This window comes from Pelecanus crispus, chromosome 10, assembly GCF_030463565.1.
Source record: "Pelecanus crispus isolate bPelCri1 chromosome 10, bPelCri1.pri, whole genome shotgun sequence".
In the NCBI taxonomy this organism is placed as follows: domain Eukaryota; kingdom Metazoa; phylum Chordata; class Aves; order Pelecaniformes; family Pelecanidae; genus Pelecanus; species Pelecanus crispus.
The window spans coordinates 4,726,866-4,845,397 of record NC_134652.1 but is presented as its reverse complement, the minus strand read 5'-3'; the positions used below and the strand labels follow the sequence as shown (position 1 = coordinate 4,845,397).

The following is a 118,532-nucleotide window of genomic DNA, read 5'->3' as shown; positions in this document are numbered from 1 at the left end:
TTTGGACCCTGCGGGGTGCGTGGGCCGGGCTGAGAGCCCTCCCGCCGGGCGTCCCCGCCCAGCCGGCTCCTCCGTAGCGCTGCTCGGCCCTGGGCCGCGCTTGCCCCCGGCTGGGAAGTTGCTGTAGAAAAGGGCGGGCAGGGAAAAAAATTATAGGGACGGGGAAGAAATTCATGGAAATGGAAGGTTTGTAGGATGATTATGGTAACTCCTGGTGGTGCTGGCTGCTGCTCACCGTCCGGTGGCCTGCCTGCGTGGGCAGTGGCATCTGCAGGTCCTTGCTCCCCTGGTATTTTACAAGAAGTGCTGCTCTGAGGGATAGTCGACGCCAGTCCTGCTCTTTCTCTTCGCAAGAGCTGTGCATGAGCTTCTCTTTTTATACTCGGTAGTCTGTGGCTTGCAAAAAATAATAGGGATTCACTAAGTTTGCTAATGGCTCCTTCCCTGTGTAGCTCCTGTGCCAACCGTGTGCTGTCTACGTGCAGAGTGCACCAACTTGCGCATAATGGCTCCTTCCCTGTGTAGCTCCTGTGCCAACCGTGTGCTGTCTACGTGCAGAGTGCACCAACTTGCGCACAGCTCCTCCAGCGTGGTACCGTGCCAGGAACGGGCCGTGGGTCCGCGGCGGTAGCGTGGCGTTGGCAGAGCCCTGGTCTTCACGCCCTGCTGCTCTTGCCTTTAAGTAGTAGGTCTTCTCCCTTGAGTAGCAGTGAAGTAATGCATATTTTGCTATATTGATAAAATGTAAGGAGGAAGGGAGGATGGCTAAGCGGCTGGTTGCTGACCTTCAAAGATAAGGGGACGGTAAAACAAACGGGCATGCACAAAATAGGAGAAATTGGGTAAGAGGTGATTTGGGCAGGGGGAGGTTGCGACCACCGACCCGATTAAGGACTGAAGCAAGTACCCCCCCCCAATCCTGCGCAAGCACAGTGAATTAAAAAGACACTATGGCTTTAAAAATTACGCGAGTAAACTGCTAACCAATGAAGATGAGCACGCGAAGACAAGTTAATGATTATGTATTAGAAAGGTGTGGAAATTGTATATTCAATGTATAAATAAGGGAATGGAATCCAAACTTGGTGTGCTTGATTTGTGGAATTCTTCCACCTTGCACCCTGGCAGAATAAAGCAATGTCTCCTTTCAAAATCATTTTTGGTTTTGGGAGCTTTGTTTCCAGGTAACACTGCCTTTGGAGAGAAGGCGGTGTGCGGGGTGTGAGGGCCGCTGCAGGAGGGCCCGGAACGTTCTTCCACGGAGCTTTCAGCTGGGAGTCGGCAGGTGTGCAGGGGCAGGCTGTAACTAGCCAGCGCAACCCTGACCTTTCCCCAGGCTAAATTACACTTGGAGAGCATTTTGTAACCATAAAATCTGGATGTTTACAAGGAACTGTGAGGTGTGTTTGATACATACATGCTAGTTTTAATCCAAAAGAAAAACACTGAGAATATTTCACCTTTCATCTTTCATCTTCGAAACCTCAGTCTTAGCAGCGATGACTTCTGGGTGCCTCTTGCTTTTTGTTCATGAATTGTCCTGACAAGTTTATCAATGCTGGAAAAGATTTCATTTTTTCCACAAAGAAAACATGGTATCCTAGGTTGACAGTACAGAGAATTTGCATATCTTCCCCACACTAAAGCAACCCTAGGTTTGAAAATATTCCTGAGTCTTGTCATATCTTCTAACCAAATTGCTCAAACCTTGGATGTCAGGGAGCAGCACTGCGTATGCGTTTGGAGAACAGTGCCCTCAGAGAAGATTTTCCCAGCATGCAGTCAGCTGGATGCAGCAAGGGTTGGGAATAGAACAGATGATACTGTGCTCTTTATAAATACGCATACAGTTAGGCTCAATTTGCTAATATATTTACGTCTCTTACTAGCCTAATTCTGCAAACGAATAGTGCCCTACATCTGCTGCCAAAGTTGAACTGATAAAGCACCAAACGGTTGTGCCATAGGTGCTAAAGTGCAAAACATGCTTCACAGTCATGTCTGTTGAATGGATACATGGTTGTACCGTGCTGAGTTTCCATAGTCCAGAAGCAGTCATTATCTAGAAGCTCTTGAAACCCCTTTAATTCTAGTTAAAAGTATGATTTTTTTGTGAAACACCTAAAATTTCAAGACTGAAAATAAGCAATGACCCATCTGTTTTGAGTATTGTACTTGGTCCCAGTTCATCTCCAGGGTAAGGAAAAAACCTCATAATTTTATTTGTCGTACACTCACGTGTCTTAAATAGCCTGGATGGACACAGGCTAGGATTTGCGATCTGAGATCAATGGGATTTTCCTGGGTTAGAAATGCAGGTTTAAGCCACCTGTGTTTTTTTGTTTCTTTTTTTACTTTGGTATTTCATTAGCAAGGTAGGTAGCTTATCAGCTTGCTGAAGTCACGCTAATGATGCCTTCTACCTATTTAGCCACAAAAATAAGATACTGGGAGCTACATTCTTTCCGTCTTTCATAGACTCAACTCAAGAGCAGCCTTTTACCTGCCTTTAAACACTGGTTTTCTCAAGAACACTTCCGATTGTTTTAGATTCATCCAGCCATGCGTTTTTCAGAGGAAGCAGGAAAATGTAGAAAGGACAGAACTTATCCAAAGGATTAAATAGCACATAGCGCATGAGGCAAATACACATTTGAAAAATTAAAGAATGCAAAGCAAAGGCAGCCAAGATCAATTGCTGAAGTGCTGAATCTTGGGTTGAGGCTCTGCCACGTGGAGCTGGAGCCGTACTGCCCCGAGAGGCAATTTCAGGAACTGGGCATCCAGCCTCAATCCCAGGAAAACAGCGGTCAGGTACCCAAGCAAACACTGCGGATTTGTGTCTGAAATGCAGTTTCAAAAAAAAAACCCAACCAAACACTTAGCCCTCAAGCAAGACAGGGCTTGCTTTCTTTTGGATTCTGCAAGGCCGGAAAGAAGAAGGAAAAATGTTTATGTGCTCAAATACAGACATAATATGAAATGTATAGATACTGCATGTAAATGTGTTTTTTAAAGCTGGCGTGGATTGTTTCTGAGGTTAAAAAATTACGAGTTTAAAATAACTCTCAACTGGAATGTAGTTATTCCATGCCGGAGAGAAAATTACTTCAAACCCCTCCTTAATGTAAGCTTGATCACAGTTTTATACAGGATCAGTGTAGTCCTGTTGTGGCTCACTTTCTTTCCTCCTTTATTTTCAGCACTTACAACCAGGAGACAGAAAATACCCACTTTTCTTTAAATGCTATCAAGTTGGAATTTTAAATTGTTCACATTGTGCTCAGTGGCAGCTATTACCATAGATCTCGAAGCAGTTGCTCTCAGCTAGATGTAGTATTTCCTGCGATTTTAAAAAAGGAAAGCAGAAGCTTAATGTGTACTCTTTAGTTACCTGAAGATCCCTAAAATACTCCACATGACAGTAACCAAAATATGAAAAGCAGAAGACATGAAATGTTCACATTTTACAGTAATTTGCCCCACAGAAAAGCAGCAAATCTTGACCTACTTGAGGAAAGAGGGTTATTATATTCATTCTGCTTATCCAGAAAATACAATTTGACATGTAAGTAAACCATAAAGTTATAAGAAGGAACAAGTTAGGTCATGCCAGTTGTTAGGAGTAATTCTTCAGCTTCTGTCTCTGGCAGAAATGCTCATTGAAGTCGTCGGGAATTAAGCATGTGAAGAGACTGAGGAATTGCATCCCAGTTACTGTGGTTATTTAGAGGTAGGGCCAATACAAGGGAATTACAGGCTTGGCCTCCTACGTCGGTACGGCTGCACAAGCTCGGTGTGCTCCGGGGATTAGCATGCTGCTTGTGGGAGCTGCTGAAGGCACTAGCACAGCGGCAGGGTTGCGGTTCCCTTTCTTGAGTTTAACGCCATCTTAGGTCTGCTGCACTAAGTGTCCGAAGTGCCTCGGTAGCCGATGTTTAGGCACACGGCACCGGTGTTTGGTTCTTCGATGGCATGGTAGTTTCTTACGGAGCTCGGAGGAAGAGTTCCTCACCTCAGAGCAAGAGCCAGACCTGTCAGCAGGTTGGATGTGGAGTCCTTCTCCCAAGTAGATAACGATAGGACAAGAAGAAATGGGCTCAAGCTGTGCCAGGGGAGGTTTAGATTGGATATTAGGAAAAATTTCTTCATGGAAAGGGTAGTCAAGCATTGGAACAGGCTGCCCAGAGAGATGGTGGAGTCACCATCCCTAGAAGAGTTCAAAAAAATGGGCAGACGTGACACTTTGGGCCATGGTTTAGTGGGCTTGGAGGTGTTGGGTTGATGATTGAAATGATGATCTTAGAGGTCCTTTCCAACCTTAATGATTCCTAGTTTTTACTTTCATTATAAATGATCCAGCCACCAAGCCAGGAGGCATGGAGTTGCTACTGTCCCCTTAATTGGTTTAGTGTGGACTTGGTAGTGTTAGGTTAATGGTTGGACTGGATGATCTTGAAGGTCTTTTCCAACCTAAACGATTCTATGATTCTATGATTCATCCAAGTCATGAGGCTCAAGGTGCAAGTTCGTAATTAGCTAAAACCAATACAAGTCTACAGTGCCGGCAGAAAGACAGTCCCACCCCTCTTCCCATCCATAGGAAAGCCACAAGGGTAGTCTTCACCCTTTCTCCTCTTGTTGAAACTGTGCTGCCACTCAGCAAAAAAAACCCCAGACTTCTCTGAGTCAAAGACAGGTTTTGAGGCAAACCTAGCAGTTAGCACATTGCCCTGGAGAACTCAATCTGCAGTCCCGTTCTGACAGCCGTCCAGGTGCCTCATACCGACCAGCTTTCCGAGAAGAGCATGACGGTGTCACGGACTCTACGGGCCAGCCGTGCTGATGTTTGTGTCATCTGAACCAGGACTGACAAGATAACAGTACGCAGCGAGGGGACTCCTGTAACACGTGTATGCGTGAAGGTGGGGAGACACGGGCCACGTAGCGTTTCTTGGTTTCTCCCCTGTTAGAAAGCGCCTGGTGTAATACCAGACCTACACAGGGGTAAGGCTTTTCTGTGGCAGATGTCTCCAATTTGGAAACATACGTCTGGAAAAGATCTGAGAAGAAGATGAAGGTGCTTTATACTATGGTGACAGGATACCAATGGATAGATGGGGGATCTCAAGAATTTTCTACTTGTACACTTCAATCTTTCATTTTCATCAGTGAGAGGTGAAGTTCATGCTGATTTTTGATAGTGTCTTATATAGAAAAATCCCTCTCCGTGGCCCATATTTGTGTTATTCTCATTATTTACTGACAGCAGAACTACATGTTAAGACATTTCTTGCAGAACAAGAAAGTTTAGTCTTTCCTGCAGCACAGTTAGAATATTTTACAGTGCAGTGTGTCAGAACATAGGAGCAACAAATTGTAATGTATGCAAAGCATATCTGCCTCTCAAGTTCAGTTAGAGATTTCTTTTTTTAGTTCATATCTTTCAAGATAGGTTGGCAAAGCATAGCACAACCCCCTCAAAATAGTGCTGTTTTATTGGACGGATGTTCGTTAACCCAGCTTAAAGCCCCATGAACAACCCTTAGAGCTGCTCTTCCTATTGCAATATAAACCTTGAGGTATAGTTAATATTTATCCTCCCCAATTTGTATGTTGGCTCATTTTACGAAGATTTCAATGATACTGTTTGCTAGATGACAGCATGGATAACTGAATTATAGAATCAAAATAGTGTAAGTTATTGTCTTCTGTTAAGCATTGTTCCCAATGTTTGAACTTACATTCCGTTACTTTCCTTTGCAGTTTATCGATGCCTACATCCAGAGCCTTCCACAAATGAGATGAGACATTTTACTTGGAAGTGAAGCCTAGATTTAAAGGTAAATGATAAGCTCTTCTATTTTTTAAGATGTAGTTAATTAAATGGAAGAGCCTTTTTTCTATATTTTCTATATCTATGCGATGCTCACATTTCTGGTGAGCATCACATTCCTTGGGCATCACACTACCAAAAAGACACAAATAGGAGAGACTTTGGGAAAAACAACTTTCAGGTGTACCAAGACAGATTAAAAGAGCTGTGTATCTTCAGCTCACTAGCGACTGGTTTTAGATTTTTCTCTAGTCCTGGCGTGCAACTCTGACAGTTGTGTACCTGCAGTTCCAGCAGCAACATGATCCAAGCGTGTGATCCACGAGAGCAGAAAGTCAGCAGGAGTCTGAGAAGCCACAGGACCCTGATAAATGGCATTTTCTAGCATAAAAATCAGGAACAGTAAAATAAAAGCCAAAGAAAATTGGAGGGAGACTAAGTCAGTTTGAATTTCAGGCTTTCAAGTGCCTCATATGTGAGCTTGCTGCTTCTTTGTGCAAATACATTTTGATTTTGAACCTGCAGACCTTCTGCTTCCTAACTTCCATCGACTTCATTCTTGGATTTAATCAGGACAGTGATTTCTGGAAAAGTCAACTGCTTTACCTGCTCTCCAGACTTTCAAAATCTGACCCAGATGGCAGCTATAACTGTCATGAGAGCATGCAGAAAATGAACATAAATACATCTAACTGTGTAATAAGAATAAATATCTTGTCAATTTGGTTAATCTCAGGACTGAGCACCAAACATCTGGATACACTTTATCTCAGGAGCTGGGAAACTCTTCTCAAAATTCTGCCACGGCACATCCCCGCCGGCCCTGCTGTTCAAGTGTTTGACATTGCTGCAAAAAAGATTGCTAATCTTGCTAAATGGTGAGCACTCATCTGCTCAGGGCTACTGCAGTCTGAAACTGAAGAACTTACACAATGCTTTGTCCAGGTCAGACTTTAACTTGGCATCATGGCAGTGAAAGATTAGTGAGGTAACCTACTGCATCATCTGCCACTTGTCGGTACCTCGGGATGCCATGCTGTCAGCTCCTGAACTTCTCCATTCAGGACTTTAAACTAGCCTTAGATTTTCTAGGATACCAGATAATTCAGAAAATTACAGGCTTTCTTGATACATGTTAGGACAAAAGACTTTGCTTTGAAATCCATTGTTTTAAAATGATTTCTTTCGCAACTATTGTTTTCAAAAATCACACAACTTGAGATACCAGAAATACGGTGAGCATATTGCCAAAAGGAAGTAAGATCTTCACAAAGCAGAAAGACCTTGACAGAAATCACCTACTCCTAAACTATCATATGGCTGTTCCTTAGAGCGGACGAATCAACTAGTAAAGCATTTAATCCATTCTTTGCTCTCTGCGGCTCATTTATCATTTCTTCAAACTAATGCTCTTCTGCAGTAATTTCAGTGAAATGCAGCATTTCTTGAATTCACGGATACCTGTGACTTTCAGTGTAATTCAATGGAAGGACTGAATGATAAGAAAAGCTGTCAGTCTAATGGCTATCCACAAACGCTCAACAAAGGGTGTCAGCACAGGTATTGGATGTTGGGACATCACCATGGAACTCACCTAAGCTGAGAGGACAAGGTTTCAACTCAGGTGACTCTCAATTTGTTGTGTTAGGTGCTTAAAGACCCGCAGATACAAAACCTGACATCTTTTCAGGTTCCCGTTTTGCAAAGTCTATGTATCTCTCTATATTCTCTCCTTTTTTTTTTTAAAAAAAAGGAATGTTTAAGGCTTCTTTCTTTAAACAATAGCAGTAAAATAACTTCCATGATTAAAGCTACCATAACAAATCAGCATGTGTAGAAAGGAGTAAAATCTTTTAGTTGTATTGATCTTGTACATAGATCTTGTATCTTTGAAAGTATTTCAGTATGTCAGAGGCTGCTCAGTGGAAAAGCCTGAATCTTGAATACTACTGAAATCCCTCTGCAGTGTTACGACGTGCCTAAGCCCCATGGAATGCCACGGATTTAATTACATTTTTCATGTGGCATTACACAGAACATAGAAAATGAGATGATCAGCTTGGCAAAAAAGCTAGCTTGGGAACTCTTCAGTGTTTGAAGGGGAAAATCTAAGAGAAATTGTGTTTAATATTTGTGCTACAGTAGTAAGCAAAGGTAGTGTTGCTACAGGCTACATGAATCACAGCAACCACAGAACAGCTCCTGTGAATAAATTGGCAAAGCCAAGTAAGAGGCTAAAGCAAACCTGTAACATATTGCTCGTAAATTAGTTGCACATATCATTATCTTCCCAGAAACTTTTATTGAGTAGACTACCAGAAATAGGGCCTGGGACATTAGTTTTCCATGTCAAGAAAGTGCCGTAAAGATCTGTTCAAGGTGACTTCAGCTGATAGGGGGTTATACTGGAAAACAAAAAATGTGTTCGTGTCTAGTGATGCAAGAACCCTATTATCAATTTTTCTTCAGGAGGATCTCACCCGCCAAATATTTTGCTAGACGTCTAGTCTGCCTGTGCGTTGTAAAGCTGCTGAAAATCAGACTTTGATCTCATTTGTGACCAGTATATGGGACCAAAGCAACGCTTCTCAATCATTCCCGAGTCAGCTGACTACTTAGTGGGCTGATGAGGCATTTAATAGATCAGCTGTTATATTTTGTGAGGCCTTTGATAAACACATGGGTACCTTGACTTTCCTTGCTTTTCTGAACGTGGTATAGACCTGGCAGATTGCCCAAGAGAGTATCTGGGGTGTTTTATGAAATGAGGTTAAACAACAAAAAGACTCCAGCTGTTGGACTGAGCATACCAAGATTGGGTTTGCACATACCTGTTGCTGTATTATGACGTAGGATTAGATACCCGCATCTTTACAAGGGACTCAATCTGCTTCGTGCGTATCCGACGGAAAAACGGCTGGTTGGAATCCAGCAATTTTGAAACGTCTGCTACATTTCCAACTGCAGATCTTCCTAGTCGACACCTTCAGTTGTAAGCACAAGGAACTGGTTCAGTCCCGGGATAGCTATCTGGAGCCCGCTGGGCAGTTGATAAAGGGACTAGCCACAGCAAACCTCCGCGTTTCCATCTCCTATGGACCTCCCGTCCCTCACAACACAGGGGTGTCTTTGTGGGCGGGGATGGCCAAGAGGCCACCTGCCAGAAGACATTGCTATGTACCTCTCAGCATAAGCACAACCTGTGCTGCCATCAGGAGGTGGGACTTACATGTTCCACAGTGACAACAAAAATCAGGGGTCTTGTTTCTTCTGAAGGAACTGTTCTGCCAGAAGCAGGGAGCAGCAGGAGGCCTCTGAGCTCTCTGCCTGCCTGCTCCTTGTCTTGGGCCATCCCTGCCTCTCTCTAAATCATAGAATCATAGAATCGTTTAGGTTGGAAAAGACCTTTAAGATCATCCAGTCCAACCATTAACCTAACACCACCAAGTCCACCACTAAACCAATTCAGGGTAGAGTAGCAATTTCGTGTTTCCTGGCTTGGTGGCTGGATTATTTATAATGAAAGTAAAACTAGGAATCATTAAGGTTGGAAAGGACCTCTAAGATCATCAGTCCAACCATCAACCCAACACCACCATGCCCACTAAACCGTGTCCCAGAGTGCCACGTCTGCCCATTTTTTGAACACTTCCAGGATGGTCCAGTGATCTCAGTATGGGAAAAGTCCTCAGGTGGAAACCAGGGGATTCTATCCTCAGCTCAGGAACCTGTGTGTAGATAGCACAGAGCTTATTACAGAGGTTCTGGCAAATAATAATGGGCGGGGTGGGGCGAGGAGGGAGGGAGGAAACAGACTTTAGTTTAATTTTCCAGTCAGGTATTACACAACAAATCATACTGGTTTTCTTCATGAACAATGCTTGGTCACTGACATTTCAATAAATGTATTTTATCTTTTGTTCCTCAATGTAGTTAATTGTTCAGTGTATTCTTCAGACTTTGCAAACCCAACTGTATGAGTTGTTTGTTTTATTTTTTTTTTAAACCAGATCTGAAAGTCTAGTTAAATTGACATTTCTAACATTTCTCTAACTGTGACGTCCTGGTGTTCCCCCATGCACTTCTTTCATTATCAGGTTAAATGAGGCTGGTTTCCAAAGTGCTTGTGTGGTTCTTGGGCCACTAATATTGCCTGTGCAGAGAGAAGGTACGAAACAAGAATGAAGTTTCTTGTCCAGAGCTGAACAGTGTATGAGTCAGGAGCTTTCCCTTTCCACAGCTGAAGCACAGCATATGCTTTCTTGCCGTCCTAATGAAGCACCAAGTACTTGCCCTTGCTGGAGGTGAGATTTCAGGCCCAGTGCCCCAGCTGCCATTTTACATTCTGGAATAGAAATATATAAGAGTATATAAGCAAAGCTCTACCTAGGGTTGCATGACCCAGAAGTTACCGTAGTTTGGGCACTCTGAAACCCAGCTGTCGATGCCTGCTCGCTGCAGATGCCGTTATTACGGACGATACGGTGGGAATGAGGGAGGCTACAAACTTTCCTGTTCTCTCTGGAGCATTTAAATTCAAAACTCATTTAATTTAATATAGATGCATTTTTTTTGCTTTTTACATGTGGGACTTACTTGTGATTCCCTTTAACATCTATCTTCAGCTGTGAGTAAAGCCAGTTTTTGTCTGTGCTTGAAAATATTGCACAAATTTGTATTCAGAATTGTTAGAGCTAATGGATACTCAGTGGGGCGTTTGCGAAAGCGTTACCAGTGCGAATAGCATAATCTGGACGACGCGGTGTTTGACAGCAATTGCTATTTCCAGGACTGTTTTGAATTGCAGCTGTAATAAGCGGCCAGTCGCCACATCCCTAACGAGAAGCCAAAAGAGATCACCCAGCCCAGCAGCTGCCCCCTCGACAGAGCAGGAGGGGAAGGGGCTGTCGGAAGGGCTTGGAAGCATTTAGCCAGAAAGGCTTTGGCGGCCTGGGATCAGCGCCGCAAAATCTGCGGTCCCATTGCTATGCATCACCCTTCCAATTGCTGCGCAAGGTGCAAGTCACGCGAAGCGGGAACCGGGGTTGTTATGTGCTCTGGAATTAATTGTAAACCTTTTTTGTGAATGCAGGGCTATCGAAGTGACTAAATGGAGAGGTGGAAAAGGGGCTGGCATTTCTTGCATAGGAATCGAGTATTTGGATTTCCTACAAAGCTCACGTACTTTTGCCAAAGGCAAAATTGCTGGCAAACCACAGGGCCCTGAAAAGGTTTGTGAACAGCAAAACTGCATCTGAAAGGAGGAGACAATTTATACTATTTGAGTTATTTTGATTCGTGATGTTCCCGGTTTTTTGCTACAATTTACACTTCTTAAGGAAAAGAACTAATCATCTGACAAATGACAGGGCTCAAGTCCTTTTTTCCGCCAGAGATTTCACTACACTGCAGGTGACCGACCATTTCGTGCTCTGGGAACGTCTTGGAGTGACAGCCAGGTGAAATCAAGAACCGGTTTTTGTGTGCACAGTGATGACAGTCACCAGTAGAAGGCCACGAGTAGGTCAAGAGGCTTTAGGTCCGGTTAGTCCTAACTTGAGGCAGGGAAAGCAAACTCGACGAGCCTGCTAGAGCGCCTTTCTCTTCCCGCGGGGCTGGAGCTCCTAGACTTCAGGCAGCTCGAAATGGACGGCCAGGGTGTTAGCAAGCGCTGCACCCCGATGGCTCGGACACCCGGGACCGCTGATTCCGTGGCCAGAAAACAAGGCGGCTCCAGACGCATGTAATGACCCCGTCTTTTGTAACTCTAACTTAAGTCAAATTAGTTAAAAAGTTACTTTAGCTAAGCTGCAATTAAGTATATTCATGCAGCGGTTATGACTTCCAAAATCATGACCTGAGGCGAACCTCCTGTTCTGTTAATAGCTATGCAAATAATCCAGAAGACACCGAACACCTCCTCTCCGGTGTGGAAAGACGACTGCAGGCCATTTCATTTGGCCTGCCCGCTGGCCTGGCAGGGCGCAGGCAGCCGCCGCTCCCCCGGCCTGGCCTTGAGGGTTTCACACCTCCGCTCCCGGCAAAGCTGGAAGTCGGGAAGGCGATTTCTGGCAAGAGGGGTGTCCCGTGAAGCCCCTCCTCGCAGCCGGGCTGGAGGAGGTGGGGAAGCAGTCCAGGAAACAAACACCGCTTCGTCCGAGTACAATTAAAAGCGATTAAACACGGAATAATTTAAAAAACCTCTTTATTTAGACAAACACAAGAAGAGCTAGATAGGATTTATGAGCTAAGTTTTTTGGTTGGAGAGCCAATGTGTACTTTAAAGCATCGTAAGAGACCAAAGGGATACAGTCTTGAACAGAGCATTGTAATAATTTGTGAAACTGCATGAGACAGATTTTTTTAAACCAATTACTTCCCATCCGTTCAGGGACGGATAAGCCCCCAGCTAAAATTCCTTTTCATTCCAGTGCTTGTAACGATGAAGATGAAATGTGATTTTCCTTTCTAACAAATGCTCCAAAAAGCAAAAAAAAAACCCCAAAAAGCATGTGTTTCTCTGTTATGGAAAATAGGTCTCGGCATGCTGGAAATTCTGCGTTTTACTTATTTTCTACCCCAAATGCCCCATTTTTAAAGAAATGAATAATGTAATCATTTTCTCTGATTTATGTTTTCTTTTCCGCCTCATTTGGCACTAATGCTGTGTTATTACAAGAACAACTGTTCTCTGCGAAAAGAATGATCTTTAGACATCTCATCCAAAACCTTTGAAGTCACTGGGAATGAACTGAAAAGCAAGGCAGAGAGGCCGTGCACATTAGCAGCAACTGAACACTTTCCCACCGACCGGGCAGATTTTCTACTCGTCACCCGATGATACCGAGCTGCAGTTTCCTACACCTTCTCGGAGAAAAAGAAAAAAACTCTCTCCCAGGTAGGGTACCGGGTACATGGCTTGAGGTTTTCAGGTCAGAAGTCAGAAACGGTAATAAAACGTGGGTCAAACAGGGCGCAGCCGAGTCCCATGAGCAAAAGCGGAGGCCGGGGCCGTCTTCCCCGGCGAGCATCCCTGGGATTTGGAGCGGCCGCACGCACCAGCATCGGCGTCAGGGTAACAGCAGCCGTAGCGAGCGCCGCAGCTCCCGAGCGCTCGAGGTTTGAGACATGTGCTGGCAAGCCGGACGGCAACGAGGAGCGTTTTAAAAAGGAACTTGGAGAAGAAGCTGGAGGGAATTAGTGTCAGGCGTGCGTAAAGAGGGTTACTTTTCCCATCTCCAGCGCCTACCATTACATCTCAAACGTGCTAATCAAATCCAGTGGTTACAGCGGGGTTTTTTTTTTTTTTTTTTTCTCTCTTTGTCAAAGTACGGACCTTAAACATGCTGCTGCGACGGCTAGAAAACAAAAATCAACCTACACCGCAAACGGCCATGCAACCACCAGAAGCGAAGGCGTCGGGCGCCGCTTGGACGGGCGGGCCGGGCCCCGCGCCCGGCTCCCGGGGGGCTCGGCCCCGCGGCCCGGGGGGCGGCCCGCGCCCCGCCGCCCCCCCGGCCCCCTCAGAGGTGCGGGGCGTAGAAGGGGCCGAGGTACGCGGGGCCGAGGAAGGGCGCGAAGGCGCCGCCGGCCAGCGGGAAGGGGGCGGCCGGCGGGACGAGGACGGTGGCGGCGGCGTAGGAAGGGAAAGTCTGGAAGGGCAGAGCGCCGGCCGCCGGAGGGCTGGGGCTGCCGCCGCCCGCCGCCGCGGGGGAAGCGGCGGGGGCCGCCCCGTCGGCGCCCGGGTGCTGCTTCTTCCACTTGGTGCGGCGGTTCTGGAACCAGATCTTCACCTGCGTCTCGGTGAGGCTGAGGGAGAGCGCCAGGCTGAGGCGCTCGCAGACCGACAGGTACCGGGTGGCCCGGAACTTGTTCTCCAGAGCCACCAGCTGCTCGTAGGTGAAGGCCGTCCGCGCCCGCCGCGGCTTGCCGCACCCCGCCTCGGCCCGCCGCCGCCGGGCGCCCCGCGGCGAGCCCGGCTCCTCGGCGGCGGGCGGGCGGCCGCAGGGCTGGCTCTCGGCCCCGGCCCCGCTCCCGGCCGCGGGCGGGCCCGCCTCGTCGCGCTCCTGCCCCGCTGCCGCCGCGCCGCTCTCCGCCGGGGCGTGCGCATCTGAGGGGAGATGGCGGCCGCGCGTCAGGGGGGACCCGAGCCCGCCCCGAGCCCGGCGCCCGCCGCCCCTCCGCGCCCGGCCCTCCCCCCGAAGGGGATCAAGTAAGGGCAGTCGTTAACAGAAAATAAAATAAAGCGCCCGCCGCGCTCTGCCATCGCGGGGGGGTCGGTATGGATTTCTTACCAATTAAAAAAGAAGTTATTAAAGTCCCCTTCTGAAGCGAAATAAATCCCCATCCCCCCCCCCCCCCCCCAATCCCCGCGCTAATGGAGTTTCAGATTTGCGAGGGCCAGATCGATAGATGTCATCTATTAAAGGTAAGTTTTAATCGAACAATATTAGGATCAGGCCGGGGGAAGGAGGTTTGAAGTGGGCACCTGCAAGCTGCGGGCAGGAGATAGGCGGGAGTCGGTAATAGGATATCGATCACCGGCAGCTCAGGCATCCTCCGCCGGGGACGGGCTCGGCAATTACCCCCCGGCCGGCCCGACGGGGGCCGGGGCAGCCGCTTCCTCCCGCCCCGGGGAACGGGGCGCCCGGGGGCCGCCCTGCTTCGGGCGGGGGGCGGGGGGGGGACACCCACCCGGTGCGGTGCCCCGGCGAGAGCCGCGGCCCGGCCGTGCCCGGGAGAGCCGGGATGGGGCGGCGGCACGGCCGGGGCTGCCCCGCGACGCCCCGGGAGCCGGCACACCCCCCCCCCCCCACCCCGACAACCTTTTTTTTTGTTGTTGTTGTTTTCCCCTTTGCATCACCGAGACTTAACACAGCTGCACCCCCTCCCCGTCCCCGCGGTGCCCCAGGCACCTCCCTGCGGGAGCCCCGGCCGGGCAGCGCTCCCGGGGGCACCGGGGGTCCCCGGCCGCCGGCGCCGCCACCTGCTCGCCCCGCCGGCGCCGGCCGGAGAAAACTCGAGCGCGTTCCTACCATGTGCCTCTAGTTTATTCCTCCCGCTGCCGGCAGCAGCAGCGTCCTTTCCTACTTCAACTCTTCCCAAACTTTTCTCCCGCTCGCCCGAGCGGGGGGCGCTGCCCCAGCTCCCCGCGGCCGCTTCGCGTCTCCTGCTGAATTTCTGGGGATCCAGGATGTCTAAGATGGAGAAGGAGATTTTATGATGGATGGGGGCCGCCTTGGCCCCGCGGTCCGGGCATTCCGGCATTCCCCCCCCACCCCTCCGCGCCTCCCGGAGACCTGCTGGCTCCCAGCGCGGAGCCGGCGGAGGCTGCGCGGGGCGCGGACCGGGCGCCTGCCGAGGCGGCCGCCGGCGCGGAGTGAGCGGCGGGGAGGAGGCGGAGGGTCGGCGGGGAGGGCGGAGGGGCCGGCGGCGGGGTGGGGGCAGAGGAGGGGGCAGCGCAGCCATTGGCACGCGGCCCCCCGGCCCCCTCCCCGCCGCGCTGGCTCCGCGGGGGCGCAGCGGGAGCCCCCCCCCCCATCCCCTCATCCCCACATCCCTCCATCCTCTCATCCCCTCATCCCCACACCCCCCATCCCCTCATCCCCACACCCCTCCATCCTCTCATCCCCTCATCCCCACACCCCCCATCCCATCCATCCCCACACCCCCCATCCCCTCATCCCCACACCCCCCATCCCCTCATCCCCACACCCCTCCATCCTCTCATCCCCTCATCCCCACACCCCCCATCCCATCCATCCCCACATCCCTCCATCCTCTCATTCCCTCATCCCCACACCCCCCATCCCATCCATCCCCACATCCCTCCATCCTCTCAACCCCTCATCCCCACACTCCTCCATCCCCTCATCCCCACACCCCCCATCCCATCCATCCCCACATCCCTCCATCCTCTCATTCCCTCATCCCCACACTCCTCCATCCCCTCATCCACACGTCCCTCCATCCCCACACCCCTCCATCCCCTCATCCCCACACCCCTCCATCCCCTCATCCCCACACCCCTCCATCCTCTCATCCCCACATCCCCACACCTCCCCATCCCTCCATCTCCTCATCCCCACACCTCCCCATCCCTCCATCTCCTCATCCCCACACCCCCCGAACCCCTCATCCCTCCATCCCCTCATCCCCATGTCCCTCCATCCCCAAATCCCCTCATCTCCACACCCCTCCATCCTCTCATCCCCACATCCCCACACCTCCCCATCCCTCCATCTCCTCATCCCCACACCCCCCGAACCCCTCATCCCTCCATCCCGTCATCCCCATGTCCCTCCATCCCCAAATCCCCTCATCTCCACACCCCTCCATCCCTTCATCCCCACATCCCCCTCATCCCCTCCATCCCCACACCCCTCCATCCCCACACCCCTCCATCCCTCCATCTCCACATCCCTCTATCCCCTCATCCCCACATCCTTCCATCCTGTCATCCCTCCATCCTCTCCATCCCTCCATCCCCTCATCCTTACGTCCCTCCATCCTCACACCCCTCCATCCCCTCATCCCCACACCCCTCCATCCCCTCATCCTCACACCCCTCCATCTCCACATCCCTCCATCCCTCCATCCCTACACCCCTCCATCCCTACCCCTCCATCCCACCCCTGGCCCCGGGGCGTTCCCGTTACCGGCCCCGACTCGGGCAGGGGGATCACAGCGAGGTTGGGCCGGGGCCATCCCGGAGCCCTGGCACCAGGCCCGGCTGGGCCCTGCTGCTCCGTCACCCGGGGCAGCGCGGGGACGTGACCGCACATGCACCTTCTCATTTTGGGGCAGCTCAGCGTCAGACCGGTTCAGACTTTGGGCCGAGGGCTGGCCCGAACTCCTGCAACTCACACGTGGCGTTCACGCTATTCCCAGTTTAGAGGCGGGGAAACTGAGGCACGCCTGCGTGGGGGGGGTCCCTGCACCGCAAGCACCCCGCTGGCCGCCCCTCCTTGCCTTGTGTGGAAATGCCTCACTGCCTGATTGCGCCTGGGACTGCGGCAGCGCAGGCGACAGCGGGTCGAGCCTCTGCACCCCGCGCCGGCCCCGTCAGCGCGACCACTGCTAGCCGGCCACGCTTATTAAAAACTTGCTAGCAATGTGTTTTGGTACGTCTGTATCTGTTCAGGGGGATGCTTTCCCCTCTCCTTTGGCACTTCTACGTTGTGTCGGTTCCGTGTATCAGGCCGAGGTGTAGACGAAGGGGCACCCTCCAGCCAGAGGAGGCCAGGGATGGCAGCCCTCGGTGGGAATCTGCTACTCCACTTGCGTTTATTCCTATTATTTCCTATTAGATTGGATATTAGGAAAAATTTCTTCATGGAGAGGGTAGTCAAGCATTGGAACAAGCTGCCCAGAGAGGTGGGGGAGTCCCCATCCCTGGAGGTGTTCAAAAAACGGGCAGACGTGACACTTTGGGACATGGTTTAGTAAGCATGGGGGTGTTGGGTTGATGGTTGGACTGATGGTCTTAGAGGCCCTTTCCAACTTTAATGATTCCTAGTTTTTACTTTCATTATAAATAATCCAGCCACCAAGCCAGGAAACATGAAATTGCTACTTTACCCTGAATTGGTTTAGTGTGGACTTGGTAGTGTTAGGTTAATGGTTGGACTGGATGATCTTAAAGGTCTTTTCCAACCTAAATGATTCTCTGATTCTATTTTGCAGACCACAGCCTTCTTCCCCTTTACGTGTGTCTCACCCTCAGCAGAATTGGGTGAATTGCTATTTGCCATTGCAAGGGCATGGGCCTTAAGAGAGCCAGAGAGCAAGAAGGTGAGATGAAGATGTGGAGGGCGATGCGATAACAAGTTAATTGTTATTGTTAATGACGCAGTGGCAGCATCCGAGAGCCCTTTTGGCACTGGCCTCTGGGATAGGATGCCGCACACGCACGGAAGAGAAGGGAGCTCTCTCCTGGGGAGCTCACACGCTAGAGCTACAGAGCGATGAAGCTTACTTTTGGGGATGCATCCTGCGTGAAAATGAAGGCGGTGGTGAACTGGAAAACACTGCTGTGTGCTAGTTCAGCATTGCTTATGTATTTAAAGTTCCTTGAGGTGCAGAAGAAGGAGAAGGAAGGGGAGAGGAGCAGTTACAGTTGCTGGACAGCATGCTTCAGAAGTGAGATCAAATAGAGAAGATGGCAATGAAGTCTTAGTGCAGATTCTATTAATGGTTTTGAAACAAGATTCTTTCTGTGGCACAACATTACTCTCAGACTATGCGGAGAAATCATAGGTATTGTCATATGGCAAATGAGCGCGTAGCTCACTATTTTAGGAATGCTCGCAAGCCCTGGCAGTGCCAGAGATTTTTTTTTATGTTTGAAAGAGAAAAAAACCCTAATGAGACTACAAATACTTCTGAGTTGTTGTGTCTGCAGGAGCTGAGGAGGTAAATTGTAGCATTGAGATTAACGTGTGAGCTCGCAGACATCTTCAGATCCCATCAGTTTAAGACGTGCATGCACACCGACCCACAAACATACATGCATGTAGGAAGGCACACGTGAAAAAGCACACATTCATGGATTAGTTTTAGCGGTCTGTTTGAAGTCGGTCCATTTCCCAGCTCGAGCATTAAAATTCAGCCCGAATGCTGTCTTTAAATTGCTTTGATGCTAGGTGGGTTTCAACCCTGACCTGTCCTGACGGCAAGTGATGGCTGTAACAAGCTGCGGATCAATATTCATAGCGGGTGTCCTGGACTGATAACACTATCCAAGACAATGTTCACTATCGGTGGAGACAGCTGAGAGATTGCGCCATTAGTGATGTTGTTTTAAATAACCTGATCCATTTCTGGGTCTATTTAATGAATTTCACAGTTTAGATATTATCTTTAAGGAGAAGCCAGAGGCTATTCCAGAAACAGTGATGCAAATCAATGCTGCCGAGGCTCCTCTACTTTTCTTAAAACAAAGTGGACTATAATTCCACCGCAGCTCCTTATATATTCTGGGACTCGTGGCACGCTATTGATAGTATTAGCAATAAGAAAGTATTTGGACTTTACTGAGGGAGAAAACAATATTATCTGTAAAGCTGGAACACAGTTGATAAAATCTTATCCGTGATTGTAAAACGCAGGGGATCGCTTCAATTCTTTATATGACAAACTACTGTTTTTTTTTTTTTCTCGGTTGTCCATATGAAGCGCTGGGCATGTATGAGAAGATACCATCAAGGCAGGGCACGGGCCCCGTTGGCGTTTTGGCTGAGCTGATGCGGGTCTCGTCAGGCTTCTGCTGCTGTGTGGATCAGCGCCTTGGTCCCCAAGGGCTGAATCCTGCTTTACTTCTGTTCCTACAGACCCGTGGGGTGCGGTATGGGGTGCAGTACGGGGTGCGGTACGGGGTGCAGTACGGGGTGCACGGCGTACCCGCGGCCGGGGGAATGGTGCAGGAATCCGCCCTCGCACCGGTGGCCGCCCCACCACGCTCCCGCTCCGGAGGGAAACCGCAGGATGGAAACATGCCAAGCTTCTCCTCGCTTCGGATAAGTCAGAGCCAAACCAAGACCCCGGGGTGATGTTGCAGAGGTATCGCTGAGGGTCTGGAGCCCTTCCGGGAATGATCAAAGCAGTATAAATTTTTAAGAAAATGCGTATCTTGCCTTTACTTTCCACAGCATCTGACTCGGGTGACGTGTATTTCATAGAACCATAGAATCATTTAGGTTGGAAAAGACCTTTAAGATCATCGAGTGAGGTGACTCTGCAAAGGGCAGAGCTCTTTTGTCCACAACTGCCATCTTCTTGGGCTTTCCCTCTTCTTTCCTTGCTGTCTGCTATTCCTTTCTCATTGTCCCCCAGGCTCCTAACCCTGCACTGCTCCTATCTTTTTTATTAACAAATGGTTTGCATCTTTCACTCTCCTGTTTCCTTCCGTCCTTGTGTTGCTGGTGAAGTCAGGGCTTTTGCTGCTTCTGCCCCTCAGGCTAGGGGACACCTTATTCCTGCTTTTAATATTAGCGTAAAGGGGAGGCTCGGACTGTCCATCGCAACACTTGGGCTCGGCAGAGGTTGGAAGTTTCTCCCCGGGGAACGCGATGTCTGAGGGAGTTTATCGTGAAGCAGGGGACGAGCCCTGGCACTCGTTGGCTCTCTGGGCTGCTTTTTTATCGCCGAAGCTGTTTGCCGGCCCCGAGCGCTGGGCTGTTGGCAGCCCGCGGGCCGGACGCAGAGCCTGCTTGGCCGTACCTGTGGAGAGCGGCAGCCATGCTGGCGGGTGGATGGAGACGGCGGGCGCTTGCCGTGCTGTCGAAGACGCTGCTGCCATTGCCTGTGAAGACCAAACTTGGTCCACGCAGCCACCTGCCTCAGGTGTTTTATTAAAAAAAAAAAAAAAAGATGTCTCCCCCCCCATACACCCCCCCCCCACCCCCCCGGACTACATTTCCCAGCAGCGCCCGCGGCTCGGCGGAGCGGGCGGGAGATGGCGGCCTGGGCGCGGGCCGTGCGGGGGCTGCTGCTGGATGTCAGCGGGGTTCTGTACGACAGCAGCGGCGATGGCAACGGCGTGCCCATCGCCGGCTCGGTGGAGGCGGTGCGCAGGTGGGTGCCGGCGGAGCACGGCCCGGCCCGGGACCCCCGACCCCGGGGAGGAGGAGGAGGCCGAGGCGGGGCCGCCCGGGGCCGGGGGAGCACCCCAGAGCATGGCGGGGGGGGCACCCCGCAAAATGGCGGGGGGAGCACCCCGCAAAATGGCGGGGGGGCACCCCAGAGCATGGCGGGGAGGGCACCCAGAACATGGCGGGGGGGGCACCCAGAACATGGCGGGGGGGCACCCCACAACATGGCGGTGCGGGCTTGGCACCCCAAAACATGCACTGTGCGCCTGGCGCTGGGCCTTGGTGTTACACCCGAAGGCAAGTGAGGATCGGGGTTTAAAAACACCGGTTTGCTGTGCAAAGTTGAGTGGGACAGGGCAGCAAACGTGAACGTTTTGGTTCACCTCGGTATTTTTTAGGCTTATTTAAGCTGTGCGGGAGTCCAGTGAGTTTGTAGATCTGCTGTCCCTGCGCTGGTGGGGAAGGGAGCCCGGAGCAGCGCGGGCAGATCGCATCCCGCTTGGTTTTGTATTTACTGCCGTCGTCGCATGTGTAGCAAGAGCAGGCAGCGTATGGGAGGTCTGGTACATTCCCCCCGTAGTAAACTTTAAAATACTGCCTGCACCGGCATGGTGCTTCTGTAAATTCGTTAGCTTTGCTGTCACATTAGCTTCTTGCGGAGAACTTGCAACCCAGCAGAAATGGAGAATTTCAGTGCTGCAATTAATGATTGCCCAGCGTATAAGTGACTCAGAAGTAAAGTATGGTCGTGGCAAGTTACCAGTGCCCAGAGGTAGCAAACTCCCTTGCTTTTAGCTGGGTAATGTAATGCCATTAACACAAGCTAAGTAACTGCTGCTGAACAGGTAGCGATTTCATTTATTTGACTTTAATTAACTAGGTTGGCTTGCCAGTGTGCCTGTATCAGCCCTGCTTGACCAGAGGAGCAGGATGGGGCCGGGGGAGAGCAATGGCCGCAGGGCCATCTGTGTTTAAAGACAGGTATTCATTCATGGCTCTGCCTCGCTGGAGGAGGTTGTGGGTTTCTGGAAGAGACTTTTGGCTCTATGTGATGTTTCACTAACCCGCTGCAGAAAATCCAGATCTGTTTCACGTGGCAAGTGCTGCTGCGTGTACCCCACTTGAAATGTTCCCACTTATAGTGCTTTAAATGTCTAAATACTGAACCTCTGTGAAATGTTGACGGCCTGCTTGGTGAGCACGTCTGTGGCTTCTATCCTCTGGGGCCACCCAGCATGGCCACGCTTGTGGTGAGTGCTTTATTGAGCAGGGAAATACGCAGGAAGAAATATTGACAGTTCTGGAGCCCTCAGCACAAGAAGGACATGGACCTGTTGGAGCGGGTCCGGAGGAGGCCACAGAAATGCCCCGAGGGCCGGAGCCCCTCTGCTGCGGGGCCAGGCTGGGGGGGCTGGGGGTGCTCAGCCTGGAGAGGAGGGGGCTGCGGGGAGGCCTGAGTGCGGCCTGGCAGTGCTGACAGGGGCTGCAGGAAGGGGGGGGCAAGCTTTTTAGCAAGACCTGTTGTGACAGGACAAGGAGTAATAGTTTTAAACTACAGAAGAATAGATTTAGACTGGCCATAAGGAAGAAATGTTTTACAGTGAGGGCGGTGAGGCACTGGAAGGGGTTGCCCAGAGAGGCGGTGGAGGCCCCATCCCCAGAACCATCCCAGGCCAGGCTGGACGGGGCTCTGAGCACCCTGGGCTGGTTAAAGCTGTCCCTGCTCGCTGCAGGCATTGGGCTGGATGACCTCTAAAGGTCCTTTCCAACCCAAAGCATTCTGTGATTCTATGATTCTATGAGATACTAAAATTAATGATATGAGTTTAATTAAATACGTGCCTAAATGTTGGTGGAACCGCCATGGGAAAAGCAGAACTGGAGAAGATCCAAATGTACAGGTAATAAAAGAAGTCTTTGCTGCTACTTTGTTGGTTTTTTTTATTTTAATTGTATCTTTGTTTATCTTTCTTGAAATACATGTAGCAGGCACATAAAGTGTTGTCGGATGAATCTTCTGTTTTTGTCTACAGGATCAGAGTTTCCAGCGCTGTCAAAAAGCAGCATTTTAAGCATAAGTTTAAGGATTATTTGGGCTCTGGGCCCATTTGTGGTGCTCAGCTGGCCCCAGCTGGGTGGGGGGAGCTGCAGGTGCAGGGACAGCCGACGGGAGAGCAGCACTCCAAGGGAATTTGGTGAAATTAGGCAGAGGGAAAAGTTGCTTTTATAAAGACATCGTAGTGAAATCCGGTGGCTTGTGAGTTTTCCAAGGGATCGCGTAGGACTTCTGTTCCTGTTCCTCCATGTCCACTTTACGCAATATTTCAGTGCGGTTTCTCTTCTCATGCCTTTCCATAGCTATGCTACGGGCTCAGGATTCGAGAGAGACCCTAAGAGAAAAGGCTTGTAGCAAAACGAAAGCATTTGTGTTCCCCTGGGTGCATAGAGCAGCCTGTTTGCTGACTGCAGAGGGGCAGGCATTGCCGGGGCAGCCTCTGCCAGGATTCAACTTCCCTGGCTTTCCTTCTTGTCTCGCTCAAATCCTCCTGGTAATATTGCTTCCCACTGACGCTGATGCCGATGCTTGTGCCGGCCGGTCTGTTGGTGAAGGAGAGTCTTCTCCTGCTCTCCATCTTTCAGGAGAACACATCTTACCACCCTCCTCTCCCTTCTTGCCAACTGGCATTTTCTGCTGGGACCGTCGCGTATGCTGAGTTGCTGCAGGGTGTAGCACGGGCAGCCCAGATCATAGCTGAGGCCTTCAGGCATGGCCGAAACAAACATAAACAGCAACTACATAATTACTGTTGGGAGATCAGATCATTCCTTTAAAAACCATGACATTTTCAATAATATCTGCATCACAGTTCCCCAGATGCTTTTGACATACTGTTTTTTTTTCTCCAAGGTTTTTAAACTTTCTTTTCCGTCGGGTTGCAGGCGGTTATTTAGTAACTTTTGTCACTGTGTTTGCTGAAACCTCCCGCAGGCAGGCAACGTAAACTGCAATTTACTTAAGGCAATGTCAGAAATATGCCAATGAAACAACAATGAAAGTCTGGCCTTGGGCTACATATAAGATACTACGGGCTTTCTCTTGAAGTACTGGAAGTGTCTGTGGGGCTTCTCTGCAGCTCTGTGCATGAGGCTTGTTTCCTAGGGAATGTGCTGGGAACATGGGCACCGAGGAGTTTCATGTCAGTAAGCAATGGAGAAGCGGTAATCATAGCTGTGGAAATTGGGGACAGCAGAAGTGAGTATGGAAAAGTGCCACGAAGTGGGGAAAAAAAAACCCCAAACAAACCCAAAACATTTTGTTCAGGTCATTCGATGTAAGTGGTTAAGAATAATCATTTTCCTTGGGAAAGTCAAGTAGCCTTATTTATCTGCCTGTTAGGTTGGTAATTGTTCTAGCTCACACCATTTAAAATCTTTATTGACTCATTATCCTATTGCCAGTTGGTCATTAATATTTGTGTCTGCGTCATAGTACAGCTCGGTGGTTTCAAGCAGATGGATTAAAGCTAAAAGCGGCTCTTTTTTAATTAATTCATTTTTGTATCAATTAAAAGGTCATAATTGCAGATAGCTAGGAACTTTATAACTAATTCAAATTGATATGATCTTTTGCTAAAAGAGATGTCTAAAATCTTTTAGTTCATATATATATATGTCCAGTAGGAGTCTTAAATACCATTTTGATAATTCATACTACAGATACAGACTCTCATGATATGACAGCTGACCTGTTTTCTTCAGATTGTCTTGCTACATCATCTCCCACACCATTATGGCAATTAACTTCGTGTAACAACACATAGTACACACCAATAAAAAGCATAAGTAAATGTTTTCATTTGCGGTTGGTTTCATATGACTGAAGCCAGCTCGACTCCACTAAAACTATTTTTTCTGCATTATTTTTCTTGTTTTCAGCCAAATTCTGCTATGCAGTTATTTCATTTAGTATTTGAAAGAGTAGCAACGTGAGTTCTGCCAGCAGAATTTGGCCTTTTTTCTGTTTTTGATGGCTTCAGGGCGGTGGTCCTCTCTTGTTTGTTTTTAGCCAGCAGTACAGTCAGACGGAGCAGTAAAATGAGCAAAGAAGCTGATGGACGCTGAAGCATCCTGAGCAAGATGACATTCAGTAACACGCTTCCCCGTGCCATAGAGACTCTCCTGAGGAAGACATCGGTAGTCACTATCCAAGTTGTTATAACTTGTGATGAAACACTAAGTGTTACAACTGGGAATGCTTTATTTGTTGCTAATGTACCTTGCATCTCTGATAAATTTTACCTGTGAAATATCTTAGGATTCGGTATGCACTGAAAGGGAATTGGTGAATCGGAGGCCGAAAGGATGAACCGTAGAAGTGTTTGTTGCACAGAGCGGACCTCCTCCTGTGTTCAAGTAGTGATACAGTGAATCCGAATCCTTCTTGTTGCTCAGCCGGACTATCGCAGGCAGGCACCCATGTGCACCCATTGGCACCCCTGGTTTAACCCAGTAGCCAGGGTGCCAGGAATGTCATTAAATCCACCGGGGACTGTTATTGTTAACTTCAGGTGGGGATATTGGAGTGGTGGGTGACTAGAAAATCCAAAACCAGCTTGATAAGATAATTCAGCTCTCTAAAACTTTTAACCCATAACGTTTCTTGATTGTTCAGTTTACTGTGGCATACCTTTGTTGTAGTTTTTAAAAAAATCCTTATAGCAGAGTTAAATAAAACACATCTCTTCCAAGTGTGTGTGGTTAACTGGCAGATGCTGCAGAGCGGATCAGAAAGCTCCATGGACAAGATCAGAAAGCCCATCGGTGACTTAAAGGCTTCTTCTGGAGCCAGCCTTAACGCTGCCTCTGTACTGTGCTGTTATTGTCTTAATTGATTTACACAGCATTGACACGAGGTGAGCTATTCGCTTTTTATCTTACAAATAGCAGGGAGCTGGTCTCTTACAAGACAGAAGGTGTTTAAACATCCATAAAAGATGCTCAGCCTGTGCTCTGTTATTTGCATTTACAGCTGTGTGCTGATAGTGTGCCCATTAGCATATCCATATGAAAAGCACACAGTAGTTGGACATTTACAACATCCTGTTGTTTGGCCAGTATAGTGCATCTGTTAGCACAACTTTCTACAGAGTCCTTTAAAAGAGCAACGGAAATCTGGGGAGCAGGGAGGCAGGGGAGCAGCTGGACAGTCGTGTTAAAATAAAATACCTGGAGAGTCTAACAAGGCGAAGATTGCAAGGAGAACAAGCGGAACTGGAACCGTAAAGCAATTCAGCATGTGGGGGTTCGGGTGGGACAGCTGTGAGTTTACAAAGAGCCGTCTGAAAGTGTGTGTGCGACAAGGAGTAGGAAATCTTTGTTGTAGCAGAAGGTAACCAGAGCGTGGCTGAGCACAGTCTGTGCAGATGTGCAGAGTTTCAAGGCATGCTGTGCCTTCAGGACATGTGATAGTGAAGGAGTTGTTCCTGCTAGAAAGAGACTTTCAATTAAACTGTACAAACTCTTGTGTAAATATCCGTTCATTTGTCTTTGCACTCTTTGCACTTTCTATCCATGGATCCCAAAGAAGGGTAGGTGTCACCTGCCCTTTCTGAAGCAGCAGAGACACAAAAAGGTGAAGTGGTTTTGTATTGTCTTGTAGCTGTTCGCTGGCAGAACCAGGAGATCCAGGAATTGCTCCTTAGTGGGTGCAGAGCTGTTGCAGTTCCACTCTAGTCTGTATCATTAGCTATGGTCTCTGTTTTCTGAGAGCAGTGGAATTTCCTAACCCATATTTGCTTTCCTAATCAGCAATGTTTGTTATTTTTTTTAAAAATATCTGTGTCCCTGAAGTTGTGGGTACTCCAAGTGCTGTCTACACAAATTGCATGAGTAAGTGCTTACACTTTTGGAATTTAAACACCATTAACCTTTAGGGTCTTGAGCTACTTGCTGTCCACTGGCACGATGATGTGCTGTACAAATATTTACCAGTAAAGAATAATAGAAGATACTGCAGTGATACCTACTACCTAAGGGTACTGGTTCGTCTGCTACCTTGTATAAATACTGATTAATCCCTGAAGAGGATGAGCAGCAGTCTACCTCATTCTGTACTTTAGAACTTGAGACTTGTCTCAGTTTACCGCTGTGGTAGTAGTTTTTTTTCCCCCATCTTTCGCATTTGGTGAACTCAGTCCGGAATCTTAGAATCGAGCCTGATTCTTTGCATGTCCTCAGCAGTATCGCCATTCAGATTCCATGCTGTCTTTGCAAGTGATGCGCTGGAATTAGTTGTCGTTTTAAACTGTTGTTCAAGTTTCTTGGGATGCAGCTTGGTGTTTAAGCTACTGCAATGAAATAGTATGGTACTTTCTAAAGTAGGTAAGCAGAGCATGTGAGAGTGAATTCTTTCTCTATAAAATAGACTAAATGAAACATTTTGGCAATTTACTTTCTGAGAAACAGAATTCATTATTTACAAGTGCTGTTTGTATACAAAGTAAGAACTCGACCATGACAAAGATAACTTGGTTTTGATGGCAACTTTAATGGAATAATTAGTAGCTTCAGAGGCAAAAAACCCCAACTGCTTTTAGCACAGAATGAAAGCTATTGGAGTATGATTCATCATATTGTCCATAAAAATGTTTTGCTTGATGCAAATAAATATATTCCAGACCTGTTCATGCTAACTGAATCCCCAAAGTTCAGATTTTTTTCTTGACGGCTCCAAAGTAGAGAGTTACCAAGCATTTAAAGTCTACCAGAGTTTACTTTTGTTGCAGAAGACACCTGTATGTTTGAATCGTACTCAATATTGTGTTCCTGTGGTATAACAATCAGGCAGCCGCTACAAGACAAGGTGAGAAGCCCTGATTCAGTTCCTGTAGTGCGGTTAAGGTCTGGGACTGCTAGGTGTAATACTTTAAGCTAATTTGGTAATCTGCATCGATTAAATGCATCTTGTTACTGAACATAATGGACCGGAAAGATTTTTCTTGTAGTCTGCTCTGTGCTTCCTTTCTGCAGATTCACCTCAAAAGCATGTATTATTTTTATTAAATACTTAATTCTGGATTTCACTGTTGTGGCATATTGTTGTCTACAAAACTGTTGTCTACCCTTCCGTTCGGGCAGGTGGAATACGATTTATGGTATCAGGTAGTTTGTTCAGTAATTCTGGTGTCCAGCTGTATTCGGTGGTCAGAGAGAGGCAGCCTTTGTAGAGAGATCAGGACAAGACAGACTTCGTGTTTGTTTTGATGTACAACTTCCAGTATTTATTTCTACCTCTGAAAAATTCTGAATGATTGAAATACTGAAATAAAGGCGTTGATAGGCTTTTAAAGTTTACTTTGAACTTAGTGATTTTTCAGGTTTTGCTGTCAAACAGCGTCTCAAAGTGGTGTTTCCAGAGTCTTTATTTTTATAACTGTACCCTTTCTTGTTTCATTCTTGCCCGCCCTTAAATAACATTGGCCTCTTTTCTTGTGGCTCCTTCATGTGTACCTATTAATCTGCCTTCATTCCTGTTCAAAGGTAATGTCCTCCTATTTTTTAATCCCTTTTGCAATCCCTCCATTGGATTCCCTCCAAATTACCCACTTCTATATATAGAGAGAGGTGAGCCATATGGGTCTGGAGAGGAAATTGTGCTCGTGAGATAGCAGATGTAGAGATGAGTTTCAGACACAAGAATGCAAGGGGGAGCGGGGCCAAAAAGTGCCGTACATAAGGATTTGTCAGGCCAGCCTTGCTCTACGGAGCAGAAAGCTGGACCACTGGAGAACGGGAGTTTTAATGAGCTCGGCTGTTCTCAGGATCAACGACAGGACATCAGTGAACGGAAACACCGGGAGATCAGGGGACAAAAGTAGCATCAGAGGTACGACAGCAAGATTTAAGCAGTTTGGACATACTGTGAGGATAGCAGAAATCAGGGGAACGGAAAGGTTTGGACATGGGGATAGAGAAGGAACAACTGGAAAGCAAGCCGAAGGTCTCTGTGTCACGGGAGCGTGCGTGGTATTTCATCCATGCTCCTCGGATCTCATTGCACCCGCCGAGCAAAACACCGGGAAGTTCAGTGTTTCTGTGGAATTGGGAGAGGCTTGTGCTGTGAAAACTGGCCAAATCAACTAAGGATAGATGAGGGCTTTTGTGGCTGGCCTCCTTCAGAGTTTTTAAATAATGATTTTGCTTGGTGGTATTTCAGAAGCTGAGATTAGAGATGAAAAATGCTGTTGAAATAGCCACTAAATAGCATGAATGCAGATTCGCGGAGAAAGTATAATACATTATTGCCACAAATACACTTTTTAAGCAGAGGGCACATAAAGCAGAGCGAATGTACTCCCCCACACACAGGCCCTTCCACAGCTGGACCCCAGAAAGGGTTATTGCTTTCAGCCAGCGCTGAGCTGGAAAACCTTTTTGCACCCTCTTCTCAGGTGCGCGTCCTGCTCCGGCAGTGGGAGGTTCTCTTGGGAAAAGTCTGCAAGATCAAGCTCAGGATTTGCATTAATTCATAAACGTAACATAGGCTGACACTTTAAGATGTAGCCTGTTCATTGCAGGGGCTAGAAGAGGGGTTTTGCCTTCTGTGTAAAAGCAGTGTGACTTGCTAGGGGAATTACTCCCCAGCAGTGGCAGGGCCAGCCGGGGGGCTTTTGTGGGCAAAGGAAAAACATCCCCTTGCCTGCGAGTCAGCAGTGGCTGAAGGCACAGAAGATTTTGATACCTCCCTTTGTCCTGAGCACTCACCATTTTGTGGTCTGGATGAGATTTTTACCCACCGTTACACAGACTGTTGAGGACTAGTGCTGATCTCTTGTAGCAAAACCCATTTTAATTCATCATTTTGGGCGTGTTTTTTAGATGCTGGCTAAAACCACATTGTGCACCGTGGTTCTGCATCAGCCAGGTAGGCTAAAGAAGCGGTATAAATTTCTGCTCTTTTCAAACTCTTTCTTCTGTATTGACCTTGAAACTAGGCAAGTAATTTCTACTTTTGACCATTATGCTCAGTTTCTTCTTGGCTTGGTTTCATCTTCTCTTGACAAGAGATGTTTTACCTGTAGCACCAGCACCCAGGCAATAAGCAAACGTTAGCCCTTGCCCATGTGGGAGGGTGGCACTGCTGCACAAGTCCCGGTTTGGTTGCAGGCAGAGAACTCTCCGGTACTGTTATTTCCCTGTGTTTCAGAGATGGTATTGGAGCACTGACAAGTTTACACTGAAGCACACTGGTATTTGTCTGCTGATGCAAAAGGGTCAAATAGCCTAAGTGCTTAGCACGCTTTCCTTTCTTTCAAATTAAAAAAAAAAAAAAAAACAAAACCACTCTGAAAAACCAAAAGCAGGATAAAAAGCCAGTTCTGGAAATCTCATAACCAAGCGTTCTTCCAAACACCTTTGAAGTTGGCTTTGGACAGTCGCCAAGCTCAGGCTTGTTGCCTCTCCCAAAGCTCAGGCTTGTTGCCTCTTCCAGGGTTTCGCTTTCTGTCCCCCTGCCCATCTGCACAGGACCTGCTGCCTGCGGGCAGGACTCTTCTTCCACTCCCGTGTTAGGAAAAACCTTCACTGCAAAAGAGAGCGGTCAAAGTCTGAGGCTTAGTCTTATACCGTGTCCTTAGTTGCTTCTGCCATGTGCAGGACAATGTGAATTTAAGAAGGAGTGATGGCTTCCAGCCTAGATCCTGAGGCCATTTCTTTTCTTACTGGTTGCAACCTTTACATCATCTAAAAGAACAGGTTTTGTGTTTTATATGCCCAAAGGCTGCCCATAAAGGTTGGCAAGGGCAGTTGGTTAAGTCTGCACAAGGTCAGTCAGGATGTCTAATAATTGTCCTAACACTTTACCTGTTATGGAACAATAATGAGAGTTTTTTCATTATTTTCGGGTGAGTGAACCTGGCAGATGCTGACAGCCAGCAGATGTGTAAAGTTCGAGGTGATTTGTAAGGGACCGGCTCATCTGACGCACGGTAATTGCATTGTGGGACATTGTCACTCAGCGTCGTGTCCTGCTCCGGCAGAACGAGGTAAAGGTCAGTTCAAAGAGCTGGCATAGTGTGAGGGGCAGCTCCGGGCTGAAATTAAAAACCTCATTTCCTCATTTCCATCTCTCCCACATACGTGTGCTCACGGCATGCCCGGCGCTGGGTGGGTGCCCCGGTTCTAGATTTAGGGGTTGTTTGGGCAACTGAGCGGTTGTTTCGGTCTGGAGTGGGTTTAAATGCCTCCTCTGGTAAGGCTTAGAAAAAGTCTCCTTCCCCACCTGTTGGTGTGTCAGTTCGGTGCTCATCTGTCCACTTGTAATTTTGGGCTTGGAAGTTTCTCCTGTGACTTGTTCCTCTGCTTCAGCGCCCGTGTGCTGTGGCAGCTCCCCGGGCAGCCGGTGCCTGCTCTGCCAGCACAGCCAGCGCTGGCAGGAGAACCTACACGGCGTGCAGCTGGAGGGGTGCAGTTGGACTTTTTTGTCTGCTGCCTGCTGCCCTGCACGCTCTGCCGTCCCCTCTGAGACGGGGCTCCGAGAAGTTTCTTTTGCTGCAGAGATGCTTTTAGCTGAGTTTGCCATTTGTGACACCCCAAAAGGTCAGAAGCTGCTCTCCCTTCATGCCTAGCTCCCCACAGGCATGTGAAATTCAAGTTCCCCCATTCCTGGCTGTGGACTTTAGGAGTGGCGTGAGCAGCCGTGTTGGAAATGGAGCGGATTTGTCTGCCAGTGAGCCTGCTGACGGCCCTGAACGGGGAGCTAGACGTGGCCTCGGGACGTCTGCAGCTACTTGGACCATGCAGAGTGTCCGCAGCGTGGAGTAGTACAGTGCTGCCTGTCCGTGTGCTTGGCTTGTGCTTTAATCAGGATTGATTTCTGGTGCTTCTGGAATCTGACTGGGATCTTTATCACGGCCGCGATGTATGGAAGTCAGCTGAAGCCCTGATTGACTGGGTTTCCTGGGTGTGCCTGCGCTTCTGTAATATAGATGCTGATAAATCTGTAATACGCTGGAGATCTTGATAAAATGTGTGTTGTGTATTTCATCTGCTGTCTCCTCATTCTTCTGTACTTGCAGGTATGTAATCCCTTGCTCTTTATCTTAGGAGGCATCACATTACAAATGTTGTTCTTTATTCTTCTAACATCCCCATCCCTGCTGGCACTAGGAATTGCACTAACTTGCTCTGCACGTGCTACTTAAAATGTGAACGCTGGTGGCTGGGTCCGCTCAGTAGCTGGAGGTTTCCCGTTAAGCCGGCCGGCTTAGCAGCAGTGCCCCCAGAGCGGTATTGACGTGCTGTGCAAAGCGTCTGGCCTCCGTCACACAGAGACCTTTGAGCCATCTCTTGTAGTTCCTCCCTGTGCCAAACCCGGCCATGAAAACTGAAGGAGAGTTTTGCTGTAGACACGAGTGGAGCCAGGGTTTCCTCCCGTGGAGAACTGTTGTTAAAAGCTCCCGCCGGTTATTTAAGCTCTGAGTTAATAGCTGTTTGCCAATGCGTGCTGGCCTGCGGGCTCCGCTCACGGCCCCCGTGCTGGGCGTCGAGGGATGGATTCGTCCTGGTGCGTGTATAATCCTGCACATACCCCTGAGCGTGACTGTATCATACAAGGATTTGGCGGAGAGCTAGCAGAGGGTCTTTTTAAAGATGCTAACTTTGAAGGAAAAGGTGGCTTTTCCTTGAAAATTATTTTTGTAGAAATAAGTCTTCTCTGGAGTTCTTGATGATTATTCATTTGTTTAGTGTTCCAGGATATTTTTGAGAGTCCTTTTCATGTCTCACCAGAGGACTCCCATTTTCTGACCAGCGTGGTCTAACTCTTTGTAGACCTCACCCGATACTAAGCATTTACTGAGCTTGTTTGTTGAGGTGGTAATTGCTGGTGGCCACGAAGGCATGAAGCAGTCCTGGATGTGTCCAGGCTGCTTCTGCTCTGGTCATGCCTTTCAGAAGTTTAGCTCTGTTTTTCATCTAAAATTCTGAGAAAGAAGTTAAATTTGTAGTATAGGAAAACTGAATCTCTGCTTTCACCAAGCTGACCTGTGAGGGCACATTTGTTTGTCTGTGCAAGTAGACGGTTAGTGTTGTTCCTGGATTCGTTTCATTGACCTTTAGGAAGAGGAAAAAATAGATTCTTATTCAACAAATGTCTGCTTCCAGGCAGTCGTGAATCACGTTTGGTTTTTTTTTTTTTTTTTTTCCCTAGGAGTGTGCAGATAGGCTTTGCATTTAGAATAAGATTTTTTTTTTAACCATGGCACACTCTATTAAAGTTTGTTATGTATCCAAATTACAATGCTTTGCTTTTTAACTACAGCCGAAACCGTGTTTCGAATAACAGATGTGGAACACTGTCATCCTACTGTCACACCAATTGTTCATTGTTCTGAGAAGGTCACATCATAATTCATTAACAATAATTATTCCCTGGGTACACCCTGCACTTCTTCACTCAATTGCTTCATTAACTTGTGAGTGAATCTCACATTCACTGCTCCAATCAATGAAGATATATTTATAATGTACAAGTGGATGCTATTAGTTACAATATATTAACTGCCTAATTTAAAATAGAAAAGCTATCTTTATGAAGGGCAATTAACCACTAAGTGTAATTGATAATTCACATACCTATGATTAGGAAAGACAAATAATAAGAAAGAAATGAATCACCTGCGTTATTGAAGAAGACACTGGCGTGCAGTTTTGACGAGTGGAAGGGGGTCTCTGGGTCAGGACCAGATTTCTAAGAATGCTTTGATGAAAGTTTGTCATCGGGTGTGTTACCTCGAGGTGGTTTCGGTGTTTACACCGACTGATTGGGATCATCTTCCCTAGAAAAGGAACCCACGACGTTTTGTTGTCTTGAGAATCAATGCAGGGGCTTTCCTAATAGAAAAGTCCTTTTTCATCCTAATACAAAGAAAAGTAATAATACTTTAATAATATTTTAATAATTTATAAGCCTAGCCCCTAACTTACCTATGTATCTAAAGCCATATTAGCTCAGGTCCTCAAAGATAATGAGGTACAAATTCACACTAAAACCGACAAAAGTTTGGCATTTTAATGTATTTGAGGAGCTGGGTGACAGTCCTTTTGGCAAATATTTGGAAAAAAATTGTGATACATTTTCAATGCTTCTGATTTTCCATGGCCACTTTGAAATACGTTGGTTCTCCAAAAGGCTGACAACTCATCCTTGGAGAAGAGGCCTTTTCGTGACGTCCCCAGTAGGTCACCACAGCTTGGGTCAGGAAACAAAGTCGCTCAGAGGCAGAGGACTTGCACGAGACTGCAGAGTACTGCTCCACGGGAACCATGTCCTTGGCTTTGGGCACTTGGAGCCATGTTTTCTTCGCTTGAGAAGCCGTTTACCTGTAAATGTTTATTAATGAATCAGTTAAGTACTGTATTTTCCAGGATTACCCACCCAGGAACAGCACAGGTGTTTTATGAGAGATTAAATGATAAATGTAACTGAAGCCACCCCAGTGTTGATATAAGCATCATTGCAACTGTGGCCTCTTACCTGGTGTCTGCAGAGGTGCAAAGCCTTGCTGTTACCTCCAGCAGATCACTGCAGCAGGTGACTACTAAGTGGAAAGGTGAAAATCCAAGTTAAAATGTGAATAGCCAGTGGTATCACACCAGGTGCTGTACTCATGGCTGTGCAGTGCCTTCAGTTCATGGGCATCAACATCCATGGACTGGTTTAGAGAAAAGGGACTGGATTTAGGGGTTTTTGGTGTGTGGAGGGAGCGTGTGCCTGGCAGACTGTGGTATCCTGGGGACAGTGGGCATCGCCTGTGCTGCCATTTCAACTTAGCTCTCTGCTTCAGAAGGGCAATTACATGCTATGGCAAGGGCCCTGCAGATGAAAACTGCGGCTGTAGTGCCCAGAATCAATATATTTTAGGCATGTCTTGGTTGCAGTAAGGGATCCTGCTCCTTTTCTGGCATTTCCTCTTTGCATTTTTATTGTAATTATCCAAGTTAGGTGTGGGACAACAAAGCTGATACCCTTAGCTCCTTTTCTATGTCCGGTTAACCCCTCTGCCGCTTTTACTCAACAGGATCAAGGCATCTGGTCTGAAGCTGCAGTTCTGCACTAACGAAACCCAAGCGACCAGGGAAAAGTTCGTGAAGAAGCTCCAGGGCATGGGCTTTGACATCTCCGTGGCCGAAGTCACTGCCCCAGCACCAGCAGCCTGCCGCATTTTGAAGGAGCGCAGCCTGAGGCCGCACTTGCTCGTGCACGACGGTGGGATAATGCTGCAGGAGATGCTGGGACACGTAGGGGGACACGCCAGAGGGATGTGGGCATTTGCGATAGAGCAGTGAATTCCCTTAGCTCAGCGGGGGAAGAGCTCCAAGCTGTTGTTTTCCTACAAGGAAAAGCTTCTTCCTTAGTCATGAGACTCTGGAGTAAACCTTAGTGGTCTGGCCTGAGCGAGGTCTCAATTATGGCAGTGGTACGGTGAAGGCACAGAATTGTGCTGGGGGTCAGCAAGTGCACAGAGGAGTCCGCTGCTCAACCACAGAGACTAGGAGATAGGTGGGGTCTTGTGCAGGGCATTATATTGTCTTTGTTATCATGGCAGAGGTTTTAAGTTTAAATTGTTTCTGTAGAGTGTGGGTACAGAGAAAGGAGGTGGACCCTGCCTTTGCTATTATACATTTTCATTCAACTACCCAGGAGTTTGCCTCAGGTCTGGGTGACTGGGTATAACGAGCTGAGATGTAACTGAGACGTGGGTGGTGGGAGCTAAGGCAAGGGTAGGAAATGGTTTATTTTGCTCCTTGTTGTAGGACAGGTGAATAGCAGGATCTGGGCAGGAATAGGAAGGGTCTGAAGAACAGTTGATTCAGACTTGGATTTTTTTTTTTTTTTAAATATATTGGGGAATGAATGAAGGGAAACGCAAATCTGGGGAAAACCAGCAGTTCCAATGGGATCTGAAATGGTAAGGGATTTGTGGATTTTATTATTTTTTTCCTCCTGTAGATCTTGTCCCTGAATTTGCTGAGATTGATAAAACAAACCCAAACTGCGTGGTTATTGGAGATGCAGCAGAAAACTTCACCTATGCAAACCTTAATGAAGCTTTCCGAGTTCTGATTGGGGTGGAGAAGCCTGTTTTCATCTCCCTTGGAAGAGGGTGGGTTTATAAGCACTGTCTGTTTCTTCCTCTAGTGTCTACATTTTTTGATTTCGCCAAGTATCTTTGTACTTAATGGAGGCCAGATATCGGTGTGGGCATTCACACTGCCAACTTTTGAGCAGTTAATCTATGTGTCAGGATGGGGAGGCTGATCTGCTCAGGTATCTGTTAATGAAGGATCCTCAATAGGTAATTCACTCACCTAACTTGGCCTCCTGTCCTGAGCCACTCGTAGTTTTTCCAGGGGTGTAAGGGAAAACTGAGGTGATTACACTGAAACAGGTCTCTAAAAGGAGGTGGTATGGATGCTCCTCAGGAGCCACAGTTCAGCCTGTGCTGATGCAAAGGGCACTGGAAGTTGCTGAACTTGCCAAGCCGAATCCGCCAGTTGACTTTGAAAATACTCATCAGTAGGGTCTCTGTGCTGCTACAGCACTGGGTGAGGCATCTCTTGAATTTCAGCTGTCGGTGGTCTTTTTCTATAGATAGTGCAAAGTAAGCAGTTGTGTGGATGTGTTTCATCAAGTGCTAGAGGGAGAGAGATATAGCTGCTCTTCTGAGGGTGAATTGCAGCAGCCTTTAGAGAACCTGGAGATGCCCTGGTGTATAAGCATGGCAAATGCCAGCCTCAAACCCTTCAAAGTCAGCGTTCAAGAGTGAGCTAGACCTTGATGAAGCAATCCAGATGTTTGCAGGTGGCAGTGGGAGGATTAAATAGCTGTACTTTTCTAAGCCACTAGGAAAAGGACTTTTGCTGCTTTAAGAGCAAGTCTGAGAGCCTCTTAAAAACCCCGTAGAAATCATGGGGAGTTTGGATTTTGATGTGTGCAACCCCCAAGTGAATGAGTATTGCAAGAGGTCAGTAGGATTATAGACGCTGCTGCTCTTTTTTTGTCTTTGCCCCTGCAAGATCTCAGAGATGAGAACTGTTGATTTAACTCCTGCCTGTAGCCATGTGTTCCTGTCTGAACTGAAAATAAGTGATTTTTAATAGTGAAAGAAACCCCAAACAAACAAAAAAATCCAACAGGCCATGCTTGGATAAAGGGCTGTTGGTGCAGATTTGTGATGCAGTTAGATCTTCCAGCATCCTGAAGTTCCTAATGGTGAGGAGGATCAGGTGGTCCAAAAATTTTCTGTTTCAGCCAACAGTCAGCCAGTTTTCTTCTTCCAGGTTCAAATCCTGCTCACATTTGTAGTGGTTGAGATGTGATACTGGATGTGGCTAATGGCCTGTGTGACATAAATGACTGCTCGCTTTTTGAGTGGTACTTACAGGTGCTGTCTCTGCGAGCTGCATTAGCATCCCTGCAGGTTGATTCATATGTATGAAAATGTCACACATAAGGGAGCACTTTCCTGCTGGTGGCTTGAGAATTGCTATACATGAGGAATAAGAAGCCAGGAGAGTTTTTATTTGCTAATATAGGAACCCTACCAATTTATGAAAGTAGCTGCAATGCACAAACTCCACCCGAACTATGTTGGAGATGGGGGTAGATGTTCCTCTGGCTGTGGGTAAAGTGTAGTGGCTGAGAAGACCTAAGGGGAGAGCCCAAGGATATACTAAGAAATGGCTGGGCTGGTGTGTGTGGCGAAGACCTGCAAACACAACTGTGCTTCTGAAGTGACAGATCAATTGTTTTGATAGTTTGAATACCAAAAGATGTTTTTAATTATTCTCTGAACATTAAAGGTAAATTGTGACCTCCTGCTTTCACATGCAGGAAAAATCCAGTCAGGGAATTTGAATGTTTTCCTAAAAACAATTCAGTTAGATGTATTCTGGGATTTTAAACATGAGGTTATTAATGCCAGCACTGAATAATGACAAATCCCAACGGCCTTGAAGGTGTTGTTCTTATCTGTTTTGCGACGTATGGGCTTAAAAAAGACTAAGCCTGTTTAGCTTGAGGAAACTGTAGTGACAACTTTTTTCAGTGGTTCAATAGACTGTAATGGGCATGAAAACCCTTCTGAGCTTGTGGGTTATTGGTCCAGCTGGGTAGAACTTATCAGTGGGGAGGAGCAGTTAAATCCATTGTGTTGCCTTACCTGACGCTCATGTTCTGATCCGACAACACGGGCGAAAAATCCTTACTGTTTCTCGGAAGGATAAGGAGAAAATGTTGAGCCAACAGTAGAATGGCTAATGTATGTAAAATAACCAAGTTTTGTGTTACGTAATACCATCCTTCAAAATGAAATATAGAATCAACCTTTGTTGAAGATTTGCAACGTGGTCAATGCAAAAGTGCCTTTGTACCCTGTGCGTATAAAAGTATTTATTTATTTGGTCATTCGTTGAGGTAGACAGCTCTGACACAGACTCGCTGTTATTTTTTTTAAATGTTATTTTTCATTTAAAAATATAGATTTTTGGATAGTCTGAGCTCAGTTTTCATTGTGAGCGTATTTTTTCTTAATGATCGATCATTTAGGTAATGTGAACGTGGGTTCTGAATGAGTTACCCTGGTAGGTAAGTTCTCTGACCTGAAGAAGGGAGGTTATAAATTGGATGAATTGTTCTCCTGACTAGAGAAGCCTCTTGGATGCAAAGGGCCATATACAAAACGCAGCCACAAGCCAGCTTTGTTTTTAGCATGCAGAATCAGTGTAATTGGGTGGACCTTAACAAGGTACCTACCTTGGGCAAGTGGGTTGATTTTGGTTGAAGTTTTAGTTCATTCCATAGAAAACGAAAGTGTCGGAGTCACTGAAGCAGAATGCCCTCCTCCTGAAAATGGAGTGATTTACATTTAGCATCTGTTTTGGGCTGAGAGTGGGAATTGGCTTTGTAATTTCTTCTGTCATGCCACTGTCAGAAAATTAAGCTGTTTACGCTAGACTATGGAAGGTTAATGGCTGTTCTAGCAAAGGTCAAGTGGTCATTTTAAAGGGAGGCTGTGCTGGATAATCGAAAATGGCAGAAGGATAAGGCATAAAATCTTAACTGACTGCTCATCCTACCTTTTTTTCCTGTCATGTAGAAACCTGTCTTTGCTCTGATCAGGAGAGCTTGGAAGACCTGCGTTAATGTGAATTGCTATTCCAGAAAAACACCGTAAAGATAGTAACTAATTTTATGAGCTTCATGGCAATGGGAACATTCTTAGAAGGAACAAAGTTTAGCTTGGAGGGCTTTCTTAGTCTGGATGAACAGGGCCCTGGCTTTCCTCAGGTGGGAGGCTGGTGGCAAGCGATGATGGTCAACTGTTTGGTGTCCCCTTCCAGATACACTGAAGAAGGTGTTACAGCTGCTGGTTGGTGCCAGCCCTCATCTTGTATCTGCCAGGGGGTCTCCCTCGCTGATTAAAGGAAGAGCAATGTAACTGCTGTCCTTTGTGAGCAGCTACTACTCTGCGCAATAAAATACAGGCCAAGTTCATCCTTGATATAAGCTAGTTGAAATCCCTTTGAACCAGCGGAGTTGCGTCCCAGATGCCAGATGGACATGCGGTCTGAGATCTTTTCCCCAAGCATTGCACGGTACTGAGCCTGTCCTTTACTTAATTCCTGGTGTTAAATTAAGGCTCCAGAGTTTCTGATGACTTGACTTTTTGTTGCAGCCATATGGACATCTATATAGGCACAGAAATAATAAAATGTGGTTTCTTTGTATTTAACTGCCAACATTTTCATTTCATTGGAACTTTATCACTTTCATTTCCAGACGCTACTATAAAGAAACCGATGGCCTGAAACTTGATGTTGGAGCATATATGAAGGCATTAGAGGTATTTTATAGCTTGCATTATGCTTACTCGCTCTGTGCACCTTGTTAAAAGAGTAACTAGTATAAATATGGGTCATCTTCTGTAATTACTCACCTTGGTGGAGGAAGTTTCCACAGATTGAAACTCATTTGCTGCATTCTAAAGACGGGTGGATTGATTTGTTTTCTGGCTTCGTTCATTTTTTTAATTTTATTTGAAATGTGAACTTTTACCATTGTGGTACCTTTATTGGAAGTGAGGCCCTTGAAAGAAGGAGTCAGAAAAGAAAATCACGGAATATTGTCTGCAAGATACCCAAGAAAAATCTGAAGGTCCGTTTTATGTTTGGTGTAGCATTGTTGACACAGCCCTTGCCCTTAACAGTTTACAGCAAAAGGCCCTTATTCAGCAAGATACTTAAGTGCAGTCCTGTTTTTAAGCCTGATTAAGTCTGTGCAGAACTGGAACCCAATAGGTAAGCCAACCTAAGGGTGAGAGAAGGAGAGAATCATTATTCTCCCTTTTATAGGCTTGCAGAGAGATTAAAAAAAATACATAATAAAGCAAAGTAGGGTAGTATGCAAGCACAGAAGATAGTGGATATAATGTGTGCTTGCAGCACATTCATTTGTATCTGTGGAAGTTTTGGGGAGAGTTTTTGCCTACCAGGTAAGTTGAGACTTCTAGGAATAATCTAGAAACACCTTTTTCAGCATAGTACTGATATCTAGTTGCAGGAAAACAAAACTTTTCAAATCTGGCTGGTCACTTGAATCATTAAAAATATGCCAGGTGGTTGAAGTAACCCTCTACATCTTTTAAGCCCTCCAGTACTTTTGATCATATCTTATGAAGGATGTTTGCTATTTCTTTAAGAGCGATGCTCTTACAAAAATGAGCGATACTGGGACTGAGTCTGAAGTCAGCTCTCATGATGGAGGGTGTAATGGGTTTGTAACTTGGCATGTTGCAGGAGGACTTTCTCTCCTGCCAGAGACCATTAAACATTTCTGTTATCCAAATTCTCCCATATTCACCTTCATGTGCTAATCCATTGTATTATTTAAGAGCAAAAATCAATAATCACATACCTTTTATACAATTGACTGGAGTTATGGAGTTCAAGAAATCCTTTTCTGATCAGCCTTTTTTGTGTCCCCTTCTCTCTTCTTTTTTCCAGTATGCTTGTGACATTCAAGCTGAGGTAGTGGGGAAACCAGCAAAAATGTTTTTTGAGACAGCCTTAGCAGAAATGGGAATTCCACCACAGCAGGTAAGGTTTGATGTTGTGACCACTGGCTGTGCCATGTAGTTATGCCCACTGATGCCTTTGATGCCTTTTTTTTTTTTTTTTTTTTTGATTTGCTGTCTTTCACAGAAAGTTATAAAAGAGGTTGAAGGGAATATGGCCGGGAGGAGATGGTAAACTTTGGGTGGATATACAAGTATTTTTTTCCAGAGCCAGTGTGTTCTATATGGTGCAAAGAAATATTTATATTCAGGATCTTCCTATGAATTACTTAATTAAAAAATTGAAAAAAAAAGAAGGAAAAATTGTTGAAAAAAATGTTTCAGAGGGAAAACCCCACCATGTTTACCCATTCTATCAACTAATGTGAAGTAGACAAAAGAGGACTGACAGCCAAGAGGGTAAATGGTAGCAAGTGAGGACCTGTTGAATTTCTTCTGCCCTGTGCGTACTTGTTACCCTCCTGAAAGGCATGGCATTATTTTCTCTGCTTTTTTGAAGGTTCTTTTTGACTGCCTGCTACTTCCCTTTTCATTCCTGTCTGTGTCTCTTTGCTCTGACTTGTGCCATCCATACCTCTACCCAATTTAGAGTCTTCCATCCATCCCTCCTTCCATTCTCTACTGTGGTTTCTCCTTCTACTTGTACTGTTGTGTTGTGCTTGCTTAGTCACCTTCCTCCCAAACCATGTAGTTCAAAAGAACATGCACTTCTGTTGTGAAATTCCTTTATTTGGAGGCTAAAGAAAACAATACAAAAGAATAAAAGTTAGTTTTCCTAAGGAATTATGGAAGATGTTGTGCCTCACAAGATGAGAGGTGCCCCAATGCCTGGCAGTCCGCTTGGTGACTGGAGGCTGCAGCATGGAATTGCAGCCAAAATGTTGTTTATTTCCTTTGGTGTCACACTGACTACCTTTTTTTAGTAAAAGAGAAAGGCAGAAGTAAAATATTTTCAAATTTAGGTGAACGGGAAGCACCAACTGACCCAAAAACTCCTCCCGTGTTATTGGATTCATCACGTTTTCCAGAAACACACTGAATGAGCGATGCTCCCTGCTTACTTAGTACAGCCCATTTTTTCCCCTCTCTGTAGTTGTGCCCAGATCCTTTTTATTGATTTGTTGTTATGTCATACAGGACATAAGGATGAGTATGAGACGACTCACAGGCAGCGGTGAATTACAACGTAATAATTCCATCAGGGGGTTTTGGTGACATTATAAACAACAGGAGTGAAGTTTGGGTGGCTTGTAGGTCCCGAGAGCCTGGAGATGAAATTATGGCCCTGTAATTCAGTATGTGCTTGGGTTTTACTTTATTATAGAGTGGGGAGATGGAAAAGACCTAGTAGGCCATCTAATCCATCTCTTTCCCTGTGCAGGAGTGTTCCCTCCTTCACGTTTATTAATGTTTTGTCCAGAGTAGTTTTCAGTGAGCCAAACAACTGGTCTTCCCTAAGTACCCTAGGGACAGCATTCACAGCCAAGTAAGTCTCGTGGACAGGCAGCTTTTTCTGAGATTCATCGGGGTGCTTCCCTTTTAAACTGCATCTCCTTATTTCTAGTTTTAGTCCAGGTAACAACCAAAACAACTGCTTGCCTTCCTGGATATTTTCTCCCTCCAATTACCTCCAGATTTGTTATCATTACAGTAGTTGTCTCTTACTAAAACTGTGTGTTTAGCTCTCAGCAGCTTCCCTTGTGATTTGGTCCCTCTGCACCCTAACGCTCTGCTGTGCTCTTTTCTGTACTCCCTGCAGTTTGTGATATCTTCCCTGTAACAAGATAGCTCAGCCTGAACATAATATCCCAGGTACAGTCATGGCAATCATTCAATCCATTCATCTAACCATTTGAGACACCACCAAAAATCCATTTGAGACACACGATGGCATTTGAGGAAAAAGTAGCTGGAAAAAAGAACAAAGAAAAAAAAAAACACACAGAGCTCATCCCTTGGATACTGTTTGTCTAAATCAGATGCATGAGGGTTTGTGTTTCCTTTCTGCTTACAGCAGAAAAGATTGGTGCACAGGAGTAGGAGGGAAGAGGGTTTTTTTGGGTTTTTTATCCTTGTGGCCCTGCCTAGTGGCATTGCTTGCCCTGTTCCATAGACAGGGTGGTGCGGTTGTCCTCAGACGCTGTTTTGCCCAGCTTGCGGTGTGCTGAGACCCTGTCAGCCCCTGGCACCACGGGAGGGTATCACTACAGGGATGTGACAGGGCACCAGAACTCTTGTCTCAAAAATTTTGCTCCAGGGAACAAAATTTGATATCATACATCACCAAGCTGGCAAAAATGGTCCCATAGGGCCAGCCTCGGCGAGTGGTTTCCAGCGACTTCAGGAGGATTTGTTTTGGGTACGGAAAAGCAGTAATAGTCCCCAGCAGAGACTACCATTTATTCACTGTCTGCTATTTGCCAGATATTCATAGTGCCGCTAGTGACTTACTTTATATTTTGACACAGATTTTTTTCCATAGTTTCTAGTGTTAAATGCCATCAATTTGTTGTAGTCACATGTCTAGTCTGTAGGTGTAATTTTTTATGATCAGAGAGATTCGAGATGAAGGGACTATGTGCCTAACCAAGGAGGAGCACAGTAGATACCACTGCGTAACGGCAGCAGTCACTCCGTGTTTTCGACGATGGAAAAAATAGTCCATGCTGCTGGAGTTAAAATCTGGATCATGATGTACATCTGTAGGAGGAACAAATTACAGCAGAGCAAAATACCTTAATTCTGACATATTTTCCTAACTTTTGAGTGCTTGACCTTGCAACTTTAATGTTCTTTTTGAGGAGGATTTGTAGGTTGGTTTAGTTTGTCATACATAATAATAAAAACTCAGTCTATGCAATGAGTTCCTTAGTAATGCACTGTATTGTGTTTTAATCTGTCTCCTGAATGAGCCATACTTCTCTGCATTTGTAATGACAAGGACTGGTTTTACTTGTCTTTACTTTTATAAAATGTTTGCCAATAATTTATTCCACCTGTGGAATGCATTTAATCCATACCATCATTAAACCATTTTAGATGAGCTGTGCTTTTGAAAACATATTACACTTTTCTTTCACCTGACTTTTAATGAAAGAATAGCTTTTTAATAAAGCTGTCTCACCACAGTAATTCTAGACAGTGGCAAATCTTAAATTTCTCAAGCTGCTTTAATCAATAAAGTTATCACCAGTCGTTTCCCTTGATAACTGCTACTTACTGAGACCCTGACTTTGCCTTCTGCTGCTGAGATGTTTTCAACCTGCACTTAGAATAGGAGGAACTCCCCAAAGTCCAATTTTCATTTTAACCTTTCCTCAATGGCCTAGAAATAACAGATTGCCGGTATTACTTTAATATATTGGAAATTTAAACCTCTTAGAGGTAACCAGACCTATCTTGTGATTCAGTAATATGACAAAGAATAACACATCTTAAAGGTTACTGAAATGCCTAATTCATATGTTTTAAGGCAGCTGTAACAGTGGGTGATTTTTACAGCTTTACAATAAAACCTAAGTAATGTTAAGGTTCCGGTAGTTTTATATAATCATAAAAAGTTCTCTCTGTAGCAAATTGTCCTGCTTTAATGGGAGTTATGGCAGGTCATACTGGAGTGCATAAATTACTGGTAGTTAACCAATTCCCATTTCTGCCACCTGCAAAGCTCAGGTGGGAGTTAGTGGCGCGTGAGAGCAGAGGGAGGTCACCCGGGAGTGGCACGGAGGACCTGCCGCCGTGCTGGCATCCCCTCCTTGCTCACTGGCCACAACGGGGAAAGGTTTTCCATCTCAGAAAGAAGAGTGAAGTGGCCGAGTGAAGTTTTCAAGCTTCGAGTCCTGCTGAAAGCTTATTGAAACCTGGCTGGCCCTGCGGCCTTTGGAAATCTGCCCTGGAGGTTTAATGTATTTCTTTGTCTCACCTGCCTCGTTGTACGATTTCTCCCAGGTCAGAGGCCGCATGCGATGCCCTTTGTGTGTTTGGTGTTTGCACAGCTAGTAGTTCCAAGATAGAAACATAATTAACAGTAATACGGGATCCTGAAGCCTAGGAGATTACCGGTTGGGCCAAGGAAAATAGGGAGAAAAGTAAATGCATTGTATTTCTTGTGTAAAGGAGTTAATACATTAATCAAGATTTTCTGTATAAGCTTTATTTCCTTATGTTCCTGGCACATTTAGCTTGATTAAGCTTATTAAGCCTACAGCAAAAACCTGCTTTGGCATAAATACATTTGACTCTAGAAACGTTCACTGGGTTAAATATTCCATTGAAGTCTGCACACTTTCTTCTGTGCATCTCTTCATTTGCATCCTCCATAGATTTCAGCCTCCAAAGTACCGTACGAGCTTGTCCTAGTGAACACTGCCTTGCAACACGAGCATGACTGGGTAATACAGAATATTGTTGACTTTCTGCCTCGTTCATTTTCTTACTCCGTATTTCCTTTTCCGATCAAACATTTTTCTGTGATTTTGGTGAAGGCTAAAACTCTTTGTTTGCAGACAAAAAATACCTAAGGTTCCCATTCACACTCTACCAGCATCTCTGAAGGTTTATTAGTGTTGGCTGCTTCTACGGGAAGAGGAGTCAGCCTCCACCTCCACTCAGCTCTGGGTCCGTGGCCCAGACACCACCAGGAAGATTGCTGACCATGACAGTGATTTCTGTGCCACAGATGTTTGTCCAGTGCGGATTACATTGTGCCTTCCCACCCCCAAAATTCTTTGAGGTCGTGTTCCTCTCCTCCGTTCTCACTGCCGATCTGGGTTGAGTTTGACGGGGACTCTCCAAGAGCAGTGGCTTCACTCAGCTTCGGCACACGTGTGCTTTATTTACTGCATGTGTACAACCACACGCACCATCTCTCACCAGCTATACGGTTTAGGAAAATATAAATTATGCCCATTTTAATTCTTTGATGATTTGTCTTAAAACCAGAGAGGCTGTCTCACTGCATTCTGCCCTTTTTAGTAAATTTTTAACCGATCTAAAAAAAGTAACTTCTGCAGAATAATTGAACAGATTAATGGTGTGATCCCTGTGTAAAATGTGAACACGAACGGGGATCTTTTAATTCTTGCTTTCAGTGGGTATGTGACCTTTCAGTTTTATATCTTTCTCTCTCTTCTTACCATATTGCAGTCAGAGAGGAAGTTAAACCCAGGTTTGACAGGTAGAGTTTTTTTATTTCCCTTGACAGTGCACCTTTTGACCTCTATCTTCTTGCCAATGATTTTTTAAATCCTAAATGATTTGGGAATAATTGCTCCTCCTTTAGTGATTATTGCCCTTCACTGATAGTAAATCTGCGAAATCCCCGGGGGCTGGAGTACATTTTTGTATGCGTATGCCACAAGCTGGCCTGGACAGGCATCGCTGCTCATCTGCAGCTGCACTTGCAGAACTGCCGGGCGTCTTGCAGGAAAACTTGCCTGGATGGGGTAAAATACTGCCCCGGCAAGCAAATGAGTGCGTGGTGCCCTGCTTTGCCCTTTGCTATTTTCAGAGGAACTTCATTTTGGGGGTTTTGAGAACCTAGGACTGAAATTGTCTTTGCTTCAGGAATCTCATCCTGAACTTCTGGGTTCAGGCTGAGCAAGGGTGCGCAGCTGGCGCAGGGCAGGTCCCCTTCTGGGGTCCTCCCTGTGGACTTTCTGGGGTCCCCCCCGCCACCATTCCCTGTCCCCCTCGGGGAGGTGTTCCAAGGAATTTTATAAGAAGAGGGGATTATAAACTGTTAAAGCCAGTGGTTGAGAATGATTAAATATCTTAAAGCAGCTTGGGGGGAAATTGGTAATGGTGGTTGGCTGGGAGTGGCGTTGCCAGGTTCTTTGCAGCTCTGCATCTAACAGTGGGATTATTCCGTTTTCTTCATCTGTGCATATATGCTTTGTTTACTAATTACTTAAAATTAACCCATCATTTTCTCCCCATTTCATGCTGGATTGCTTGTTTGGAGGAGTGGTAAGGAAAGGTGAACTATCTACTGGGGAAAGCATCTTATTAGGAACACACACGTTTCCATGAGCGGAGTGGATAAGGAAAATGGTCCAATAACAAAAGGATGAAAAAGACTGAGCCCTCCATCGTCTGGTGGCTTTGAAGCGGTTTGTGAGCAGAGGGCTGGAAAGGCAGAGCTACCTGTCCCAAAGCCTGCTGCTGCTCCTTCCCTATGTGCATGTGTTCCCCAGCTCCCACCCCTTTGCCACAAGCCCTTGTGTCTCTGTGCTCCTTGAAGGAGCTCTCAAAGCCTGGCCGCAGCGGTGACTCTTCTAGGCAGAATGAAGCAAGGGTGGGCGTATATAAACTGTTATATAAACTTATATATAACTGTTGCAAAATGAACTACTTCATCGTGGAACCAGACAAATGAGCCTTGACTTGAGGGGGCATCCTATTGCGTCCCATCACCTGAGGGATGATGATCATCCCTCATGTGAATGGTATTTTAAAACAACACAGAAGATAGACCGGGTTGGTAACTAGTATATGTAATCTTGCACACCGCACATGATGCGTTACTCAGAAGAGGATTTAATTTTTATCAGCTGATGTTGTTCCAGATACACGTGTTCGTAGCTCAGTTTGGTTCATGAATGCTTTCAGAAAATCTTCTGTTCAGCTGGGGTTTTAGGTATATCCTGATATTTCCTTTACGTGCTATGCAGTAAGTAGGAGAAGATTCTGCTGTAATTAGATGATTAATAAAAATAGCTCTGGAGCTTTAGTATTTTTAGACTTCTTCAGTATGTGTGATGTAGTCCTGCCCAGCAGTCTGCTTACAGAGCGGGAACTGAAGCGTGGGTGACACAGAAGATGAACTGGCTCTCAGATGGTTGCACGCTGTGTAAAAAAGAGGTGCTTCCAAGTGAAAGCAAAGGAAGAAGAGGATTTTATATTAGGCAGAGCTGGTAACTGGAATGGCGCCTGCAACACAGTCTTTCTGTATGTTTTTGTCCTTAAAGCTGCAGCCAGCTGTATGAAAAGACTCAGCATTCCGTTTAGATTGCTGCTTCTGGAGAAGCCGATCCCTGCTTCTGCTGCGTGCATCTCGTTCCCATGACCTCTCTGACAAGGGCCTATTTATCACTTCTCTGCAGATGGAAAAATGCTGGGTTGGCTTTCTGTGCGTGCCCAGCGGAGTGCCCCTCGGTGCTGCTCTCGGTCACCCAGCCGCCATCTAAGGCAGCCCTGGTCCCCGTTGGAATCGTGCCTTTTAGCCTCCCAAGCCCCGTACGTGGGACCAGGACCCGTCATGACAGACCCTAGAAAAAGCTCAAACCACACAAAATAGAAGGGCAATTTCTTTAGTAAGAAAATAAACACTTTGCGTAGTGACTCCGTGTATCCGATGTGCAGGTATGAAAATAATCAAAAGTACTTGGAAGGAATGGGAGTTCAGACAGGAATTTCTAGATTTGCAAGGTGCCCTTGTGAAAGCCTGGCAGTTACATTTATGAAGCAGGAGGCTAAGACAACAAGATGAAGATCAAGTGGCTAAAGACAACTAATTCATCTATTTTAAGTAAAATTCAACTCCCATACAGAAGGTGCAAAAACACACTTTAAAATCAGATAGAAAAACTAGATTACATGTTTTCAAAGCTGGTGTGTTTCCCCAGTTTTAGGTGCTGCCTCTGTTCTCTTCAGAGTAATCCAGAATGCCGTTGGAAGGCTGAAAGCTGATTTTTTGCTTATAAATTGAAGATCATTGTTTTGTGTATATGCTGATTTTTGCTGAAAGTATAAAATGACCCCCCCCAACCATTTTTAAATTCAAAGAATAAAATAAATGTAATAATTGTTAATGCAGGTTGATAATAAGCACTTGAAAATTTGAAGATGGAGTCGTTAATGAGAAAGACCCCTTGGTTGATACGCTTCAATTTAATGAAGATCTTTAAGAAAGATAGGAACTCTGAAGTGAGCATGCATGCTACATGTTTTCATTAGACACTCAGACAGTCTTAGCACAGCCAGAAGATCTTTTCTCAGTTACATTTTTTGGTAATCTACTCAATTGAGTTTATTAGTATTTGCATAGACTTAAGCTGACCGTTAACGCAAACCATGCTAGGCCTGTACATATTGTATCACATTGTGCTAAAATAAATAAATTAGATTTTATGGTGATTTTCCAAATTTCTGTATCAACCTAAGCATGGGTTGGGATCAAGCTCTGCAAAGTTATACATCTCGGTGATCACAAGCTTAAGCTTTTGAATGGCTTTTGGAATACCAATTTTAAGGAAATGTTTAAAAAGTTAAGGTTAATTTAAACTGCTTGGAGCAGAACGTAAATGCGTCATTAGGAACAGAATAGGACTGACTTAATAAAATCCAACATTTTCTTTGAACTGTGCCAAATCACTTTGATTTTTGTGATTGATTACAAATTGTACAGATGTGTACTGCACTAGTACATTGCTTGAGGAGCTATAGCGTGAATTATATTCAAGGTAGGATGACTTCTAATCAATATGATGACAATATTATCTTGTTTAATTTGTCTGATGGCAGTATTAAACATCAAATCAAGCTGTTTGTTATGTCAAAGGAGTGTGACGTATGGCAGAAATAAAATTCACTTGACACCGGTTTTTCTGTATTTCATTGCTTTGACAGGCCATCATGATTGGAGATGATATTGTGAATGATGTAGGAGGTGCCCAGCGGTGCGGGATGAGAGCTCTGCAAGTGCGGACGGGGAAGTACAGGTCAGTGCACACCCTACACCCTGCACTCCATGGGGGCAATCTTGGAAAAAGGGGGAAGAAATGTAAGTAATGATTTTTGGGTTTACCCTTCTGCCAAATGACACTGTGCTCTAATTCCCTTACAACATGTTACTTTCTGAAAGAAAAGGAATTGCGGTTTGGAAGCTGGGACGCATTCAGAGTGAATGCGCGAGAGCGGATTTTTTCCATGCCTTTTCCAGATCTTTTCCTGTTGGTGGCACAAATTTGCCATCAAGGTACACTTCCACTTCTTGTCTGAACAAACACCTCCTTGTGCAGCAGTTAGGCTTGGGTGGATAATGACATTTTCATTTGCAAAATGCATTTTGGGAAAACACTGTGTGTATGAAAGTGGCAGGGAGGGGAAGACATGTTGTCTTTGATCATTTAAAGAAATATTTTCTGTTAAATTACTGCTCCAGTTTTTTCATCACAGTGCATAGAACTGGTGTGTTTCTTGGGTTTTGCTTATTTTATTTTTTTTTTCTGCTGCGTGAAAGTGTTGTATGCTTGATATAAGGCATGTCTGAAACTTCTAGCAGGGTTAAGATTATAAAATTAGACTGTCAACTCAGTGATCTCCGTGGGTCATATCTCACAGCTTTATGAGGGACTCCATATGTCTACTGTTTCCTCCAGACATGTATTCAGCACTGAGATGTCTGGAATGTGAGAGCTGTTTCCCATCTTACCAGAGTGCAGGCTTCTGCAGGCTCACTCACCTCTTGCAAATGACCCTTCAAGCCCTTCTCCATCCAGGTGTCTCCATGATCCTCTCCTTTCGTTGACCCAAGAGCCACCTCCCTGCAGGTGCTGCTAGGAGACCTGAGAGCAGTTATAAACAGGGCATGGTCCAGGGTTGACTGGTGGAAAACGAAGCCATCACCTGATGCTCAGGCCAGGTTAGGTTGGAGGTCAGCTCAAGGTGCCTCTCCAAATGCAGCGCAGACGTTGGTCCCTACATTTAACGTTTGGGTTCCATAACACTCTAAATCTCCTCTTAACCATCTCCTCTTAACCATAACCATGCCTCTTTGTAGGAGGCGTGGTTCAGCAACAGCATCTGTCGTTTGACATAATTTATATTTTTACAGTTTTTCTTGATTTTTGTTGTGGTTTAGCCCCAGTTGGCACCACCCAGCCGCTCGCTCACCCTCCCCCCACAGTGGGATGCGGGAGAGAATCAGAAGAGTAAAAAAAATCATGGGTTGAGATAAGAACAGTTTAATAATTGAAATATAATAATAACAATAACACTAGTAATGAAAAGGAAAACAATGAGAGAGAGAGAGAAACAAAACCCAGGAAAACCAAGCGATGCAATTGCTCACCACCCGCCAACCAATGCCCAGCCCGTCCCCAAGCAGCGATCACAGCCCCCCAGCCAACCCCCCCAGTTTCCATACTGGGCATGACGCCATATGGTATAGAATAGCCCTTTGGTCAGTTTGGGTCAGCTGGCCTGGCTGTGCCCCCTCCCAGCTTCTTGTGCCCCTGGCAGAGCATGGGAAGCTGAAAAGTCCTTGACTAGCATAAGCAGTACTGAGCGACAACTAAAACATCAGTGTGTTATCAGCATAATTCTCATCCTAAATCCAAAACACAGCACTATGCCAGCTGCTAGGAAGAAAATTAACTATATCAGCTGAAACCAGGACAATTTTCAAATACTGAGACTGTAAAAGAAGGGTGGTCTTTTTGGGAGGGATGCAACAAGTGAAAATGGTTCTTGCCATAGGCTATCTGAAAAGTTATTTTGTTAGTTTTCAAGTCAATCTGTTTCTCAGTTTTCCTTTTAGTTTGTGCAAGGTGATAAAATAATACCCAGTGCCTTAATTCTAATGGACCAGTAAGTCATGATTTCTGAGAAAAGAAAGGCAAGCGTGTTGTAGTTGGGTATTTCTGCATCTTTTAAATAGTACATCTCAAAAAGAGTTATCTATCTGAATAAAGCTCAAAAAATCCAAAGACCAAAAAAGTAACGCTATAGTTGTGCTGTTAGGATTATTTGTCTGTAATCTGTGTAATCCCACTGATCTCCTAAAGGAGAAAATAAGGATTCAACATCTGATGTTACTCTGGTATTAACGAGATCACTTTGTGAATCCACATCTTAATGTCACACAGGTACGGGTGTCAGTAAGGAGGTATCTCTGCACACAGAGGTAAATCAGAATTTTGCTACTGAACAAGTATCTCCTGTGACATACTTTGCCCATCATAAGATGTGCCACAGGTGATGCTGCATCCAGACTGTTCAGGCAACTGACATAAACTGTATCTACACACACACATATAAATATGTATAATCATATGCTGGAAAAACATTTTCTTGTATCAAGTTTGAGTCATGATTTCACAGCTGAAAGGGAGTCATCAGCTGTTTGAGATAGGGGAAAAAACATTGTTTTCCACTGTTATATTTCCTGTTTCCATGTGTGGTTGCTGTTATGTGAAATCATGTACTATTGTATGGCAATGAAATACACGTGAGTGTCTCTCTAAATTGGGAATGTGGTCCTGTTTTTGGCAATTGTGAGTAAAATGAAATGGCTTGTTTGCCAAGAGAGGCCAGAGATGTATATATTTTTAAGAGTGACTGATTTAGTGTACGTGGAAAATGAAAACACACAGCGAGAGATGGACAAAAACAAGTGAATGAAAGCTGATGGGCAAAAGAAATGAAAACAGAAAGTTTAGTTATTTCATAGCTGGTTTAAAGTCTGATACATATAAGATTATGCATAGGTCCTGTCTTTCACTTACATATATGGTAGTTTGTGTTGACACAGAGCTGTGTGCTACACCCAAGTACCTCTGGATGGCACCGTGAGTACATTTACTTCAGTGTTAGCCACAACTTCGGGACCTCCCCAGAAAGCTAAGGCTGTTTTTGCAAAAGAACTGCAAAGCACAAAGGCGTCAGGGGTTTGTTGTAGATGCTGAGTGTTGGTGCGGTGGGATCTCCACAGATTTCAGTTATGAGAGTCTTACAGCTTGGGACATGGGTTATCACCCATGTGTCTGTGTTTCTACAGCTGTGAGTAGTTTTTTCCATTTTCACCACAACAATGGTGCCTCACTTCAACAAAACGGATGCAGAGCATCTCATTATTTGAGAGTAAAACAAAAAATAACAGAGCAACTATCCTGAGGAATTGTTGCAGGTGCATTTCACAGCATACTGCTGGATACATGGAAATGACATTATTTGCACAAGTTATCCAGTGAAAGCATTTTGCATGTTGTTCCTTAGGTCCAAGGGATCCTGTTGGACCCCTCCGGTCTCACCTAAATGCTGTCCCCGACTGGCAGACAATTGTCACCTCCGGTGCACGAATTTGCATTGGGGCAGCTCTCCTTATTTCAGGGGTCAATGCAGTTTACGTGAACATCTTCAAGGTCTGCTGCCCACCAGATGCCACCAAGGGTTATGCACCATAGCACAAAAGATGACACGAGCTAAGGTTTACTGTGCTGTTTATTGTGTTTCAAAGGGACTTCAGTGATCACATGCAGATCGCAGGCTGCAAAGCAACTCGGTGCCTCTTACTTGCTTTAATAAGCTAGAAGAAAACAGTCCCCTTTGGCCCTGAAAGCCTTTTATGGACAGAACCAGTTGATCTGCTGATGGGGAGGTTTCAGCAGTAGGTAGGGGTGGACAGGTCTTCAGCAGGGCGGGCAGCCTCCAGCCGGGTACAGGAAGCTGACTGCAGCCTGCAGTGTCGCAGGAGCCTTTCTCCGCGGTGGTGTTTGTGCCATGTTGCTCAGTGACGGTGGCAGCGGGTGCCAGCTCCCCGCTGAACTGAGGAACTGGTTTTGTGAATGCGGGCCGGGGGGTGGTTGGCTTGGCGGGCGAGTCGAGGTCCGGAGGAGAAGCAGAAGGGGTGTGCATGGAGAGGCGGTGTAACCCCGGGGCTGCCTCCCTCCCTGGGCTCTCATCCTCCTGGCCTCTGCAAGGTCTTCTTCCGTGTTGGCTACTCCCAGGGTGAGATTCAAAGTGTGGATTAAGCTGCTGCAAAAACATTCAGTTTTACACCACCTTGCGTGGAGGTCCTGAAAATTAGCTCCTTTGTCTCGCTTCTTTTGGATCTTCAAAGTGTTTAGTAAAATTTGTGCAGCCAATTTCCTTTAGTATGACAAGCTTTGCACGCCTGCATCTATATTTATCTTCTCCTCTAAAGTACTTAATCCTCAAGCAGGACTTAATCTCAAGTGTTGAGCTCTTTAGATTAGATATAAGGAAGAAATTCTTCACTGTGAGGGTGGTGAGGCATGGGATCAGGTTGCCCAGAGAAATTACAGATGCCCCATCCCTGGAAGTGTTCAAGGCCAGGTTGGCATGGGCTTTGAGCAACCTGGTCTAGTGGAAGGTGTCCCTGCCCATGGCGGGGAGGTGGAACTAGCTGATCTTTAAGGTCCCTTCCAACCCAAACCATTCTATGATTCTATGTTTCTATTATTCTCAGTAGCCAAATCAGGCATGGCATAGATTAGTCCATAAAATGTAATAAATCCTAGCTGCAACACGGAATAAAATTTCTGTTGGTGCAAGTCAGGGCACTAATGGAAAGGTGTAGGGTTAAGATGGTGTTTTGAGTTGACCTCAGCCAGCGTGGTTCTCTGACATGGGCTGAGTAGTTGGGTTGGCCAAGTATAACGTTTCTTAGGTGTAAAATCCAAATGCAGAAGGTCGGTCTGGTCTGCAGGCTTGTCCACTCAGTTTGTCCCATCTACAGGACAGATCAGGTCATTGCTGCAAACTCTTGTGTGCCGAGAGAAGAAGCTGGTGTTAGGTTTGTCAGCGTTGGGAAATCTGACGCTAATTACAAATTTTCTGTGCACAGCTGCTTGGAGGCCCTTCATAGCCAATATCTTTCCCATCTGGGGAAGAACATGTACTTGTCTTCCCGCAGAGGGTATGTGCTAATTCCACTTGCAGCTAATTGGCCTTGACATCAAACCAATAATTTCCACAATAACTATCGATTCTGCAATGCTGCGTAATATCCTCGTTCCTCTTTGTAGCGTGCAAGTTAGAGCAGAGAAAAATTACTTTGAGGCTTTTCCAACTGTCTCCCTGTAAAATCAGAAACAGCTTTCAGGTGCGTCAGTGTGTCAAATTGCAGGTGGTTCTTGGCAGGGTGGAAGAATTGCTTACCCCTTTCTCCTTGTTATTTACAGGTCTTGATTTGTAAGTAAAGAACTTCCCATCGCTGCCATGCGGCGGTACCCAAGAACATTCACGGCAGTGGTGCCCACTGCCCCTGCTCGCCCGTGGGCTCCGAAATGGTTTCAGAGTCTGGCAGTATGGGTTCATCCCCTCTCAGTGCCCACATGAGGTTTTCTTCGTTTGATTAGGGATTTCTGCAACATCCCTGAGCTGCCTCGTGACGGACATAAAGGATACCCCAGGGATGGAGGATAAAAGGATCGGGGCCTGTGAGAGCTGCCATCGCTCTCCAGCTCTGCCACTGTTCTCCAGGAGAACTGGGTCAAGTTACTTCATGTTGCTGTTCTGCAGTTTCCCCACTTTATAATTATCCTCAGAGAATAATTATCCCGACTTTCTTAATAAAGTGGCTTGTGATCTGTTCCTCTTATCTGATTGAAGAAAACATACAGAATTTGTGCAGATTTATAGGAAATTGGCTTGCCAGGAGAAAAATGCAGACGTGAGCAAGACCAAAGTTGTGACAGAGGAAAGGTCTTTTAGGCTGCCATCATCAGCTGATTAAGGATTGAGAAAAACAGAGTGCATCTTTATAATAAGCTCCTAAATGAAGTTATAAAATTATTCTTAAAAAAAGGTTTCCACCCATAGATAAATTCGCAACTGTCACCGTGATAGTAAATGAAAGCTCATGACACCTTTTGTGAAGAAATAGTCACATCTTACTGCTCCACCCTCGCTTTCTTGCTCACTGTGTTACTAACCACAGTCAAGATGAACAATTTTATTAGTTTGTTCACATCTCCTGGGCCTTGATGGAGCATACCAGAAGCGCGTAATGAGAACCAACAGGCAGCGGCACTCCCTTTGTGCTGAAACAGAACCAGAGGCATTCTGATGGCCTCACAGTCCTGATAATTAAGCCTGTTTCAAGTATTAAATGGAAAGACTTCCAACCTGTATTTACACTGTAAAACGTCATATTATAATTCACGTTAGTTAATGTCTTAAGCAATGTTTATTAAAACCTAGTGTCAGCAAGTTGGTTTTCACTTTAGCATGGTAGCTGATCGCAGTCAGCCCTAAGGCATAGTCTTACTCACTATTTATTGCACATTCAAATCACAGTTTGCTCTGTCCACATAAGGATCTTCACATGTGTTTATCAATTTCTCGACCACATTTTGGTTACCATAATCTTTGAATCAGCTTTGTAGAGGAAGTTCAGAGTATACTGCAGTGAAATACTGCAGTGCCTTAGCATATGCATACTCATCTGGTGACAGCCTTAAATTTTCCCAGTACGTTCAAATGTCCAGTCACGGAAATCACAGGTTTAGTATCTGGTGCTTTAGGAATGAGTAGCCTATGAGAAGGTTTAAGTTCTTACTGCTGTAGTATGCTGCTGTAATCCAACCATCCCCTTTCCAGCGCAGGGTGTAGCCAATCGCAATGCAAAATAACGAATTGCATTGGGCATACATTATTGTTAAACTACAAGTGGTGAACATGGGAGGCAGAAGGTTTTACCCTCTGACTCTAAAGAATCATCTTTTGTGTGTCTTGAGTATTTTTGTTTCCTTAACTGAACATAGCCAAGTGTTTACTTTCCAGTAAAGTTACTATTTGATATTAGAAATACCAGTTGGACTAGGTGATCATTGTAGGTCCCTTTCAACTGAACTGTTCTGTTCTGTTCTATTCTATTCTATTCTAAATGCAGATTATACCTGAGCTAAAACACGCCTGGAAGGAGCAAGGGGGAATAGAGACTTCTGCTACATTGTAGCTAATGTGTAAATTTAATTATCTTCAGTTTAAAAAAGAAATGGGAGGTTTGGGGTTTTGTTAGCAGGTTCATTTATTCGTTGGTACCATAATAAACCTGGAGGAAGCAGAGTGTGGTCAGGACGTAGCCATGCTAGGTGCTGTATGTATGCTGCTGTGCTGTTCTGAAGAAATTAGTCTGAATGTCAGAAAAGAGGTCAGTCTGTGACGAGAGTAGGGGCAAGGATAAATAAGGGAGGAATGTGCCAGATCAGTGAGGAAAAGCAATATTACACGGCAGTCTCGAGAGTTCTGCTCTCTACCTATCTAATGACCAACTTTTCCTTAGCAGTCCTACTCTAACCAACTGTCACATCACAAACACTTATGAAAGGAAGCAATTTGCATTTTGCAAATCAAGATGGTAGTGACCGCATCAGCCTGTGCTGCAGTTTTGCTTCCCCTCTTGCTTCACATGCACGCAACGCATGCAGTAGCAGAGACAGCTGCCTTAAAGGTTTCCATTTCTCCTCTTCTGAAATTGATAAATACAGGGCTGAAAGAGGAGGAGGTGGTGCCGGTTTCAGCTACCAGAAGAAAGAGGCAGTGGGACCTGGGAGGGTGCATAGCTCAGGTGGGCTTGACGTGTGGGACTAAACCACTTCCAGACCCTCTCTGAAAAGCATCCAAAGTTAATGGCCACTTTGGTTTTCTGCTCTTTCACTCTGGTAGCCTCGCTGTCTTGGTAGCACATGCCAGGCTGGGCTGCCAGCCCTCCTCCCCCTGATATGGCCACATACACTCGTGCATCTGTGTGAGTAACACCAGAGCCCTTGGCAGCCGCTTGTCCAACGAGTTTGTGTTTCTCTCCTCCCCGCAGATCCATAATTCATGAGCTGAGGTGGTGGTGGCTGGACTGCCTGAAAGGAGGCAGCTCAGGGGCTTTCCAGGGTTTCCCGGGAGCGTCGTCACCTCCTGCGCAGCACCCGCTGTCACTGCAGGCACCAGTGGCAGCCCGAGCAGCGCAGTCCACGAGGTGGGGCAGGGAGCAGGTCCTTGCTTATTTTTATCTTTAGGGGCCTTTTCTCAGTGCCAGCGTAAGGCTGCAGTAGAAGAATTCCACAGCGAAACAGTCCTGGGAGCCGGCCGAGCGCAGCAGTGTTTCTCAACACTTGTCACTTGCAGAATGCCGAGCTGTATTAGCTTGTTCAACATTTGACAGCAATGATGAATACCATACCAATTGCTAACTACTTTATTTCCGTAAAAATGCTAATGAGCGTGTTGAAATGTGCTGCAGAAATGGCAGAGCTGGGACAGCTGCACAATTGTGGTTTCACTAGAGATTTCCTTTTTTTAAAACACAGGTTCCTCTTTGCATTTTTTTTTTCCTCTGTAGTTAAATGTCATCCCAGTTCACTTGGTGCATGGAGTCCTCTCAGCGAGCAGCATGGGGGAGCGTGGCAGAAGGGGAGACTGCTGTGATTGATAAAACCAAAGCAGAGCGTTGTTTTCAATGGGAGAGAGAAGCAAACAAGAGAGAGGCAGGCCAAGTCAGCTGCTGATGTAACTCCCTCAGAGCAAATGGTTTAGTATCTGAAATTTAATCTTCTGGCTTGGGCTATTGCTCGCGCTGTAAACATGCTTGGGAGCTGCTGTGCTGGAGCAATACCATGTGCCAGCACCCTGCAAGCACAATACAACAGAGTATTCATGCTTTAATGCCGTCCTGCGTGGCCCGCGGATGCTGGAGGGTCACCTGCAGGCTTATCTAGTGACATTTATTTTTTTCCACTAAGAGCGGGTTTAACCAACAAACCCAGAGCGCTGGCTAGTCCCCGGTGTGTTTGCTGCTCTCGAGGGGCCCTGTGTCTGTATCACCGTCTGCTCGGGCACATGGCTGTGCAGTGGTAGGGGAGCCGGATGCCCAGGGGTGAGGTGTGCTCAGGCCATCGCAACTGGTCCCAGAGCTGTGCTGGGGACCCTGCTGCAGGCACGTGGCTTTTCCAGCAGCCGCAGAGGTGACGGGGATGGGTGTTTGTTGAGGTGCATGGGAGCAGGGCTGCCAGCCTGCTCAGGCCGAGGGAGCGAGACACGGGGTCTGCTCCCGCTCCAGCTGCTTCTGCTGGGCTTGGGCTGGTGGCCGGTTTTCATCCCCTTCGGGAGGCATGATGTGACTCGCCCGGCGTTAAAAATAAAGCACCTGGCAGTGCCAGCTTCAGGTCTTCTACGAGCGCTGGGAAACTCTGATGGCTCCGTATGTGAGTGCTCACGTGCTGCGGCAGGAGTAAGAGCGTAATGTGAGAAAAGGGGTTTGGGTGAAGAGCAGCTCTCCCCCGCTGCCCCCAGTGCTGGGCAGTGCTCTTCGCTGGGGATGAAGACAGCTTGCAGCTGGTGCTGGGACGTGACTCATGTTCACACTTTGCCCTGAAACAATTGCGATTCTTACTTGCCTGTGGTTTTTAGTCATTGTCAACAGTGTATATGGTTACACCTCAGCTCTGCATGCCTCACAGGTTGCCGAAAGATGAGCTCATACAGCATGCAGGGCTGGTGCTGTGTCTGCATCCTCTGTTGAGACTTTAAACTTGAGCCATCGGCGTCCCGAAAAACAGGAATGGGTCTCAGGGCCGTGGGGAGCAGGGCTGGGGAGCCCCAGCTGGCTGCCGGCTGCAGCCGCTGCACACGCCGTCGCTCTTCGTATCTACCTGCAGCTCGTCTCAAAAGCTTTTCCCTTTTCTTCTTAACTCTGCTCTGACTGAGTCTAAAATGGGCCCACATGATCAGCTGGGTCTGATACTCTGCTAAATCCTGCTCCTGGTCCATAGGCCCATTCCCATGTGAATATAATTTCTGTGGCGCCCTCAGGGACTCACTCCAGTCATTTTGGAGGGTGATCTTGGCAATGTCTCTTGCATGTTACTTATGCCAGTGAATGCTTTTATTTCACAGCTCTGGTTGCTTTTCTGTTCCCAGTTGTGCTCCCAGTGCCCCCTGAGGTGTACGGGGAGGAGGGGGTGTCAGGTTTGCCCTTCCAGCTTCCACTCACTCCCGACCCGCTGTAACGGCTGTCAGTCTACGCGTGAACGGAGCTGCGCAGTCTGTCCCTCGGCGGGAAGCTTGGCTGTGCGGTGTATGTCCCCGTGCTGCTGCAGATGGTGGCTGCATTCCCGCAGAAAGAAGGACCGGGAGTCATCCTGCCCCGTTTCCGACAGCAGCGAACACCCGAGCTGGTCCTCCCTGGGTTGCCTTTGCAGAAAGAGCTGGATACCTGTGGGTCTAAGTTCTCTCATCCTTAAGCAGGTCAGGCGGATCGCATGCCAGAATCATAGAATCATAGAATCGTTTAGGTTGGAAAAGACCTTTAAGATCATCCAGTCCAACCATTAACCTACACTACCAAGTTGACTCTAAGCCAATCAAGGGTAGACTGGACTAAACCATGTCCCAAAGTGCCACATCTACCTGTTTTTTGAGCACTCCCAGGGATGGGGACTCCACCACCTCTGTGGGCAGCCTGTTCCAATTCTTGACCACCCTTTCCGTAAAGAAATTTTTCCTAATTTCCAACCTAAACCTCCCCTGGCGCAGCTTAAGCCCATTTCCTCTCGTCCCATCGCTAACTACATGGGAGAAGAGACCAAAGCCTCTGTTGCTCTGCATTGCCTGTAAGGGCTGGGGCGCGGACGGCTGGACGTGCTCTGGGGAAGTTTCCTCTGCCTCCTGCCCGGGCTGGGCATGGGGGGGACCAGCTCCACCCACAGCAACACATCACTTGCTTCAGTGACCAAACTATGACAGAGGCATTGGCTGATCAGTGTGTGGCAAGTAGGGAAATTAAAGTGGAGAGTTATTTCACCACTAACAAGAATTTGGGGAGGAGTGGGGAGGCACGGCTGGGTGACGGAGTTAGCAGGGCCGGGCGGGAGTGTGTTAGCTCAGAAGCTCGGGGCTGCAGAATACCCCGCGCTTTGCACGCTGTGGCCGCAGGGCCCTTCTGCCCCGTCCCCCTCCCCGTCCCCTGGGACCCTGCCAGTTCCCAGTTTGTGCTGGAGGAGGTGGGTTTCTCACAGCACAGATTTCCAGAGGGCTACATGGGACGGGACGCGGCCAGCAGTGCTCTGCAGTGCCAGATCGAATTCAGACCCTGGTTTTGGATTTACGGTTGCAGTTTGTGGAGGGTGGGAGGGAGCTTGAAGTGGTTTTCATCTTGGCGTGAACTGCCAGCACGCCGTGCCGAGCAAAGCAGCTGCTGCCTGCTTTTAAAAGGGGCTCCTGTGCTGCAGAGCCCCTTCACCTGCCACAAAGCCGAGCTTTGTTGGAACCCCAGCAGGCGTTTGCAGTTGAATAACGTGAACTGTTCAGCTCGGCTGTTGGCTGTGTGACACTGAAATCAGGCCTAAAAATAGGAGGATGTCTGACCCTGAAGTGAAGGATTTTCACTTGTAACCCAGCCTGGCACCCGCCCAGGGTGACATCATCTGAAGGGGAAGTTGGAAAAGCTTCCAAATTCGTTGCTTTCTACACAGGAGCGCTGAACGCCTGTGTCAACGGATAATCAGGAGGCACGTTTGCTGTGGCCGTGAATCCGGGGAAGGAGGGGATGGGGAAGAAAAGACCTGAAGATGGAGGAGAAGGATTGGAGCCGCGTGTCAGAAAAGTGTTTGGAGAGCAATGTCTGTGTGTAACTGGAGGGGAGATGATAGGAGCAAAAAAGGTCCCATTCAGGCAGAGCCTGCTCCACAAATACCGCAGTTCTGTTTCCTTTTAGGTGTGCTAAAAGGTATTGAGCTACAGTCGAGGTTCTGACCATCAGCCCACCCAGTGATATCTGGTGATACCAGTCACGGTTATCATTTGAGTCTGCATGATTTAGACTGGCAAGTCCATGGATACTGCTCATGGTGGCCGTGGAAGCATCCGAGATGGCCAGCTACTGAATGACCTCCCTTGGTTTCAGCTGTCTGATATTTGAAAGCAGCTTTGCCCAGGCTAACCTTCAGGGATTTGGTCAAAGTCTGTCCTCAAGTAGCATGGATGACCTTGCTATTGCTATTTATTGACCTTGCTAAATCCAAATTTCTTGAACCAAGTTCCTCATATTTCTGTGCTAAGCTTCTTTGTCTTCTTTAAAAATGTTAGCGTGTAAAAAATGCAGTAGGCAGTTTTCCTTTGAAACTGGATGTCTTTTTCCCTCTGGATGCTTCCAGGTGACTCCTATGCTCATCCTCTAATGAGGACACCTTTACCTCGGTGTTGATGAGTGCACGCTGGAATTTGTAGCTCTTTTCAGGTGGTGAGAAGTAAGTGTTATATTTAGATGGGGTGTCTCCATTATCTATTTTCCTTCTGCCTTTTAAAATCTCATTACATTTTTATAATGGTGTTATAGCAAAGATGCCTAAAGCACAACCGTGGGCAGTGTTTGGTCTCTGAGTCCCAAGTGAAGCTGAAAAAACTGCTGTTGCTGTGTAAACACTGTGTGAAGAGCTGACTTCATGCATGCTGCTGGGTATTTTTAACCAACAGTGATAACGAAAAGAGGGGAAGAATTTTACCATATCAATGCCTAATTTAATATGAAACCAATTGCTTTGGTTAGAGACTGAGAAAAGTGTTCAGGCATGCCAGCCCTTCTTGGGGTTTTTATGCTCTTAGATCATCACAGCAGTGAAACTCTTACTACAGACAGCCCGGTTTATAGACATCTGCCACAGCAACAGGCACAGATGAGCTGCTTTTCACTGCCTCAGCCTTTGGGCAGGATTTGTCTGACTAAGCACGAGGATATTTCTGGTTGTCTGCTGGGAATGACCAGGCTGCGGTTACAAAGGTGTTTCATTGGCATCAGCTGAGCCCATGGAAGGCAGATGATAGCCCAGGTAGGGTCAGGAATTGACTTCCCATACTAGGGTTAAGTATACGCTGTCCCTCCAGAGGGGAGTTTGAACAGTTTTTCTATGTTTTACCCATTTTTTTACATGAAATCTTGAAGCCTGTCTGACTGAGAGGCAAATCTCTATTCACAACTAGACTGTGAAATTTTTTAGCTTTTGATCCCTGATACTTTTTTATTAAGAACAGCCTAACTGGAGTAAACCATGTGAAAGGCAGGGACCTAAACCTAAACAGCTGGAATAAATCTCATGTACACCAGCGGTGGATGCCAGTCCCGCTGTAGGTCAGCTGCTCCGTTACAGACCCATTGTTTTACGGGGCATTAATGGAGCTGACATAAATGAAAGCGGGGCACACACTAGAAGAGCTGGCTTTTATTCTTACAGATGGAGTTCTTTATTTTTCCTTGCTGGTTGAGATGTTGTAGCAAACACTCAACTCCCTTGTCATCTTTGAACTACGTAGAGAGGTGGGGAGCTGACTTTTACCGACGCAAATGGACTTTTGCTTTGAAAAGTCCCTTCCTGCAGTTTTTGGCATGACTGATCTCAACAGTCCCTGAGCTTCATGATACAGTAGTTTTGTACAAAGCTGTATTTTTATGCACGCAAGCTTTTAAAGCTGCGTCTCTTTGAAAACACAGCCCTAGATAGTCATCCTGTAGTTTCACACACAGATTTGGAGATAGGTGCAGAGGTCTTAGTTGGGAAGAGGGAGCGGGCTCTGGGGCTGTGAGATGGCGGCCAGAGGCGCTGGTGGGCACACGGTGATGACCAGCGCTGCTGCACGTAGTACAAGTTGTCTGATGACTTTCAGATAAAAATACTATGTGTTAAAAGACCGTTACAGCATGAATTCAAGCATATTGTGCATTCGCTCTTAGGAGCAGTCCTTACTGAAATGCTTACGTCCCCTTCCCCACACCAAATCCTCGTCTCCCCGTTGCACAGAGCAGACACAGCCTAGAATGTGCCGGGACGTACAGAACAACTTTTTCTCCTTGCCAATACCGTTTCCATGTGGGTTTTTCTACTGCGTCTTTCCAGCAGTTAAATACAAGCATTAATGCGTTTATTTCCAGAGCGGAGCTTTGAGATCCTTCCTTAACTGTGCACACAGGGATGAGAGGCACAGAGGTTAAAACTAACGCTGGCCAAAGGGTCAATTGCTTGCATGCTTAGTTTGAAAGTACTTGAGCATTACATGTAAGCATGTGTTGGAAACGCTGCTCGCAGCCGCTGCGGGGGCATCTGTGTGGGCTCAGCCCTGCTGCAGATGGGCTCCCAGCTGGCCCCGGGCAGGCGTTCAGGAAAATCACAGCGCCCAGAGGAAAGCCCAGGCATCACGGAGGAACGGCACGGCTGGGCAGAGGGAGAATACGCTGCCACACAGGGCAACACTGACCTTTTTCATCTCAAAAGCATCCCTGTCTCCCTTCCTCAGGCATCAGAGGTGCCGGTCTCCTTTGGGCTGGCTCGCACGGCTCTGCTGAGGTTGCTGTTCCCTCTGTCCTGGCTCCCGTTAGCGCAGCAAAAGGACACGTTTTGGCTGAGGACTCTGAGGCCAACTCTGGTTCGTACAAAGTGGGTACAGAGACCTCAGTTGAAAGAAAAAAAAACAAAAAACCAAAAAACCTGTCTGCATTTAAATCAGCCTAATTAAAGTGGCTTTTTCCAGGAGCTGGCAGGCACGCTGCGTTGCCTGCCCGAAGTGATTTGTGCAATTACCATCTTTTGTGTTTGTCTGGTGGGGTTTTTTCTTACCGCGCTCATTTATGGGACATTGCTCAGGGAAGATCACCTCTGTGCAATACGTTATTTCAAAATAGGGGGCCGGATTCTCACCTGCTCTAAGGAGTGGAGTAAATTGGCGGAGCTCTGCTGATTTACACCTGCTGGTGCTCTGGCCCACTGGGTGCCTGGAAATAGCTTAGCAAGTGTAAAAGGAAAAAATGGTTTCTCCATCCATCTGGAACGCATTGCATACATCAGGGGAAGGAGAGGCATTTGTGAGAGTGAACGCTTCATTTATCAATGTACGAGCTATTGAAAAGACTGGATGTAGCTGGGATAATTATAACCAAGATTAGTCTTCTTGGAATGGAAAAGTAACGACAATCCTAATTTTACCAAATCCTCTGAAATTTACTGTCTATTTATTTAACGCCCCGGATCCTTTCCTGCAGGAGAGGATCAGCTAGATTTATGGAGGTGCAGTTTAGTAATCTAAATACTTGGGAGTTCATCTCCACGGCCCATGGAATGCTCTGGTTATTTTCACTGTCACTGCTCGGAGGCTGTGGGAACTGGGAATGCAGATGGGAACGCAGGGAGGCACAGGCCAAAAATCAGCCGGAGTGAGTCAAAACACTCTACTTCCACTTGCCTTGGAGGCGAGGAGTACCTGGCCTTTGTAGGCAGCTTTAGCTGCTGGTGCTGTTGGGAAGGGAACATAGCTCCTTCCATCCCCTCTTCAGGAGCTGCCTGTTTTTTCCTCTTTCCAGCGTGTGTTTTTTTCCCTGCATGTAAGAGAGCCAATATGTATTCAGAAATTCCCCGTGCAGGGAAGGTCTTAGTAGCAAGTGCGTATTTGAATGGGAGAGCTGACTGCCGTTTCCCTCTGACAAGCCATGGTTATCGCCCGTCCGTCCTAGAGTCTTACTGAAGCTGCAAACCTCTGCTAGAAGCTGAAATAGCAGCACAAGGAGAATCTCTTTGGGACAATACAGGGTTTGTTAAAAAAGAGAAGAGGTTATCCAGAATCCATGAAAATGAAGGCAGGCAAAGGAGCAGAGCTATGGGCCTGGAAGCCCTTTCGCTGCCATCTTTTAATATTAGGAGAAAATGCTTGGACTGGGGTTTAATAATTGTTGCAGGCCTTTTTTGTAGCAAGTTCTTAATTGCTAGGCCTGTGCATTTGTGGGTTTATGAGCTGTGCTGCCTTTTGGCTGAATATTTACTCTTTTCTTACCACAAAAGTAACTGTCTTACCCAGTCCAGCATGCCTTGCAGGAGTTGAAACACATAGCCTTGATTTCCCTTTCAACTCTAAAGCACTGTGGGATTTTAGAGTTGTTATAAGCCCACACAAAACCCAAACAACAGACCCTGAAAGATGAAAATGTTGATCCAAAGAAGACAAAAGGAAAATTTCCTTTCACTCCTTCCGAGTCAGTGTTTCACTCCAGGTAGCACTGTAAGCCTTCGTGCTTCAAGACACAAGCCAAATTCTCACTAATAAAATTTAAAAGGCAATTTTCCCTCAGGGCACAAATTCTAATATAATATCTCCTACGTTTTCCTAAACCACTGTCAGAAACTGGCCGCTGCTGAAAGCAGAATGTGCAATTAGATCAGGCTGCCTGTCTGAACTGGCGTGGCTCTTGCGTGCTGCGCCTTCCTATATGGACACGCAGGAGGGGTCCTTGTCACCGATGCTGCTCCATCGTCACCGGTACTGCTCCATTGTCACCAGTACTGCTGCATCGTCACCAGTACTGCTCCATCGTCACCGGGAAGGCCACAAGCTCCAGCCAGGTCGGGTAATCGCAGGGGCAGGAGGGGAAGAGGGGTTTGAATGTGTGTTTGGGGGCGTATCAGGAAGCCTCGGTGCCCTGGTTGCTGAAGCAGTGTCCCGTGCTGCCATCCCTGCCTGCCCCTCGCCTTGGTGGCCGACTCACATTTTTGCATGCATCCAAGTCCTGAAGGCTTTGGGTAAGGTGTTAAATGGTGCAGGATTGGTGGTTTATTAGAAAACCTCAGTACTTTTTAGCCTGGGAGCTGCAAAACGGTTGGCCTGAGCAAAGCGAAGGAAGAGATCTTTGCATGTTCTTAGGAAAATGGTGGGACAGCAACACAAAATGTACCCCCCGCCACATGTCCTGAAGAGAGCTAGTACCCTTAGTGCCACCTCTGCTCCACATCCAACCCTTTTGTAGGCAGCTCTTTGAACCTGAGAGCCAACAGCCACTCCAGGTGTTAGGAAATCAAAGCGACTTCCTGAGGTCTTTGTATCTCTCCAGTTTCCTGCTGCAGCATGGGTAAAAATTATAGAAGCCCGTATCTGGCAGCAAGAGGCAGGTTTAGGAGTGGCTGCTGGCTCGTGCTGCCAGCTGTGCAGCGGCTCCGGTGTGGCTGTGGACGAGGGAGCGTGCCATCCGTACGTGGCAGCCTCGCCGTGCTGGAGAGCCACGTGCAGGTCTGGTCCCTCTCCGGCTGAAGCTGGTGGGAGCCTTTCCCATCACTCCCGAAGAGCTGAAAAAGGTCTTGCAAATCCCACATGTATCGCTTTCTTCCTGTTTTTTTTATTACTTTTGAAACATTGCACACCCCAGTCACAAGAGGCAGAGGTGTTCTTGAAATCCTGACCTGGGATCGCTTTCAGCTACAAAAACCACTGCGGCATTATTCTCAGTGCTGTGTCTCGGAAGAGTGTTTTCATGTCGCGTAAACACAGGGTTTCTCAGAAGTTGCTCTAAGTGGCTTTTGGAAAGTTTTTTGGAAGCGTGTTACAGGAGATGTTAAATAGAGTGGTTGCAGAGGGGGGATGGAGTAACCTCCTTGCCTTCTGTCAGTGCCTTGGACCCTCCGTTCCAGCTGCAGTGTACGTTATTTAGCTCAAAATTGCTTCTTCTGGCACCCTCCTCCCACACACTTGTGTACTAATATGGCCATTCTCAAGGGCTTTGTCGCTGCCAAAGCACAGCCTGTTACCAAAAGAAAAAGACAATTAAGAGGAAGCAGTGGAGTTTGCCATATAAACGTTTAAAACTTACCCACGCTGAATAATAATGCAGAGCGTCATTTCATCCAGACAGATGCTTCCTGGATCGAAAGGAGCAACTGGATCTGATGGGAATGGATAAACAGCTTTGCAGCTCCCAGTTCCTGCAGCTCAGGTCCCCAGTGCAGTCCCGGCGACTGTCCCTGCCTGGCCATGGGTCGCTGCGCTGTCACGCAGGGCGGCTCTGCGTCAGGAAGCTCAAGGAGGGGGGTTCAGGAGCAGCCCAAATCCCGGTTGCTGAGGGGTCCTGATGGAGACCTCTGTCCCGGCCTCGGCGTGGTCGCTGCTCCTGCCAGGTTCCGTAGGGTGCACCCGAGCACGTTGCCAGTGCCAGCAGCTCCAGCGGCCTCCTGATGCCGGCATGCTGCTGGCTGCCTGCTCTTAGGCAGTGCCCACCATCTTGCACCCTTGAAATCATCTCTGGGTGGCTCTGGGCAAACCAGAGCAATTGAAAACTTCCCTCAAATCCCTTCTTTGACGCTGGCATTGTGCCCGTGCGTGCACTTCTTCTGCACTCCTTCCCAAATCATCTGCTGCACAGGTTGAAGTTGCTGAGCAGGAGGCTCCTCGCTGCTGATGGCTGAGCCGTTCCCGTGCAGGCCCCTTCGGATGGCGTGGGGACATCCCGCAGGCAGCCCTGCCCAGGAATAGCCAGGCACTTCTGAGCAGGGTGCTGTCACCCCACGGTGCCTCGGCAGCGAGCTGTACTGGCCCTCCTGACTTTATCTGAGCAACGAGGCTGTGTTGCAAGCTTGAGGGAAAGGTGTAGGGAGAGGTTTGGGGGAAAAGCAAACCACACCATCACTGGGCTCTGTAGGTGGAGAGGGGTCCAGGGCTGAAAGCGGAGCGCCGGACCAGCCCAGCCTGTGCCCCAGGGCCCCGCTGTGCTCCCAGCAACACCCCTGCACAGGGCCAGGTGGGTTTTGTCCAAGAGAGCAGTGTTCGAGGAAAAACATACAGAAAAGCTGCGGTGCTCGTTCCAGCTCACGTGCACCCGTGTTTTCGGAATGGAAAAGTCCACGGTCCTGTGAGAGCGGCTGGAAAGAAAGCCCATCTCGCAACCCCGTGCAAGGGCACTGCAAACAGCAGAGACATGAAACAACCTATATACGAGAGTAATTGGCAGCGTCCTTCTCGCTTCTGCCTGACCTTTTCACTGCTCTCTAACTGGATTACCAGCCCTTCCTCTTCTCCTCCAAGGCAGCCTGGCAGGCGGCATTGACAGGACCAGCCCCTCAACTGGCAGGAGGCAGCGAGAAATGAAAAGCAACTGAGAATGTTACTGTCTTGCCCAAGTATTTCTGTACTGGCTGTGAGGGCTGCGATACGGTATTTGGCTGGGACTGGATCGAGCGCAAACTGCATCCGTATTCAGCGCTGTCTCGGCCGGTTAGCAAACTGACGTGATCCCAGGTGGCTATCATCTGGGAAGTGGCTGATTGCCAAGTAAATCCAGGAGCTGCTATCTTTATAGGAAACTCCTAGAAGATTGACTAGGCAGTAAAACAACAGTTTTCTATAGCAATTACTCTGCAGGGAATTTGGCCAGATCTCTGCGTTGCAAATGTATAGGACATATGCCTATAGATATCCTTGAGAGTGTGATAGAATTTAATCAATCCCATTTGTTTGTGTGGAGAGTCAGCCCAGATCTCTGGCAGCCGCCCAGGGAACGCTGGAGGCAACATAACCTGTTAAACAAAGATATGTGTGGCCCCGTGAACAGACTACACCAAATTTGCCTTTTTTTGACTCAGTCAACCCCTCCCCTTACTAAATCTCAGACGCAGGCAGTCTTTGCTCATCCTTTCATTTTCCTCATTTTTTTTCCTTCTCTTGTCTCTCTGCCCCAGATTCCTGTCTTTATCTATTTGTTTCTTTATTTACGTGTCTGCCTTGCTTTCTTCTTGTGCTTCATTCTGTGCTGGGAGGCAAGAAGAAGCAATTTGCACGTGACGGGGCTGTTGTGCAGCCCCACTCGCTGCGGGTCCCGGCTGAAGCCTGGGACTGAGCAGGAGCGGGAACGTGCTGGGGGTCCTGGTGGGCTCCCGCTGCTGCCCCGGGGATGCTGTGCCCTGCAACGTCCCTTCGGGAGCACGCGGGGGGCAGTGGGTCCCCCACCAGCACTGGGTCTCCATTGTGGAGGTGGGTCCTGGCTTTGGGGTTACACCAGTCACACAAATCCCGAATGAGTTCCTAATGATCCGTGTTGTTTTAAGGCATTTGATTTCCGAACAAGTGACTTTCTCAGGCATGTTTGTTACTCCCTTTGAAAACTCTCGGTTCTGCTGTATTTCCAAGCTATGCACAAGCAACAAATAGTGATAAAGAACAACCTATTGGCACGGTAATGCACGGGCCAGCTGGTGGGACCGTGTATTTATTGGATTGGAGATACAGGCAACATGGAAATAAGAAGATCTGCTGGCAGCTTATGCTTCTCCTCTGTCTTGTTCGGCCTGCTGCCCATACAAATAACATGGAAGTTTTGTGTAATTACAGGAGAGTTGAGAGAAGTTTGTCCTCTTGGTTTATCTGTTCGGAGTTTGCAGTTTGCATACCAACCGCATGTTGTTTGCCATCACTTTTACTGCTTCCCCTGGGTAGCTAGTTCTTCTTCTGTATTTATTTTCTGGATCTTTTATACAGCAAAAGGAAAGAGGACCTTTCCAAAGGCACAGCGCTATGTGACTGTAAAACCTCAGGAGGACTCGGGGCAGGGTATGTACTCCCTAGAGTGGCCAGACTCTTACGGAGAAGACAGGCCACTGCCTCCAGAAAGCCACGTGGCTGTTGCTATGCTGTCAGGCTCGTTTCAGAAGGCAGTGTGGGAGAAGTGTCTTTTATACTGAGATTGCTGTGCCTGCTTTCCAAGTGAATGCTGGCTCCGCAGACAGAGCCAGCACTTGCTATGTAGTTGGGGCACTTGGCAGGGATTTCCTATCTGCAAATCATAATTACTGGGACGGAAAAAAACCAACCCTGGGCCAGTCTTGGTCTTATCTGCTGCGTTTCTTAAAGAAAAGGCACAAAACCCCCAGAATAATCCCCCCAGGAGGTTAAACATGGTATTTAATGCCTTCCTAAAATAGCTAGGACTCAAAAAAAGCACCCCTCTATTGTTTCTCTGCCTTGCAGAGTGTTTGCATAAAGCATCCTCCAGTAATTTGGGTACTGCAGACAGTGCTGGGGGCTGTTGCAGCGTGTGGCATCTGACCAGCGTGTTGGGGGGGAAATAGCGTCAGCATCAGAAAAATTGAAATGTGAAATAAGCAGATAAATCAGCCTTGCTTTTCCTATAATAAGCCTGTCTGGTGCACTGAAAAGCGAGTGGGTGGGGAGGAAAACCTAGTCAGTGTTGTAGAGTGAGTTGTTGAAGTTTGGTCCATCCTCATGGGAAAATCCCAGGGATTTCAGACATACGGTCCAAATCACGCTTCTTTTGTCATTCACAGGCAACAGCCCAGCTTTGTCTGATTTCAGAGACTAGTACCTGCCCTGGACTGTAGCTGGAAGTGAAGGAAGCCCTTCCTCCCTTAAACGGCTGCTGTGTCCCTCCTTTCCCCTCCGAGGAGGGCCGTAATCTCCTGCGGATTGAACCTTACAGCCAGGGACTTCCTCTTCCTTGCCCTCCTTTCCCATGGCAGCGCTCATTCCTTGGGCTCTGCCTTCCTGCCTGTGTTTTCTGGACATCTGTGGGCTTGCGGGATGAGCACACCACATTTCTGAGAACTTCAGCTGCGCTGTTGGAAGTCCCGCTGCATCTATGGATCCTGCAGAGCATCACTTTGGCTGGGCAGCCTTTCCGAGCCCGCATCCCGCTTGCAGCATCCAACTATCCATCGGAGAAAGCCATAATTTTTTGGTCTCCAGCAGAGCAGCAGGTCCCAGGTCGTGGAGCCACCTTTCCAGTAGATGGCATCAAAGACAGCGAGTTCCTCTGCCCGACCCGGCTCCCCATCTCCGGCTGGGGAGAGCTGTTTCCCCGCAGTCCCATTTCCCAACAGCGCTGGAGCAGCCATTCCTTAAAAAAAGCAAGCTCCTTAAAGCAGCTGAACCTTAAAAGAAGCAAGCTGCACGTTGCTTTTCGTTTGCTTCAGCGTTAAGTGGCATGACCCATGTCGTATGCCAGTGTGGGGCCTGGTTTTCCACCTGGCAGTGGGGACTGAGCGAGTGCTGCTCCCTGCCTTTCACTCGCGTTCAACTATTCAGCCATAATCTCAACTGAAAAATGCATTGAAAACGCCTTGATGAAAAGTCATCATAGGCCTTCAGGTGCAGTTTTTGAGGTCTGAATTTAGTTTACTTTTTATATGTATATATATTTTTTTTTTGCATGTGCAGTGCCCTGCATAGTAGGAAGATTAAAGACATTTCATCTTCTTTTTCTGTTTTTCTTTCTAAGCCATGAGTAGACCTGATAGTTGTTGGAGGTCATTGATCTACTGGACATGAAGAAATCCCTCTTCTTGACTCCCGCCTTTAGGAATTCCCACGATCAGCAGGGTTAGCACACCAGGCGACTCCACTGTGCCAGAGTTGACACATCGCGTTTGAAAATCTGATCCCTGACTCACCATTATTTCTGTTCTCTTTGGAAGCATTTGCAAAATCAGGTTCCCTGGTTTAGCAGATGGAGGTCAGGAGGAGCGGGTGGGTATGCGGTGAAGTTTGGGAGGAGGGAACGTACGTGTAGGTTTTATTTTTAAACTTAAACCCCAGTGACTTTTTAATCTGGTGATAGTAACATACGCTGCCCTTGGGAAGTGTATTTAAGCTGCCTCCTGGCGCTTGCATTAGCCAGTAGACTTTGTGGGATTTTATGGATCTATTTTCAATTAAAAGGAAAGAGCTGGAATTTGTTCCTGCTGGGTTCATCTTCTGGTCTGTTTGGGAGTTCAAAGAAAAAAAAAAATTGCCTAAAAAATTGCCTTCCCTTCTTTGCTAGGCCATAGATACCATATATACCTTGGGCCTAACCTTCAGCCCTCACCTGCTCAAGGAAACCTTGGCTTCAGCCGGTGGCAGGCAGGATTTGGCCCGTTGTGCGGTGTTTGGGGGGGCAGTGCCCCGTTGTGCGGTGTTTGGGGAGGCAGTGCCCCGTTGTGCGGTGTTTGGGGGGGGCAGTGCCCCGTTGTGCGGTGTTGGGGGGGGCAGTGCCCCGTTGTGCGGTGTTTGGGGGGGGCAGTGCCCCATTGTGCGGTGTTTGGGGGGGGCAGTGCCCCATTGTGCGGTGTTTGGGGGGGCAGTGCCCCGTTGTGCGGTGTTTGGGGGGGGGCAGTGCCCCATTGTGCTGTGTTTGGGGGAGGCAGTGCCCCGTTGTGCAGTGTTTGGGGGGGGCAGTGCCCCGTTGTGTGATGTTTGGGGGAGGCAGTGCCCTGTTGTGCAGTGTTTGGGGGGGGCAGTGCCCCGTTGTGTGATGTTTGGGGGAGGCAGTGCCCCATTGTGCGGTGTTTGGGGGGAGCAGTGCCCCGTTGTGTGGTGTTTGGGGGGGCAGTCCCTGGCTGACCCGCAGCTCGGCTGTCCCTGCGGCGTGGCAGGCAGCACTGGCTGTCCTGGACGCACAGCTCCCGTGGTGCACAGCCCAGACCAGGGTTACTTGCTTCACCTGGATGAGAAATTCCCTTGCAAAAGCAGACCAGATTGGAGAGGGAGAGCAAGTTTCTTTTGATGCCATATGGAAAAATTAACTTTCAGATGGTTTAAACTGCTGCATGCTCAATTTCAGCCTGACTATTCATATGCTCCCGGCTTTGAAGAATTGCATAGCCCCGGAAGAAATCTTTCCTATAATTATTTTGTTCCAGTTACTTTGGAAGTGAATATCAGAGAATCACATTCTTCAGTGCCGAACGCCCGGTGAGCGAGTGCAGAGGCGGCAGGGGCCCTGCCTGCCTTTCACAACAGGAGCCCGCGCGTACAGAGGAAAGATCCTGAGCATGATTGTAGAGATCTCCACAAAGACGTAATGTGTATAATAAAGCTGCAAACCAGAAACATCCCTGAACAGCCCTGAGGCCTGATGGGCTGCCTCTGTGTCACACAGACAGTTGCTCAGTATAGATGGAGGAAGCGTGCAGCTTGATCTTTAATATCGAAGGGGCTTGGGGGACCTGCAGATGTGGTAGGAGCCTGGGGGCAAGGCAGAGGGGCTCCGTTCTCCTTTGCCGGATGCACTGTTCCAGAAGATGAGCTGATTTAGGATAGCTGTTACCTGCAGATCACTGCTTGGGGCCTCCATGTAGGTGGCTCAGATGCTCAGGTGCAGAGAGGCTGGGAACCATAATGGATCCTTGAATCCAGCGCTGGAGCTCTTTGGCTTGAGAGCGCTGGATGGGACGCTGGCAATTCAACGCGCTGATTTTAGAGTATTTCTATTAACAGGAAGTTGGTGGATACCTAGCTGAGGTTGTGATATGAAAAAAATATGAAATAAGACCTATGCAGATTTGGGTTTTTTTTCTGCACCTCAGCCAAGATGCCCTTACCTCTTGTGCACAACGCCTGTGCCCGGTGGGCTTTGTTGAAATTCAATTTACAGTGCCTGTGGCAGCTAGGTAGTCGGGATAAACGTCCAGCCAAGTCCTCCAACAGGTGAGCTGCACTGGCTCTGCTGAAACCAGTGGACTGATGTTGACTTACACCCTCAGAGCATCTGTGTCTCAGCCTTTAAAACCTGCACTCTTATTGCCCCGACTGCAATTAGTTTTGCCCCCATGCTGTTGGTGTGAGGAGTGTGCACAAGCAAAGGAATCATTTGCGCTCGACAAGGTCTAGGTGCAGGCGGCTGCTGCTCCCTGCTCGAGCTCAGCGCAGCCCAGCACACTGACCGCCTTCTGCCGCTGCCTTGGAGGCAGGACTCCTCTGCCTGTATTATCTTTTAACGGCAGACAATGTGTGAAAAGCGTACAACAGCTTTTAGAGTTTGAATCTTGTGAAAGGACTTTCATGTATGTTAATAGACGGTTAAAAGTGTTCTTTTCTACTCTGCAGACCTGCTGTCTTTGAAGCACCATTCAGATGAGTAGCACAGAGGGGAAGGAAAGGCTCTGTCCATGCCTACGTCTGGTCGCTGGGTGAAACTGGGGATTCTGCTCTGCGGCTGGAGGTTTTGCTGTAAAAGTCTGGAATTGCGGGGCGCTTTTCTAACTTGAGGACTTTTATTTAAGACGTATTGGAGTATTATCCTGCTGAGTGCAGAATCACTTCATTTCTGTGTTATTTCAGTGTTCTCAGGTTATTAAAAACCTGCGGGAGTGGGAGCGCTGGCAAGCTGCTGGAGCGGGGAGTGTGCAGCTTCGTGCGGGAACTTGTCTTAGACCGACAGCAGAATGGTCCAGAGCTGGGTCTGGAAAGCAGTGCCAGGGCTTTGGGGCTTCTGTCCTTGAGGCAGAACCAAACCTTCAGTATTTTGAAAACTGATTTGAACCTGGACCAAAGCGAAGGCAAAGAAATACTTAATGGGTTATTGGGTGAGAATAGCAGTTTGGCTAAAGGCAGGCATCACCTGCCAGGGAAGGGTGCAGAGGTTTGATTGACTCTCCCAAGAAAGATGCAAGGAAAGCGGGGAGAGTTACAGCGCGGGGATTCAGCACGCACAAAAGGGTTTGCTGCCTCTGCCTGCACCTCCCGTGCCCTGCTGCTCCTGCACCCCGAGTGGGGCCGTGCCCCTCAGCCCGGTGGGGCCGGCATCGCGCTCACGCCGTGACATGACCTGCTCCAGCGTTAATGGGTGTGAAGCTGAGGATGCCATTGCCGGTTGCTGAACACTTGCCTGTTCCTGGCCTAACTGGGCGTTTGCAGTCAGGGCTGAACCCGAGCTGGAAGCACAGCAGAGAAGGGACGGGGATAACCCCTTAGTTTGCAAGGGTCCTGGAGACTTCTGCTTTGAGAAAATGGAAAAGAGACTCTCTGTGGACTGTCTTCCCCTTTCATTTTGATCAGGCCATGGGTAAAGAGTAGGCTATTGCATAGCCACGAGTGCTGTTGGAATGTCTCACCCTGGGGAGATAGCAAGGCACTCCAGGACAGAAGTCAAGTGGTAGTGCTGCACATCCTCGAGAGGGTCTGGTGGCTCTGCAGGAGAGCAGGCTGCTGTGCGACAGCAGCTCGTGGTGTCTCCTGCACCGTCCAGGGTTTGGAGAACATGGTCGTGCACTTCAGGAGAAGCACAAAATGTCATTTTTTTGGCGTGTTTCCTGGAGTGGGTTGCCAAGGCTGCGTGCAGGCATGCTGGAGGATGGGGGCTTTGCCTGTCCCAGGCGGTTTTTGCCAGGATCTGTGCTCAGAGCAAGGCCACTGCAAAAATCTTGTCTAACAGAGAGAAATGACACAGAGCTTTGCTGGAGCTCAGAAAAAAAGCAAATCTGCATAGGGTTAATGCATTTGTTTAATGGATTAGATCTGAAAACAGGATTAAGCCCTCCCAAGGGCTTCGAGGTGGCAAACAGAAAGCTCAGCCAGGCCGGTGGGTGCTCCTGTGGCGTGGTCACATTGCACTGCTAGAAATGGTCTTGGCACTGGTGGCACCTTTCAGTGGGTGCTGGTGCCTTGGGGGACCTTCGAGGCTGCAAGGGGCTGTCAGGCTGGTGCCCATCAGGGCCAGGACCACCTGGGAGCCTCCAGATGTGTCCCTGGCCCCCGCCTCAGGTGGGAAGCAAACAGCATCCTCCAGGATGAGCAATCCAGCGATGCCCCTCTTTAAACAGCCAGGCTGCAGCGGGGTGAGGGAGGGAATCGTTATCAATTTAGCACATGGCTTTTAAGGCACAAACTTAGCCCAGGATGTAAGTGGGTGCAAATCTGCCAACACCAGCGACTAAACCCCTTTCACAAGGGCGAAGCTGGAGTGTGTCCTCCAGCTGCGATGGAACCACAGTGCTGCCCGGTGTCACGCAGTGCTGCGGGGTCAGGAAGGAGTTCCCTTCCCAGAGAAAAGGGATGAAATGTGCCAGTCACTTTGTGACTGGTTATCCTGTTCCCTGGGAATGAGGTGAGCAGAGCCTGAGGAACAGGCATTACGGGAAGAAAGGGGAACAGAGGAATGAAGTTGGAAGAAAACCAACCTGATGCTTTCCAAGAACAGACCAGAGCACCTGGGACCATTCAGGTGTTATCCTTGGTGACAAGAGCTGAAAAGCTGAGAAGATTGCTTGAAATGGGAGATAAGAGGGACCTCTCAGGATGACGCTTTATAACACAACGCATAAAGATTTGGCAGGCACCTGAGGTCTCACTATTAGTATTTTCTATTGAGAAGGGACAGGTGGGCATGCTTTCGGAATGCTGCTGTGCAATGGTAAACCTTCTGTCCCAAACATATTCCTCATTTGTAGCTTCAGGAAAGTTTATTTGCACAATAAAATGACCCACTCGAAAATACCTGGGGATTTTGCCCCAGTGACTAGTCCGCAGCCCTTAGCTCTCACATGTGGTCCCAGGAGACGGGCAGAATTTGGCTTTGCACGCGCTGAGGAATGAACGAATAAATAAATAATCCTTCCTCGCCTATCCAATTCCCCATTTATAGTCATGCAACAAAATCCTGCATTCTGGTTTTCAGAGAGCTGGGGGGTGGCTGGGGGCAGGGAGAGGGAGAGCCTCTCCATCGCTGCAGGGGAAGCCTTGTCCCAGGCACGGGGCAAAGTCTGGCTGATGGGAAAAGCTAAAAGAAGCCCGAGCTCTGCAAAAGCCACAGGGAGGCCATCCAACAGCAGCTCCATTTTGAGTTATCCTTGTCTGGTTTCTACATCGCTCATATATACACGAACGGAAAGGCCAGAAGGTCTTGGTTTTGTGCTGAGGCTATGTAAGAGCAGCAAGGGACTCTGTTATTTGGCTCACAAAAAGGTTCAGCTGCTGTCCCATGGACTGACAGGGCTCGCCTCTCATGTTTTGTAGGTTTGGCCATTGATTTCGGGGAAGTCTGGAAAATTCACCTGCTTGTTTCAGCAAAGGCAGCACAATACGTGGCTGGAGCGCTGGGCCCCGAAAGGATGCTCCTTTACCAGCTAATTCGAGCAACTTGACTTGCATTTCAGATTTTGCAGAGATTTACACAAAAGTTTCCTCAAGGTTGCGCCAGGGAAGTACAGCGAGGGGCAGGCGGTGGTTCAGAGCCAGGCGGTTTGTGACGGGGCGTCGAGAGCTCTGCGCTGGCCGTCCCGGGCACGAGGACACGGGAGCCCAGAGCGATGCCAGATGCTCAGGGAGATGGCACCTCCCTTCTTCTGTGCATTATGAAATGTCAGAGGTTTGTTGTGAGGGGCTGGGATGATGCTGCTCACTTAGCTTTATATAAACTTTTCAAAGATAGCATTTAAATTTCATCGTTTTAGTAAAAGAAACATCAGTTCACATTTCTCTTTCGCAGATACTTGACACTCTTGGGAAAGAGGAGCTCCTTTTAGCTTGTGAGATGGCTGTAGTTGCTTTTGGGGGTATGTACATGTGCCCAGGTTCAGTTTATCTCAGCTAAAGTGGATTTCCTTTTCTTTGTTTTGTTGGGTTTTTTTTTTTCCCTAATACCTAGTTTATGGGGCTGTGAAAACAGCCATCCTGGTTGCTGCAGTTCTGTTAAGATATTTTTCAGCTCATTTGTTTTCAGTGAAGCATGAAGCATGTGCTCAGCTTTAATAAAGCCTTAATCTTGTCGCTTAAGTTAAGGACAAGTTCAAGTATCTTCTTGAAAAAGGAAAGATTTGCTCAATCTGTGTGGAGCGCAGTGTTCACCATGACTCCCTGAAATAGCCCTAATACAGAACATATTTGTCTGCTCCTGCTTAGTTCTCAGCATAATCCATTGATAGTACAAAATGCAATTAGCAAGCAAGGGCTTCACTCGAAATCATTTTGTCCTATTGTCTGCCCCAAAGCTGGAGCCGAGAAAGGTCTCGGGGAAGAGATTGAGTCTGGTAGCAGAGTTGTTGAACGCACATCCCCGCTCCCTGCTGTGCTCCTTGAGGATGCGTGTTCAGAAAGCGGGCGGTTTTAGCCACGGAAGCAGTGTATTACAGTCCTTTTGAATACCCCGCGTTACTGTTCTCATACAAAAACCGATGGAGGGCTCTTTATCTAAAACCAGAATTGCAGGAAAATTAGCTGGGGCTGGTGAAGTAGCATCTGTGTTATCTTTTTCTTAACCCTGCTTTACCACTCCTCATCTCAACATGTAAATCCTATCACTAATGGGATTTACGGCACAGAAACCTCAGGAGCAAAATCTGCGGCTTTTGGAGGAACGTATAGCTTAGTTTTCTCAGTAAATCGTATCACTCCTATTCAGGTTGTTTAGCTGCAGCGTGCTCCTGCGATCGTGTGCCTGCTAACTTTCCTAGCTCTCACCAGAGTTATTTGGCAATATTTGTATACACAGAAATACAAACTCACATGCATTTGAGGCTTCTCCTTTTACACCCCAGAAGCAAACGAGCCCAGCAAAGGGAGGTGGTGTAGGTAGCTCCGGTATTAATCTGACGTTTCCTTTCTCGTTGCCTGTGTGTGGTTGTTTGCAGGTGCCCCAGTGAGCACAGGGGCGATGCCGGAGTGGGGTCGCCTTGGACGGGTGCACACATGCCTGAGTACGGCCGGACTCAACACAGCCCCTGGCTTTGGGGCTGCCTTGCTGGGGTTTGGCTGATTTTGGTAGCAGCAGTGCTGGATGCTGGGTAGAAACTCCCAGCAGCTTTCTCTCCTCTTTGGTGTGTTTGTTTTCTCCGTTACAAGGCAGAGCGGTCACTGCTTTGTACCCTCACTCACAGCCTTCCTCCCACCCCTGCGGCGATGGTGTTCCCAGCCCATCCCCAGGTGTGCATCCCATCGACAGCGTTCCTCACCTTCTCTCCCTCCGCTCCTGGCGATTGCATTTTGAAGTCAAAGCACTAGTGGAGAGGGGACCTCTGCATGGGGAGTTTCGGACCTGCGCTTCTGAATGAGCAGCTGAATTTTTTGTCTAGCAGATTCTTCCTAACAGATGCTGGGCTCTTCTATTTCAGACCCTTGCTGTCCTGAAGTCCTGTCTTCGTCCTTGAATTAGGTTGAATCATCTTCTCCTTAACCTCGTCTTTATTTCACAATGAATTCACAGGGTGTTTAGTTGTTTGGATGTGGCTACTTCTGGCTGCAGGCTCTCTCCTTTCTGGGGCTGCCAGCGTGAGTGATGTTATCTTATGCTAATGTGTTCACCTTATAGTATCTTCCGTCCCTCCAGCTCTTGGCGACCTAATAGGCACGTAATTAGGTTTAGTCCCTGCAGTATTCCCCTCGGTGCTGTCTCCTCTCTGCTCGGTCGGTTGCGTATCTCTCTACTCAGAGGTGATGGTTGCAATGCAGCCCTCACTGGGCTCAAACCCTGTCTGCCTTGCTCGTAAACTCATACCATGGACTTGTACATCAGGCAAGCATGATTTTTAAAACAACTTCGTGTAAACTCTCCTCCCTCTATTAATGCAGGGCACACCCAGGTGTGCACAACGAGGACTCGATATACTGGGTAAACACCAGTTACTAACTGGGTTAACATGGCCAGTTAAGGCTGTCTAAAAAGAGATTATCCTGGAACTGAAAAACTCACAGATGTTGTGACGCTGCCGTGGCAGGGCTCAGCAGCGGTAGGGTGGTCGCAGGGCGGGTTGAGAAGGGCTCTGCTGATCCCAGACTCCCCATTCGGGCAGGGATTTGGATTGAGAGAGGTGACCAGAGCAGTCGTAAAAATACCAATAAACTGCTGTATCACAGTCTGGGGGAAGACGTACGGGTATGGTTGTGGGTGTGTTGTAGGTGCTGTGGCACCAAGACCAGAAAGGTTTGCACCGTCAGGCCTGTTGCAACAAGTTACACATCTCCGTCGTGTGTTGGAGGCGAGGTGTTGCCGTGTGGCTGTGCTGAGCGTGGTTTGCTTCAGGCGTGACCAGGGAGAGATATTTTGATGGCAGGAAGCCTTTAGTTCAGACTGGTCTAAGTGTCACCTCACATACTGCTTTGTGACTCCTTGACTCATAACCACAAGCTCTTCCTGAGCTCACACGTTTTCCTCCCCAGCCCTGCCTTTGAGCAACCGCTGCTCTCACAGAGCCTCTCCACCACTCCTCACAGGCGGGAGACCAGAAGGGAGCTGCACATTTCCAGTTCTTCCCACAGCTCCATCTGTCTGTCCGGGGGAAGCCGGGTTAGAGAGCGGCTTCCTTCCACCAGCTGCGCTCCAGCCCAGCACGCTTCTGCTGGAGTGAGCGGCTGGGTGTCCAGCAGCGCGTCTGGCCTGGCGATGCTGGGGGCACCTGGAGCGATGACACCAGCTGGGCTGCTTCTCAAAAAGCAAACCCTGGCACCGAATTTAAATAAATGATGCACCAGCCTGTCAGTGCTTTAACTGTCCGGTGGTTTTGGGACCTTGCTCCCCTTCAGAGGTGAGTTTGCATTTCCCTCGTGCCCTTCCAAGCATCCTGGGTGGTTTAGAAACAAAGCTCTTGCAGGAAGGGTTACTGAAGACAGGCAAAAGTCACGGCTGGGAGAAAAGGGATCACAGTTATTTTTAAATAGTTTTTTGGTGGTTGGAGAGGCCTCGGGAGCGGTGACTTTTTGACTTTGCAAATGTGTCACTTCTGGTAGGAACTGGGTGGAGACATCACCTACAGCACACAGCATTCTCCCTGCCTTGGACAGCATCCAGAAAAAAAGGAAAGGGCTGTGTGTTTTGTTTTAAAGAAGTGCAGAAACAGGTGCTGCCAAAGGAGTGGAAGAAATTAAGTCCAGGGCTTTCCAGGGAGAATGTTCTGTTTCCAATCCCCTCTTCATCTGGCATTAAAAAGCTGGATTAAAGTAGGTCAGTTCCTCCTAGGGCTGCAAAGGCAAGAGCCAGCGCTGTAGCACGGCACAGACGAGAGATGCGAGCCCTTCCCCGCTCAGTCCTGACCTCCAGGGCTCCTGGCATTTCAACCCTGTGGCCTCTGGAGCTCTGCTTTACTTTTCTGATCAGAGCTTTCCTTGGCCACTACTGATGTGCAAATGCTAAACCCCTTTTCCCCGTGGCTGCTGGTAGCAACATGTGTTGTTTGCTCTCTTATCAATCTGTTGCAAGATAAAGATGACCTTCCCGCTCTACACTTTGTGCCCAAGAGCAGGGTAGCAAATGGTACAGCTCTTACCGCAGTAATACGCAAAATGCATTTGCACTGAGTGATTCAGAAATACGAGCTTTCCTCATCTCTTCCCCAAGCCGCTGGATCGGAGGGAACGGAGGAAGTCAGGATTTATAACCGGAGGGCAGAGGAGGGGTGGCAGGGAAGTAATGGGCCAGATCTGTATTCCAGCTATTTTTGAGTGCACGAGAAAATCTTATCTGGGTGCATCATTTAAAGGAACATGAATTCCACTTGGATGAAGAAGCTAATTAAGTGCTGCAGGCTTTAGACAACACATTAAGATTTTCAACAATTTGACCCCAAACAGCCATTAAAACTCTTTCTGATGGCTAATATATGTTACACGTTTTTGTTTTAATTAGAACAAGATTGTAATCCATACTTCAGTTAGTTCATTACACTTATAAACTTCATACAATCAAAAGCTCAATTGGTCATTAGCTAAGTAAGTCCACTGTAATTAACATTTACAGAAAACTTTTAATTGTGTGCTTGTCCTTCACAGCAGGCGATGAGGGAAGTGAGGCCTTTCTTCCTTATGCCGCTGATGTTTAAATCAGGTTACAAGCTCTATGTTGTTTGTCCTTAACTGGTGACCAGCTAAACTCCGTTTGTAAAGGCTGGTTAGGAAGGACAGCAGCTGGCCCAAAGACACCAAGACCCAGAGGGCTTCATAGTGTGGCCCGTCCTCTCCCCAAAGGACTGGCTCAGCTGGATGGGGCTGTATGAGCATTGCGGTGGGCTGGTCCAGACCATGACGGTGTGGTCAGCTCTGGCCAGATGTGCACAGTGGTTTTTTGGTGGAAAGTGGAGCTGTAGGACCAGGTCTGCTCCCCCCTTATCTGCCGACAGCTTGCTTCGGCCTTCTGTTACGCCTGGGCTCTTGGGGCATCCTTTGCCCTCATCATTACCCCGACCCGGGTGGGATTTCCACGCTCCGCTTCGGTGCATCCCGGCGTAGCACAGCCAAAGCTCACAGGGACAGCCACGGCTAGACGCTGAGCCACGGGGAAGCCGGAGCGGTGGACACTATCCTCCCCGCAAATTAGCGCGAGTTCATAACGGCTCTGAATTCAATTAGTGCCGTCAGCCAAGCGGGATCCATTGCAGGGATGTTCATGGAGAGGGAGCTCTCCGAGCGATGCACTGAAACGTTTCATCGACTTGAGACCAGCCGCATGGGGAAGGGATCACTGGAGGGAGACCGGCACGAGTGCCAGCCTGTGTTGCTGTACTGGGGGACGCGCCGGCGGTGCCCGGGCTTGGTGGCACAGGACTCTATGCGTTTTTGGGCGGGCAGGTACAGACAGCCACACTGAGCGCCGCGATGGAAGCCGTTGAAGCCGGCAAGCGGCACTGGCTGTTGGCCGAGCCGTGGCAGCAAGCTGTGCCTTTTTGCGCTGGCAGCCCCTAGATCTTCTCGAAAATTGCTTGTCTGCAGATAGTAATGAATAGTCCCTTTATACTTCGTAACTGGGTAGCGCTGGTTTCGCCTCCCTGAGAAAAATCAGCATCCCTCCTCGAAGGGACAGAATTATACTCCTTTTTCCATATGCAGGCTGCATAATTCACTATAATTTTATTATCTCTGTGCACTCAGAAATACACCACATGGCTCTTCTGTAAGTGGCGAAGATAAGAGGCTACACCAGCATGAATTTTCTTTAATAAGATTACACTATGATAATAGGCTACTAGAATGATTTAGCTCCTAATGATTTTGTTCTTTCTCGCTTCCACATGATCAAGGGCAATGCGTATTAAAGTTGCAGCGGCTTTTTTAATTATGCAGTAGTAAGTATATATTTTATATAAGAGCTTTAATATTCAAAGGGAGCTTTTGGTTTTGTGGGAAATGCTTATTTGGTGTTGCCATTTTCAAGGCTCTGTGTCTGGAAGCACATGCTGGCGTATGGTCGAATTTCTGCAATATACTGGTGGTGTTTTTTGTGGGAAAAATCCAAGTGTTGAAACATAACGCAGCCAACCAAGCTGTCTGGAAGGGGATCAACCTTGTAATACTTTAATCTGATAAAAAAAGAAAAGTAAAAATTGTAAATGATTTCTTCATGTGGATGAGTTGCCTAACATCAGGCATTCAAATTAGGAAATGTTGGCTCGACTCCCTCAGGGCCTCAGTTTCCCTTTCAGTAAGACAAATGAAAGAGTCGTTGGGACTTTTAAACCTGCCTTAGTGGATATCCCAGCCGGTTTATATTGCACCCTGGGAGCACCGAGAGATTTAGTTCCCTAATGTTTGTAAAACTCTCTAAGATCTTTAAAGAAAGAGTGCAAAGTCTTATTTTAACACTCCCGGAGGCAGCGCTGGGTAATGGCTGTCACCTGGATTATATCCAGGCTTGGGAGAGCATAATTTCATCCATGATCCTACCTGGCACTGAAAGCTTTCTCCCTTCACGGTGGAGTTGGCTTGGCCTTCCGTGCTATCTGAACCTGCTCTGCTACATTGCAGCCTCCGTCGAATCACCGCTCTTCTGGCCTAAATACGGCTTGATTTGGCCCGATTTGAACAATAGCTCTTCAGTTTAATTTATATCAACACAGTTCCTCACATAAGTGGGGAGGGTGGATCTATTAATCAGAGCCAAATGGCACTTTGCAATTCATAGACTCATAGAATCATGGAGTGCTTTGGGTGGGCAGGGCCCTTCAGAGCCCCCCCAGCCCAGCCCCTGCAGTGCCAGGGACAGCTTTAACCAGCCCAGGGTGCTCAGAGCCCCGTCCAACCTGGCCTGGGATGTTTCTGGGGATGGGGCCTCCACCGCCTCTCTGGGCAACCTCTTCCAGTGCTTTGCCACCCTCATTGTAAAAAGTTTCTTCCTTATATCCAGTCTAAATCTCCCCTCCTTTAGTTCATAGATGGTTTGTGCAGACTGGAGTGGAAGGAAGCAGAGCTCTGCAACGAAAGCCTTTTGAGGTTTGCTCTGAAAAGACTTGTCACCAAGCATGACATGCTCCCCCACCCTATGGCCGTGTCTTTGTGGCTTACATAGCATAACCGAGAAGACAGAATTCACACAAGCTGGCAAGTCATGGTCAAAATTTTTTGCTTCTTTAAGGACCTCTCTGGGTCCACGTAGAGAAAGGAGAGAGATGTCCATGCATCTCATGAAGCTTTGGAGATATATAAAGGATGAGGGATTTGCAGCAGATGGTGTTTGCACCGGAGTCATTTGGTCTAAGGCTGCTCACCATTGCCACTTGGGCATGGTGGTGGGCATGGTGGTTTTCACTTGGGCATGGTGATGGGGAACTTAATCCAGGTGTGATTTCAGGTTCAGGGACGGATGGAGGGCACCAGCGTTTCAAACACCGCCTTGCTCTGCTGGCTAGAAGAAGGGTTGTATAACCCAGAGCTGGGAAACTCATCAGCTGCCTGAGCTCTGCCTGCACTGGGTCTCTCACTCCTTTTCCCGCAGATGGGAAGTAGTAGCAGAAATTTTCCAGCTAGATAGGGCAGTGGATTCAGGGGGTGTGGGGAACAGGAAAGGATGGGGTGAGTTTTCCTTTGCAGTGGCAAAGGCCTTACCCCGCTGCTGTTAACTGGAAGGATTTAATGAGTGAATGAGTGTGTTCTTCAGCTGCTCCTTTGCCATCAACCCCAAGCTGAACCCATGGGTTAGGAGCTGAGTTTTCATTTGGAACTTAAGGGGCCTTATTCTGCAAGCTAAATCAGAGCCCAGATGGCTTAGAAAAACCAAGAGAGCTCCAACCTGAGAGCAGCTCTTGCCACGCACGTTCCCATGCTCTTTCAACAGGCTGGGGCAGCTCTGCCAAGTGTGATTTCAGAGGAAGCTTGGAAAGAAAGTCCAGCCCCGTCTGTTGTCCTTTCTTTGGATAACTTCTGGTGCCTTTGCGATGGGCAGAATAGCCGAGAGAAAGGGCTTTTACAAAGCTTGGAGCTGGGCTTCTGTGTGTCCTGCTTTCCTTCTTCCTAGGACGTGTCCTCTTCCTCCATGAGTCACCCCATGGATGAGAAGGAGAGGCATTTTAGGGCAAAGAGGACAAAACAGCAGAAGCTTTCTCTTCAGAGCTGTTGTGCTGTGGTCATTGTTCGTGGGTCTGCAAGCATCTGTCATCTCTAGTGCGGGGAGTTTAATCCCAAAGAGCTCCAGCATAGTCCAAACTGAATTACTTCAGCATGTTTGCATGCGTAGCTGCACGCTGTGCTGGGTGGCTGCCTGCCACCCCTCGCCAAAGGTGGATGCGTTTCAGAAGCGAAGCAGTTTGTACATATATAAATATTCGGTGCCTGTGGGTGAGCCGCAAACTGCGCCAGTCGGCACGTTAAAATATTTCCTGAAAGTTTCTGGGAGGGGTGGATGCTCAAGGGCTGCAGGATTTGCCTCGTTAGTGGTAAAACAGCGTGCCTGAGGGCCAAAACTCTCTTTCTGTGGTGACACATCTGCGTCTGGCCACATCCCTTCAGACCGAGGAGGTGTCTCTGCCCTCAGGCACTGCTCTGACATTGACCTTGGAGCCCCTGCGGGCCAGGAAGAGCGGCCTTGGGGACCTGGTTGCTGGTCCCAGCTCCCTGCACGGCGCTGTGTTTCTGTGCCTGAAGAATTCGAAGGTGGCTTTGCTGGTGTCCATCCAGCCTTCGTCTCGGCACCCGGCTCCGTGCACCAAGCGAGCATGCCTTGGCTCTGAGCAAACACCCCTGTTGCTGCTTCGTCCTTCTCCTGCGAGCCGCTCGCTGGAAAACTTCTAATTAAAGCCAGATTATTGGTCTTGGCCCTTCTCGTTAGTGTTTTGGTTTGGGGTTTTCTTTTTTTAAGTCCCTTTAAAATGTCTGGATAGAAGATATTGAGGTTAATTCGTTTGTGATAGAGGAAACATTTTCACACGGTGGCTGAATGTTGTTGGAAAAGAGCAAAATTAATAGCTGCTCACTTAATCCTGATTTAACTGGCAGCTGGGAGATATTGATCAGCGTGTTCGCAGCAAACTATCCCTCTCTAATGCGCAGGGTAAACAAGCCTACGACCGTGGTTACCTTAACCCTTCCCATGTCGGTAGCCTCACGCGCTGGGCTGGCACCTGAACCGCGGCATCGCTTTCCCTGCTCCCCAGCAGAAGGGCTTTGCTTGGGGTTAGCTCCAGGGGCAGGAGGGGGGTATAGCCAGGCTGGCTTTACCCCCAAATCTCCTGGGATTGCGGAGCAGTCACCCAGGTCTGGCTGTCCCTGGGCAGAGCACGGGGAGCCCTCTCCGCTGGGGCCGGCGCTCCCAGCCGCCGCTGCAGCCGTCACATGGGATGCTTGAAGTGGATCAGAGTGTTTCATATAATCCAAAAAAGCTGCCCTGAGAGAGTACCCCGGGGGTTAGCAGTGACTGATTTTAGGGGTTTAAATCAAAACCAGGGCTCAGCCAGAGCGGGCACCAGCTTGGACCTGGTCCCAGCTTTGCTGATGTTTCCGAATCTTGCTGCTTCCATCGCTGTTGGTCATTTTCCCACCCTCCTTTTTATTTTTGGCGTGTGCTTTCTGGGGCTAGATAACCCCCCCCCCACCTCCCAGCCCACCTGTTTGATCGTGCTCTCACCTTCAAAGTCGTAAACCAGAAAGCAATTTGGAAGCTGCTGAGAGGGCAAAGGAGGCTCAACGGGCCTGACTTTCCTGCTCAGGTGCTTTATTATTCTCACCAAACACATGTTCCGCGTTAGAGGCCGTGCATTCTCAATGCAGCTACTGCCAGGGTGTCTCCAAACAAAACAAATTGCCCTGTGAATGGGCCTGCATTCGATATTCACAAGGTCACTGCATTTTTGGACCTCTGGCTGCTGCATTATGGTCGGGTTTCTTTTTTCCTCCGGTGCCCGAGTTAACACAGACCAGATCTAGAAACACCTAGAACTGCCTTCAGCCTCCCAGGGAGCAGATGGGCAGTAACGTGACAAGGCAAAGGAGCAGCTTTCTGGAGGGGACTCAGAAATGTGCTTTCCCTGAGGAGATCAGTACGGCAGCGGCTTAGTTTTGTCCTTGGCAAAAATTTCATTTAAAAGAGCACAACTCCCACTGTTGGAGGTACCGTAACCAATACCAGGTCCTGCACAGAATTAATTCTTCGTGGTAGTTCTCAGTACTGATCCACCGCTCAGTTCTTCTGGAAAAGAACAGTGGTTATTCCTTGAACATCAGATGACAAACTATTTTTCCACTGGGTGAGCGGGAGGCGCGGAGGGGAAGTGACCTCCCCAATATCTCAGGCAGCACCGCTGCCAAAACTGGCAGCTGGCTCTCCCCGCTCCCTCCCATCCTCACCCTTGCTCTGCTTCTCCATGCTGCTGCTCCACTCTCCTCATACTTGATGGGATGAGGGTTCCTCACCCTCCCAGGTATCCAAAGAAAGATACTTCTCCAGATGTTCCTCCTCGTGGCACGTGACAGTCTTGCAGGAACGTCCATTGTCTGCTATAAAGATAGGCACTATTATAATCACTGTCCTTGGACAAACAGGCTCAGGCTTCCTGTTTTCCTCGTTACCCTTATTCCACCAAATGTTCCCCTGTAGGTGCATCCACACAATAGCTGACTTTCAGCCTACACTTGTATCCTCTGCGCTCTGGTCCGGATGATTGATTGCTGTTGGACGACGTCTCTCCAGGATGCTGATCGTCCTTTTCAAAGTGTGCTCTCCCTGACCACAGGGCCAGCTCGTCCTTCTCGCATCTGTGTTTATGAGGTACGAAGCCGTGGCAGATGAAACCTATCTGCCGTAGGTGACTGGAGTTAAGCTATTTTTCAGCTGAGGAAGCAGGCATAAATCAAATGGAAAAAGTGATGGAGTTCTGGCTTTATCGCAGGGTGCTGCGACTCTCTTTTTTGCATGGTAGAGAGCGTTGTTGCCTCTGAGCTTGTAGTTCAATTGTACGCTCAGGCTTTGGTGCCCTTACTGCATTCCCTCGGGTTGGTGGCATCACTCGGTTCTCCTTTGGGCATATTAACTCTCAGAAATCACCGTGTTGGCAAACATTCATTCTGCTGTTCCCCAGGGGATTCAAGCGATACTTTAGCATATTTGCATTTGAATTTTCTTCATTCCAGCCTGGACACTTATGGGGTTTCTTTGCTGGCTATTCAGTCATTGAGCCCACTCATAACTGACCGCAGCATTTTTTTGCTTTGCAGAATTCTTTCAAGTCCCGAGGAGATGCCGGGGTGAATAGTGGGAGTATTTGCAGGCATCCAGAGTGCTCTCATGCTCATCTTTACCTCTGAGCAATGAACAAGAGTCTGCATTTTTTCCATAACCCCTGCCAAATCTTGATCTGTTCTTCCATCTTCCATATGCTGCCTTATTGGCCTGAACAGCCATCTCTTACTTCTTAGTCTGTCTGAGGAGAGCCACCAGTTAGCAAAACACCCTCAGTTAACCTTATCAAGTTATGCCTAAGAGCAAAACAGACCTACTGAGCTGCTGCTACAGTTGTGTCGGCAGCTGTTCCCATCTGTGAGACGAGAGAAGACACAGGTGGTGTTTGCTCCTCAGAAGCTGGGTTTTGATGTGCCCCTTTGTAAGTCTGACGTGGATGCTGCTGGAGGAGGCTGAGGATCTCCCATATCCCCATCCCTTTTCTATCCTTTGGTTTGCAAGAGCCTTGCAGTTACTCGTGTCTCGGGGTGATCTTGCCCCAGACAGCTTCCCTGTTGGAAACCTGGTCCCCTTCTCTGCTCCTCATTCTGGGACAGAAACAAGGACAGGAGAGTTTGGGCAGGTGGACATGAGCAGGGTGTGTAGGAACTTTGTGGAGTAAGAAGGAAAGATCAGGAGTTGTCTCCATCAGGGATCCTTTACTCTTGTTCTCCACCCACGCTGAGAGGGGAGAGCGTTTTGACCATGAAAGACAACTTGAGTCATGGGGATGGCGCAGTCTCCCCCGCTGTATTGCACGCCTCTCAAAGCATACGGTGTATTTATGAGTGCAAGAAAGACTTTCACCATCATGTCCTGGAGTATCATCATAGTCATTGACCATGCTGTAGGCACATGGGCAATTTGGGTATCACAGGCACTGAACTGATGCAGCATTCTCCTACACGTTATGCTCAGATCTGCTTCTCTCTAGTTGCTTGTAAATGTGTTTGGTTACGTTTGTTTCCTGCGTGCAGTGTGTGGTTTGGACAAGTAAGTGAACACATGGGTCAGTGGGCAGATAGGTGGTCATTTGAACATGTGGGGCAAAGAGAAGTGCTCCCTTCTTTTATTATTATTCCTGGAGACATGGAGCAGAAGACTCTTCATTGTTTAGTTATATATCCGTGCAACCTTGAGGGTAGATCCTGATTCCAGGTTATGTCTGGAAATATCTGATGGAGTCACAGTGTGGATTCATTCACAGTAAATGAGGCCTCAGACAGGGGAAGGTGGTGGGTGAATTATCCGTCGAGCAGGATAGCGGTTCTGCAGGAAAATAAAGAGGCTCCTGTGATTCCTGAAGTTGGTGCATTATTTGTGTTTGTTTTACTCCTCTGCAATGTAACCGACACTACTGATCTCTCCTCTGCCTTGGGCGGCATGTGTTTCGTGGCCATTAAGAGAAAGCAGCTCTATTTTTCATGTTCCATAGTGTGCTTGCATTTCCCCCTCTTCGTCTCGCAGCCTTCGTGTCACGGATATTATGACAGAACGTGTTCAGCGCACAGAACTATTAAAAATGTAGCTCAGATGGTGCTGATGGGAGGATGACATCTCCTGAATAATTTATTTTAACTGAAAAGATTTGTAACGCTTAAGTGTTAGCAGAACTCTTCATTTTAACTCTTTATGAGGTGGCTGCTTGTTGTGATTCACTTGTTTGGGCAAGAGGAGGCTTGGCCTGTTTGAGCATGGGTTGGACATCTCTTGTCAGCCAAAGCCACCACTTCCCTTAGGGACTCTCAAACTGTTGGTTATGGTCCTTTGGATGCTGGAGGAAGGGGATCTCCAGAAGGACTCCAAAGGGAAGCTGGAGGTGTTGGAAGAAGCAGTCACTAACAGTTTGATTGCCCCTGCCTTAGGAACAGCGAGCTTTTTCCAGGGTGGAGGATTGAAATAGACTGCAAAATATTTACAGTAAGCAAGGAACGGCTGGCTACCTTTAGTTCCTGGCAGCAGCTCAGTTCCTTGGGGGCAATGACTGTAAGTACTTGCTCTCAGGAGCAGCTGCTTCCATCCCCCTGTCCAGGGGGAACTAACCAATTTGTTGCTGGTCCAGGGGTTTGCACAGGAGTGGGTGAACCAGAAGGAAGGAGAGTGGTTTGTGTGATCATAATCCTAACACTTCAGACATCTCTAAAGCATGTTGGAACCTTGAGAGTACATGCAAATGATGTCTAGGTGGGAAAAGGGGACTTGGAGTATGATTAGGTGATACTCAGAGCATGCTTTCGTCAGTACACTGCTTTTCATTCCCAGGTCTCGGGTGGTTGAAGGCTCGAGGTTGCACCTCAAATACTGTGTCCAGTTTTGGGCCCCTCAGTACAAGAAGGACATTAAGGTGCTGGAGCGTGTCCAGAGAAGGGCAATGAAGCTGGTGAAGGGTCTGGAGCACAGGGCTGGTGGGGAGCGGCTGAGGGAACTGGGGGTGTTCAGCCTGGAGAAGAGGAGGCTGAGGGGAGATCTGATCGCTCTCTACAGCTGCCTGACAGGAGGGTGCAGTGAGGTGGGTGTTGGTCTCTTCTCCCAAGTAGTTAGTGATAGGACAAGAGGAAATGGCCTCAAGCTGTGTCAGGGGAGGTTTAGATTGGATATTAGGAAAAATTTCTTCACAGAAAGGGTGGTCAAGCATTGGAACAGGCTGCCCAGAGAGGTGGTGGAGTCCCCATCCCTGGAGGGGTTCAAAAAACGGGCAGACGTGGCACTTTGGGACACGGTTTAGTGGGCATGGTGGTGTTGTGTTGATAGTTGGACTGATGATCTTAGAGGTCCTTTCCAACCTTAATGATTCCTAGTTTTTACTTTCATTAAAGATAATCCAGCCACCAAGCCAGGAAACATGAAATTAATTATTCCTCTACCCTTAATTGGTTTAGTGGTGGAGTTGGTAATGTTAGGTTAATGGTTGGACTGGATGATCTTAAAGGTCTTTTCCAACCTAAACAATTCTATGATTCTATGATTCTATGGGTGATTTTGCTCTGCTTGAAATTGCAATATAGACTAATCGGTTTGTGCAAGGTCACGAAGATGCCATTAAACATGGTGCCAAACACATGTCTTTGGGTTTTGATTCCAGTGTGTTTCATGGGGCTGCCACAACTGCTACACAGAGACATGCAGTTACTGCCTGGGGTATGGCTTTGCAGACCCAAGACTTGGTGCCCTGGAAGGAAAGCAGGACCATTACTTTCTTGTATATATTTCGTGGCAACTTTGTGCAGGGGACATCCTTGTATGCAAGCAAACAACCCAAATTTCCAAATTTATGCTGGCAGAAATCCAATCATGAGTCATGATCAGCTCTAGGGGGTTTTATCAGTTATATTCTTGGCATTGGTGTTAGAAAGGCCAAGATCATTTCTGCGATGATTATCTAAGAGGTCTCTTCCTCCCTCTTTTGATTACGTACAAGATGTTACACATAGAGAGACAAATCCTGCTCTCAGCTGGGGGGTTCCCACAGTGGGACCAGTTCCCACTGAAGTCAAAGGAGGCTGCTCACGGGTGGCAGAGACCAGAGTTTGACCCATACTTTATGGACAAATTTATCACTGAAATTGCTGTGCCTTCACTGCGTGCCCCACGGGTGAGTGCTCCAGCCCAAAAGGGCTCAGTGCTGATTTGCAAACAACTTCTCCCTCCTGCTCTCTCACTCTTCTTCCTCTTACTGTTGGTCTTGTCGCTTGTAGGATTATTTCATTGCCTTTTGGCAATTCCTCCAGGTTCCTACTAAAACCGGGTTTAACAGGTTAGATAAAACACAGTCTGTGCTTGAATAACGCAAAATCTGTATTAGGGAGAGAGAATGGGAAGACAGAAATCCCATTATTTTGGGTTTACAGATGAGGCCCTGCGACGCAGAAGGTGAAGCTCTGATGCTCTTGAAGTCGATGCCAAAACCCATTTATGACTCAGAGCTGGCCAGGGCATCGTCCCAAACGGTTTGTGATTCATCCATCCTCCGGCCCCTGCTTTAGGGCTTGGACATGGATTCAGCCATCACTGAGTCTTATCCCCACTTAATCTTGAAGGGACTGGAAACACCTCGCTCTTCTATACGTGGCTTTTTCATAATAAAGTTTCAAAGTGCTTGCGCAAAGGAGCTAAATATTGTTATTCTCATGTTTCAGCTGGGGAAACCAATGCACGGAAAGGCAAAGTGAGGTACCTGAGGTCACGCACCAGGCCAGTGTCAGAGGCAGGAGTCGGTTCTCCATGTCCTCTGTTCCTTCCCAGCCTCTCTTACAAATCCACATAACAATAAAATGAAATGCTGGTTCCTATCAGGAAAAATGAGATTTGGAGCTGCATCAACTCAAGATCAACCTTGGAGTCAGTGTGGCTTGGTGGAAGCCCTGGAGTTAATGACCTCTGCAAAATTGATATCCTTTTGCATAACTAAATTCCAAGAAATAATTAAATCCCTCTTAATTATCAAGACAGGAACTAGTGGGAGAGAAGAGCTGGAGTCATTAGGTCAGATTCATCTTAACCCATCACCAGGCCTAGCAAAAATTTGTCTTATGAATAAATACACCCTATAAATTAGTCCAATATTTTTTTCCTATTGAAATAAGCTGTCTTCCTGCTTTATGTATCATTTTAAAGGAAGATAAGTGAATATGAATTTTCTTCATCTACAGAGAAACAGACATTCAAAATGAGTAACGTAAATGCTAATGCATATATGTGTCCATGTGTATCTGTGTTTTGGGGACGGTGCTGACGTCTGCGCAGGGCATGCTGGACTGAGACTGACTGACTTTTCAAGAGCTGTTGGAGTGGAGACGGATACTGCTCTCCAACCTGGGGAAAAGTCTCAATTCCAGTTTCTTTGTGCATTAGCAATTACTTTCAAATGTTTAAAACTCAGCAGCGGTTGCCAAAAATCTGTGTTGCCTCCTGAAGAAATGCTCTTAATGTCTTTGGGTTTAGATTCCAAATACGTGGCTAAACGAAGCTTGGTGATAGCTAAGGTTTGGTTTTAGGCAGATTGTGAGTCCACACACAAAGTTAGTGCACGCAGCTGTGACCATGCCGGGGCTATGTCTGTGGAAATGTAAAAATATTAGTTTTAAAAGAGATTAATCTTTTCCACATTTCCTGCTATGGTTGGAGGTGATTTCCACATTGTTTTGTTCTCAGCTGTCTCAGTGCTCTGTCTCCTTGTGCCTAAGAATCTCTCCTTGCAGTGATTTTACAGCCTCATGCGTTACGTACACATGAAAAATGGTTGCTTGAGTAAGAGGTTTCTTGGTTTCAACCAGAAAAGAAATATATAAAGTCACTAGCAAGTGGCTTTTATGAAGAGAGGCTCATGTATACCATAAAAGCAACCAGAAGGGTCTCTGAATGAGATATAAAGGGACTTGCTGTGAGCAGAAGTAAACTGAAACTGGGTCTTCCTCTTTGATTTTAAGACTTCATGTTTTAATACCCGTGAAATACAAGTGCCCGTATGCACCTCACTGGCTCTGCCAGCTTCCCACTACCTTTTTTACAACACGGTGTGCAGTCTCAGAGTCGCATAAAGTTGTCAGACGCATGAGGATGTTTCTTGCTTAGGCTGGAAAGTGAGGGGGAATATTGCATTGCTTCGAAACCGTAAGGAGAGGGTTATAAAATTATCATGCCTGTAAATTCCAGATGTGAACCATATGATTGCAAAGCCCTTCTCTCTGTCCTTGTTTAAATTGAGTCTCTCCTAAGCCTCCTCAACATCTGTCTACCCTGAAAGTGCAATTTTCCCTGTGCTCAATCAGATGCACAGCATACACCTTGTGCTGGGACTAAAAGATCTTTTGAAAAAAACATTATGCAACTGATGAAGTGTTTGCTTGGGATTAGGTGCCATGGTTAATATAAGCATTAAAAAGTGTCTCTGGCCGCTGTCCTGTGTCGCAATGGCCTCGTATTTCCTCTCTTCTGATGGTGGATGTTCATCTGGTTTGAGTGGCTTTTGTCCTGTTCCCTCAGCACAAAAAGAAAAGGGAATACTGGGCTTTTAAAGATGGAAAGTTATGCAGCAGTGCTAAATATATCGGTATTTCTTGGACCTGAACTTACCAGGATAACACTGTGCCGGCAACACTTCCAGCGCGAATGCAGAAGAGGCAAGTCTGCTTCTAAGCGCTTCGGGGTTTTGTTTTGAAACAGGGAGGTATATCCACATGTAGGGATGGTGGCTTTGGGAAAGCTGGAGCGCGGGGCTGCGTTTGGGGAGCCTGCCTCCGCTCTTAGGTTGAGCCCGTGCGAGGCACTGGGACGTGTGTCGTCTTCCCGAGAACGATTGAGTTACATGCCTTGAGCTTTGCCGTAGTAGCAGAGGAAGGGAGAGTACAAAGGTTATGGAAAACAAAACATTAATTTTCTTGACCAGCTGTGTTACAAGCAAAGTGCAGCTTATTTATACCCACAGCATACTGTTCATAAATCAGGCCTGCTCTGCAGCAATGCATTTAATGAGAACTATTAAATGATTTCATGATGTACTCATCGTTACCATCTGATAAAAAACAGCGCTCCCTCCAAGGACCGGGACTTTTCAATCGCAGGTTTTTATGCTCAGGGAAGGAGGTGCGGGGGAATGAAAGCCCTCGGCAGCGTCAGACGTCTTCTGCAAACGTCTCTGCGGGCACATTGTGTCGGGAGGATTGATCGTTCGCTCAAACCGAGCTCGGAGTCTTGCAGCTTTTAATTAGGGAGATGGGCCGGTGGCGTGAATAGCCCTTTGGTTTTATGTAATACCTTTCATGTAGAAAATACCCGAATCTGATCTCGCCTCCACCCGCCAGCGTAAATCACCGCATCGCCGGCCGAGGTGGGTGCGTGAGGCTGGACCCCAGCCCATGGCGCACGACGAAGCCGGGGAGCTCCAAGGCATCCACGCACGGGGCCTCCGTGGCTCCCGTGCTTGCAAAACCAGGACGCGTTTGCTATTTGTGTAAGCGAATTCAAGCCAAAGGGATGGAACCCGATGCAGCGTGGCATCCGGGAGGCTCCCCGCACCATTGGGGCCACGCGGGCGGCCCGGAGGGTTTGTCCCCATGGGAAGGCACGCGCGCGGCGACGGGGGCACGGATCCATTTACGGCCCTCTGGACCCCCGCCAGATTTCCGAGCAGGCGAGGCTGGAGCCGATGGCTGCGCAGAGCCCTGTAAGGGCTCCTTTGTCGAGGGCATACCCAAGCACTAAAATCACGGGGATGGCTAATTTATGTGAGAAGGTTTTTCTGTGAATCAACGGGGAGGGCACTGCTGTCCAGAGGCTTGCCCCTCTTGAAGTGTTTAATTGCTGATCAGAGGCTGGATTCAGCAGCTCCCATTCTCTGACGCTTTCTGTCTCTTGTCAATAAAACTAGAGAGGCTCATGCTTTGTAACAAAGATGTTTATCTTGCCTGAATTTGTGGGAAGCTCTAGGAGGCTGTTGTTTCTTACTGCATGGCTTTAATGGGGTAAACAGTTGCTGTTACTTAGTTTCCAGCCAGATTTTTCTGAATGGGGGCTGGGAGGAGGATGTCTTAATTAATCCTTTGGGAAAGTGGTTGGGATTCTGGCTTGTTGGTTTGGGTTTATATCTAAAGAGTATCTCCCAGATTCAGGGTAGCGAAACTCAGGTCCATATGTCTCCTTGCCTTTCCGCATGTCCGCAACGGGTAATTCTTCTTTCTCCTTCGAGCGACCTGCCCTGTTATCCCACATGAAGTTGTTGTTGCCAGCCTCTGCAGCCTGCCTCTGCCAGTATGGCAGGGCATTGGCAGTCTACCGATATCTGTGGGCCAGCTCAGATAGTGTTTTATTCCTCCTCTGAAGTAATGCATGGTAGTGGCTACTGGGTAGGTAGTATAAATGTCTCAACAGACTACAGTCAACTGAAAAGAGAAGGTTTCTGTACGTGTATTGGCAGCTTTTGGCAGGGGCTGTTGAATTTAGCTTAGGCAGGTACCCAACGTTCATTTTTCTGCCTGTTTTTTAATCATGCTGACAGTCCAGATAGAGCACCCGCATGGAGGACAGCCTGCAGGAAGGTGGGATGGTCCCTGCGTAGCACAGGCCCCGAGGGCTGTGGGTGCAGAGGGGCTGGGTACCCCTGTGCCCGCAGCCCTGCGGCGCTCAGCGCCCCGGCTCCGGAGGGAGCCTGGCAGCGGCACTGCCGGAGGTTGGGCTCGGGGCTGGCTCGCCGCCGGTTCCAGCTCGCAGCTGTGCTTGCGTTTTACAGCCTCGTTAGAGCTTATCACGTGGGTGGGTTTCCCTTGCGTTGTCTGCTGGAAGCCTACCAGGCTTGGAGAGCAAATGAGCTGGTTGCTTTAGCTACACCACAATGGAGAGGTCACTCTATTGATTTTTTTTTTCCCCCCTCAAAGAAGGCAGTGCCCTTTCTTGGGGAGGAAACAGCTGTTACTAAAATCACGTGTGTGACTGGCGGCATGGTGTAGCATTGACTTAAGGCTTGTCTTCATCAGCAAATAATTTTCAGTAGAGCATTTCACCATAGTATTTACGACGATCTGCTGATAATTACCTGAGAACCCCTGTTTACTCTGCATAAATGTTAATTAAACATTTTTCAGGCCCTTTTTCATACTGTCTGGTTTCTTGGAATTTCCAGAGCTTCAGTATTCTCTGAGCGGTATTTGCTGGGTTAGCTGCAAAAGCACAAAAAGGCTTTGTCTGGAGTCACCGTGCTGACATGTAAAAGCCTGCCATAGGATACGAGCTACCATTAGCCATAGAGGCTAATGAGTTAAAATCAGATTAGAGTAATGTAGGCAGTTAGCGTTAGAAACTGTAAGTGGTCACAGGCTGGATGGAAAGCTTTTCTGAAGTGCTTAGTCCTAGGCGGAAGATAAAAGTTGTGCAGCAAACCTGGCTGGAGCATCACCAACACATCACTGGACTTCTAAAGGCTGGACAAGTGACATCCAGAGTTAGGAAATAATATATTGAAGTCCCTGCAGCCAGGACTGAGGCAGATGCCATTCAAAGTCAGTTTGCAGATTGCCTCTAGCAATTATCCATAGTTATGTTTTGTAATTTTAATTTTGCAGAATGTCCCACATTGTTTATAACTAGAGTTAAGACCAGTGGCACAACAGAGACAGCTGCTTTCCCAAACCACAGGCCTGTTTTTTTTTTTTTTGTTTGCTTGTTTGTTGTGTAAGATTTTAAGGCTGGCTCATGCTAACCTCGTTGCCATCCACCCAAATCTTTTTCCTGTAAATAACTTCTCTTCACCTTACGGGTGTTACTTCCCATGGATCCCATCAGGTGGGAAACAGCAGGCACCTCAGGCCCCTGCCCCGGTCTCCTTGCCCACAGTGCCTCAGGAGCTTGTCTGATCTTACTTAATATTAATGAATAATCAAGTGTAGGTAACTACCAACCAAATCGTATGAGAGTCCGTATCAAAAGCACGTTATCTAGAAGTCCAGCGCTCTGAGTACAGGGATGTGGCAAATGCACACCCATGGGACATCCAGGAACGGCAGCCCAGTACTGCCCAAGGGAGAAGTGTCAAGCGAGTGTCATCTCCACACTGAGATCAGCGTAGTTGTGGAAGCCTGAAGTCCACATCAGCCTAGAGTTGGTTTTAGTGATGTTAAATGGGGCAAAAAGTAGAAGTATAAAAAAGGGGGTTTGGTAGCAAAAGAATGAAGGCAGATGCAGAGCACAGGAAACTATGCCTACACTAGAATACCCAAAGTAACCAAGAGACCTCCTAAATGTTGAAGAAAACTCAGCTTCTCCTCCTGGTGACTTCAGAGGGTTGTTTTAAGATATAGATGTTTTTACTTTGTTTTTACCTCAGTGTTGTAGTTCTCTGTAAAGGAAGGTTGGAAAATGACTTCTTGAAACGTAACCAAAGTGAAGGGTCATGTGGCGGCAGCTGCCAGACCTGTGCGTTTTAGGATTTGCACAGCCTGTGGGTTTTAGCCTCCTCTTTGGAAGCTGAATCAATATTTTGTTAGGTTTTGCAGCAGAAGGATGCCTAGGCAGCATTTTTTCAGCGCTTTTTCTTCACGCTGAGATTCTTCAGCCTGGATTGGAGCTAGCACTCTTTCACGGGTTTTACCCGCTCTTGTGACCCACGAGAGGATTTCACACCTGACTTTACAGAGCAGCAAAGCTGGCTGGTGGGCTTTGTTACGTGTCAGGGCTGGCCTTCGAGAGGACGTGGAGGAAAGCGTGCTCCCACCGCTGCCACCCCGCAGGCACAAGCCCGTAGCTGTTCTGGGGGCACGTGTGCATCTTTTTCTTCTTATTTTTAAGTGACGTTGAAAAATGCAAGAGGATGTAGAAGGGAGACACAGGTAGGGTTTGAAGGTTGGAGGAAATACTTTGCGTTTGGGAGTGAAAAATTTTCATGCATGTGTTTGGATGTGGCTATCGTTGGGCTGCAGACAAGGAGGGTTGATGGATATGTCCTGTCCCACTGTTGTACTAGGTCACTACAGGACATCTTCAGCCTCTACTGGCTAGTTATTAAATTCAGATATATGCAGTCATAAAGCCTACAGAATATTGCATATGTTGTGAGCTACTCAAAAAGCTTATACTGAACATGTACAATATTCTTAAGTGTTCATTGCTTTCTCAAGACATGCCCATCTGTATGGACTTTGGACAACTCCAGGCTGCCCCGCTGTTACGATCCAGTGTGAATGTATGAAATGGGAGTGAGGTGCATGAACTGGTCTGGAGGAAGGTTTTCCATTAGCTGCAGGTAGGAATTTACGGTGGGAAAGCAGCAGGCAATTAAACCCCTTACATTGCTGAGCATTAATGTATAGTGCTGTAAGGTAGAACATTTCCTTTAATGTTTTACTTAATGAAGATGAAGTCTCTCTCTTTAAGATCTAGTAAAGTCCTTTCTGCATAAGGGCTTGAGTGGTTTGTTTCAAAAATTTCTTTATTATACTTACATACCCACGTAGCACACACACACACCAAGCCTACATTTCAAGCCTTTCATTGCAGACAGGGAAAAACCAGCAAAAAGGATTGATTAGCTCTCCACAGCTTGCTCTGTGCTGTCTTGAATGCAATTTGAAAGGGAGTGGGTTTGTTGGGTTGTTTTTAACTTCATAGACAAATACCTCCACCCTAAGATGCCTTGCAAGAATTTAGCAATATGTGCAGGGAATACAGTCTTCTCGGCTGTTCCACCTCCAGTACAAAGTGATCCTTTGAAGTATTTTAAGTAGTAGATTTTCTCAAAGGTATCAAGCATGCTATGTAAATAAACTTCATTTCAAGCCAGGCTGGGTTACAGAAGCAGCTGGTCCACAGCTAAAACCAGTATTATGTGCCTTTCATTCTCTAAAGGATTACCCTTCACTTGAAGCTGATGCAAAGGGAAGAAACTAGTCTCAACAGAAATGCTCAGATAAAAGCAAAAACTACAGATACCAAGAAGATGAAGTAGTCTCAAAGCCGCTGTTCTTGTTTATTTGGGTTTTTTTCCTCCTCTGTTTTAAAACTGTAAGTCTTTTTTATTGGTTTAGTGTTTAAGAAGTGTACCAAGTTTGCTCTGATCCTAACAAATACTAAGTACCGTCCCTGAGCAGGTTGTACAGCAGTGGAAACTGAGCTGCTGCAATAGCCTTACTAGTGCTCCGAGGCCATTTCTAGTGCTCTCCCATGACTTGCAGACTCTTTCAGTTCTCCCTTGGGAGAGCTCAAATACCTGCAATCTTGCATTGTGTGTTGCACTGAAGGTGGAGGTGTCATCCTGACTGGCCCCCCTTTCATTCACAGCTCTTCTGGGCACCTTGCACAGCCTGATCGTTGGCTTCTAGGTCTTGGAGCTCATGAAGAACTGACTTGGAAACCATCTTAGCCTTACAAGGATGAAAAGTGGCAGGGTGTGAAAACAAAGTGAGAGCAAAATCCCTATTGACTTGACTGGGACTAGGTATTTAACAAAACTCTTGGAAGACTTCAGCAGTGCCAGGGGTTCACACTGAGTCTGCACTAAGCGTGCGCTGTAGCACACTGCAAGTCGGACACATGAACAACCTCTGTCTGACGAGCTCTATCTCAAAGCTGGAAGGAAGTGGGTATAAACCTTGGACCGTTCTCCCGGTCCAAGCAGAGGGCTGAGCGCCAGGAGCGCTGGGGATTTAATCCTTACACTAACAATGTTAGCTTAGCATACTTTCCGGAATCCATTCTCAAGCACAAACGAAGATGTGGTTTGACACCTTGAAAAATGTGCTAGCTGGCTTTCCGCAGCCCGGTGCTCCCTCCCATGTCCTGCCTGATGCAGGGACCAGGTGGAAAAGAGCCAGGAGGAGGAGGAAGACACCGCGGCCATCCCTGCTGCCTCCCTGCGCGGCTGCAGTAAGCATGTTTCCAGGGTAGCGGTGCTGCACGTTTCCTGCTATGCTTCCGAAGAGCTTGAGATATTTGGATGAAGCATGGTCCATAAATGCGGCATGTCATCATTCTTTGAACAGCTTCCCATCTTTGTGAAGGTAGTTGAGAGGACATCCTGTATTTCTCTGGAGGGAGGTAGCCTAGCCTAAGCTCGCCATTGCCAGTTAAAAAAGAAAAGGGATCCAATGCTTCCTATTGCTGGTCTATACAGGACTGTATTGTTTTCTGTTGGATTTAGGAGCTTGCTCCACCACGGCCCTGTACAGTAGCCCAGAGACTGCAGGCACACAGCACAAGGCTTGCTTTACTACCCGCTCTGCTGCCAGGTGAGCCTGGTTTTCTCATCGCCGAAACAAAACAAAAAGCAAAGCTGCTGATCAACTCCGTCACTTCAGGCAGCTGATGCAGGCTCTGAAAAATAAATAGCTCTGTGAACTGCTACCTTTGGGGAGTTGTATGCCAGAGGACCGGAAAGAGCTGCTGTCTGGGTGATGTGCACGGAGCCCTTTTCCTTACTCATGCAATCCCTGCTTTTATAACAGCCACTGGCAGAGGCTGCAAAGAGTTCAGAATAATCCATGGAGGAAATTTGTTATTTAGAAGAAGAAAATTATATTCTAGTAGACGTTCAACACTACCAAGTGAAGGCTGCATTGTAGTAGGTACCGTGCAGATAGAAAAGGATACCCCCATGTCCAAAAGCTCGTTGCCCGTAATGCAAACGGTGCTGTATGGATACATCAGCATCCATAGGTTTGCGAATATTGGGAAAAATACTTTCTAGGCAAATGAAGCCTCGTCTCCTTGGCACTGTGGCCATGGAAGCAAAGGTAGGCAGACATTCGCAGCGTGCAAACTTCCAAAGAGAAGATTATGAAGATCTCATTTACAGAGTGGCTTAAGCAAATGAGCCCTAATTTGGAATAATGGTAGCAAAGTTTAGGCGTTAGAAGGAGCAGAAGTTTCTGAGGAGCACCTCTGAGTTATTTGGGTGGGCTCCGCATGCTCAGGTGGCTCTGAGCCATTTCAGAAGGCGTAAATAATGCACTGACTCAAAACTTAGGCTGAACTCTTGCTGGTTAGTTCAAAAACGTATTCCCTTTTGTTATATCAGTTAAAAGCATGAGCATGATTAGAAACAGGTGGGTTCCTGACATCCTTGAACATAGTGAGGTTGGATGTAATATTCCTGTATGGTCTGGGAGGAGGAGAAGTCAGACAGAGCCCCCGCAGAGAGGTCCTGCTGTGCCGGGGCTGCTGCGTGGCCATGCCACTGGCTTGCCCAGGCTGAGCAACCCTGCATCCGAAGATGTAGAGCCTGCCTTAATTTTCCAGACTGATTTAAGCCTGATTCAGTGAGGACCATCTGAAGACAAATATTATTCTCCTTAGGGTAGCTCAAATTCTTGTTTGGTGAGAAACAGTCTTTTAATGCTGTATCTTTGAGTGTCTTGTTTAGAGGGTTACGTTATCAGGGCAACTTTGGCCTGATACTTTTTAAATTAAACTTCTCCAAACAGCATTTGAAATCTAAAATGAAGACCTCTTTTATCATCTGCAAAGCTCCTTTCTTGATACTATCTGGATCTACCAGAGTTAAATCTCCATGCGTTGCTTTGGAAATGCAGAAGCCAACATGCATTTTACACGTTTCATATGCATTAGGTAAGCGACATATTAAAGGAAAGCAATGAAATATTCTTACGTTAAGGTCTTTAAAAGTGCCTAACAGAGTAAGATGCCTGAGCGCCTCTGAGCTTCAAATTCAGCCCTTGAAATTAATCTTTCCCGCTCTTGTGTAATATTAAAAAAATATTAAATTAAATATTAAATAGCTAATGCATTGGTTACAGTTTAGATGCACATCTGTTTGTATATGTGCACAAGGAAAATATTTATGTCCAAATTCTTTCTCAGGGGCATTTAAAATTATTTTCTACTGAATTGAGTAAGGTCATTTGGCAGAGCCATGCAGGTCTTCAATAATTAATCCAAGCAGGCAGAGCTGAGTCTCACGGTGCTTGCAAACACCCTGTTAGACTGGATAGTTTGGCAAAGCAGGGGCTGTTCTCAGATTTTCTCAGCAAACAGCAAATGAGCATTTTAAGTTTTGAGGGGGAGAGGGAGACTTGCTTTTATTGAAAACATCTGTGCTGTACTTGCATTGCAGCACTAGGTGCATCCATATGGACAGCGCAGAGCTTCCGATCCCCCAGTCCTCCCCCGTCCAACCTGGGGGCTGTTGCACTTACACAAACACGCCAGCATATAGAGTCAGTGGGAAAAAAAAATCATCTCTTCCAGAGGATATTTCCTATCCAGACTTGTTATCTAAGAAGATGGGATGAACATGGGATGAATTCCCTTCCCTTTCCCCTCGGAGGGACCTGTCTGTCCTGAGGAGGTTCAGGTGACCAGCCTGGGCACAGCGTCTTGCTTTTGGACAGATGACGCTGGGTGAAATGGGTCTGGGCCAGCGTGATTGGGGGGGAACCCAGGTGACCAAGGGGTGAATGTGCACCTCCGCGGAGGCAGAAGCATTTTCTGTTCGCAAAAGTTTATCTGTTTCCCCTAGCTGTATCGGTCGGCCTAACAGAGTATGTTGCACAAATGTTCCCAGTACACGCCCTCACTGCATGAGAGGAATTAAAATGGTCTCCACGAGGCTAAGGATAGTCAGGAATGCAGTAACCCCCTTCCACCTGAGAGTTCTCCGAGGAGTCTGATCAAGTATCCATCATCCCAAGCACGGAGCAAGACTGGCTGTTGAGCCACGATGGCTTAACCTTTGGATTCAGGGTTGGATGGGACCGCAGTAGGTCCCAGCTCAGAGCCCACATGATGCCTTCAGCGTGGGCAGAGAAGATGGGACCAGAGCCCCATGTGGCAGAAGGGGCTGGTTGAACATCTTCACCATCCTGATGGCCACCAGGTTCCAGCTCTCCCTGTAACACCAGCTGTCCTCAGGCCACGTGTGTTCAGGGACAAGCAGGCTGGGAACCAGTCCAAAACCAGAGCAGGCACGTGTGCTGCTCCCTCTCCTCCACGCCAACGCTGGTACACACACTTTTAATGCCTGGCCTCTGCTGAACTGCTTTTGCTTTACATCTTTGCTTTACAAGATGAGAGAGCTCTGCAGTTTTGACAAGGAAAATTGCTGCCCAGGTGCCTGAACACCAGTGCTCTGCTTGTTTAAATATTTGTTCAAACCAGCTTGACTTTCCAGTACATTTTTGCATGAGGGGTTTTGGAGGTGGTGGAAAGAAGTCAGTTCTAATAAAATCTCATGCTCTGGTGTAATCACATGAGAGCATTTAGCCAACAGTACCCTCTGTCCCGATGGCAGCGCTTCACATCATGTCTCCCCATCGCCGTCCCACTTTTCTTCATGCCTCTTTCTTACTTAGAACCATACTTACATACATCCACGTGCCTGTGGATGAATCTGTGTATGTCCTATCCACAGCCTGTACAAAGACTTTTGGGACTTTTAATCACCAAAGCTCTTAATCTGGTGTGTTCACATGTGCTGTATTTCCTGAGAGAGAAAATAAATAGGGATGGGTGGAGGAAAACAGCTGCCTGCGTCATCCGCTTCCTCAGCGTTGTATGTTCGACGGCCGGTTGGTGCGGTGTATCCTGCAGGAATTGGGATTATTCACAGGGTAGCTTACACCTGGTGTGAGTAAAGGTCGTGCCTGTGAAGAGAAATATTGGAAGTATTTGTGTCGACCCTCTCCCAAATTTTATGTGTAATATCCACGGAAGTTTGCCACTGCCAGCCTCCAGCTTGTGATCTGTCCTGGTCACCGCTGTTCCTTTTACTTCTTTATTTTGACAAAGCCCCGCTTGCTGTGAACCACTTCACACCTGCAGTTATGATCACCATTTCTGACCTCCTCCTTGCTCCCCAGTGTGATGTCCTGCATTGGATCTTGGCCCTGTGAGTGTTTTTTTAAAAGCCCTGGCAGAAGACCTGGTAGAGCAAACCACAGGAGGGACACCAAGCGCTCCCCCATGCACCTATTTTAGCCCTACCAGCAGTCTCAGCATCCTCTTCTAAGCAGTTATTTCTGGAATTGTGTATCTGAGCTCATTAGTTAGAGCATCACCATGCAGCCAACTGATTAGAAACAAACAAATTACCACTCCAAATTAAATTTTCAGCACATGTACATTTGAAAAGTACAAGTGTTCACCCCAGGAAGTGCCTTGAAATTCAGAAAAACAAAGATCTGGGGAATGTTTGCTAGCGTTTGCCAAGCTTTTTTTTTTTTTTTAAGGTAATTTATGCAGGAAGATAACTCCCTATCCCCTCAGTCTCAGTATTTTCCTGTATGTTGAGGTATATTGCCTGGAGAAGTGTTGTACCTAAGCCGGTTTATTCTGCACAGTTAAAACTGTAGCAGTTTAACATAAACAGGAATGATTAAGAGGCAAGCCCACAGACTTCCTTCAGATGTTACCAAACAATTTGGCTGTTAATTTTTACCTGTTTGTGGATGCTTGCATTTAAATGAGTCACAATTAAACGCAATTAGCTGTGTGCGCAGTTCTGGGAGGCAAGAGAAGAGCAGTGGAAGATGCTGGTTTGCTCTGACACCGGTTTGCTTTCCTGGAGCTCTTGCAGGCGTGTTGGAGGAGGAGATGGCATGGCAAGGGTATCTCTAGAGGCCACCGACTTCTGCAGCAACACAGAAGGCATTCTTGGCAGCATGGCTTGTGAAGTTTCTGTTGATGGTGCCCACCTCTCCGAGCAAAAGCATCTTCCCAAATGACGGCAGCAAAGCAAAGGAAAGCGCTAGCTGCTTCGTGAGGGCAAACCTTCTGCCCTGGGTCATGCGCAGCAGCTCTCCAAAATCTAGTGTTTTAACCACAAAAGCCTTTCTTCTTTTCCTTCTGCGGAAGGATCATTTATTTTTATTTGGTTTAGTGTGGACTTGGTAGTGTTAGGTTAATGGTTGGACTGGATGATCCTAAAGGTGTTTTCCAACCTAAATGATTCTATGATTCTATGATTCTTTCTATTCTGGGGGAGATCTGGGCGTGACATGAGATATGGGGTCCAGATACGGGGTTCCCTGAAGTTCTGGGACCGGCTCCAGCACTGGGTGTGTTTAGTGGCGTTGGTGCAGGTTTGTTTCTCATCGTAACGTCAGGAGATGAGCTCTACAGCCATTCATCAAACGCCCATCAGTGTGCCGTCAGTCACTGTGATTTATTTGGGTTTTCAGTGCCAAACTGATTAAATTGCGTGTTTCACAAAAACGAGAGTTTCTCTCATGGCACCAAGTAAAATTATTGCATCTGTCCAAAGAAACTAGCAAAGGTTACAGTGTCTGTTTACATTCCTCATAAAGAAAATCTTGTTAAACACTGTCTCACATATTTCACAGCCGTGGTAAGAGCCCCTGAAGAATACACTGCCATGAGAAATGGTTTCAAGCTTTTTTATCTAATTTTATGCCGCAGGAGTATATGCTGTTTAATTGGGGAGTTAGTGGGAAGTCTGTGTGGTGACACAGAGAGATCCCTTGCACAAACAGGGAGAGTTTGTGGGGTGGGGTTTGCTCTCTCACAGAAGGCTGTGCTGCTGGAAAGGTCAGCGATCGTGGGACACGCAGCGTTACGGATCAGGTTTGCCAAATGACAGCAGCTTTGTACGCTGGAATGCGAGATCATTTGTCTTCCAGATTAACTTCTGTGCTTTGCTTTGGCCCCGTGTGGTGTTTTTCCTACCTACTCCTATTTTTAAAGAACTATGCAAAAGCTAATTTTAACCTGTGATACTAATCGTGTGTTGATCAATCCCCATCTGCTCCTGTTCTCTGAAGTCAAGTTTCGGCAGGTCTCGGGTTGAGCTGGATTCTGGGGCTGTTTCCATCCCTGTGGCCATGACTATCCACGTCGGCTACCTCCCCTTAGACTTTTATCTGCTAAATATTTTGTCCACACAGTAATCCAGCTGTTTCCTTTTTGTTCTCCATATGTTTTGGTGGAAGTGAGTGCAAGTGAGGTGCTGAGAAACTCCTTCCAACCGGTACGTGAAGTTTCCTAGGACAGCATGACGTGAGGGTTTGGTGTTCGGGCTGGACGCAGCCCCTCATTCCTCCCAGTGGGACGTTTGGCTCCCAGCTCAGCAGGACACCTCCGGGACCCAGTCCCGTGTTTTCCTTTGCAGATGTTCTGCAGCTCCAATTCCCTTGGCAGAAATGCTCCCGCCACGAGAGTGCTGTTTGGAGCCGGCTGCCAGCAGCATCCGATGCCCGCCCTGACCCACAGACTAAACCCAGAATCCCAACTGATACGGGAAAGAAAAGGGTTAACGCAAAGTCTGTGTTTTCAGAGGCATCCTTTTGTGCTGTCCCTAGCAATGAGCTCTTCTGCATGTATTTGCTTCATTCACTTTAAAGACTTGTAGTAGTTCCTGCAGAGGACCGTGCAAACCAGCGTAGAGCGCTTCATCCATCACAGATATTCAGCTGCGTTAGAAAATTACACAGCAGGTCGGGGCAATTCGAGGCCCTTTCTGGTAGCTGAGTCTAAGTAAGGAATTTAGCTTCTCAGAAGAGACCTATCCAAGTGGAAGTCTGGCCCAGACAGTAACTGAACCTTCTTATTCCTGCAGAAGCTGATTTTTCACTGCCCCTTATGATCTAGGTTTTGGTTTTATGCTTCACCAGGACGAAGCCATTGCTTTCTGCTAGTCAGTAGCCCTGATACCACGCTGGAGCTTCTCTTACCAAGTGACCGAGTGAAGAGTTAAAATCGCAGAGCCGGTTTTCTGCAGCACCCTGCCGCTTCCTTGATGTCTCAGGCTGAAGCATCGATCTGAACTAACCAGTTTAGTACGGGCGGAGGATCTGGCTGAGAGCACATGGGGCTATAGATAGCTGCTCAGCTTCTGCAGCACTGACAGTGATGAATGGTCGCTGGGAGAGGAGGATGTTTAGTCATCTCCTGAGGACGATTTGATGGACGTGAGTAACTACTGAGTCTCAAGACCTCTGTCCATGTTGCATCGTGCTAAAGACACTTCATAGCTTTAATGTGTTGTAACGTACAGATCATTTCGGATGGCTTTTTCTTTTGAAGAACATATTCTCCTAACATTGTCCTGTGCACCGAGGGGCAGGCACAGATCATGCATCCCTGAGCCCTCACAAGGCAGTAGGGACCGAGAAGGACCACCCCGGATTTCAGAGGGTCCCTGTGCTAAGCCAGTTCTTTCCCTGACCGCTTCATATACCAGCAAGGTGGCCACGAAGAGATGAGGTAGAAATGAAGTGCCACATCTCCCAGCTGTCATGGCCAGCTTGGGCTGGAAAATGTTACTTGTGTACGCATCCAGGTTGCGATGCTCTACCGCTCCAAGGAGTCCCACTTTACTGAAGAGAGCGTTTCCCAAGGCTGTAGCTGATTTTTCACAAGCGAGTTTGTGCACTGGCCAAGACTGCTGACAGCTCAATATTCAGCTACACAATATAATTTTGTGTCATTTTGATTTATGTTCTTCTGTGCAACCAGAGTCCCACGTAAGAAAAAAAATATTGGCGTTTATCTTAAAGTTAGCTCAATGCAAGTTTATTCTTCAACTGACCTAGCAAGTTGAAGATATTTTTAGATGGTTATTTTCAATTTATTTCTGTAATATGAAAGAGAAAAGTACTAAAGAGTAACCTCCGCTGCCAGTTTGGTGACCCACTGTTGTGATGTCTGCCATCATGCAATGCAAAAAAGAGCCATTGTCATCAAAAGAGAAGCAAAACTGAAACCATGGGAGCAAGATCTGCTCTTGGCTGAAGTTGCCACCTACACCCGGTGGCCCTGTTCAGGGAGGCTTTGATGCACCGAAGCAACACCCAGGACATGAGGGCCAAGCTCCAGAGCACAGTGCTCCATGAAGGGAATCTTAAAACTCTCAGTAACTGAGGGTTTCTCCTGGGGAAAAGCCCAAAGCCCCCAGGGGGGAGGTGCTGGAGTAGAGCCGCGGTCTCCGCTCCCTTCGGATGGGAGAAGGGCTCATCCTCCAGCCTCTTGGGTTTGCCCAGAGGTTTTATGGCAGAGCTCTCTCTTCTGCCTCGCTTCTGGCAACCCAGACTCGGGCTCCTGAATTATTTCGCTGCATTTAGAGCATTGCTTCTTGGCGTTGGTGTTGGGGGATTATTGCTTGCAGTTTCCTTCCGATGGGTGCTTAAAAGAGCAATGCTGAGCTGGGGCAGGGGGGAGAGCATCGCTTGGCTGTTTGCAGTTGTGTGAGTTAGAAAGTGTTCTGCAACACAAAGGAAGAGGCCGCGTGAAACAGCTCTTGGGGTGGCACTGACAGGAATAAAAGCTCCTAGCACAGCCCTAGGAAAAGGCAAGAGAGCAGGGAAGTGTGTTTTATTCCAGCTCTCTGCTTTCCTGCAGAGTTCAGGCAATTTTATGTATTGCATTGCCCCCCCGACTCAGCAGCAATGAGCATATAGGTAACCTAAGGCACATGACGTGTCTCAAAAGTCTAACTCCAAAATGTGCCATGGGCTGAAACGAAGTGCACTTGCCAGCCCAGGGGTAGGGATGGCCGGTGTGGGGACAGCGCGGTGTCACGGGGCTGGTCCCCACCACGGGAGGGGAGCGGGGTGCTGGCTGGAGCCGGGCCAGGCAGGGGAGGAACCTGGGGGTTCTCTGCTGCACCCCGTCCGCTTTAACAGGAGACGTCTGCTGCGTCAGGGCTGCTTATTCCTCTCGTTTCCTTCTGGATAACGCCCGTAAAGTATTAGTAAAATGATTGAAACCCTTGTGTTGGGAGTGAGGCTGTCTGCCTGCAGCAGGGGTAGCGGCAGGGCATTTTAGGGTTCCCAGCCATAACCCTGTAGGGCATCGGACTGCAAAGGAGAAGAGAAATAATGGGGCTTGGATGAATAACAGGGGTGCAGCAGATAAAAACGAAGCCCAGGGCCACGCCAGCGGTCCCATGGGGCGGGGGGCAGTTGGGCAACACGCGAGGGTGAACTCGTACCCTGGAGCTAAGGTGGGTTTTAGCATTAACCTCGCTGGAGCCAGGAGCTGAGGGCCCAGTCTGTCTGTCACTACACGTTATTTGGACAAATGGGTCAAAATACCTTATTTCCTAATTTGCTTTACTGCAGTGTGTGTGTATATACATATATATACACACATATATACACACACAGGTATGTATATGTACACATATATACACCACCCACCCCACCCCCCATCCCTTCTGCAGCACACATTTAGTCTATACAGGGCATTTCCTTGACGACTGGCATTTAGCTGCTGAGTTACAGGTGGATTTCTGTATAGTCAGCACAGATAGCAATCACAAAATCATTTTAATAGATCAAAGAGTGCTGTGTAATTGGAAATTTCTTGTAGAAGCATTCGTTTCAAGCAGTTCTTCAAATTTTCTCCTAATGTATAAGATAGGAAAGAAACATTTTTCAGGGTGTAAAATGGAAAGAAGTTTTTGGTCATTACTTTTTTTAGATCTCCACTCAAATTAAGGATTATTGACAAGAAATGAGTATTTTACCATGCTCCTCAAAGGTATTTCTGGAGTCCTAAAAGCCTCTTGGTTAAATCAGGGGGTGAGCCATAATCGCCATCTAAGGGATGGATACATACTGGATTTTTACTTGCTTTATATTTGAAGGTTTTTCTCCATTCTATATTATAACTTGCTTCACCTTCAGCAATCTAAATTCTTCTTCAGTTGAGGAAAAACCTAAAACCCATCATAATTACTGTTCTTATTTCACCCCAGCCTTGTAACAAGATAGAACTTGGATAATCAAATAAAGACCCATGGAATAACCTTCCACCTTTTAAATAATGCTTTCATGACAGCCAGCACCAACGTAGAGGCCGCTTCACGGAGCCGTCGTCCTTGTGCCAGCCATGGCTTTGCAGGTGACACAAGGAAAGCTGAATATCAGTGTCTTTTATTTTTCCTAGTTGGCATACTGTAACTTTGCAGCAAGTAAAATCTCGAGCAGCATGGGCCATGCCTTTGCGAGGAGCTCGTGTACTCGGACGTGAAGAGCGCGGCTGAAAAATGAGCAGAAAGGAAATAGCCCTGGGGAGCTTCAGTGCTGGAATTGAAGAAATAGTTCAGTACTTGTGCAGACAAGTGCTCACCAAATTCTGCACATCATAAATAAGAATAATAATCTCTCTGCCTCCTATGCATCCGTTGGGAAATGCATCTTCCCCACTGAGAAAATGGCCCGTGCTAAAGAAAGGTTTGCCCTTTACAGGGAGCGAGAGAGGCGGGAGGTGGACATTAGGGCTCTCATCCCTTTCCCAGAGGAAAGCCATTAAGCGTGTAAAATACATATGTCTTCTCTTCAGCAGCTGTTGGGTTTCTCAGCCCAAGAGCCATAACAGGACCACGAGGTTTGGAAAACTTCTGCCTCCCACAGCTGCCCCCTCCCCACCAGCAATGCTGCTGAATCACTAGAATAGCATCTGCGCTTCATTAGGCCCGTACCTCTAATTAAATCATTGGCAAAAAATGGCTTCAAGTTGCTCTGCTTTGGGGCGGTGACTCGCGGTGGAGGGTGAATCCGCCCCTTTTTGTGGTAGCGTCTAAACCCACCGTTAGATTTACAGGATGGTGGTCCTGCAAAATTAAACCCTGACAGAGCCTTCCCATTCCCTGAAGCTATGGACAGACCTTTCATGTCTCTAGGTCGGAAGCGAGTTCTTCTTTTCTTTACCTATTTCTAGAGAAAAACCATGGGAGAATAATTATTCGCACAGTTTCGTAGGATCCTAGGCTTGCAGTGAGTGTCCTCCCAGCGAGCCCTGCCTGATGCTGCTATTGCCTGAATGAAGAAGGGCCGTGTAAAATGCAGTGCGTTCATTTGGATGAGTTCGTTAACGATGTAGATTGTCTTCCATACAAGGCTTTGCAAAGTTTTGCCCAGCTCGGTTGCACAAGGACATGGGATCTACGGTAGCATGCAGGAGAGATCTGGGTATGGGGAGGTAGGGAGAGAAGGGGGAAAAGGGGAAAAAAAACAGAAGAGGGAGGAATTTGGGCATGGTGGTGTTGGGTTCATGGTTGGACTGATGATCTTAAGAGGTCCTTTCCAACCTTAATGATTCCTAGTTTTTACTTTCATTAAAGATAATCCAGCCACCAAGCCAGGAAACATGAAATTGCTACTCTACCTTTAATTGGTTTAGTGGTGGACTTGGTGGTGTTAGGTTAATGGTTGGACTGGATGATCTTAAAGGTCTTTTCCAACCTAAACAATTCTATGATTCTATGAATGTGAAACCCAGGCTCACCCGAGGGTGCTCCATCCAGGGCCACCTCGGAGCTACCCTGGGCTCTGTGAGCGCAGCAGCAGCAGGACGGCCGGGGACACGGGACCTGTTTGGGAGCCCGTCCTTGCTCAGCCATGCCCTTCCATCTCCTTTGCAGGCCTTGCGATGAAAACCACCCCCACGTGAAGCCTGACGCGTACGTGAACAACCTCGCCGAAGCCGTCGACGTTATCCTCCAGCAGCTGTAAAACCGACAGTGCCGTGGGCGATTGGAAGGAATGAGGAGGAGGAGGCCTCGCATGCAGCCCCTCCACGAGGCCGCTTCGTCCTCTCCCACCTCCATCTGACGTTAACAGACCCAGCCTTGCCCGGGGTGGTGAACGCCCGTGTTCCTAAATGTTTCATGTAATGGTACTAAAATGATCTACTGACCTCATCAGGGGAGCACTGAACTTGCTGGCCTCCGGCACGTCTTGAACATCTTCCCCTTGGTGCTGTGCCCCTGCCAGCGCAGGTGAAATCCTCTCTCCCAAAAGCGCCAGCCCCCCTGGCTGGGGCTGAGCCTTGTCTGCTCGAGGGAAGCCCTGAGGATGATGAGGGGCCTCTGCCTCCTCCCACCGACGCTCGGGGTGTGCTGTACCCCCTTTGACACTTTGCTCACACCAGGGACCCAGCCTGGAGGTGCCCAGGTGGGAAACGAGGGATCCGGCACCCCTTCATGGACAAGCTTTGCTGTTCAACGCGCCCTTTCCCTGCCTTTTGGGGTGCCCGAGATGGGATGGGGGATGTCCTTGAGGGGCGATGGAGGCCACCGAGCCCTGGGCTGGGGTGCGCCGGCCCAGCCCCGCTCTGCAGGGTCCCGTGCGTGCCTCTCGCTATGGGCGGCACGAAAACCCTGGGGAGGGGGACAGCACCTGCACCCTTGGCAAGCCGGGAGCCGCGTTTCTGCCACGCTTAGCCCCTGTGTGGCACTGCCCCGGGTTAGGGCTCAGGAATCCAGTGACACGTTATGGAGTAACTGCGCTGTCCTGTCGGGAATAAACCTTGTCCTGCGGATCTGGCCCGTTTGTCATCGTGTTCAGTCACATCGGCGCTGGCAGGGATGCTCAGAGGATCTGAAATGCTTTTCCCTGGCTGGAATAAGCTGGTGAGAGCCATGGGACCGATGGGCTTTTCCTTCTCTCCGTGTGGGGGGGGTCTTGCCAGCAGACATGGCTGTGATGGGGGGGGGGGGGGGGGGGGGGGACGACAGGTTTCCTATCCCTTCCCGTTAAAATCCCGACCACGCAGCCCCGCGCAGCTCCAGCTCACGTGCCGGCGGGTGCTCCGGCGTGGAGGGCACGGGGCGGCACGGCTTGGTCCTGCCATGAAGGCCAGCACAGGCAACTCGGCTCCAGCTGCTGCTGGCCCTCCTGGCTTTGTTTCCAGTCCCAACTGGGAACCAGGCTGTTTAAAGCACCAGCTCCGTCAGTCCTCCTGCACGACTGCAAATTCTGCTTTATGAATGTTATGTGGAAATGTTCAGCCACTTCGGTTCCTTCTCAGTAGTCATTGCTAAACTTTCCTCCAGTTCTCCTGGATACCCGCTCCACGCAGGCACACACCACTCCCTGATGGCTGCAGCTACCTGAACGGGACGAACCCGGTCTGCTGGCTGAACACCCCGCGGGACTGATCCTGCGCCAGCACCGCCTGCCTGCCGAGCACCCGGCTCAGCCCCGTCCCGCTGCCAGGAGCGCTCGGCGCATGCAGGGCTGCCAAGCGATGCTCCGTCGAGCGGGGACAGGCATGAGATTTGGGGTTTTTTTTTTTTCTTTTTTTCTAATCAGAATAAGCATTGCTAAAACGAGCTGCTCCTGCCGCTGGGCATTGCGGCACTCCAGCAGATTCCCCGGGGTTTTTATTTTCTCTCACCCGACACTTTTACAGCTCTTGCAGCATGCATGGTAACGCCCGGCTACGCTGCACGGGGCAGGAGCACGGCAGGGAGAGGAGCTCAAACCAGGGAGCAGAATTAGAGAGTGGGGGCCGCTCCATCACATGCTCTGCCCCAGGGGAAGCAGGGGGGTGCCCACCTTCACCCTTGCTAGCTCTGCAAGGGTCACCCTTGTAGAGGCCAAAGTCCCCTTTTAACCAGCGTGTCGGCACTTTTGTACCTTGTTGGGTTTTAGGCGAGGCTGTGTGCTTTAGACCGGAGTGGAATGAGAACATTTGGGCTTTAACCTGCTTCAGACCTCTCATGGGACCACAGAAAAGTATGCAATTATGCATGTGTTACATATATTTATATATTCAGTGTGCTCTGGCTGCTGTCTGCATTCACCTACTGCTCCCTACATTTGCAAGCGGGAGGTAAACACTAATTCCAGCTACGTTTCCAGCAGTCCCAGCAGCTGAAGATGACCCCGGTCCCCAAAGGACGCCGAAGCGATGCTCCGTGTTCCTGGAGCAGCCTGTGAGTGCTGGAAACCCTTCGTTTTTCAGAGCTCCCAGCTGGTGGCTGAGCTGCACAGCACCCCTTGGGGACAGTGGGGAAAAGCGAGCTAGGAATTAAATTATAATAAAATAAACTACATCTGGGAAAGTGACCTTAGTGCAAGTTTTTGGGCTGTTTTTGTATCGTTTTTTATCCTCTGGGTAGCGGTTCAGCCAAAGCGTACAGCGCTGTGTGCATCCGCGCACACGTGAAGGATGCTGCAAACCCTGGTCGAACGTTAGGGCTGTGACGGATCACCAAGAATTTTTTATCCTATAATTCTTCCTTTTTTTTTCTATTATACTAAGCCTATCACTTCAATCTCATGAAGCTTAGGCAGATAAACATCCTGCCATCTGGCATGAAACTGTTTGCTCACTCAAGGAAACGCAGCCGTTTTCCTTTCTGGTTTACAAAGACTGTAGGGAGACAGTACCCTGTTTCCCCAAGAATTTATTTAACACCCCGTGTGCCCTTGCCCTGATGTGGGTTTTTGCCTTGCTCCAGTTTAGACTTTATTTTAAGGGGTGGGATGTTACCTCTGTCCTTAAAGCATAAGGTGCTGCTTGGCACTTAAATGTAGATTCGCGTTTCGCTGTTACCTCTTCGGCTGCGTTACAGCTAAATTACAGCCAGCGCCAGGCCGGGGGGGCCATGGGAGACGTCCCCCCGCCGCGGGGGGATGCATCACATCTGCCTGCACGTGAACATTGGAAAAAAAAAAAAAAAATGCCCATTTTTCTGCTGCAACCCAAGGCTGGGACGCCCTTGCTGAGATGGACACCTCAATGGAGGGCCCCAGCTTTCCCAACCCGCACCCATTCTTTGGGATTCCCCCCATGGAGATGCCAAGGAGGTGCAGGAAGCCCCTCTCTGTGAGAGGGGAGGCGCGTGGGGCTCCCAGCCCTGCCCCCCCAAACCCCAACGGGTGCCACAACCCCACCGTTACGTCCCCGAGGGGCAGCGGCGTCCCCAACGCCCCCGAGCCCGCAGCAGCGCCCGGCCACGAGGACAGCGCAGAGAGAGGCGAGACGCCGGCCGGGGGTTATTGAACCAGGAAACTTTATTTACACAGTAAAAGTAACAAGCAATTTCCTGAGACTGAGCTGCTCTAGTGCAATCAAGTCATGGAGGGGGGACGGGTGGGCAGCCTGCACCGGCGGGGGCACCTCGGGCAGCCCCTCCCCGGGGACACACACGTCCCGCGGCGCTTGTGCAATTGCCAGCGAGACTCGGCTACTACAGGTCATAGCTTCAGAAGGCTTTATTTTTTTTTTTTCCTTTTTTTTTTTTTTTTTTTTTTTTTTTTGGCCATCCTCTTCTTTTGATTTCTTGGAACATCAAACCCATCGACGCTGTAAAGCACTGCTACAATCCTAGAACATCCTACGTAAGTCTGTCAGCCTGTTTGGCCAGGAGCTTTTCAACAATGCACTTGAAACACAACTTTATTGGCCAAATAGGCTACGCAATAACGCGGAAAAATTACAATCTATTTTACAAATTTTTGTCTTTTTTTTTTTTTATGTCATCTTTCATAGAACAGGCTCAAAGAGCCGCCTCTGCAAACACACAGCAAACTCCCCGTGCGCCTGCTAAGACTTTTCCTATCATCAAACTCCTTTTTTCGGGACTCGCGCTGATGCACCCTTATTGCTGCGGACACAGCTTGCTGGCCGCCTCAAACGGCTGCTGGCCAGGCTGGGTCACGCCTCGGACGAGCCACCGAGCCCGGGCACAATAATGAGCCTGTGTGAGCTACCTAGCGAGGAATAACATCCTTTTTTTTTCTGCATATTACTTTAATGTCACATTCTGGCAGCCGGCAGGAATTTGCCGGGATGGGGAGGGGATTGGGGGGGGGTTACCAAAGCATCTGTATAATGGGTGAAGTCCATTAAAAACCAGGAGCAGGACCCCCCGGGGGGGGATGCCCTGCTCTCCCGCTGCGGGCGCAGGGTTTGTATCTTCTGAAGCTCCCCGGCGTGCCGGGGAGCAGCGCCACTTCTGACTTTACAATCAACAGGATGTCCCCTGAATCTGAGGCACATACTATATTATATTTTAATATTTTTAATTACTTTATTTATATATATATTTATATATATATAAATCCACAAATGTTTTACCTCTACAGAGAGAGAGAGAGAGGGGAAAAAAAAAAAATTTAAAAAGTAAGGCTTTCTTAAACTGAGAATAAGTACATGAAATCATACAAACCCAACAACGAAATACCCAACCGAACCCCACCGTGGCCTCAGAACCGTCGCTGACTGTAGTCTGCGCCTACGCTAACGTGCCCAGAGTAAGGCCATGACTCATTGGAGAAGCGTCTTTAGTAAGGCAAACGGGTTGTGCTGTATGTAAACTGAACGCTACGGCTACGTGGAGTACAGCTGGGCGGTGGGCCACTGGTCACCTTCCCGGCGGGGGGGCTAGCATGGCACCGGTAGCAGCCCTTGGAAAGAAAACAGAAGCCCTTAGGAATTACAGCCCCGGCGATGCACATGCGAGAGCCCGCCCGGAGCTCTGCGGCAGCAGCCAGGCGCGGATTTGGGTGAATTTGCCCTTTTTCGGTCAGTCGGGAGCCAGCAGCTGAGGAGGTGGCCCGTGGCCAGCGGGAGCCGTGCGCCCCGAGCCCGGGGAGGCGTCAGCGGCGGGGGGGTGCGGAGCATCAGGAAGACTCAAAGCCGAGAACCGTGCCGTGGCTGCGGGGGCACGGACCGGAGGGGCGGCCGCAGCCCGGGGGAACGCTGGCGTGGCTGGACCCTCCTAAAACATCCGAGAGAGGCAGCGCCTTCCCCTGCGAGAGGGCTAAAAACGAAGCCAGGACGTAGCTTCTTTTAAACGATGCATCGAGCGACACTTTTTAAAAAGAGCTGGAGGGTTCTCCAAAATGAAAAGACATCCCTGTCATCCCCTCCCCAAATAGCTGGGGCTGGCTCTGCCTTGCCAGCACCCGGCCCGGAGGGAGAGGACGTGGCCGCTGCCGCCGGCGAAGCCTCTGCCGGGACAGGGATAAAGCTATATAACAGCTGATGGGTTCCACTGTGATGGGAGACGCCCCGCGCGTCCCGAACCACCGCAGAAAAAAGTGCACGAACATAACCAGAAATGATGAACAAAACCTGTACCAGCGGCTCTCAGCCCCTGCGGAGTTACAGACTCCTAAAGCTTTGCCAGCCGGGGTGCCGAACCCCGTTAAAAATGCCGCGGCTTCAATTGCCGTTGGTACCGGTGACTTTTTGTTTTTTTCCTTTCACGCTTTTGCAGAGCTCGGGAAGTAAACCCTGAGCTTGAGGGAACCTGCAGAAGATGCTGCAAGCCACTCGTACAGCTTTCCTAGAGCTTTAAACAAACAAAAAGAAAAAAAGACGGAGGGGAAAAAAAAATATATATATATATGTCTCCTTCTAAACCTGTTAGCAAGCGGACTGCTTATTTTTACCCAGGAGAATTCATACCGTACAGACATCATGGTCACCACTTTATCTGTGCTTAAAAAAGGCACAGGAAGAGGAAAAAGCTTTCAGTGCTGCTACCTGGATTTTCAGCCTTTCGCCAGCTGATTCTTGTCAAGTAACCCCGCGGCGTGCCTTGGGCGTGCAGCCCCTTCACAGTAAGACAGAGCGAAAAAAAAACCAGGGTGGCAGCCGTGCCTCGGGTAGCAAAGAGGGCACAGCCGCTGGTAAAGGGGTAAATGGCCCGGCCCCGCTCAAAATTGGGTGTTGGGAACGCGAGCGAGGGCGGTGCCGAGACTGTTTGGGGCTTTTTTCCCGATGGGTTTAAGAGAGGGGACTGGGAAGGAAAAAAAAATAGGGAAAAAAGGCATTTGAGCATCCTCGGGCAGTGCCTGCCCAGCGCTGCTGCGGATGCCGTCCCGCGTTGCAGCTGTGCGGGCTGGGGGTCCCTTTAATTCCTCATCAGGAAAAGGAAAATTTAAAAAAAAAAAAAAAAAAAAAAGTAAAAATCCAGCTCTTACCATTATTAAATTTAAGCGAAACACTTCACTTGTGATTTCCTTCTCACGGCACTGCCAGGGACGTGGGGAGCGAGGGGGGTGCCGGGGCCCCCGCAGCCCCCCGCCAGCGCTCGCTTTGCAAATCTCCATGTTCTGGGTTTTCCCCCGCTTTTTTCCAGTCCCGTGGGCATCCCCTAATAAACAGCACAGGTGGGG

The 118,532-nt window shown here is 47.9% G+C and overlaps 2 protein-coding genes across 2 annotated transcripts; one reads left to right on the top strand and one right to left on the bottom strand.

The window, feature by feature from the left end:
- Positions 1-13,359: 13,359 nt before the first annotated feature.
- Positions 13,360-15,304, bottom strand: NKX1-2 (NK1 homeobox 2). Its single transcript, XM_075717977.1, is given in 6 exon segments — positions 13,360-13,946; positions 14,872-15,033; positions 15,136-15,147; positions 15,150-15,194; positions 15,197-15,233; positions 15,236-15,304. Coding segments are annotated over 6 exon segments (912 nt in total).
- Positions 15,305-20,291: 4,987 nt separating this feature from the next.
- On the top strand, positions 20,292-112,127 carry LHPP (phospholysine phosphohistidine inorganic pyrophosphate phosphatase). Its single transcript, XM_075717879.1, has 7 exons — positions 20,292-20,410; positions 34,506-34,693; positions 35,438-35,591; positions 39,269-39,332; positions 40,492-40,584; positions 49,191-49,282; positions 112,037-112,127. Exons 1-7 carry the CDS (start codon positions 20,292-20,294, stop codon positions 112,125-112,127), a joined length of 801 nt encoding a protein of 266 aa, XP_075573994.1.
- The last annotated feature ends 6,405 nt before the right edge of the window (positions 112,128-118,532 follow it).

What these genes read in the sequence shown, in the direction of transcription:
- LHPP (XM_075717879.1), top strand. Translation starts at nt 20,292, where the DNA reads ATGGCGGCCTGGGCGCGGGCCGTGCGGGGGCTGCTGCTGGATGTCAGC. An exon ending in TCGGTGGAGGCGGTGCGCAG is followed by an intron (nt 20,411 to 34,505) that starts GTGGGTGCCGGC and finishes TTTACTCAACAG; the next exon opens with GATCAAGGCATCTGGTCTGA. An exon ending in CATATATGAAGGCATTAGAG is followed by an intron (nt 39,333 to 40,491) that starts GTATTTTATAGC and finishes TCTTTTTTCCAG; the next exon opens with TATGCTTGTGACATTCAAGC.